This window comes from Canis lupus, chromosome 9 (genome assembly GCF_011100685.1).
Source record: "Canis lupus familiaris isolate Mischka breed German Shepherd chromosome 9, alternate assembly UU_Cfam_GSD_1.0, whole genome shotgun sequence".
Classification (NCBI taxonomy): Eukaryota; Metazoa; Chordata; class Mammalia; order Carnivora; family Canidae; genus Canis; species Canis lupus.
The window spans coordinates 24,126,107-24,249,722 of record NC_049230.1 but is presented as its reverse complement, the minus strand read 5'-3'; the positions used below and the strand labels follow the sequence as shown (position 1 = coordinate 24,249,722).

Here is a 123,616-nt window from a genome sequence, read left to right as displayed (position 1 = left end):
GTCCTTGTGAGAGCAGATAGTGGCTGGGGTCTGTCCATGGGGGCCCCAGATATTGAGGGTATCCTATGGAGAGGAAGAGAGAGAACCTTACGAAGTCATCCAGAGGCCTCCCAGAGGGGTTGCAGGGAGTCACCTCTTTGGTCCCAAGGACCCCCTCTCAAAGTGCACCCTGATCTCAGGATAGGTAAAGGAGGCAACTAGCACTACCCTGCCCTCCCTCCCTGCCTGGTTGGAGTGGTTCCCCCGGGTGCTGATCACCTCCATTAGGTCCTCAATCTTGCGAGGATAATGCATGGCCCAGGCTGGGCTAAGGGAGGAGGCCCCACCGGCAGGGAGCCGGGAGGCAGGACACAGGGGCCTGAGCAGAATACCAAGCAGCCGGCCTGGGCCTGAGGCTGCCCCTTGTGCCCAGCAAACCTGGGCCAGGCCAGAAAAGACATGGGGGGGCCTGTCCCCACCATCCACAACTCCTGCCCACCTCTGTGCCCTCTTGCCAACTCTACCACTCCCTACTGTGGCTGAGCTTGTCTTTAGAAGGTCTCCCCTCCCCAAGGGCATCAGCCCAGTGTGGTGCCAGGGTCCTGGGTAGCAGGAAAAAGCAGTATCTGATCTACCCAACTGGACCAAAGAGCCTCTGAGGATGACCCAGCAAGACCAAAAACAAAAAAACAAAAAAACAAAAAAACAAACCTTTGGTGGGAGTGGAAAGACCCAGAACATAAGAATGTTCTCCCTTTCATTGTCTGTCCACAAATGTCAAATGAAATCAACTATAATGCATTCTTCCAAAGTGAGTATTGCTATGATGTGGCCATGTTCATCGCTAAATCCAGTCCCCTTGGGGAGGTTGCTGTCTTTGGCAGCTCTGATCTCAGTTCACCCCAGCCCAACCTCTTCTTTTGCCTTCTGCTGGGAAAGCCTTTTATGCACCATGTGTGTGAGCGCCCTGGGTGGTTGACAGAGCCCCTGCACTCCTGTGGGCACATCTGACTGCCCCCACCCTGCCAGGTAGGAGGACAGGTGTTACTGCCCCTGGAAGGCAGTGTAGCCTAACAGCTGTGGGCTTGGACCCTGGAGTCAGACAACATCCCTGCCTACCAGCTGTGTGACCTTGGGCAAGCTTCTAAATTTCTGGCCTGAGATTCCTTATCTATTAAGTGGAAATTAAACTAGTAGTATCATATACATTGCTTAGGAGACTTTGTTAAATGAGAAAAGCATTTAGCACAATGCCTGGCACATCATAAATACTTAAAAATGGCAGAGGGGAAAAGAATTTTTAAAAATTTCTATTTCGGGGATCCCTGGGTGGCACAGCAGTTTGGCGCCTGCCTTTGGCCCAGGGCGTGATCCTGGAGACCCGAGATCGAATCCCACGTCGGGCTCCCGGTACATGGAGCCTGCTTCTCCCTCTGCCTGTGTCTCTGCCTCTCTCTCTCTGTGTGTGTGACTATCATTAAAAAAATAAATTAATTAATTAAAAAAAATTTCTATTTCGTAGGAGGAAAAAATGAGCTCCTGGAAGGTAAGAGGTTGGGCTGGGTTATGGAATTAGAGGCATGATCTAGCTCTTTCTCCACCAACACACCTGACGGGCAACCCCCTGCCCCACCTTCACTGGTTCTTTCTCACTCTCCTGCCTCATCTGTTAGCCTTGCCCCCCAGAGCTGGGGTAGCTGCCGGGGCTCCAGTCTCTGAGTTCCCCCCGAATGTGAAAGGCTGGTTCTCTCTTCCTGTCAGGACCGGGCAGAGATGTTTTCAGTAATGGGAACAGCAATCAGAATTCAAAGTTCATAACTCACCAGTGATCAGATAGATGTAGGGGAGGTGCTGGGACAGTAATATTAATAACTGTACCATTAAGGGATCCCTGGGTGGCGCAGCGGTTTAGCGCCTGCCTTTGGCCCAGGGCGCGATCCTGGAGATCCGGGATCGAATCCCACGTCGGGCTTCCGGTGCATGGAGCCTGCTTCTCCCTCTGCCTATGTCTCTGCCCCTCTCTCTCTCTCTCTCTCTCTCTCTCTGTGTGTGACTATCATAAATAAATAAATTAAAAAAAAGAAAATAAATTAAAAAAAAAAAATAAAAAAAAAATAACTGGGGATCCCTGGGTGGCGCAGCGGTTTGGCGCCTGCCTTTGGCCCAGGGCGTGATCCTGGAGACCCGGGATCGAATCCCACGTCGGGCTCCCGGTGCATGGAGCCTGCTTCTCCCTCTGCCTGTGTCTCTGCCTCTCTCTCTCTCTCTCTCTCTCTGTGACTATCATAAATTAAAAAAAAAAAAAAAAAAAAAAAAAAAAAAAAAAAAAAAAAAAAAAAAAAAAAAAAAAAAAATAACTGTACCATTAAAAACTAGTAAGTGGGGACACCTGGGTGGCTCAGCGGTTGAGTGTCTGCCTTTGGTCCAGGGCGTGACCCTGGAGCCTCGGGATCAAGTCCCGCATTGGGCTCCCTGCACGGAGCCTGCTTCTCCCTCTGCCTGTGTCTCTGCCCCTCTCTCTGTGTCTCTCATGAATAAATAGATAATATCTTTAAACAAAACTAGTAAGTGATGTCTTCATAAAGCATGTGTTGTTTGGGGTGCTTGGGTTTGTTTATTTATTTTTCCCTTCAGGAGCACATAAGGCCACAGAGGGAGAACATTAAATTATCTCTTGAAATGATTCCAGTAATAAGTTGGGCAGGTTAGGAGAGCTGTTGGCAGCTCCTGCCAGACCTCCCTCGACCTTTCTGAACTCCTATCTTTCACTTGGCCCTGTTTTAGAAGAGGGCAATTACTCCCTTCTGGGTTAGCTGTGTCCCTTGTTTAGAGCTGCTGTCTATATGGACAAAATGTGTGGTTTTTCATCAGCCAACCAAGTAAGAGTGATCATATATTATTCCTTGCCAGAAATCAGAATGTGTTGCATGACATGGAAGAGAGGGGGCTTGTAGGAACAAAGCCTTTGAATATTTGAAATATGCCCTGTTGTGGAAACCAGGCCCACAGAGCCCCAACCACCATGACATCGATAATAATCACAACTGTTTATGTCATGTGGACAACAAGCCAGGTTCCCTTCTGAGCACTTCACGTGTTAACATACGAGATCTTCATAAGAACCTTTGCAGTGGATACTATCATCGTTCCCATTGTAGGTGGGAGGAAAGGGAGGTGTCATAGCCGGTAGGTGGTGAAGCTGGGATTGAGTCCCAGCCATTCTGACTTTCCAGTCTGGGTTCCCACCAGCTACCCTGCCTTGAATATTCTTCACTGGGGGTGGTGCCTTCCTTGTCTTTAACTCTGAGATAGGGATGCCCTGGCCTGAGCTAAGGAGCTGATTCCTGATGCCTGCGAATTCCCTCCTGCTAAAATGGTCACAGCTATGCTATCCTGAGTACTTTCCAGGAGCCAGGCGCTATGCGAAGAAACACGTTGCGTGCATGATCTCACTTGCTATGTTCCCCACCCGTGAGTTGGGTGCTATTATCATTCCCACTCTGCAGATGAGCATAGCAAGGCCCGGAGGTGTCTAGAAGCCGACCACAGCAAGCAAGTTACTGGAGTCTCAAAACCAGGGCTGACTCTGCCTGCCCTGCTGCCCTACAACAGCTTCGCCCACTCCCCACGCCAGGATTTTTTGTGATTCTAATACTCTGGGATCAGGTTTGAGTGAGCCCCACTGCCAATTTAACCCATTTCTAAGACGCCCCGATTTCCAAGGGGGTCCGAGGCCAGGCGACCCAGCGGGGAGACTCGCACAGACAGGAAGGCACAGGGAGTCTTTCAATTTTACATTAAAAGAGAAAGTCCCCTCCCCCTCCCCCCTCCCCCTGCTGCAGCAACCTTCCAATCGCATCAGAGACCCGAGAAGGGGCTTGACCTCTGTCCCTGGGGGAGGTCAGCCGGGGTGACCCTGCCTGTGTGCAGGATCCCGTGAGAGAGGCCCAGCTGCAGGCCCCGGAGGGCTGGAAGCGCACCCGGAAGCGGGCCGGGGTCACGGAGGGCGGCCGGGCGGAGGGAGGGGCTTCCCTGGTCTTTTGTGAGCTGATGGGCAGAGGGAGATTAGTTCCACAGGCAGCCCCTGTGTCTCCAGAGAAAGGGGCTATTGTGGAGCGACTCAAAATACGGGGCACAGCCCACCCCACCTCCCCTTTTATCGCCATGGTGATGGGAGGGGGCGGTTGAGGGAGCAAAGGAGGGAGGGAAAATGCAGGGCAGGTGAAGGGTGGGGGGAGTGGGCAGGAGGGGGTGGCAGTGGAAGCCAGCCAGAGCAAGAGGGGGAGAGGAGAGCTCTGCGCCTTTCTCACCCAGAGGGGCTCTCGGCTTCCCTCTCTCCTCCTCTCTGCGTCCTGCCCGAGGGCTCCCAGAGCGAAGAAGGGCTGGCCCACTCCCCTGCAGCTGGCCCTGTGACCTCGGAGGGTGAGGGGTCTGACCATCTGGGAATAAACTGCAAGATGGCCACATGGAAGGCAGCTGGGGAACAGCTGCTAGGCCTTGTCCTGCTTCTGGATATACCAAGTGCCCCAAACCATTGAATCTCAGAATCACGGACCCAGTCTCCCAACCTCGGCAGCGGCCCCCCCAGATACTGATCCAGTGTCAGCCCGAGGTCCTCAGTGATGGTGACTTTCTCACCTGGGCCCTCTGGGGACCTCTAGTTGTCAGAAAGGGCTTCCTTATACTAGGTAGAAACCTGTCTTCCTCTTACGTCCACACACAGGCCTATTAGTTCTGCTCTCTGGGGCTGTACCACGAAATAAGGTAGGCTTTTAATAAATAGTGGGGTGGCGGGTGGAGATAACAATCTGACACTTCTTGACTTGAGATATTTGGAGAAAGCTGTCAAGAAGGTAATTCTGTTGGAAAGAACACAGTCCATAGTTCAAAAGCTACTCAAAGCTAAGTGGAAGAACTGGATGGGAAGCAATTCTGGCCATTGCACGCTGTCTGGGAGACAGGACATCTCAAGATGCCAAGGTCCTGGGCGCCACCTTGATGCCAACAGAGGAGGTCACAGACGTGGCCTTCGGCGTGTTTCAGCAAACTACCCAGCCCAGCAGACAGAGGCCAGAGTCAGAATTTGCCAAGGGAATGTGCCTGGTCCTGGTGTGTATGGCTCTGCCGCAAGCTAGAAAAACCCCCACCATCAAACAGGATCCTCTTGAGGGGAAGGGTCCAGTCATATGTTCTTATCAAATATATAGAGAGGAAGAGGCCGCCTCGTTTTGGGGCTAGCCCCCATAGTCTGGGGAGACTCAAGGGTTCAGGGCTGACTGGGCTCCTCCAATTAGCAAGGTTACAAGTTCCAGCCTACATTCTGGGAAGGCCACCAGGAAGGCCTCAAGGCTGCTTCTGGCCTCCCAGCATAGCTCTTCTTACCAAGGTGGGTCAGCCCCAAGGTTTCATAGGACAGGAAAGGTAAGAGACGGGTGGGAGGCAAACTCTACCACGGAGGAAGGAGGTAGAATTTAGGGCTCCCTTGCTACCCTGTTGTTCCTCCCACCACCACCCCGCCTGGGGAGGCCCAGGGGGCAGGCTGCTTGGGCAGGCACTTCGAACAGGTGCGGTTTAAGCACACCAGGCCCCAGAGATAAGCGGAGGCTTGCGGTCATGCTAATGAAGGCCACATCCTACGCTCAAGAGCAGTTGTTTCAAAATGCTGGGGCCCTGGCGAGTGTTGAAGAGGGCCTTGCTTCTTGTGTGGGAGAGAAAAGGGAGATTAGTCCAAGGCTCCCTGTTTGAACGGTGCCAAAGCCTCAGCTGTCAGGGAAGGCAGGCATACCTGCTGTTGTCTCTTCCCATTCAGCACCAGGGCTCCTGCCCAAATGCTCATGTCCAGATTGTATTTATGACTGTTTTAAGAAGGAGTGACAGAGCCTTTTAATATCCCTGACAGCCCGGGATGTTTTAATAGATGGTGGAGCTGGGCTGCAGGAGGTAAGGAAAAGGAGCCGAGTCGCTGAGCGAGCTGTCAGGCCTGGTTTCTATGACAGACCCGCTGATCCACTCTCCGACAAAATAAAATACGGGGCCGCGTCTCTCCTCGGCCCCGTCAAGTTGACAGACAGTCTGTCACCATTGTATGTCATCTTTCACCTTCTAATCACTTGGGCTTAGGGGACCTGCATTTAACGGGGAGTCCCTACAGGATTTCCAACCCACCCTGCCTCTGGAGCATCAAGGCCTCTGCTTCAACTGCCCCAGAGTTCCAGCTGGGGTTCTCCAATATTTTTCAATTTTGAGCACTACTTCCCTATCTTCAGAGTTCCGCTTCACTTGTTGCTGGTTGTTAGAGGTGATTATAGGTCTTACAGAAAGACTCAATCACCTGTAAAAACAGATGGGGTAGGTGGTAGGGATGATTGCACAACAATGTGGAAGTATTTAGTGCCGATGAATTGTATGCTCAGAAAGGGTTAAAGTGGTCAACTGTGTGTTATGAGCTGGGTCACATTATCTTTTTTTTTTTTTTAATAATGTATTTATTCATGACAGACAGAGAGAGAGAGAGAGAGAGAGAGGCAGAGACACAGGCAGAGGGAGAAGCAGGCCCAACGCAGAGAGCCCGATGTGGGACTCGATCCCGGGACTCCAGGATCACTCCCTGGGCCACAGGCAGGAGCTAAACCCCTGAGCCACCCAGGGATCCCCACATTATCTTAACCACACACAGAGTAAGAAACAGATACTTTGGGGGCACCTAGGTGGTTCAGTGGTTGAGTGTCTGCCTTTGGTTCAGGGTGTGATTCCAGGATCCTGGGGTCAAGTCCTGCATCAAGCTCCCTGCCAGGGAGCCTGCTTCTCCCTCTGCCTGTGTGTCTGCCTCTCTGTGTGTCTCTCATGAATAAATAAATAATATCTTAAAAAAAAAAAAACAGATACTGTCGATCTCTGATGCCTTCTAATGTGGGTGTCCCACAGTGTATGCCTATAACCTGTATAACCTGTTGTCCGACTATTCCCAAGTTTCTATTCCCATGAAAATGCTCTGCCCCCACCTCCTGCTTCTTTACCTCTTCCCCCGTTCTCTAGGGCTAATCAGCCTCAAGGTCAGTTTTGGAGTTGAACATCTGGAGGTTCCTTTTACATGCTTTTCTGGGACTAGGTTTGTGGCTAAAGCCTCTTTGGTCCTAACAGTATATCCTGACAGGTGAGGCCTAAGGGATTCTCTCGCCCCCCCCCCCTTTTTTTTTGGTGGTGGCGGGGAAAGGACAGCAAATCTCAGTGTCACCACCTGTTCTTTCTGGAGTGGCTGAAAAAAAACTCCAGAGGGACCACAAAGTCCTCCTTCCTCACATATCATCTGCTCCCCCTCATCAGGGCTTCGTCCTTCCGGCCCCACCGACAAATGCCCACTGTGCCGAATGTTAAGGGGCAGCATTCCTGCTCCACTGTCCCAGTCCCGAGGGCTGCAGCTACAGAGCAGAGCCTCCCTCCAGCCTTGCCAGTCCCCGGCTCTGCGTTCGAGTCCTCTGCCAGGAGAGAGTTAAGGGCTTGGGTTTAATTTGCCCGTTAATCACAGTTAAAAGAAGTAATGAGCGTCTCCCCAAAGCCTGGGTGTTTCTCTGCAGATTAAGCAGCAATTTGCATAGCCCCTTTATTCATTCCCACCTTCCCCTGTGGGGCGGCTTGTCCTTTCAGACACAGCCAAGCGCAGCCCGCGGTGGGAGCGCTGTGACAAATGGCTTTGCTGCACGTGGTTTGGGCGAGAGGGAGGGAGGGGCAGGCTGGGAGGAGAGGGCAGCTCCCGACAGTAATGGATAGCTGGGCCGTTAAATAGTGCAGAACTTTTTATTAGACACACAGGAGAAGTTTAAATATTCAAACCGGTTTTCTTTGAAGCCTGGGGAATGAGGGGAGGGTGGCAGGCAGGATAAGTAAGAGTTTACTCAGGGCCAATTTACCCAGGGAGGCCGGGCTCATCAGCGCAGAGGAAGGGCACCTGGAGGACAGGCGTGGGTCTGCGGTCAGCTGGCACCCGGCCTCCGTGGCCCCAGAGCAGCCCTGACCCCCCCGATGGGCTGCGGGATCCTCCAGGCGGGACGGCAACCTGGGGCCTGATCCCACAGCACGCAGAGCAGTCTGCTCGGAGCCCAGCATCGGAGCGGCACTCCATCGTGGGGACTGACCTCAGCTTCAGAGCAGAAGCAACGGTGTCTCCCAAAGGATGGGACAACAGCCCTACTCCTCTGCTCTCCAGGAGAGTCCTCCACTAAACAGGGAGAGAGGACGGAGGGAGCCCGGGACACGTACAGGGCAGGTGCTCCCACTGGAAAGCATGTAGAAAGGATTTCAGGTTGACCACCGGTCCATCGTAAAAGCCTAGTTAAACCCAATTTCCTTCCCAACTTCCCGTGTTTGCGGGATTCTTCAATTTTGCTAACTCATGGGCCCCACGACAGTAATATTTTAGAGGTCAAAGTCACTTTAGAGATCATTAAGACAACTGAAGTTTGGAGAAGTTAATTTTGAGATTCCAAAGGGCACACAAAAGTGAGTGAGAGCCGGTTCCTATCCTCAGGCAGCTCAGGGTGGAGCACAGGTGCCAGGATTGCACTGTGACGCCGTGACAGACAGGTGAAGGGCATCTCCACATGGCTTCGGGATGCTGCTGAGGAAGAGGGGCTCATCCTGTCGGGGCCTGGAAATGTCCACAGAGATGTATTTGGGCCTTGTCTGAGGTGGGGCAGGAAGGCTAGGAGGGGGCCAGGAAGTTGGTTGGGGCTTGAGGACACGTGGGTTTGGTGTCGTGGGTGGATGCTGAGGCTGGAAAGGAGATAGAGATCCAATTACCAAGGCTGGCCTGCTACTCTAGGAGCTTAGGGAGCTAAGGGGGCGTCAGAGTGTCTAAGCAGGGGAATGATGAGGGTGAGAAAGCTGGGGCCGGGAGCCTGCTGCTTGACCTATAGGAAATATCAGATAGGGATGAAGAGTGGAATGGAGAAAGCAATGGGTTTGGTTCAGGATATTTAGGGATACCTGGGACACACAGAGCCGATACCCAAACACAAGTTTCTGACTTTAAGTCCAGGTTCTTTCGGGTCCATCCCCTCTCACAACAGCGGACTATGGAGTCTTACTGGGCCAGTGGCCATCTAGGCACTGTACACTCTTGCCATGGCTCCCTACTCTGAGGCCAGTAGTATCATTTTATACGGGAAGGAAAGAAGGCCCGGAGAGGTCCAGGGACTTGCCCAAGATCACATGGTGGCAAGAAGAGAGCCAGGATTTGACCCAGGCGGTCCAGATCTAGAGAATGTGCTAATCATCATGATGCTTTGCCTGTTTCCTTCCTAACCTACTACAATTATCAGGTTTCGTATGTGCATGTACAGGAATGTGGAGAGAATGGGTGGCAATTAAATGAAATAAAAATTAGTGACAAGACAAGCAGATGCAGATGAGGAGTCAGGGAAGAGCCACAGGACCTGTGTTTCTAGGGGGGAGACTGAAGCAACATCTGGGAATTAAGGAGAGAGACAGAAAGGGGAGCAGGGAGGTACATGTGAGGGAACAAGCAGGACTGCAGCCCCCCCTCCCTGCCATGGTGGGGGTGCTTTGCTTTGGTCCTTGGCTCTAGGCCATTCTCTCAGTGAGATTTCCCTTCTGCACGACAGAGAGAATCCCTGCCCACACTGGCCATGGGGAGCTAGTTCTAGATGGGTAGGACCCGATCTCCTCGGCAAGCCCTTAGTGGGCAGCCAGAAGCCAGATGAACAGCTGTCAGCACTCCGCTTAGCTCCTGGTCGTGGCCGCCATCACAAGCTGCGGTGCAAAGGAATCCTACTTCTGTGGACTCTGACTAGAGCAGCACTTGGAGAAGACGTGGGAAGAAAGGCTTCACGTGAGCAGAGAGACGGTAATGGGGCTTGGGCAGCTGGATTTAGCAGGGAGAGAGGATCTAGGAAAACTGACTCTGCCCCATTGTCTGAAGGAAGGTGACAAGTGAGCTGAGTGGTGAGAGACTGAAATCTTCCCTGGAAAAAGGTGGCATAAAAGTGAACATGAGGGCAGGTGGCTCAGCGGTTTAGCACCACCTTCGGCCCAGGGTGTGATCCTAGGGACCCGGGATTGGGTCCCATGTCAGGCTCCCTGCCTGGAGTCTGCTTCTCCCTCTGCCTGTGTCTCTGCCTCTGTGTGTGTGTGTGTGTGTGTGTCTGTGTCTTTCATGAATAAATAAATAAAATCTTAAAAAAAAAAAAGTGAACGTGAAAGTAGGATGTGCACTTGGCAATACGATTCACACCAAACTAAGGATAAATCTTGGCCCGCCTCCTCCTCCTCTCCCAGAACATTTTCTCGAAGCCCCAGAAATCTGACTGCTCAGAACTTGGTCTTCAAGCTCCACAAAGAACCTCCCACCATTCCCTTCCTGGAAGGCAAGTTAGACCGGGATGAAGAGTCCCTAACCACTGTTTCACAAACCAAAACTAAGAGCTCACATTTGTCCAGGAGTGCTTTCTCTGTGCCAGACAGCATTCTGAGAACTCTGTGTGTGTTAACTCGTTTAATCCTCACAATGAATTGTCAGGCAATTCAGAGAAAAGCAAGTGGGGACCCAACTGCAATCAGAGCAATGCTAAGGGGAATCTGGGAGCAGATCTGCAAGACACAGTGCTGTTCTCCCATGGGGTAAAGGAGCCGGGTGGGATCTCCAATGTCTCAGTGTGGCCGGGAAAGTGGGTTCCAGGAAGTGAAGCCCAGGCCAAAAGGCTAGGAGCTAAAGGTTCTGGACAAGACTAATGTTATAGGCTTAGAGACTTTTAAGAGACAATTGACATTGGGGTGCCTGGGTGGCTCAGTCGGTTGGGCACGTACCTTCAGCTCATGTCATGATCTTGGGGTCCTGGGATCGAGCCCCGTGTCGGGGCTCCCTGTTTGCTTCTCCCCCGACCCCACCCTGCTCATGCATTCTCTTTTTCAGATGAATAAATATAATCTTTAAAAAACAAAACAAAACAAACCCAATTGACATCAGTGTAGAGTAGGCCTTCATTTTACCAGCTAAGCAGTGGACGAGGTCTGATCCCTGTGAGAGAGAACAGTCCCCTAACCACACCACTTAACAAGGTGCCCCAAATCTGCTGAGAGAACCTTATCTAAACCCACTTCCCCTCCTGTGAAGATGGCCACACCTCAGCCTGTATGACTCCCTGCCATCAACCCCAGGCAGAGCAGAGCAGGCAGGCAGGCAAGGTGCTCCTCCGACAGGGCAGGAGCAGGAAATTTTAAGGCCTGAAACTGGTCCACCGTGGTCACATGGTTCACAGGGCTTCTCCCTGCAGCTAGGTGCCTGGAAGCGACAGCATCCATCCATGTAGCAGCTGGTGATTGGACGAGGGACACTGACCAGGCGAGGGTAGCAATGCCTTGGTGAGCGGATGGCTGCCGCAAGAGGCAGGCCAGAAGGCCGGTGGAGCCAGCAGCCGAACAGGTGGGGCAGGAGGTAGCAGCCACCCTCTTAGAGGGAAAGGGCCTAAGAGACTCAGCTCCCTAGGCCGTACATGTCCACAACGACGGAGGGCAGGGTACAGCCCACCCGGTCCCTGTTACATCCTTCGATTCTAAGGACATTCTCAACATTCCGCACGGGTTGTTTTTCCTTTTCCAATTCCTAGAGTAATTTCAGCCCCCGATACCTCCAAAAGGAGGTGAACAGGCAAAGATTGGGGGGAAGCGATGGGCTGACATTAATTGATAGGAGCGGCTCTGAGCAGTTCATGCTGCCTTATCTCTCTCTCCTTTGGATAGCGTGTGTCCGCCGGAGTCCGCGGGGTCGGTGATTAATAGGGGCCATCACTCACTGTCCAGGACGGCTGAAAGGCAGCAGGGAGGGGGCGGCCCTCCCCAGAACTGAGATAACAAGCAGCAGGAATAATGAGTGGTGTCACTCCACTTTTCATTTTGATGGAAAGTCATTACGGGAGTCAACGCCAGCGACAAAGAGCCATGAATCAACTGCTCTGCTATGAAATTAAAATCGAATTGCCGGCCACCCCCAACCCCTACCCTTCCTGGGAAATGGGGATGGGTAGGTGGCTGGGGAGAGGGGTGCTATCCTGGGGTGGCCTCTACCCAATCACGGTGCTGGCAGTTATGGGGAGGAAGTGAACAGGCAGCTAGCTAGCAAAGGTGACAACTCCTGTCTCCACCTTGTTTATCAGACCCTTCCTCCCAAACCACATCTTCCCTCTGCCTGGAGGTAAACTGTGATTAAAAGGAAAATACAGCTTTGCTTGGCTCCAACAAGGCTGCCACTTGACTACTACCCTTGGGCTTCTGGCCTGAGCAGGGCAGTCTAGCCTGGCCACGGACAGAAAAAGGGGCCCAGCCAATGGAGATCCCCAAGAGCCCCCTGTGGAACCACTTGTAGATACTAATCTGGGGCCCTGCCTGTCACAAGCAAAGGGGGGGAAGCCCCTCCCCCCCTTGGGGCTCTGTAGGAACAGCCGGTGGCCTTGGGAGCCCACTGGATCAAAAGCCCAGGCAAACAGGTGCAAAGCTTTGATTCAAGGGCCAGAGAAGCACAAACTGTCAGTAGTGAAGCAAGAGCCTCTTCCTTTTTTATTAAGTCCAACTAGATGATGAGAAGCCCCAGAAACTGTGGTCTCAGACTGAGGGTCACAGGGCCAATCAAGATAGCTTCTTGCCAGAGAGTATAGCAAGTGTCAAAGGTCACCATCGAGGAGATGGCTCCTTCACGTGGCTTTCCATCCTCCAATCCCCTGGTCTCTGGCTAGGAAGAGCCCTGCCACTTCAGCCCAGGCTGTCTTCCCCTCCTGCCAGAAGGCTGGGAAGACGGGCAGGTGGACCTGTGGAGGCTGTCACAGAGAAGTTCCCATCAGGTTCACGGGGCGCCCACCGTACCTCTTGGAAATGTCAGCTTCGATCTGAAAGACAGTGATACCAAGTGGGTAGAAGCAGAGAGGCAAAGGTGCCTCGTTCTGTATAATCTGGGGGTCTTCCCCCTGGGCAGGTTTGCCTTTCCTGTCTTACCAGCTTCTGAAGCTCCTTGGTCTTCTCTAGCAGTAGATCTAGCTTGGGCTCCAGGGCTGCCTGCTCCTGAAGCGCTTCCTGCTGCTTCTGCACCATCAGCTCTTTCTTCAAAGCCAGCAGCTGGGACTGCTTCAGCTTTTGCTGGAGAAACCCCGTCACTCGATCCACATACCTGTGCGGGGCACTCGGGTTAAGCGTCTGAGGCAGCTGAGTAGCCTGAGTATCCCCATTCATCTGCTGGGAAAGGCAAAGGCAACCAAATCCCTGCCCAGCAACTTGGCCTCCACCCGCTTCATTCCCTCCCTGCAAGGTTTATGGCTCCCACTTCTCCTGTCCTACTTGGGAAGCAGAGCCTGCCTGCATATGTCAAACCACCCCATCCTGCCCCAAGAGAACCCTGGATCCCAGCTGTGACAGAGCTGCCATGGGAGGCAGAGAAGAGCTCTGAGGAGTCATGGAGAAGGGGAACGCAAAGAGTCAGGACTGCTCAAGATGGCGGCACCCCACATCACGCTCCGGAAGAGCCCAGTGTCAACAGGAAAGCCAGACCTTGGGGAGGCCAGGATCATAAACAGGTGTTGCATTCGAAGACTGGTGAGCCGGCCAATCAGGTCCTGTAGTGTCGACACCATGGTAACCATCTTCTCCTTAGTCTGGCCCTGCAGGATGGCTGGAGCTAGTTGGAACTGGCTCACAGACAAAATGTCTGCCTCCTCACTCATCTCCACGGCTCTCTGGGACAAGAAGATCTCGAGCTGAGGGCAGAAGAGGATCTGGTTGACACCAAGAAGAGAATTCAGAGGCTAAGCCCTCAGACTGCTCAGAATGCAAGAATGAGATGTGAGGGCTAGACTCCTGGTGAGGAGGGATTATTTCTTCTGAACACTTTAATTGCTAGAAACTTACCAACTATGACGTGAGAGCCTGAAGCAGCCTCCACCGCTAATCTCCCGCCCCTCCTGCTATCTCACTCCCCACCACCCCCAGCCCTGGACACCTCTCCTTCTTCCCAACATGTGGCTCAGATAACTATAAACACAGAGATTTGATGGGTTCTCTCTGTCCCAGTGAAGGTATTTTCTCTCTGTGAGAGGAATGAGATTCAGGGAACAGGAATCCATATTTGAGAAGCCTGGACTAAGAGAGGGCTGGGAAGAATCTGGGAACCAGCCACATATCTTATCACTCTTATTCTAACCAGAGAAACTCCATCCTTTTGTCCTCCTTTGCCCTGGAGTCTAAGAGGAGCCTCTCTTAGCAAAAAGAAAAGGGAACAGGTGAGGACTATGAACGCAGATGAGGCCCTCACCAGCCAGCAGGTCACTGGGAGGGGAACAGATGGAGATGAACACAAGCGGGAAGGGTCCATCCACAGAGGATGAAGGTACCTCCATGAGCTCATCGATGAACTGATTCCGGGTCTCGGGGTATTCGAGAAGTGTCAGGGCGTCTGGGCCCCTAGCAACACCTTCTGGAGCTGCCAGGAAGAGAGACAAATGATAAAGTCACTGGAGACCAGAGAAAAAGACCCTCAACTTTGAGAAGTTCTGGTGGGCTAATATGGACAAAAACTCATTGCAGAAGCTACTTGATGTCTCACCCCAGGGTGGGGGGAAGGGTTACTTTTTCCCATTGTCTTAACTCGAATCAGACACTACTTCCAACTGCCAGTCTGGGAGGAGGATCACAGAGCTGGCTTTAGGGCCTGGAAAGGGCCCCTCAGCATTGTCGGCCACGAAGTTTCATCCTGCACCGCCCTCTAGTGGCTCAGATGGCCACTACATCCTCTCAGCTATTGGGCAGGAGGGTCAAGGTCAGACCTCCAAGCCCACCGCCCTTCTGGAACCTCTCATCAGAAAGGTGACCCACATTCGCTTTCCAAAAGTTAAGAGCTTCTAGACTTGATTTTGAGAACTTGGGGTACCTTGTGGCTCAGTGGCTGGGTGTTGGCCTTTGGCTCAGACTGTGATCCCAATGTCCTGGGATCGAGTCCCGCATCAGGCTCCCCATGGGGGAGCCTGCTTCTCCTTCTGACTACTGTCTCTTTCTCTCTCTCTCTGTCTCTCATGAATAAATAAATAAAATCTTTAAAAGACTTTTTTTAGAACTTCCGTTACTCTACTCTTACATCATCATCATGATTTTGAGAAAACAGTTAGATGTGTGAGCAGCCCAATCTTGGCAGTGCATTTTTTTGTTTCCAGAGACACAGGGACCTTTGAGCATCCACTCCTGCCAAAGCTACAGGGAGGAGGGCACTTACCCTGGGTTCCGGCTTCCAGCACTGTGATCTGCAAAGCGGCGTCGTCTCCCCAGTCAATCCCATCACCTCCAGCTTCCTGGGTGGAAAGCAAAGAACCTCAGCAGGGTTGCAAGAATCTTCCCCAGCAAAGGGAGCCAGAATAAACCAAACCCTCGATAAGCTCAATATGCCTGCACATTTCAACTGTATGAAGGACTTGCAGCCACATATGTTGCTACCCTCATCCCTGCTTAGAGTTACCACCTGCCAAGACCCTCACATACCAGGAGAAAAGGGGTCAAATGCTCCCCCCTTGGACTATACCTCGCCTGAGGTCTATGGGCAACATCTTTTTGTTTTTTAAGATTTTTTTTTTAACTTGAGAGGCGGGGGAGGGGGGGGCGGGGGCAGAGGGAGAAGCAGGCTTCCTTCACGGAACCCACGTGGGACTTCTTGATCCCGGGTCTCCAGGATCACACCCTGGGCTGAAGGCGGCACTAAACCGCTAAGCCACCAGGGCTGCCCACTTCAGGTAACATCTTTAAAGACAGACAACACTTCTCTCGACACCAAAGCAGAGATCACACAGCAAGTCCTCAGAGAGATGGGCTAAGAGGGCTTCCTAACCTTTGAGTCTGATTCCAGGGAGATGCCCCAGTCAATTCCAGCAGCCTGAGCAGAGATGCCAGAATCGGTCCCTTCGGCAGCCACTTCTACTCCAAAGTCGCCCCAGTCAATCTAGCAGGGGAAAAAAGTGTTAGCTTAGAGAAAGTGGGTGAAAAGAAAGGGGTGTGCCTCCCCAGAGGTCTCAGCTGCCCCTCTAGGGGGCGCCAGCACACTGTTGAAGGGCAATGGCTTGGGGGCTCCCTGAAGGACAGCACATCTTCAGAGAGTTCACAGGACAGGATTCCTAGTTCAAGGTCAACCAGCTTGCTGAGCCTCTACAACACTCATCTCTGCTCTGGCCTCAAGAAGCCTGGAAAAATAAGGGAGGGCCTTCCAGCTAGGGTCTCTCGCACCCAAATCCTACTTTCTTCCTTCTGGGACTCTGCACTCACGTAGAGGTGGAGCTGTGGGGCATGAGGACATGGCTCTCGCCAGGTTTGTCTTACCACATCTTCTTCCACCTGCTCAGGCAGCTCCTCGAGGTGGGGCCGCTCCACCACAGAGGGCTCTGTCCCCATTCTCCATTCGTACACTGTGGAGTTCCCCCGCCTCTGCACGAACCGCAGCATTGGCAGCACCTGCTCTGTAGGACTGAAACAGAGCACCGCCTGACGCTCCTGCTGCGCACATGTGAAGCCCACGCGGGGCTCCGGCCTGCGCCCCCAGGCCAGATGGGGGAGCTCCCACAGGCTCACGTGTTTAAACCAAAACTCAAACGTGAGGTGGGAAAAGCACAAGTAGAGGAGACAGAACAGCCGAGGAAAATAGGTCAATTGTCCCCCCCCCCCCCCGCGCTGGAGAGAAACTAAGGTCCTTTACCTTTCACACACAAACCCCACACAGGCCTGGTACAGATCGATGGCTTCACCCAGGGCCTGAGCCCCTGCCCCAATCTCAGCCAGCTGACTCGGCAGGTCTTTCACCAGGGCCAGCAGTTCTCTTCGGACGTTGTCTCCCTAGAGAGGATGGGAGAAGAGGGCTAAGACAGGAGCAGTGGGAAGCACAGTGCAGCGAGCTCAAAAGAACACCCAAAGATTGCAGATGGGTGAGACACTGGCTCAGAAGGGCACAACTGGCCGAGAAGGGAGCCTCTCCCAAAAGCGAAGGGGCTGGGTTCAGGCCAACAGAGGCGCCAGGTGCCCTCCAGCTCACCGTGATGCCATACTGCTTGCACGAGTGGTAGAACTGCTCCCGCATCTCGGCAGCCCCCGCCTGGCCCTCCTCCTCCTTGCGACTATATTCTTGCTGCAGCTGCTGGCACTTGGCGATCTGCTTCTTCAGTGAGGGGATCTCATAGTTGACATTCCGAACCAGGAGGCTGGAGAGTTCCACTGAAAGGGGCCCAGGAAATTTACCCCAGATGCCCACACCCCGAGGCAAACATGCCCCTGGGACATGTGCAAATACACCCCGTGGCAGCAGAGAGCGTGGCTTGGCCTCCCAGCTCCCCCCTCCCAGCCGTGGAACCTCACACAGTCATTCAAACTCGCTAATCCAATCCTGTTCTGTAACATAGGGACAATCATATTTACCATGAGGATTAAGAGAGAGAATCCACATAAAACATGAGTATAACTCCTTGCATTTAGTAGGTGCTTGGTAAGTATGAGCTATTATTATTAAGACTTTGAGGAAATATACCCCAAAGTACCATAAGCCCTGTAATTATGCTCTCAGGCACCCAATGTGGCCCCTCTTCTTCCCAGTGGAGACTAGGGGTGCAGAGGAGGTGGGTCAGTCACCAAGAGGTCAGTAATGAGGACCTACACATACCTGCCAGGCCCGGCCTGGCCAATACCTACTACCTGCCTGGTCTTCCTCCTCCTCCCAATACTCTTTGGGGAACTTCTTTGCCCACCTGGTAAACATCTATACCCCAGCTTCTTCCCCCAAAAGGACTGTGCCTCCTAGAAGCCTAGAGTCTCAGAACTCTTGGGAGTGGGCCGCCCCATGGACACCAGGCTTCCCAGGCTAGGCCACTTTACCTAGGTAGGTGTTGTCCTTCTCATACAGGGCTACAATCTCCTGCCAGTCCTGGGTGAGGATAGAAATAGGAAGTGAGCTGGAATGGCGCTCAGCAGCCACATACCAGCTCAAGCCCCAGGGGGGACACTCCCCTAGCCCTCATATCACATCAGACACAGACCTCTTCATAACACTGGCTGGACACCCCCACACACTTCCTTTTAAGAATGTGGCATCAACAAGCGCTCCCCAAAGCAGTAGGACTGAAAATGTAAACCCAGGCATAGGATCTACTTTGGAATAAACTTTGGGGGCAAAGAGAAAGCTCAGGAAACAGTCTACATAGGCATCTCCACTGGACCCTTAGCGAGACCAGAGACTCTGACCCTGCAGCTTTGCCCACACTTGCCTTCATTCGCTGTGAAGAGTACCGGCCAAAAATATTTTTTGTGGAGGCTTCAGTGCCTTTGAGAAGGTCCACAATCCTTAGGCAGTGGAAGTAGTGAATGTCTAAAAAGCAAGGAAAAACAAAGACTTTGGGAATTATAGTATCTTCCCCACCTACTCTGGGCACATGGCTAACTGATGAATATGCTGAGAACTTTAGCATGTATAGCTCTCCCCCTCAGCATTCTGTGTTGGAAGAAACTGGCATCTGTACCCCAAAAATAAATCTCTCTCTAGGGGTCAGCCCTACAGTTAAACAACAAGGGGGCAGGCTCAGCTGATATCCAGTGCTCCAGGAAAGAGGGGCTCTGGTAATGTAGCCCAGAAGCACTCACAGGATCCAGAGAGCAGCTGGGCGATCTCCTCGCTCTCTGGCATGTCCTGGATGGCAGCATTGATCTTCTCTCGGATGGTCAACACCAGACTCTGCCATTTCAGACTGCAGTGCCTTCTGTCCACCAGCCAGTCTGTGTGAGAAGCACCCACATCACAGCATTCCCACTGACACAGCCAGAAGCCCACCACTAATTCAGGTGAAATATGCTAAGACACTGGCTAAAAGTTATATGTATATTGGTTAAGGTGCAAGCATCATGGGAATAAAGAGAGGCTCTGGAACGCCTGGGTGGCTCAGTGGTTGAGAGTCTGCCTTCAGCTCAGGATGTGATCCCGAGGTCCTGGGATTGAGTCCAGCATCAGGCTCCCGGCAGGGAGCCTACTTCTCCCTCTACCTGTGTCTCTGCCTCTTTCTTGGTCTCACGAATGAATAAATAAAATTTAAAAAAAAAGAGAGAGGCTCAAAGGCACCCTTGGGGTTAAACAGACCCCACCACAGCGTGACCCCAGGATCATGACCCGAGCCGAAGACAGATATGAGCCACCCAGGCGCCCCATTGTATGACTTTTATAGAGCAACTGCCTCCACACAGGGATAAAGAAAAACTTTAAATTGGTCCTGACATCAAAGTGCCACTTTTGACCACTCTAAATTCTCCATAATATTTTTGCTTCCATGGGTAATTATATCTTTCTTACTGACAGAGGATGCTTTCAACTTCCACTTCCTCAGGGCTGGGATTAACCATGACAATGGAAAATACAAGATGATTATGCCAAGTACCGGATGAATGAACAACTGTAAAGCCCCTAATACCTGCAGCGCCCTAAGGACTAGGTAACACTGGTACTCTCAACAGTGAAGAACTGCCTGGCACCACAAGAACACCAACGTGACTGACCTCCTGGACTCTGGGCCCAGATCTGTTTTTAGGAGAGGGTGTGGGTGGATGAGAGCCATGCATGTTTCCTCAGTAGGAGACAGCTAAGAGCTAGGTTTTGTGGTCAGATGGTCCTGGTTTCTAATTATTACCCCCACCCCCTTTTTTTAAGACTGATTTATTTGAGAGAGAGAAAGAGAGAGCATGTGAGCATGGGGAGGGGGGGTAGAAGGAGAGAGAACCTTAGGCAGACTCCCCACTGAGCACAGAGCCCAACATGGGGCTTAATCCCACAACCCAGAGACCATGACCTGAGCCGAAATCAAGACCCTTAACTGACTGAGCCACCGAGGCGCCCCTAATTATCAACTTTAAGTCTCTCAACCATTCTGTGCGTCAAGTTTCCCCACATATAAAATGGAGATAAGATATTGAACACAAGAGAGAATGGAGTACTGTGCCTGGCATATGACAAGGACTCAATAAATCCAAGTAAAATATGCTCATTTTTGCAATGTCAAGTGCCTAAAACAGCACCTGGTAGAGCAAAGACTCAACGAATGGTTGTTGTTTTCCTGGTCCTTTTCACAGCCAATGACAAGTTCATGCACCAAGAGTGCACAAATGCTGAAGAACTGGGACAAATCTGAATTTTTCTCCGTTATGGGGACACCTGGGTGGCTCAGTGGTTGAGCTTCTGCCTTTGGCTCAGGGCCTGATCCTGGGGTCCTGGGATTGCCTGCATCGGGCTTCCCACAAGGAGACTGCCTCTCTCTCTCTTGAATACATAAATAAATAAAAATATATTTAAAAAAAGAAGCTCCAGGGCAGCCTGGGTGGCTCAGCGGTTTAGTGCCTGCCTTTGGCTCAGGGCATGATCCTGGAATCCTGGGATTGAGTCCGAAGTCGGGCTTGCTGCATGGAGCTTACTTCTCCCTCTGTCTGTGTCTCTGCCTCTCTCTCTCTCTCTCTGTGTCTCTCATGAATAAATAAATCTTTTTAAAAATTTAAAAAAAAAGCTCTATTACGTGGCCACTGCATAGAACTCACTAAATAGTCCACAGTAGTGAACTGAGAACCCTGCCCTTGTTAACATACCTGCCAACTGATCAAACACTGTGCTCTCACACTAGTTTTCAGCTATATCCCCTCGCTGTATTCCTCTGAAACCTTCAAAAAGAAAAACTCTGTAGATACAATAAAACTAGAAGGGGATGAGGTAGTCAGATGTCATTTTTTTTTAAGGATCTTATTTATTCATGAGAGACAGAGAGGCAGGGAGACACAGGCAGAGGGAGAAGTAGGCTCCATGCAGGGATCCCGATGTGGGACTCGATCCCCGGACTCCAGGATCAGGCCCTGGGCTGAAGGCGGCGCTAAACCGCGGAGCCACCCAGCCTGTCCTAGTCAGATGTCATCTTAATGACAAAACTGACATCAAATCCATTAATGCAATTAGCATTTTACAATCCAGGAGTAGTGCACTTGCCTAGAAGGGTCATATATGAGGAGGTCCTTCCCTGGCTCTGAACTGAGGAGGTATTTAGATCAGATATAGACAGCAGGAAGGTGGCCTGCCCACTAAAAGGTCTTTGTTCCCAATTGGGTCTATGTCCCTCTTCCTCCTAAAATCAGGGGAAGATGGAAGCTTTTCTCTTTAAAAAAAAAGGGGGGGGCGGTGTGCCTGGGTGGCTCAGTGGTTGAGCATCTGTCTTCAGCTCAGGACATGATCCTGGGGTCCTGGGATCGAGTCCCACATCCGGCTCCCTACCGGGAGCCTGCTTCTCCCTCTGCCTGTGTCTCCACGGCTCTCTGTGTCTCTCATGAATAAATAATTTATTTTAAAAGGAGGGAAGTTTTTTCTATACAAAAAGCATAGACATTGGAGTCCGACAGACTCGAACTCTAACTTCCTATCTGCCACTTAGTAGCTGACCGTCTTTACAGTAAGCCACTAATCTGGGCCTGATGATTGACCGCACGTGTCATGATGCTATACGGTGGAAGCCGAAGGTTCAAGTACAGACTATGTACGGTTCCTTCCCGCTCCTCCGAGCGCGGCAGGCAGACGCGGCTGGGAGCAGATCACCGCGAGTGGTCAGCGCCTCAGCAGGGGCCTTGGGGCATCGGGGCTCCCAGCTGTTGGCGACAGGCAGCAAAGGGCAGGGCCTCCCCCTGGCAGCCGGTTGCGCGGGGCGTCCCCTCCTACCGAGCAGCTTGCTGGTCTGGATGTCGATGGGCACGTGCTGATGGTCCTGGAGGGAAACACGCCGGGGAACGGGGCGTGAGCGCGCCGAGGGGGCGTGCCCCCTGCGCGCTCGGTTCAGGGGCCCAACCGCCGCCCTGCGGGGCCAGAATGACGGGCCCGGGGTGGGGGGCGCGCCCGGGAGAGAGGCCGGCGACGCGGGCCAGGAACTGACGGGCCGAATTCAGCCCGGGTCCCCGGAGCAGCCCCCCACAGCCCCCAGCTCCAGGCCCCACACCTGCATCTTCCTCCACTTCCGCTTCCGGCTGGCGACCCACGCCAGCCCCACCTACAACCAATCGCGCGCGGGGCTAGCGGAGCCTCTGTCTAGGCCCGAACGCGCCTCCTCCGGCCACGTAGCCACCTTCCTCCGAGCCAATCGGGACGCGCGCTCCTCCCCTGGCCACAAGCCCCACCCACCTCGGGGCTCCGAATGGCTGAGCCCGGAGAGGCGGGAGGACGGGAGTCAGCCAATGGGAGACGCGAGGCGGGCTCAGGGCTGGAGAGGGGCGGGGCGCCGAGAAAAGGCTGCAGGGGCGGCGAGCTCGCGGCAGGGGACGCCCGAGAGCTGACACCCGCCGCTTGCGGCTAGGTGGCCACCGAGCCTCCGGTGCTAGGATTACCTGGCTCGCCGAGAGGGTCCTAGCGCTGACCCTGGACACCCGGAGGCCGTTAGAAATGCCTCCTTCCCGCCTTGCCTGGCTTTACGTCCGTCGTCGTTTGTGGGTGGCACTTGTCACATTTTGCCTTCCCGTTGAGTTTCTCTGATAGACATGTGTTGAGTACCTGCTACCTGTTGGGTAGATTAGGGCGGGGAAGGGGAGGCATCCCCAAGATAACACCTACATCGAGTCTTCAAAAGAAGAGCTGGGGCAGCCCTGGTGGCTCAGCAGTTTAGCGCCGCCTTCGGCCCAGGGCCTGATCCTGGAGTCCCAGGATCGAGTCCCACGTCGGGCTCCCTGCATGGAGCCTGCTTCTCCTTCTGCCTGTGTCTCTGCCTCTCTCTCTCTCTATCTCTCATGAATAAATAAATAAAATCTTTTAAAAAATAAATGAATTAATAAAATAAAAGCTGCAGGAGCACCCTGGTGGCTCTGTGGCTGAGCATCTGCCTTTGGCTCAGGGAGTGAACCTGGGGTCCTGGGCTCCTTCCTGCATCAGGCTCCCTGCAGGGAGCCTGCTTCTCCCTCTGCCTCTCTCTCTGTGTCTCTCATGAATAAATAATAAATAAAACCTTTAAATGAACGAATAAATAAATAAATAAATAAATAAATAAATAAATAAATAAATAATTTTTTATGATGGAAGAATTTCAAGAGGGCACCCCGACCGACGGGTCTCACGCTGATGATGCTGGTGGTGGCAGTGGCAGTGAAGGCAGGCCAGCATTTGTGCAGTAAAAAGTTTGGGGCAAGGAGTGGCCAGCCAGGAGACTGTAAAGGTGGAAAGGTCCTATCATAGGGAGGAGCCTCATGAAGGAACTTGGACTTCACCCCTGCAGACAGGGAGGAACCACTAGAGGAGGGTTTGAAGGGTTTGAAGCGGGGAAGGACCTGTGACCGCAGAGGATAGATTCGCGAGAGATAAGACTGGAGACAGGTAGACTGTCAGGAGGTTATTATTGCAGAGATTAGGGCCTGATGGAGGACAAGACAGGAGGAGGAGGGGAAGGGCTGGATTTGAGAGATGTTTTGGAGGGAATGGGACAGAACTTGGCCATCAAATGGCCATGTGGGTGGGGGAGATAGACAGCAAGAATGACCCCTAGGTGGTTGGATGAGGAGTGCCATCATCTGAGACGGGGAATGCAGGATGCTGAACTGGTACTGGGGAGGGTGGGGATCTTGGGGATCTTGAACTTACCCAGTGAATGATGCTGGGAGGCCCCCATGTCAAAAGTGTGCAGGAGGCACTTGGGTCTACAGCTCTGGAGTTCAGGGGAGCCCTGGGACTGGGGATATAGCTTTTGGAGAGCCACAGGCTGACTGATCTGTAATCAATCCATGCAGTGGCTGAAGCTGAGGGAAGGCATGAGACTAGGAAAGCAATGGCTGGCGTGAGGAGACAGGGTGGTGAGACAGGTGATCACACAGGGCTGAGTATTGGGGCCATTTGGGGTCCCTCCCCTTCCAGGATGTTAGCTCCTCCCAGGGTTCTGCCCGGTTCTTTCTAACGGACCCCCCACTTCTGTGCCACCACAGCACTTGGGACCCAGTAAATTTGTTACTGAACTGCATGGTGTGATAGAACAGTGAGATGACCTAGATTTCTGCCCAGTGAGACCTTGGACTATTTCCATAACCCCCCTGCCAGCCAGTTTCCTCAATGTGGAGATAGCACCTATCCTGATTGTCTTGGTATTTCTGTTTATAGGCTTAAATAAATAAACATACTAGATGTACAACTCTGCAGTTTACAACATGCTTTAATATATCTCTCATGCTTTGTAGACTCTGTGCGTGTCTGTGTGTGCATGAAACATTAATCGCCATTATTATAAAGTGGGTTGAAAGATTTCCCTTGAAATGGCTCTTAGGGCAGAACTAAAGGCCTCTTCAGGGTTCTCTCGTGGGAATTTGGCTCCCATCTCAGAGTCCTGACTCAGGCTATAAGAATTGCTGGGGCTCCCCTGTGATTAAACAAACACTTACTGGGCTCCAACTATGTGTTCCTGGCTCCCCAGGACATCCCAAGAAGCACGGCCCTGCCCCACCCTCGAGGCGCATCCCTCCTCCTTGAACCAACAGGTGGGGCAGAGCAGGGCAGGGTGAGTTGGTGGAGGCAGAGACCACCAGCACTTCACTCCACCCACAGCTCCCCGGGGTGACTCATGTGTAGCAGAAAGATGTTTGAGACTAGTTCTGTCTACCTGCTGGCCTCGGCTCAGGGTGACTGCCCCAGACAGCAGAGGAGTGTGGGCTTCCAGCAGCCGTTGGAAGGTGGCAGGTGGGGTGCTTCTGACTGTGATTCTCACAATTCTTTGCTGATTTAGCAGACGGAAAACTGGGCAAAGGGCAGCATGTGGAGGGAAGTAGAGAAGGACATAGCAGGCCTGTGCCAGCTTTGGATAGGAAAGCCCAGAGCCCCAGGGGGCTATGCAGGCAGGCGGCTTGACTATCCTGTGCTGTTGTTGTTAGCTACCTTAAGTGATAACCATGTGCCACGTGCCAGTGTAGACCTAAATGTTTTACAAGCCTTATCTAATTTGATCCTTCCAACAACCTTATTATGTGGGCACTATCATTAGCCAGATTTTAAAAGGTAAGGGAGCCAAAGCTAAGTTAAGTAACGTGGCCAAAATCACACAGCTGGTAGTTGGTGGGGCTGAGATTCAAACCCAGGCCTGTCTGGCTCTCCAGCCTGCATTCTTTGTTCTCTGTTGGATGTGGCTTCTCCCATAACCCTGCCTACCCCATTCACTCAGCCCCAGCCACCTTAGCCTGGTGGTTTCAGCTTGATTCCCACTTTCTCCCCAGTTGCTGCACCAGATACCTGGAACCCCTACTTTTGCAGTCCCTGTCCTGTTCCAAAGTTCTTTCTTACTACCCCTTATTCTGGGCAAGAACACCCATTACTTATCTTTCTACAATAGCCATAAAAAAAAAAAGGCTTACCCTGGACATTCAAATAATCCATTTCTTTTATCTTCCATATGTTTATTACTTTATGGTCTGTGTTTTCTGTGTACTTGCTCACAGCCATACAGATTGTCGGGATATGTGTGTGTGCGTGTGCACATGTGTGTATGCATGTGCATGTGTGTGTGTGGTGTACTTGCCAACTGGGCTGAAAGCCCTGGAAACTGGGGTATCTTGGTGTTTATAGTGTAGTTTCTATGTAGCTTTTCCCCAGTCTGTCTCCGTACCTAGTCTGTGAGCATCTTGTTGGCAGGGAGTACCAGCTTGTTCATCTCTGTGACCCCAGTGCCTGGATGACACCGGATGTTGAATGTCAGGCACTTAATGGATGCTCCTAAAGGAAGGAATAAGAGGGCACCTGGGTGGCTCAGTGGTTGAGCGTCTGCCTTTGGCTCAGGTCGTGATCCTGGGGTTCTCGGATCAAGTCCCACATTAGGCTCCCTGCAGGGAGCCTGCTTCTCCCGCTGCCTTATGTCTCTCTCTGTGTCTCTCATGAATAAATAAAAAATAATAATAATAAAAAAGGAAGGAATAAAAAGTGTAGCATGTACAGGCGGGCATTTAGGAATGAGTGGGGACCAGGATCACTTGGTCTGAGAGGAGGGCTGCACATTCCCCAGCTCTTTTTTGCATCCCTCCTTCCTCAGCCCAGGACTTAGAACCAGCGCCCCTGAACTGCTTGAAACTGTAATCCAATAGGACGCTGGGTCTTCTTGCCACAATAGAGCACTGAGACCCTTGGGGCTCCCTGGGTGTATTTTACTTGCCTCAGACAACAAAGATAAATTTCTGAGGATAGGCATGTTGTATGTTTGTCTGTGGAATATCATTTTTTAAAGATTATTTATTTATTTATTCATGAGAGATGCAGAGAAGGGCAGAGACATAGGCAGAGGGAGAAGCAGGCTCCCAGTGGGGAGCCTGACACAGGGAGCCCAATCTCGGTCGGGATCACAACCTGAACCAAAGGCAGACGCTCAACTACTGAGCTACCCAGGCGTCTCTGGAATATCATTCTTGAACCTAGTTTTAGGGAGGTGCATTTATTTAATTTATTTATTTTAAAGATTTTATCTATTTATTTTAGAGCAAGTGCAAACGGGGGAAGGGGAGGGCCTTGGGAGAGGGAGAGAGAAAGAATCTCAAGCTGATCCCAAATAGAGCCTTGAGCCAGACACAGGGGCCCAATCCCACGAACTCTCCCCTTGCTTGCACTTGCTGTCTCTCTCTTTTTCAAATAGGTAAAATTTATTTAGATGTCTACCTAAGCCAAAATCTAAAGTGGCTGGTTCAACTGACTGAGCCACCTGGGCACCCCCTAAGGAGGTGCATTTAAAAGTTTAAAAAAATTATAAAGCAATAAAGTGGCCTGTTTAAAAGATATTCATAGTTTATAGCCTTATCTCAAACTCCCCTCCCAATACTGCTCTTCCCAGAAATGAATCTCCTGAAGGCCAAGGGTTTGGCCTACTTCCCAGGCTGGTCCCTCTCAGAAAGATGGGCCAGAGCCTCCAAAGCTGGCACCTGATTCTGGTAGCGTTCTCCAGTGGCAGGCCACAGGTGGTTTTCAGCAAATCCTGCCCACTACAATTCTCACTGGGGCTCCTTCTCCAGTGTGCGGGTCAGAGAACAGCCTTATGCCCGCTCCCCCTAGGTCCCAGGCATCAAAAAGGCTTAGATTTTGGAGTCAAGGAGTGGGGGGATGAGTGTCTCCAGTAGGAGCCCTTCCAGTACAGATGGGATTGGTGCCATCGACCCTTGGTTACTGTACCCCAGGTTAGGGCCCATCCCACCATCCCTCCAGTTTCTTCCCAATACCTAGGCTGAGATGAGTGTTTAGTCTCTTCTGGTGTCTTCTAGACTGGTTGTCCACTCTAAGAGGACACTTTGGCTTTCAGACAAAGTGACAGATCTAGAAAGCTGTGGGCACCTTCCTGGGACAACCATGTATACTTCTTTATTTTTCTTTAAGATTTTATTTTTAAATAATCTTTACACCCAGTGTGGGACTCAAATCCACAACCCAGAGATCAAGAGTTGTATGTTCCACCAACTGAGCCAGCCAGACGCTCCAACTATGCACACTTCTTGCAGAGGCAGGAGGGCCTTGCGAAATAATTGGTTCATATAAACCCCTGGGAAGATGATAATTAAGAGGAGGCCTGCTATAGCTGAAATCACAACAGGTAAAATAGATGGGTTTTCTCTTACATTTACCTGACCCATTGAGAGTGGGACAAAGGCAATAGGAAAGATTAAGAATTTCTTAGGGTAAGTCTGGTGGATGCTGCGCCTCTCCGAGTGGAACATGAAGGTTCTCTTCACCGCCACCCTCGTCATGGGCTCCATCTTCTTCTTGCTGTTGCCAGATCCCTCCACGGCGGGCGAGAAGAAGAAGGGGCCCAAAGTCACCGTCAAGGTGTACTTCGACCTTTGAATTGGAAATGAAGGGCAGCCCCGGTGGCTCAGCGTTTAGTGCCTACCTTCAGCCCAGGGTGTGATCCTGGAGACCTGGGATTGAGTCCCATGTCGGGCTCCCTGCATGGAGCCTGCTTCTCCCTCTGCCTGTGTTTCTGCTTCTCTCTCTCTCTCAATCTCTCTCTCTCTCTCTCTCTCTGTGTGTCTCTAATAAATAAATAAAATCTTTAAAAAAAATGAATTGGGTGGTCATTGGTCTCTTTGGAAAGACTGTTCCAAAAACAGTGGATAATTTTGTGGCCTTAGCCATGGTGGGGGAGAAAGGATTTGGCTACAAAGACAGCAAATTCCATCGTGTGATCAAGGACTTCATGATCCAGAGTGGAGACTTTACCCGGGGAGATGGCGCTAGAGGAAAGAGCATCTATGGTGAATGCTTCCCTGATGAGAGCTTCAAGCTGAAACACTATGGGCCTGGCTGGGTGAGCATGGCCAATGCAGGCAAAGACACCAACGGCTCCTAGTTCTTTATCACGAGGGTTAAGACCGCCTGGCTAGATGGCAAGCACGTGGCGTTGGCAAAGTTTTGGAAGGCATGGAGGTAGTACAGAAGGTGGAGAGCACGAAAACAGACAGGACAAGCCCGTGCAGGATGTGACGATTGCAGACGGTGGCAAGATTGAGGTGGAGAAGCCCTTCGCCAACGCCAAGGAATTGCGTCCAGGGACCGCTTCCCTTTGAGCCACCATCTGTGCGGCCCTGTCGCCTTCCCACAGGTGAGGACGGCCCGCCACAGGGCACCATGCTGCAGGGTCCTGGTGCTGGCATCTGACGGAGTGGACCCCTCCCCTCACATTCCATAGGCCAGTGGCCTGGTTTTGTAACAAACTCAAACTCCTACCAATGCTGACCAATTAAAAAACAACAACAGTGGTTTAAAAAAAACAAAAAAAACAAAAAGAATCTCTTAGGATAAAGACAGGACTTCTTAACTCTCATTTGTTTTTTTGGTTTTGTTTTTTTGTTTTTTTAAAGATTTTATTTATTTATTCATGAGAGAAACAGAGAAAGAGAAGGAGACAGAGACACAGGCAGAGGGAGAAGCAGGCTCCATGCAGGGAGCCCGACGTGGGACTCAATCCCGGGTCTCCAGGATCAGGCCCTGGGCTGAAGGCAGCGCTAAACCGCTGAGCCAAAGACAGGACTTCTTAACTCTCATTTGTGTTATAAAGCTTGCATTAGGTCTCTAGTATGTCAGGTCTGTATCAGTGGTAGATAATTTACAACTCAAGGAGCTAAAATTCTCTAAGGGAGCCAAATATATGAATAGATCATTACGATACTATATATGTGTGTACATACATATATATAATCAATTGTGGTATATATCATGTTAAATAGAAGCATGTGAGCAAACTCTGTAGGAACAACACAGTTTCTGGTGGCATGGGAGGCATAATAAATAATTTGGGTCTTGAGGGATGAATAGGAGTTTGTCTTGGTTCACCCAGGAGGCTGTTCCTGACCAAGAGTACAGCATGCACTCCTTCCTAGACAGCTTCTGCACCCAGGGAAGTAGGCAGAGAAAGGGATTAATGAGAGTATTCATGAAGGGTTGGGAGAGACCTATCCTTAGAAGGCCAGGCCCAGTGGGTTCCACTGCAGGCCATGGGAGGACACTTTTGAAGGACCGTGGGCCTAGGGGCAGGGATGCTATTTAGGATGGAGGGCAATATGAACCCACAAGACCGTGAGAGGCTGAACCGAGTAGAAGCAGGGTTGGAAATGGTAGGACAGGTTTGAGAGTTGGTTTTCTGGGAGTTGGCTGAGGGGAGTAGGAGGGCAAAGGAAGACATGACATTGTCTCAGAGCCTGGCTTGTATGCACTCAGTCCTCAGAGGAAGGTGGCTGGGTGGGTGGATGGAGCATTAAAGCTTGGCAGCACTGGGACAGGCAGTTAGAGGGACAGTGGACCTGCAGCAAACACTTCTCACTCTCTGGGGGTGCCTGTCCTAGGGGAGAGAATGCCAATAGGAACAGGCCACCCAAGGGTGGCTGCAGAATAACCTTCTCTGATGGATGATCAGTGAGGGCACCATCCCCTGTGTGTACACACTGTCTTCATGCCTTTCCCTCTCTTCCCACTTCACCACAGCCCCCTCACCCTTCCTTCCCTGAGAGCTGGCCCCAGGTTTTGCCCCCCTTGTAATATCAAATAAGTCGGGTGCAGTGGACCTTCAGGTCCCGAGGGAACCTCAGCCCCCCAGCCCAGTACCAGACTGAGCTGAGGAGTATTGAGCTTTGGGGTGGAGCGAACCGGTCTGCCAACCAGTTTAACCAGGCACTGGTTTCGACTTGGAGTTCAAAGGAGCTGGGGTGCACCCGGTCCCACATGGCCAATGGGAGCAGTGCTTAACCCTTTCCCGGCTGTGCCAGGGGCAAAGTCCAGGCAGGGTCTGTGCTGGAGAGGGTCTGAGCCTCTTCTGAGCATGAAATGGGTGAGGGTGACCTTGGCTACAGCTGGGGGGTGCAACCAGGCCCATGAGAGTGGGGAAACAGGAGAGAGGCTCCCTTGTTTCTCCTGCCCCAGACTTCCCTTGGGGTTTCCTCTTCCTGCTGAGGCGATCCCTGGAGGACCCTGGCTTCTGGGTGGGTGCAGGGGCACTGGGATTGGATTTCTGGGGTAATGAATATTCATCAGCCCGATCCGGCCTCTGCTTCTGTTTACTTAGCCGGGAGGGGCTGGGTTTCAGGTTCACCTTGACTCCAGGAGCCGCAGTGGAGCAGGTACCCGCTCCTGCACCTGTTTCTCTTGCACCTGCTGTGCAGCTGCTCCCACCCAGCTCTCCTGGCCTGAGCCTTGCCTGGTGTGGCACCCTGGGGGCACCCCTACCTCTCTCAGTCTCCTGCCCGAGCAGCTGCTACACTCAGCTCCTTCTCTAAGGAAGGTCTCGCCTCCAGCCGGGAGCAGTCAGGATTACAGGTACAGGCAGAGGGTGAGTGGGTGGGGAAACCAAGGCACAGAGCCCAGTCAAGGCACCTGGTTCTGCCTCCATGGCTGGCAAGCCTAACTGGGAAGGGGAACCCAGGCAGGCCGGTTCCCATCTCTCCTTGGTTGGGCAGGGAGAAGTCGGACTCATCCCACTGGCTCTTGGAGTCAATCCAGGCCTCCAGCAGAGCTCTTTCTGGGAAAGTTTCACTCTGAGCAGTTCTCTATTAACGCTTGCTAAGCTGGAGCCCACCCCCCAACCTGGAGGATGTTTCTGGCTATCTGGTGGGAACATCTCCCTGTTCCTATCCAGGGCACCCCAGTCTTATTCAGAATGGAGAAGTGCCATCAGGGGCCTGGCAGAGGGACATGGGCTGGCGGGGGGGGGGGGGGGGGGCGGGTCCTGGATATTGTCTTAAAGCCTAGAATCTGACTTGCTTCTACTCCCCTCTATCCCTCCATTTCCATCGCAATCGATGGTTAACTTGTCCCAGCTCAGAAGGGGCTCAGTGGGGGCGGTGGGACCTGTCCTGGGGTGACCACATAGATGCCATAGAGCTGGCTGTCATAGGCAAGGGGTGGCAGGCTGTCCCATGAGGTCCTTTTGTGGATTCTAAAGCTGTGCAAACAGCAGAGATGTAGCTAGCATCCTCAGGGCTGATTTCTATCATCCCATGGATTGCAGGGCCCCAGGGCAAGGGCCCAGCCCTCCGCGTGGCCAGCTAAGGGCCCTGCACAAACAGCCTGCGTGGCCTGCCACCTGTCACTAAATGCTGGGTCTGCTTGCAGTCCCAATTACACCTCCTGCCCGCAGTTCCCTCCTGCCTTCTATGATCAGGTATGGGCATGTGGCTGAAGGTATATTGCTCTTTCCAACTTTTGATGTCACATCGCTTTATTTATTTATTTATTTATTTATTTATGATTTTATTTATTTATTCATGAGAGAGGCAGAGAGAGGCAGAGAGCAGGCAGAGGGAGAAGCAGGCTCCATGCAGGGAGCCCGACGTGGGACTCGATCCAAGGTCTCCAGGATCATGCCCTGGGCAGAAAGCAGGTGCTAAACCACTGAGCTACTCGGGCTACCCCGCTTTTTTGATTTAAAGCAAGTCAGGTTTTATACTATCTTGGGGTGGCTCACTACTTCAAAGAATCTTATAGTTTGGTTATTTTGTAAAACAAAGAACAGTCTTCTAATTTATCTGTTCTGTTCTGACTTCCATATGTCAGTCGTGGTGAAAGAGGCAAACGCTGCTTCCTGGTGCTTGTATGTCCTCTCAGACAGAAAGGATGGAAAAGGTATCTTAGACCAGAGTTCAAGGCCAACAGACAAGGGCGCCGATGCCTTCGTGCCATGGTGGAGGCCCCAGGGCAGGGTCCGAGGGCTATTCCCACTTCCCTATGGTGTTACGATAAGTTCCTTATGATCTATCACTTCCTTCATTCCAAGGGGAGTAAACCCCTGCAGATGCCAATTTGCGGCACCCTCTAAGGCAGGTGTGTTTTAGCTGGCGCGGACAGAAGCACTGCCTCTCAAGGAGGTGGGCAGTCAGGTGGTTACTGTCAGCTCAGGAGCTGTATCGTCCACTCCCTGAGTTCCTTGGCAACCCCGGATGGGCGTTGGTGGGGTCACGGGCCCTGCCCCAGACCAGGCGGCAACTGGGGCACCCACAGGCCAACCAAGTGCCCTCCCCACAACTTCCAGAAAACCCATTCTGGAACACCAAGTTCTGTGCAAGGTTGTGCTAAGCCCAGGTGGGGCAAGCTGCCAATGCAAACCTCTCAGGCTGTCCCCTTGTGCGCTCACCTCTCCAGGGTGCCCTGGTAAGTATTTATCTGGCCACTCTCACCCCCTCCTTCACTTTCTAAGTGGGAGCTGCACAAGATCTCCCCTGGGCTTCTCCTGCTACTTGAACCCAGCTAAAGGGACAGAGCTGCCAGTGTGGGAGCTGCTTCCCAGACAAAGAGGTAGGAAGGAATCCATCAGGAATGTACTTCTGGGCATGGGGCTGGGTAGATGGAGGGACAGGGGAAACAGCAACCAGGAGCCCATGGAGGCAGGCACTCAATCCTTCCCAAGCCTAGGTCAGCATCCTGCTTGCATCTTTCCCCAAATTTGATATGCTCCCTGTCAAAAAAAAAAAAAAAGAAAAAAATCCATGCTCATTATGGAATATCCAGAAATCAGAAATACCGGGAGAAAACATCCCCTCTTCCTTCTCCATTAAGAAAACCACTGTTGGAATACCCACCATTTGCTTCAATGTGGATAGAACTGGAGGGTATTATGCTGAGTGAAGTAAGTCAAACAGAGAAGGACAAACATTATATGGTCTCATTCATTTGGGGAATATGAAAAATAGTGAAAGGGAATAAAGGGGAAAGGAGAGAGAAAATGAGTGGAAATATCAGAGAGGACAGAACAGGAGAGACTTCTAACTCTGGGAAACGAACAAGAGGTAGTAGAAGGGGAGGTGATTTGGGGGGTTGGGGTGACTGGGTGACAGGCACTGAAGGGCGCACTTGGCGGGAGGCACACTGAGTGATATGCTATGTGTTTGCAAATTGAACTCCAATTTAAAAAAAGAAAAAGAGGGCAGCCCCGGTGGCGCAGCGGTTTAGCGCCGCCTGCAGCCCAAGGTGTGATCCTGGAGACAGAGGATCGAGTCCCACCTCAGGCTCCTTGCATGGAGCCTGCTTCTCCCTCTGCCTGTGTCTCTGCATCTTTCTCTCTCTCTCTTTCTCTCTCTCTCTGTCTCTCATGAATAAATAAATAAAATCTTTAAACAAGAAAAAGAAAAAGAAAACCACTATCAGGCAGCCCGGCTGGCTCAGTAGTTTAGCGCCACCTTCAGTCCAGGGGCCTGATCCTGGAGACCTGGGAGTGAATGGAGCCTGATTCTCCCTCTGCCTGTGTCTCTCCCTCTCTCTGTGTTTTTCATGAATAAATAGATAAAATCTTAAAAAAAAAAATTCTTACTGCTTTCTCAAAAAAAGAAACAAAGAAAACCACTGTTTAATAATTTGTCGTATTTCTTTCTGGTCTTTTAAGAAAATGTAGTTAAGGCCATCAGTTTTTAAAGGAAGTGATCTATTAGCCTGTGCTGGGGTGGCCTGACCACCTAGGTTTCTGGTGCATGATGGCTACTACCCGTTCGGCAGGACCCTTCCCAGCCACAGACAGAGTCCTGAGAACCAGACCACCACCCTCTCCAGGCCCAGAGATGCCTGGATTTCTCATTCCTTGTCCTGCCCTTCTGTTGCTCAGAATCTGTCAGCCTGCTGTGTCCATCCATCTTACACATCCTACCTGGCAACGATGTCCAGGCAATCTCATTTGCCAGAGCTCCCACTAGCTCAGACAGCACCTTTGTGGAAATGAGTTAAAGATGAGGCCACATCTGTGTCAGGACACATCACAGCAGGGCACATGGCTTGTCAGTGGAAAAGCCTGGATTTTGGCCCCCAAGCCCGTGATAACCATTTCTCATGTGGACCTTGTGGCCCCACCAAACCTCCTTCCAAATGTTCAGTTCCCGGGATGCCTGGGTGGCTCAGCAGTTGAGAGTCTGCCTTTGGCTCAGTGCATGATCCTGGGATCCGAGATCGAGTCCCACATTGGGCTCCTTGCAGGAAGCCTGCTTCTCCCTCTGTCTGTCTCTCTCTCTCTCGAATAAGTAAATAAAATTAAAAAACAATGTTCAATTCCCCTGCAAACTCCTGTCCTCATGGAAGCTAGATGGGGAAAGGAGCCATCCCTCAATAATTATTACTGTTACCATGTTTTACTTTGCAAAGGATGCCTCCCTCTGAAGGCAGGGGATGAGCATTAGAGCTAAATGTTAGGCTGGCAGGGACAGGTGAGGACACTGAGATCCAGAGAAGTAACTTCCTAGAGGTCGAGGCTGATACAGTCCCCAGGATTTCCCACTCCCAGCCTGCAGTTCCTCCCATAGGAAAAAAACCCCTCATCTCCTTCACTCCTGCTGGTACCCCCTGGGAAGCCCAAATTACTCTCAAAATCCTAAATCCTACTTATTTTGTAATGAATTCTAAGCAAAATTCACAGGTGTTTCTGTGCATCTGATACCAGCCAACCATCTCCCAGCTCCTGGTGGTAGGGTCTGGCGCCCCAGTGGGAAGAGCTTGGGAAGGATGTTGGTGGTCTGGGTGCTGGGCCACCTGGGCAAGCCAGTCACCTCCCTGCAGCCCTGAGGGGCCTGGAATCTCAAAGCTCCCCACCACCTGCATGGTAAGAGTGTGTGGTTGTCCCGCTGCCCCTTGGCCTGGGCTCAGTGGCTCTCCTGTTGGTGTCCATTCAGCTGCCCATTCCCCAGATCCCTCTCTTCTCATATTGTAGAGCTTTATCCCAATCCTCAGTTCATTCGGCCCCACGTGCAATTCTTTCATGCCCCGACTATTAAAATAGCCCATGATCAGGTGTTTAGAGAGGGCTGCTCCAGGCAACCCCCACTCACGCCTCACTTCTCCCCACTGACCCCTTTCTCTGTCCCACCCAGCTCCTGCAGAAAGTGCCACCCTCGGCTCCAGGGAACATCATGACTGAAGTGGGCTGGTGGAAGCTTACCTTCCTCCGGAAAAAGAAATCCACTCCCAAGGTGCTGTATGAGATCCCTGATACCTATGCTCAAACAGAAGGCAACGCAGAGTCCCCTCGGCCAGAGGGCGGGAACCCCCACGGCGATTTTAACACCCGCCTGGAGAAGATCGTGGACAAGAACACAAAGGGCAAGCACGTCAAAGTCTCCAATTCGGGTCGCTTCAAGGAGAAGAAGAAAGTCCGAGCCACACTGGCAGAGAACCCCAACCTCTTTGCTGATAAGGAGGGCAAAGGACAGTGAAGGGGGCCAGGGAGGATGCTCTTGCCTCCCTACTCCTGCCATCAGCTGGATCTGAGACAGGGGCCTGCCACGCTGGCCTCCTTGGCCACAGCTGACACCAGGGGTGGGGGGGTGGGGGGGTGGCGTTGACGCCTGCTGGCAGGAAACATGTGGGTTTAGCTTTTTATTTATGTGCCCCAGCTTTCTGGAAGGTCTGGGTTATTCCCGGGTCCTCCCACGTTCCCCAACACATACAGAGGCTGCAAAGTCCCACAGGAAGGACAGCCCTCCTGGAAGCAAGTGGCAGCCCAGCAGGGAAGTGGGCACGGCAAGGGATAGAGGGAGCAGACTTCACCTCCTCCAGGGGCACAGGCTCAAGGGTGAGTTTCAATTGCTGCTCCTTCTACTTGCTCTCCCTGGAACTGTTCCCTGGACCGATTCTGAGAGTGAATTTTCCAGAAGCCACCTGATGGGGTGGTTTTCTGGAGCTGGAGGAGGCAGAGACCCCAAACCTGAGCTCACCTCCTGCCAAAGAGGGAACCGTTCTGGAACTTTGCAGGGGAGAGGAGACCGGCTGGCATTCTGACACTCTCTGGGGGGGTGGGGTACTGCAGAAGGACCAGGCGAGGGACCCCACAGGTCCCTGCACACAACCTCAAAGGGACACTGCACTGGCTCATGGGTCCAAATTCTTCTCCCCTCCTCCTGGTATTTAAGAAGAACAAGCCCCAGGGATGAGTCCTGGAGCCCTGAATTTTGCTTAAAAAAAAAAAAAGTAGGTTTCTCTCTTTGTAATAAACAGTGCTGCAAAAGCAGAGAACCTATTTATGCTTTCGTCTTCTATGTACTGAAGACTGTTTCTTCTGTCTTTACTCCCTGCATGGGAATAAAGTGGAACTCTGAGTGCTCAGGTGTTTCTTTTGAACATCAGGAAGGGTCCCCAGGGGCGGGAGCAGGGCGGGGGTGGGGAGGGCCTGGCTGGCTCAGTCAGTAGAGCACAGGACTCTTGATCTAGGAGGCCTGGGGTTAAGTTCAAGCCCCATGTTGGGTCTATAGATTACTTAAAAATAAGGTCTTTTTTATTAAAAAAAAAAAAAAAGAAGAAGAAAGAAAGGAAAGAGTCCTGAGTATGCAAATCTAGCAAAGGAAAGGGCTGGTTTCAGTTCAGTGGTCAGTTCCTTTTGGTCAATGGAACTCTAAGAGAGTGGAGGGGACATTTGGTGACTAACCCCAAAGTCACAGGGGTTTGGTTTGGAATCAGGATTCAAATTCTCTTTCCACCGCTTCATAGCTGAGTGATTTGGGGAATATATGTTATTAAACGTTCTCTGAACCTCGAGTGCCTCTTTGGTAAAAAGGGCTGTAATAAGGTCTATTTCGTGGGAATGGTCAGCATGAAGTGCCCCACACATGGTCCTATGGTAGGTGCTCGGTTAGTATGGCCTTCCTCCTCTTGCTCTTATTAAGGAACTCCACTGTAGCCCACAACTTCTACTCTTAAGGAAGAGCAAAGAGTGTGCTCCCCTGTGTTATTAGGTCCAGATTTTTCTCAAGCCAGGAGCTGGGAGCTAGGAGCTAGGAAAAACTGGACAGATCTCTGGAGCTCTTGGTGCGAACAGGGAGAAAGCAAGGTGGCAACTAAACAATGTGGTCCTGTAGCTTCCAGGTCAGTTCTTTGTGGCTGTTGGGCCACTCCACCCCAGGGAGTGTTGCTCGGCAAATTTATTACCAAAACAAACAAACCCATACAAGGGGGCCTTTGTTGGGTGGCCTCACCCAGGCAAGCGGGAACTCTGAAGATGAGTGAGGGACAGAGGAGCTGGAGGGAGGGAACGAAGGCTGGTTCAGGTGTGCTACCTTCTCCGAGGCCTCTGCCCCTATCCCTCCCACCCCATGGGACTTTCTAGAGTCTGTCTGATTACCCAATCCATCAAGTGTCCCGTGAAGGAGCTGCCTTCCCCCATATTCTAGCCCTGTCCACTGTGAATAGCCAATGTTTATAGGGAGCTTACAATGGGCCAGGCCCTGTGGCAAGTACTCCAGGAGATTCCTTGCTCAATCCGCTCATCACCCGAGACAGGTGTGGTCATTGTCCCTGTTTTCCTGCCGAGTTAGCTGAGGCTGAGAGAAGTGAAGACTTGCTTGCCATGGTGGAGCTGGGACTGAAGCCAGAGCTGGCTTGTGCACATGACTGCTGCATACAGCCCCCTGCACTCTTGATTTTCATCTGCCTGGGGGATGGGAGCAACGAAAGGAGTACAGTCACCTTCCGCAGAAGGCGAGGTAGGGTGGTAGAGGGTAATGCCTGCAGTTTAGGATTCTGATTCTGGCACCAGCTGGGGGAGAGCTAATCAGCCGTGAGGCGGAATACTCCGAGACATCAGACCATAGGGACCTGCCACTTCTGCACATCCTGAGGTCCCTTGAGGGAGGCCAGGGCTGGGGCTGGGGCTGGGCCCTGGGCCACCAAGGCCTCCTTCTGCCCAATACTGGCACCACATTGCCACCATTACCCCTCTTAGGCGAGAGGATCTAAGGCCCTTCTGCCTTGTAAGGGAGAGCCTGCTCCAGCCTCAAAGTGATGTCTGCAGGAATCTTCCAGGGAATCCCCACAAATATCCTGAAGCTGGGGAAAAGGTGGTGGGTGCGTGCTAAAAGCCAAAGGGAAATCTGTCTGGCCAGGGAGTCGGTAGCTGCACGCTTTCATGAGGCCAGAGGAGGAGGAACCGAGAGTGCAAATATACGCAGGAACTGTGAGAGGCTACGGGTTATCGACCACAGTTTCACTGGGCCAGGACCCAACCAGGTGGGGGAGGCAGGAGGGGCCAGCTGGAACCGGCTTGCACTGCCCAGGAGGGGCCTACCCTGGGCGGAGGGCTCCCCCTGCTGGCCGTCCAACCTCTAGTGAGAGGAGGAGGGAGGTTGCAGGGGTCGTTTAAATCCCCCAACCCTTCTCCTTCCTGGGCAGGAGAGGGGGTGGGGGGGGGGATGCGACCAGGCCAGGTTGAACATTAATCTTACACACGGCTGACGAGGTTTTATTACAGACTTGGCACAGTGATTGTCAAAAACAGGAAAGGAACAGCTGAAACCAGGCTCAGAGCTGGGGGTGAAGGGGGATACATAGCTCCCAATAACAAGACAAGGTAGAGAAGGGCACCCCAGCACCCTGCCTATGGTGTCTACAGGGTTAGCATCGTACCTTCCTACCCTCAGGCTTAAAGGGGGGCGATCATCACCTACAGGGCCACCCTTGCAGGAGCCAGTTAATGACAGACACTGAAGTACAGCACACACCCACGCAGTGGAATGGAACAGTTTACAGAGTTGGTGAGTTCCATGCCAGCGTGCACAAGTAAGAGTTCCCTGATTCTGGCTTAGTCACAGCAAACATTTACCCAGCCTGGCTCCCCTCCAGGGAGGCTGGAGGCCATTCATTCAAGTTGTCCTTTTTTTTTTTTTTTTTTTAGATTTTATTTATTCATGAGACACACAGGGGGAGAGAGAGAGAGAGAGAGAGAGAGAGAGAGAGAGAGAGAGGCAGAGACACAGGCAGAGGGAGAAGCAGGCTCCATGCAGGGAGCCCAACGTGGGACTCGATCCCGGGTCTCCAAGATCACGCCCTGAGCTGAAGGCGGCACTAAACCGCTGAGCCACCTGGGCTGCCCTCAAGTTGTCCTTGGTCACCAGACTTGCACTCAAGAAAAGCAAATACAGTTCAGCACAAGCATCAGCTTCATAAAGAATCCAATGGTGAGGGTGAATGGTCATACGTTTATGGAGGCTGGTGACACCGTTGGGGACATGGTATCTGGTCACCAGGTGAGGGGGAGTCTTGTTAAATGCAGAACAGGACACGTGGGTCTGAGGTGGGCTTTTAAGTGGTGTTGCTGCTGGTCTGTGGACTGTACTGAGTAGCAAGGATCTCAAACGGTGGGCGGTGGGGAGGGGGTTCTTTTGCCTGCACAGAATTCCCTAGGGAGCCTTTAAGTTTCCCCAAGCTCAGACCTCACTCAGCCTAGTTAAATCACATATGATTAAAGCTCCCTGGGTAATTCCAGCATGGATGAAAATCAGGGTCTGGGAGTCATCAGTAGAGGTGGGGAGTAGGTGAAGGATGTATGAGTGGTCAGAATGATGTAATCTCTATAACAATATATGTGTGTACACACACGCACATACACACACAGTTCTCAGAAACAAACATGGAAAAGTAAAGCTTGATTGACGGTATCAGCACATGAATCCCTTCTATAAAACTCCTAGGGGCACCTGGGTGGCTCAGTTGGTTAAGCATCTGCCTCCAGCTCGGGTCATGATCCCAGGATCCTAGGATCAAGCCCTGAATCAGGCTCCCTGCTCAGTGGGGAGCCCGCTTCTTTCTCTCTTACTCCCCCTGCTTGGGTTCACTCTCAAGTAAACAAAATCTTAAAAATATACATATATATGTAAAACTCCTGATTACTTGAGATTGAATACTTCTAGAGACTTGCTACCTAACAGGTAGCCCACTCCCTCATAGGTAGTCCTGGTTGTTACAAGTCTCTCTTCATACCAAGAGGAAATCTACTTCGATGCAACTTCCACCTATGGGTCCTTTGGAGCTCCAGAGAATAAATTTAATCTCTTTTCCACATTGTTGTGCTTCAGATAATAGGAGGCAGTTATCAGTAAGGTATAATGCTATAAAAATATCCTATTAGTAAATACGTTTCCTTTAGTTGCAAGCAACAGAAAATTGATCCTGGCTAGTTTAAGCCAAAAACTTTTTTTTTTTTTTTTTTTAACAGGGATAATGGGTGTTTTGAGGCAGGAGGAGGTGTTATACACAGCCCAGACATGGGAAAGAAGGATCCAAGGTCACTAAGGGAATTACAAGAGCAGCAGCTGGAGGCTGTTGCTTCTTGGCTGCCATTAATGACTTGGCTACAGTGCCTCTCATACTCTGGGTCTCTCCATTTCAAATTTCAAATTGTTGACAAGAAAAAACAGATTGACTAGATTGGCTCAGGTGCTTATGTTGGAACCAGTCAGCTTTGGGTAGTATGACTCAGTGACAGGGTGGTAACAGAGCAGCCCCGGGCCCACCTAGTGTCACCAGAAGAGGGAATCACACCAGCTATTACCTCTAGAGGGAGCTAGTCCAATAAATCATATTCAAGGTCAAGAAAATAATTATGGGTTTGTTTTTTTTTTCCGTTTGTGATTCTCTATGCCACTGCTTATGCTTCACAAGACTACCTAACTGAGAATCAAGTGAAAATACAGAATTTGGAGTTTGAACTCTGAAGAGCCTTAAATGTAAGGGGTGAGGAGGGAAATAGGTTGAGTTTAGAAGGGCCCAGCTCCCAATCCCATACCCTCTCTTAGCACCTGGCCCCAGATCCAGTTGGCGCCAGCAGGTTAGTCAGGGTGCAAGTCTCTCATACAGCCAGTCTTCCTCCCCACGGTGGGTCATGGGCCCCAAAGGGGAGTCTCCTGTTGGCAGGCCCCTCCGAAAGATGATCCGGTCATGCAGACGGTTGGTTTGGCCTTGCCAGAACTCCATCACTTGTGGGTACAGGATGTAGCCACCCCTTCAAGAGAAACAGTGGGTTTGGTGCTCTGTGCATTTTTCCAACAGGTTACCCCCCACCCTGTCTCCACCTCAGGACCCCTTGAGGGAAGTTGCTAATATGAATCTGACGAGGATTACCAGGGGGAGCAGATCTATAATTCCAGGGGGAGTTGTTTCAAGTTCTGGTGCCCCTTTCTGGACAACCACCAAGCATCACTCACCAGTACTTTGGCTTTGGCACCTCTTGTTCTTGGTAGAGCTGTTCCAATTCCTCATTCTTCTTTCTCAGATACTATCCAGGGGAAGGAAATTGAGGAAGGCCCACACTGAGTCAGTGATTCACCTAATAACCATTTACTAAGCACGTGCTGTTTGCCAGCCACTGGAACACAGGTGAACGAGGGAGGCTGGCCTCTCTCCTCCAGAAGCACAGTCCAACCAGAGGGTCAGATAAGGGAAGCCCATTTCCCCATCTTTACTTCCCCAGGGAGACTATCCTTTCATTTTGCTGGAGAGAGGGCCTTGGCATCCCCCGGGGACAGCTGCTGGGGATGAGCTAAGGCCCCTGCCACCCAGAGGACTAAGAAGAAACTCGACTCACCTCCCGATTGGGGATTACAGAACTCTGGTGGCTGACCACAGCCCCAATTTGGCTGCTCTTGGGGCGGGAGTGGAAGTAACACTCAGCCTCCTCTTCAGGCAGCTTCTTCACAGAGCCCTCCACACGGACCTGCTCAAGGATGGCCCTGGCTAGACGGTCTGCAATGCCTCCTGCCCTCCCTACCAACACAGGCCCCCTTCCTCTCTTCCTACCCCTCTCCACTGCCCCACCACTGCTGGCTCTAACTAGACCAGTTCATTAAGAGCTGAGAGGCAGGTCGTTTTCCCAGCCTGAGGACCTCCACTGGGCTCATCGATAATGAGCCCCTGGTTGTCCTGGAACTGCTCACTCACCTGGCGGTTGAGGGGCTCCCAGTAGAAGACAAGGGAGGCAAAGGGATTGGAGTCCTGGAAATAAAAGAGGATTCGCCGTCGGCCATCAAAACAGCAGGGAGAACACCTCCACCGTGCAGAAAGGAGGTAGGAAGTCTGCAGCATGCAGGCATACAGGGGATAACAAAACATCTCATTTAAACCCTCAAAGGTATGCCTACTTTTACGGGTGTAGGAGACAGACTCAGAGAGGTTAAGGAACCTGCCTAAGTTCACACAGTAAGTGCTAGAGCCGTGCTGAAAACCTAAGCCAGATGGATTCCAAAGTGAGGCTTGCCATTTCTCTCATCCATAGATTTGCAAGTCCTCAGAAATGCACCTGTGGCCAGTATGGATTCCGGGAGTCCTTTGGGTTCATGACTGAATGCACACAAAGTATCAACTCTGGGCTTGACCCCAGGAGAGGTGCTGGGGGAATGGGAGAGGTACAACGGATGCAGCCTCTGCCTCCACAGAGCTTACTGGGTATTTAGCAAGGGAGACAAGTATCAATCACATAAACACACCAACAAATGCAGTCACAAACTGAAAAGAAGGTAGAAAGTAAAGTGACACGTTAAGATGATGGTGAATGGCAGCTGAGGTAGCATAGGGATCAGGGATGACTTTCCCTAGAAGGTAGCACAGGGGCTGAAAGCCAAAGGGTTGGGAGTTACTTAGGTAAGTGGATGGCAGAGGCGGGGTGGTCAGAGCGAGCACTCATTCATGGCAAAGAAAAGGAAGAGTGCCAAGGCCCGCAGGCAGGACGGTGCCCAAACACAGCCAGCAAGTGGGCAGGGGTGGGGCTAGCACCAGAGGGAAGGAAGGACAGGCCCCTGCAGGCCCCTCACCAGCTCTCTTCCCTTCCGACTCTCGAAGTTAGTGAAGAAGCGGAAGCCATCCTTGCCAAAGCCCTTCAGCAGTACCATGCGGGCAGAAGGTTTTCCATCTCTGGGGCAAAGACCAGAGCAAGTGGTCAGAGCCCATGTCACTGTCCTTGCTGCCACCCCTCACCTGGGTGCTCCCCTGAGCTCCTGGCACCTGCACCCCCTTATTCTGTATTGTCCGGGCATGCAGGCTCCCCATTCCCACCTCCCCCTGGGGGCTTGTCCTAGAGGTGCAACTATGACATCACTGCCTGATGCCTGTTATAGCCTGGCGCCTGTTATAGCCTGGGGCCTGTTATAGACTGAACTGTGTCTCCTTAAAATTTTTTTTTTTTTAAGATTTTATTTAAGAGACACACAGAGAGAGAGGCAGAGACATAGGCAGAGGGAGAAGCAGGCTTCCCGCAGGGAGCCCAATTCAGGACTCGATCCCAGGACCCTGGGATCACAACCTGAGCCAAAGGCAGATGCTCAATCACTGAGTCACCCAGGTGCCCTGTCTCCCTAAAATTCAGTGTTGAAGCCCTAACTGCCAATGTGGCTGTGTATGGAGATAGGGCTTTTAGGGAGGTAATTAAGTGAGACTCTAATCCAATAGGCCTGGTGTCCAGAAAGATATCTCTCTCTCTCCTTCTTCCCACTCTCTGCATGCACCATGGAACACAGTTTTAAGGGTGGTGACCAATTATAATGCAATCAGCCAATGCTTAGCCATCACAGAAAGGGTGGTTCCTTCAGGTCCTCCGCTCAGAGTTCTGGGGGATATCCAGGGGCACAATACCAGAGCCCTGCCTTCAAGGCCTTACACTTTATTTATTGATTTTATTTATTTATTTATTTATTCATTCATTCATTCATTCATTCATTCACGAGAGACAGAGAGAAAGAGAGAGACAGAGACACAGGCAGAGGGAAAAGCAGGCTCCACGCAGGGAGCCCGATGTGGGACTCGATCCCGGGACTCCAGGATCACGCCTGGGCCAAAGGCAGGCGCTAAACTGCTGAGCCTTACACTTTAATGGCCTTACACTTTAATGAGCAGGGACAAGAGTGGAATAACAGGCTAATGTCAGAGGTGTCTCAAGGAGTATACAATTGATTGTCAAATAAAGAATACAAGGAAGCACTGTGCTAGATTTCAGGAGAGGTTCCAGGAGATGTAGCTCTTAAGGAGCAGACGGGAATTGGGTAGATGGGGAGATGAGGGAGATAAGGGTGGTGTGGGTGGGCGCTTTAGGAACAGACATGAAGGAGGCACTACATTGTTATTACTGAAATGGAATTAAGTAGAGTGTGATCTTTGGTTTACAGGTAAGGACACCGAAGCCCAAAGAGGACAAATTACTTGCCAGAAGCCACAAAGCATGTTAATAACAGAACTATCCTCATAAATTTGCATTCCGCCAATTTGAGAGCTTCCTAAGTTTCTTACTTCACCTGTACCCACCCGCACTATGCCCACCTGGTGCAGGTAGCCAGACACATGGCATTGGCTTCCCCTATGTCAGGACACTGAACAGCCTCCTCAAACCAGGTAGCAAACTGCTTCATGGGGTCCAGGGAGGTCAGCTGAGTCTCCTCAAACGCCTGGGGAAGGAGAGTTTTATTTAACAAATACATACAATTCTCACTGCACACATGGTATTGTTCCAGGAACTTTTCCTAACAAAAAACAGTACCCAGGAAGTAGGTTCTGCTAGCTGTATTTTACAGGTGAGGACAGAGGCATAAAAACGTGGTAACTCGCCAACCCCCACAGTAGCGACGGATGAATCAGGGTTTCATCTCATGCGTGTCAAACCTATCACCTGAAGAGCATTAAAAATAAATAAATAAATAAATAAATAAATAAATAAATAAATAAATAAATAAATAAATAAATAAAAGCAAACCATATTTGTGGGCTCAACACCCACAAATTCTCAGTAGGTGTGAGGTTTAATGAAAAACTGCATGTTTAGCAAGTACTTCTGGAAATGCTCACACACAACGAGATCTAGAAACTGCGGCTCTGTTCTGTTGGTTCCTCCTCGGAGCAGGGAAAAGGGAAAGAACTCCTCCAAAGGCGAAGGGAAGGGGCTGAAGGCAGTGAGACCTAGGAGCTTTCTCCTCCCCGCTCTCTGTGAGTCATACCCCTCCCCCACGGGTTACTTATCAAATATTTAGAAGCTGATGGTCACTGCTGCAAGCGCTCTCCAAATATCAAAGTCCAAACGGCCCTGAGAGTTAGGCACTTACTCCCCAGGTGAGGAAACTGAGACCCAGGGAGGCTCAGTGATTGCCCGAAACGATGCGCCCGCCCCGCGGGTGGCAGGGTCCCGGCCCAGCGCTCGCGCTCTCGCCCACCGCGACCCGCTGCCTCTCCGCATCCTCGTTTCCCCAGAGCCCCGCTTCCCCCCGCTGCTTGTCTGTGACCCTCCTCGTTCTATGGGGGTGACCCTCAAACCCACCCCGTGGGGTTCCTCCCCTCCCTGCGGGGGGGGGGCTGCCCCCGCGGCCGCCGCACCTCTCGGTCCCCGCGGTAGCTCTTCCGCATCGGGCCCAGGTCCATGACGACACCGCCACCGCACAGGTGGTGGAGGTAGCGGGGCCACCCGGCAGGTCGCCCAAACGTCACGGTGACGCCTCGCAGCCCGCACGTCATGAGGCCGCCAGTCACGTGACCCGGCGTCGCCCAGCGCTGGGTTCCGTTGGGTTCGGAACCAATTTCTCAGCTCGGGAGTTTACCCGGGGGACTGAAGAATTCGCCCGTCGCCAGGCCCTGCTAACAGGTCCTGAGTCCTCGGAGCCAATGGGAGCTCAGGGCCGGAGGAGGGAGACAGGCGCGGAGAGGCCATTGGTTGGCGCTGTCCGGGAGCGTGGCCAATAAGAGCGAGAACAGAGGAACCCAGCGGCCAATGGGCGGCGCCTCCGGGGGCGGGAGCAGAGAGACAAGGAAATGCTGTCACCGCCGTTAGCACGCACGTGGAGGTTTGTTAAAGGTATAGGGCCCGCAGCCGCCCGGGGTGGGGGCGGGGAATGAGTCCCCGGGAGCTAGCCGGGAGCGGTCGGTGGGGAGTGGCTGGCCCCCAGCAGGTGCCTAGAGGCGAGGCTAGTGCAGGAAGGACCCCCCCTCGGGGGAAGCTGGGGGCGGGCGCGGGGGGGGGGGTTGCCTGGGAAAGGACAAATGGAAAACCAGAATTAGGGGCCAGACTCAGACGAGGTGATGGGGAGACACAGAGGAGGGGCGGTCTCTGGTTGAGGGAAGAAATCGGGGCTGGAGAGTGGGAGAGGTTGAGGCGAGTTGTGGATCACACAGGATAGGTCCTGTGGAGGGTGCATGAGGGTGCGGGTGGAGGGGGGTGTGGGGTCCTCTGGAGTGCGGGGAGAACGCGGTGGAGTGAGGAAGAGACTGTGGGATGGGAAGGAAGACTGCTGAATGGAAAGCGGGGGAAGGGAAATTTGGGATCAAGCCATCCCAGACCAGAGCCATCTTCCTTCCAGCTCTGAACTCTCTCTCTGCCTCATTTCTTTAACCCCAGGTCAGAGCATGCTGCTCCCTTTGCTCATGATTTCTCCTTTACTGGAGCAGTGGGAGTTCACACCAGGCAGTGTTCTGGTAGATGGAAACGTTGTCGCTGCCTCTACTGCTCCTGGGCCTTCCTCATCTTCGCAGGGTTTTCCACTTCTTCACATTTTGTCTTTCCTAGGTAGTTGGAGTCTAGTTCCTAGGGAATGCCAGCCATAGCTGGGGCACCGGGGAGCAGGTGGCTGTGCAAAGCCATTTCCAGGCTGTGGACCAAAAGGGCTGAGACATGGAAAACCTACCAGGGCCCATTCCAGCTTTGACCTGGCTGGGGCAGCCTTGGGTCAAGTCCTCTCTGTAGTCCAGGTTTCCACCAACATCAGGAAGGGGAGCTGCAGGAGCCATCTAGGCAGGCACCCCAGGACTGTGCCAGGTAAGGGGAACTTCCTGCCTTATCCAGGTGTCTGCATTACCAGGTGTTAAGCTTCATAAAGCCCTACATTAAATAACCTATCATCTTTTATTATATGGATGTGGCTTGAGCCAAATGGAATCTGGAAGACCCAATTTGCTGCAATGAAATAATACATATCTCAAGGCTTAATGATGTTGATATGTGGATTCTCCACTGGTTGGACTTTTTTTTTTTTCTACATGGTTTTCTTCCATCAACATGACTGAGAGTTGACTGAACTATACTTTCTTGTTGAGGTTGTCTTTCCACATGTGAACACTGCTGTTCTCAGCTCCTCCCAGGCCCCTGCACTTGAACCTGTGTACGTGTAATTAATGCCCTTTAACACAGATGATTTTGTTCATGGCGCCACACTGTTGGCACTCCTGGGCTGTGCTGCTCTGGACCTGGGATACTAGGGAATCAAGACTGGATCATTTGAATGGTTTGCTTAAAAGCCAAGAGCTCAGGATAGATATTTATTCATTCCATAGACATTTGTTAAAGATTTCTTTTGGACCAGGCGCTGAGCTAGGTCTGAGAATACTAAGATGAAGAGAGTGAGATGCTTCCTGCCCACAAGGGGTTTGTAGTCTCCCCAATAGGAGAAACAGATCTGAGGGCTGATGAGTTACAGGTCCTTTAGCAGATACTTCGTGAGGAAAAGCGGAGCAGAAAAGAGAGTGGTCTGCAGGGGTCAGACAGTCCGAAAGTCTTCGTAAAGGGCAGGCATTTGATTTGTCTTGTTGACTAAGTGTTCTCCAGACAGACAATGGACCAGGCATGCCAGGAAGAGGGGACAGTGTGCAGAAAGGCAGAGCGTGTTAGGGAAATTGTGGAAAACAGTGTGATTCTCCCAGAGCAAGAAAGACAGTAAGGAGCAGGCCAGACTAGTAGGGAGGGCTGATGATCAGACAGGTGGAAAGGGCCGGGCTTTTATTTATTTATTTTTTAAATCTTTTAAAAAGATTTTATTTATTTATTCATGAGACACACACACACACACACACACACACACACAGAGGCAGAGACACAGGCAGAGGGAGAAGCAGGCTCCATGCAGGGAGCCTGATGTGGGACTCGATCCTAGAACTCCAGGATCACCCTGGGCCGAAGGCAGGCACCAAACCGCTGAGCCACCCAAGGATCCTTTTTTCTTTTAGGGCCAGGCTTTTAGACAACATTTTCTTTTCTTTCTTTTTTTTCTTTTCTTTTTTTTTTTTTTTATCCTTGCTGTTATCAAACCAGAGTATCTAATTTCTGTTCTTTAAGACTGGATGAAGAGAAAAGGCACTAGATTCCAACAGCCTCTCGCATCCTCGGTGATTAGCAAGGAAGTTTGCAATTCGTTGCCTTTTAAGATTTTCCCTTCTGCTTTGAAAATAATAAGTAGGTTTGTGTTGTGCTTTTCTGCCTAGTGGGATTCGGTGTCTGGATCACAAAGCAGCCCTGCAGCGCAAAGGAGAGAGGGGCCGGCCTTGCTGCTACTGCTAAAATCCCGGCAGGGGTTTTGTCTGCGTGGGAGAAATGAATGTTTTATTGTTACTGCTTTTTTTTAAAACACTTTGCCACCCTCCTCCCATCCCCAACTTGTAAAATTATTAATCTTCTTGAAAGAAAGAGAGCCTTAAGTGAATAGAAAATGTGTTGTAATACTTTACTGTACAGAAGAGGCATACCGGTTTCTCAATATGAAGCAAAAGAGCTGCATGTGGTTTTAGGGACTGTGCCTTGCCTGTCTTCTTCCCATGTTTTTGCATTTATGTTCTTAAGTCACCTTTTCGTCTGATTGTTTGGTTGCATTCTATATTTCACTTGAATCTTAATGACTGTATTTGGGGACTTAGATCTGGTGACCGAGTGGCTGGTGGGTAAGGGAGGGCAAGGCAGGGGCAGGGAGACGTTGGGAGTCAGGGCAGAAGCTGGAAGCCAGGAGCCTGGAGCCGGAGTCTAGGATGGGGCTGGAGGTGAAGGAAGCCACCACCGGGATAACTTTGGGTGATGTGGGTGGCACTGTTTGTTGAAGAGGGGCATGGTGAAGGAGGAGGTTTGGGGGGAAGATGAGGCCGATCAGACCTGTTGAGTATGAGGGTTTATAGGACACACATGTTTGGCCAGGTTTGATAATCACATCTGGGGCTTAGGGGAGAGGTTTAGGCCGTTGAGACTGGGCTAAGGGTCACGAGCCCCCGAGGCCATGGGGGAGGATGAGAATGAGAAGAGGGCCTGGGAGAATTAAGGAGGATGGGGGAGAGGGGAGAGGCCCAGGAAGATGGTAAGGATGCTAGTGAAATGCAGCCTCCCAGGAGGCCGGTGGCAGGCCAGAGGAGGTGTGCTCGGGGCTTGAAGCTCAGACACTCTTGAGCCCAGCCTGGGGTACACCCAGGACACACAGAGGAGTGGGTACTTGGTGCTCTGCCAGTAGCTACCTGAGCCCTGAGAGTATGGTTATTGGGAGGCCCAGATGGGAGCCGGTCCTCAAAGGCTTGCAGTGGGATACGGAGGAGGCTGACCCTTCCCTGGGTGGCCTGCCTGTGGTTTTGTTGTTAACCCCTCTCATGACCCTTGTGTGTGCTCACAGATCATTTCCCAAATGTGTCCTTTTGTTTTCAGCCCCAGCCTTCATTAGAAGTGCCTTCCAGGGAGGGGGCACATCCCTTACTGTCTCTGGCTCCTTCTCAAAATCCCAGCCAGGGAATGCTCTTCTGTAATGTTTATGCATAAACTGCCTTCATTAAGCTTCTTTGTACCTGGGTGCCAGCCATGGTGAGTAGGCCTTGGGGCCTGGTGGGGGCAGGGCCGAGTGTTTTTGCAACCTGGAGGGATGTTAAGCTTTCCAGGGTGAGTGAGGTATTAGGGCATCGGTCTCAGTCCCAGCCCTGGCTGCCTTGGTAATTGGGGCCACAGGCAGAGGGAGGGGGCCTGATGGTGGGTTCCCAGGCAGGACCCTAGGAATATGACCTAGTGGCTTCTTAGTTTCCTTTGAGAAATCCTGGTTGGTCCTTGGTTTGGGCCTGTCCCATGGTCACTTCTCATTTCCTCTCACCCGGGACTGCGATGAGCAAGTGTTAGACTCTTCCTCAAGCCTTGATTCTCTGCCCTAACCCACCCTGGTTTGCTTTCTTTCCCCCCAGCCCCGTCCTATAGTCCATCTTTTCAGGCTCACTTCTTGCCTCTTCCTCTTTCTCTTGCACTCTTTGACTAGGCAATCCAGCTAGCTGCCACCAGTCCCAATAAGACTGCAATCCCTTTAGTGACTTTTTCCCAATGCTAAAGACCTTGGCCAGATCACTAGAGGTCTCCCAAAACAGTGAATCACCAAGTGAGGGTCCCTGGAATCCATCACCATGTAGAGCTCAGCCAATTTCCATCAGCCATGAGCCCCTGATGGGTCCAGGGAGCTGAGAGGCTGTGAGTGCCTCTTGGTCAGACTTAAGTGTGGGGCCTCACAAGGCCCTCAGAGGTGATTGTAAAGATGGACCAAGGAATTTGAAGGAAGTCTGACCTCTATTTGCTGGCTTAGTTTTTGTTTGTTTTTTTTAAAGGCATTTTGCCTGGACTTGCCTACAGGAGGGAGGATCTCAGAAACGATGGACCCAAGCCCCTTTCCTTCTGGGTTGTAATCCTAGTGTCTGGGGCCAAAGAGCTACAGTGTTGAGCATCACTCAGCAGACAGGAGGGTGCAGTGAGGGGATGCGCTGCTCCCAAATTTTCAACCAGGGCCTACCAGGTACCCCAGGAGGCCTGTGGCCTTGGGTGATCTGGGGCTGCATGACACCATCAACAGCCTCCACCCCCAGCAACTCTCCAGTGAACGAGGGCTGGATTAAGGCAGATGAGGGCCTAGCTTGCCACCAAGCCTCTGTATTCTTTGCCCATGCCAATCACCCACAGCAGGCAGAATGTCCTCTCCCGCTGCCTGACTCAGGCACCCCATGGGAGACAGAGCTAGTCAGGCCTGGCTTTTGAGCCTGCTTGCTGGGGGCTGGCACCCTCATTACCAAAGGTTGGGTCAGTTCCCACACATGAAGCATAAAGCACATGACTTGGAATCAGCTCTCAGGAAAGGATCATTCTTTGTGCCGCAGAGCAAAGCTAAGGGGGGGGGGGGTGTGTGTGTGGCAGAAATTGGTCAATGTGTTGACATTCTCCTTCTCTCCACCAATCTCCATTCAGAACACAGTGAAGAAGTCTCGTAACCTACACTGGAGGAAGGGAGGAGGAACACGCCTCTCATCTTCCCCCTGCTAGGGCAGCAATGAGATAGAGGATTGATGGAAGCTGGTCGAGAGGCTTCTGTGCCAGGGTAGATGCAGCTGTTGGTCTGGTTTCACTCAAAGGGCTTATGTGTAGAGATCAGGGGCAGAGGACCTGTGATCTATCTGAGATCATATCCTTTTTATTTCTTTAGATTCAAGGCTGTGGGCTGGCTCTGAGGAAAAGCTGTTTGCTTGCAGATGCAGGCTGCCAGTTACAAAGGAAACAGAGGGAGCATAGAGTGCAAAACCAGGCCTCCCCACTCCTGCACAGATGAGCAACCCTGGGGTGGCCCCTTGAGGGGAAGAGGCACATACTGTTCTGTGTGTGACTCACCTCTCCCTTCAGCAGATGTTCTTCTGGCCCCCAGCTGGGTTTGAACACATGCACTGACATCCTCCTCATAGCTCTGCCTGCCGCTCCAAGATACCCACCAAAGTTTCAGAGCTTGTGCTACCCTCTCTGGAGTGCCGGGATCGGGGACAAAAGGAAAACAGAAATCTGTGACTGGGATCCCAGCCCTCTACCCTGGGAAAGTATATTGGCCTTAGGGAACTACTTTTTCTCCAGACTCTCTAGCCTCTGGGAGGTGACTAAGCCAAGGTTCCTCTGGCTCTCTTCCCTATAGTTCTTACAAACAGGTTCTCAGGCCAAAGCCTTCCTCCAGGGACTGGGGAGTTGAGCAGAGGGACTCACTCGCTTGGAAGGAAGGCATCGCTGTGACCTGAGTCTGCAGGCAGAGTGTGCGCCAGCAAAACTGGCTCAGAGAAGCAGGAACACCCATGCTAGGCCCTGCCCGGAGGTCCCATCCTGGTGCTCTGGGGGCTTGTGCCAACACCAGGAGGTCTGTGTGGCTGCTGCCCTTTTTGGGCTGAGGCCAGGAGGGCAAGGTCCTGCCTTGGTCCCCATGTGGATTGCTGGGAGAGGCCAGGGCTCCCTCTTCCGGAGTCCTCCTCTCCAAGTTCTCCCAGGTAAAAGATAAAAGAAGCTGTACTGCTGGTTGCAGATTTGCCTCAGGCAACTAAATTTATTAGCAAGAAAAAATTTTTGTCAGCCCACTGCTGACCAACAAAGTACATCGTTAATAAAGGATAACAAATCTGTCACTTAATTCATAAAACATACCTCAAGCAGTTACAACTAAAAATAAAGTTGGATTTTTGTTTAATTTAAAAGCCTCAAAAATAACAAGCAATATGTTTTTAAACATGTAGTAGACACAATAGTCTATTATACAATATACACTGTACACAAGTAGGGCTGGGGCCAGCTGGGGTGGGATGAGGGGGAGAGGGAAGAGGATCAAGAGGTGAAGGCGTTTTTATCTGAATCCAGATTCGAGTGAAATGCTGTGTCATTGAGAAAAGAGAATTGGTAGAGTGAGAAAAAAAAATCCATATGCTCATCACTGCCCCCCAAACCCTAAACTGAAGCAAGTGTGGGGGAGGTGAATAACAAGGACAGGAAGGGAGCAATTAAATAAAACCGTAAAGCACACACAATACACAGTGTTCATCATCTGAAGTAGAATATAAGGCAACGTTCTCCATAGAAAAAGAGGGCATCAGTGGGGAGCTTGACTTTTTAAATAGAAAGTTGGAATGTGCTGGAGGAGAGCTGTGGCAGGGCTGGGCATGTGGAGTGGAGGCAGCCCCGTGAGCCTCTCCGGAAGTGGATGCCAATGGCACCCTGGGCGCAGGGGCCCAGGGTGGCCGAGGTGGCTGGCGGGGCCTGGGAGGGGCAGGGGAGAGAAAGACATGGCACGATGCAACTCCGGCAGTGTTGGGGGGGAGAAGACTGAGGGGGGCTCACTTTGCTCCTCGACGGAGTGAAATTCATGTTTTTCCTTTGGAAATAAGGGTTCCCACTCGTCCTGGTTTAGAACGTCTCATTGGGCGCGGCCAACGTCCATGGTCTGGGCAGGCCGGGAGCTCGAGGTGAGATGGAAGGGCCAGGGTGGAGCCAAGGGGCTGGAGGAAGAGGCCAGTGTGGGGCAGCAGAGCCCCTTCCTGTGGGGACAGTCGCAGAACAGAAGGGAGGGGCGGAGGGTGGCCCAGGGCAGCCCGGGCAGGGGAAGGAGAGGGGGCTCCTTTCCACCAGGGGCCCAGGCAGGATGCAGATGAGGGACTGTATCTTCGGGGCCGCCCGCCTCAGTTGGCCTTACAAGTTCTTCGTGACCAGGTGGGTCTTGTAATGCTTGGTGAGATGGTCACTCCTCATGAAGCGCTTCTGACACTGGGCACATTCGAAGCGTTTGTCCCCTGAGAAGACAAGATGTACATCATTGTCATCCTGTCCTGCCCATCTGATCAGGCATTTGCTCCCTGTGGTCTCACCTAGAGCCTCTGGCGGTTCTCCCTTCTCCACACCCCCATGTGGTGTCACTTCCCAGTCTACCCTGTCCCTTGCCTGAAAAGCCCTACTCGTGCCCAGTACCTGCACCCAGGGCTCTTCCCATGTAGGGCTGTCACCTGCTTCCTTCCTATCTCTGTCCCTATTACTAACCCTGGCTCCATGTCTTCCCCGTCCTAGGAAAGCCCCTTCCTGGCAGACCTGCCAGCTGCCGTTCTGAGTATTTACTCTTTAGCCTCTGAGGGGGAGGTTGCGATCTGGCCCCCACCAGCCCCATCCTTGTCCCAGGATAAGGGTCTGCTCACAGAGGCCCTCTTGCTCTAGCAACAGTTCTCAAAGCGTGTGCTGTGGCCCAAGGGAGAAACCCGCAGCAGTGTTAGATGGTAGATGGACAAACATTTTTCTATCTAGAGTTCTGTATTTATTTGCCAGTGCATTAAAACCTGTAACTCTGATATCATGGCTGCAGGGTCAAACACATGGCACTGGCCACAAATGAGTGAAAAGAGTGAAATGATGTGAGGAAAGTCAGTTGATAAACACTAGGAGGGAAGGCAATGTGGGAAAGTGTGATTAAGAGCGTGGACCTGGGAACCAGAGGACCCAGGGTTGAACCCAGCTCCACCAGTCACTAGCTGGGTGACCCGGCCCCCTCTCCATGCCTTGGTAAAATGGGCACCACCAAGAGCCCTCCCCACAGTGTCGTTCCGTGGATTAAATTAGCTCATGGCTAGAACACATGGTGCAGTGCCCGGCACTCTACGTCAGGGCTTCTTGGAGAGAAAACCGTGTGGCTAGGGCAGAAGTCATGAAGGCTGTGGCAGGTAAATGCCATCCCTTCAGAAAGCACTGCACTAAAGGGCTGGCTTGAAAGAATTTGCTGGGTAGTCCTGGACCTCCTGAGAATGGTGTGTAGCTCCCGCTCAGTGTGGTAGCTCTGTCATGGCAGGGCCAGGGAGACGGATGCCGCGGGGGAAGGCCAACAGACCTGTGTGGGTGCGGGCGTGCCGCTGGAGCTCGTCACTCCGGGTGAACCTCTTTCCACAGAAGAACCAGTTGCAGACAAAGGGCCGCTCGCCGGTGTGCAGGCGCACATGGGCCCGTAGCAAGGATGTCTTCCGGAAAGTCTTGCCGCAGTCAGGGATGTGGCACACGTGTTTCTTCTTGCCCTGCTCTCCAGACCTGGGAATGGGAAGCCGAGAAAGGGAGGAGGTAGAAAATGCGAGGCGGGGCAGGATGGAGAGAGGACTCGAGGACAGGTCAGAGGGCAGAGGAAAAAGTGAGGAGGACAGGTGGTAGGGAGCTGCTACCTCATCCCCTTCCTGTCTGTGTTCCAGAGAAGGGCTGGGGCAACAGGACATGTGCCAGGCTGGTGGGCTGGGCCCTCCCCCTCACCCCCCATTACCTCTTGTCCCCATCCTTGCAGTTGGGACATGTGCAGGCCATGCGGCGCCGCTTCTCCCCAGGCTGGGCCTCTCCAGCCAGGGCCTGCTCCATCTGCAGCTGGATCTGGGTGGGGCTCAGCCCACTGATGGTCAGGTTGTTTCCGGAGACATTCTGCACTGTCAGCTGCTGCTGCCCTGTGGGCCAGAGGAGGGCACAGTTGAGGGTGTGGGAGCCAGATACCCTTTCTGAGGCTTCAGATGTCTTAACTTGCTTAGCCTTAATAACTCCGTGAATCAGATACTATTTTCCCACTTTTACACTTGAGGAACCTGAGGCCCAACAACGTATGTCAAGGTCACAGCTAATCGATGGTAGGACCTGGATTTGAACCCAGGCAGTCAATGTCACACTCAGTGTCCTGAGTCAGGACACTGCCCATGTGACCTCAGTGGGGAAGGCTCCTGTCTTGGCTTGTCTTGGAGTATTTCTTTGGAAACTCTTCCAACCTGAGGCCCTCGTGAGATACCAACTCTGCTATCAGGAAGGTCTCCAGGGATTTTTGGTACTAAGAGTGAGAAAACAGGACAAAACCAAGTCCTCTATGACTTACATAAAGCTATTCTGAAGCAGGGGCAGTGTCACTGACCCAACACTGTGTCTCTCTGAATGGATTCATCCCATGCCCTTAAACCAAATGCATGATGCATAAGTGCCATAAACTCATTTAAGGATGAAGAGAAGAGATTCAGAGGGCTCCCACTACCTTGAAAAGTGCTCTTCACCCAGTTAAAGAACACCCAGCTGAAACGCAAGGAACCATTTTTGCTAGGTGGCTACAATATTCCTTTGATTTGGTGCAAGGCACTTTCGTGCACTAAATACTACCAAATATTAGCGCTGAACTGAGTGCAGGACCAGCCATTCCTTCTGCCACAGGCTCCCTCCTCTCCTTCCCACCTTAACTCAAGGCTGTCTCCTTCTAAAAGCCTTATTTTCAAGTCCCTTTACTGGAACCTCCCTTGAACAGCTCTCTAGTCTGTCCCAGACTAATTTGCATGTGTATATTAGTTGGAGAGTTTTCCTGAGTACATCTTACTTCTCCATCTTACTTAAGATCTTTGGCTGTCAGGTGGGGCCAACATAGATCTTAAATGATCTCGTAGGGCAACTGTAAGGACTAAGTGGACATACTCTTAAGCTAGAAGGGATCAGGCAAATGATGAGCAGTTATCCTCGCTGTGGTTACTGGAAATCCCAGGCTGGCCCATAGTTCCCTTGGGTAGGGCAAACAGGCTTGCTGCCCATACCCTGGCCGAGGGGCCCTCCCTCACCGCCGGTGTTGGTGATGGTGACAGGCACACCCTGGACCTGAACACCGTTGATGTTGATGGTCTGCATGGCCTGGGCCGCTGCTGCCAGCTGGGCAGCATTCAGACTGATGATGCTTCCAGCGGGGGCGATCTTTGGCAGGGGGCGCTCTTTCCGGAGAATTGCGGCCGAGTGTTTTTTGCTGGTCCCGCTCAGATGGGAAACACGGGACGCAGGGCTGCTACAGGTGGTGGTAGAGGTGGCTGCAGCTGTTGTTGGGGGGCTGTCCTGGACGAGGACCGTCTGCACCTCACCTGAAGGCGTACGGATGTAGACCTGGGAAGGGCCAGAGAAAAAAGGTCAGTGTCCCAGGAGAGACTGGGATACTCACCCCTACCCCCCACCCCTGCACATGTTTGAATGCAGTGTCACCACCTTCACTGCCCAAGTGAGAAGTTTTTGGGGGATGCCTTCTGATCCATCCACGTCTTCTCCAACTGGCCCAGACCTATATTCACACACTGCCAATGGCATTCCTGTACTAAGGTGGCAAATGCTGATTGTTGACTGGAAACCAAACACTGGATTTACTTAATGCAGAAAAATATAACACCAGCCCTCAGAATTAGAAGGCAACTAAATGGTGACGTCACAGAAGGTGCACCATGAATGACCATCAAACAAATGAAAAAAGCTCTTAGGAGGCACGATCAAGGAGTCCTCTGCCTCAGATTGGCAAAGATGGAAAAATAAAATATAATGCTCACTGCTGGTGAGACAGCAGGGAAACAGGTACTCACATTAAGAGGAGTGTAGGTGGTCTGGGCTTGCTGGAGGGAAATTTGGGAATGTGTCTCAAAAGTCTTAAAGATAAAAAAAAAAAAAGTCTTAAAGATATGCATGCTGGAGCCAGAGTAGGATGAGGAGGGCATCTGTGGAGCAGTGAGGACAGTGGCCAGGCACGGCTGTCCCCACCCCAGCAGGCTGAGGAGTGTGTCCACATGGGAGAACTGAGATCCAGAAAGGAAAATGTTAAGGCTAAAGGAAGTGAGGATTCCCACAAGAGAGTTACAAATACAGAGAGGGAGAAGCTAGAATGAAGTGCGTGGCACTGGACAAGGAATCAGACATTGGTGGAAACTCTGGGGTTTTGCTATAAAGAGAGGAACATAGATATAAATGTGTATATATATGTAGGTGTATGTGTGTGTCTATATCCATTTCTATCTACTCAGCCATTATGTATGTGTACATATGTGTGTGTGTGTCTATATATATATATATATATATATAGTTCTTGGCTGTGTCTACTGAGAAGCGCTGGGAGCAACACTCCCGGGCCACCGAGCTTACCTAGCACCCTGGTCTTTGCTTCTAAATATCATGCTCAACTAAAAGGAACCAGAGCTCCTTAGAGAAAAAGAGCTGATTCCAAGTTTGGGGGCAGGGAAAGTACAAGTAGAGTGTGGAACACCTGTGGTACCAGAAAGTAAGAAGGTACGCAAGGAACACGGATAATGTAGGAAAAGGGCACAGGAGCCTGCTTGTGTGTGTATGTGGGGGGAGGCAGCTCCCCCTGTCCAAAGGGGGATAACCTGAACATAAAAAACATTAATACTAATGGATTATAACCCACTGAAGAAAATGGGAACCTAATAGTCCTTATTGACATAAATAAACAAATGGAGAAAAGAATGGCAGAACTAAACACCTGTTACACACTCTCCAATGAGAAGAACGGTTGATCCCAGGGCTGGAGCTAAGAAATACACAGAAAAAAAGCATTGACATCTGCTACAACATGGATGAACTTTGAAACCGTTATTACTAAGTAAAAGAAGTCAGCTGCAAAAGATCACCTGTTGTAAGATTACATTTAAATTAAATGTCCAGAACAGGCAAATCCACAGAAACAAAATGGATTTGTGGCTGCCAGGGCAGGTTGGGGGAAAGGGGACATGAAGAGTGACTACTAAAGGTCTCTTTTGGGGTGATGGAAATGTTCTCAAATTAGACCATAGGGATGGGTGTACAGCTCTGTGAATATACTAAAACTCACTGAGTTGTACACTTTAAGAGAGTAAATTTCACAGTATGTGAATATCTCAAAGTTGGGGGGTGGGGGAGGTGGGAGTATGCCAGGGGGTATATACTCAAGGAAGTATGTATCCTTGAACTCATGGAGCTCCAAACGGCCAAAGCTGGAACAATGTGAGCAATAAAATAAGTAACATGATCCTGGATTATAACCCAAAGTATAAGATAAATATACATCAGCCCTTATTGGGATAAATGATAAAATAAGTAAACTGAACAAAGAAGAAAAAGGTTTTCCTTCTAGAAGAATTCCAAATAATATTACGTAGATACTTTCTCATCCAAGATGTAGACCGTAATTTCCACCCCTGAAGATGAGAAATATAGCAGCTCCCTTCCAAAGAACAGAGAAAGGTAAGAGTAGCAACTTACAATGAAGAGACCTGGCAAACACGGTCTTAACCAGAGATATAGATTAACATCATGACTGCCAAAATGTCCTATGGACGTCACGTATTCCTCATATAACACGAGAGGGCCATTTTGACCTCTGTATTCTTTCCAAAAGCCCATAACCCCAGAGTTGGGGACATCCTGTAGGATACTTGACCAATACACCTTACGACTGCCAAGATCATGGAAAACAAGGACCAAGAAGCTGTCCCCTGACGGGCCTGGGGAGACATGCCCACTAAGTGCAACATAGTATGTGGACTGGATCTTGGAACAGAAAAAGGGCACAAATGGAAAACCTGGTGACTTCCAAATGTGCCAATTTCAGTTTCATTGTTTTGACAAACTTAGCTGGTAATGTACAATGTTTCAAAAAGGGGAAAATCAAGGGAGAGGATGGAGGGAACCAGACACCATCTGTACTACCTTTGCAACCTTTCTGTGAATATAAAGTTCTTTTAAAATGAAACATTAGGAACTCCTGGGGGGCTCCACGGTTGGGCATCTGCCTTCGGTTTAGGCTGTGATCTTGGGATCTGGGATTGAGTCCCGCTTCGGGCTCCTTATGGAGAACCTGCTTCTGTCTGTGCCTATGTCTCTGCCTTTCTCTCTCTCTCTGTGTATCTCTCATGAATAAATAAAATCTATAAATGAATGAACGAATGATTGAAATATTAGCTTTAAGAAAATCTCTTTAGTAAAAAAAGTGGAGGGAAAAGTCTGATGAGGAATGGGATATTTACATAATCTCAAAGTATCTCCCTACAAAATACTAACTTGTTACACAGAAAACAAGGTGCAGAAATCTGGTGAACATCACTTTAATCACCATCAATACTGAGACAAATTGAAATGACACACCCCTTTTAGGATACAGTGAGAATGAACCCAGCATCTCACCTGTGATATTTCTACAAAAAAAAAAAAAAAAAAGAAAGCACAATCCGCACATTATGAGGAAACATCACACAAACCTAAAGTGAGGAACATTCTCCAAATAATTGGCCTGAAGCCTTCGAAAGTGTCAAGGTCATGCACATCAAGTAAAGATTGGGGAATGAACGATATTAGCATGTTTCATTGCCAATTTCCTAGGCTTGATGGTTATATTATTATGCAGAATGTCCTTGCAGGTAATAATGAGACACTTTCTATAAAACATTTGGAAGCAGGGACTATGGTGGCAGCTTACACTCAAATGATCCAGGAGCAAAAAGTTATTGTTAAAAAAAAAAAAAATCCTGCTGTGATTTTGACTAGGTTTATTTTTAATTCCTGGGCTATTTGGGGCCGTGATTCTCAGTTAAAAGCAAAGAAATAAGCCTCCTGTCATCTCTTAATGAAGAAACAAATCTCACCGTGCTCCTTTTGCATATTACTGCTATTTCCTGTGTATCTGAAATTTCTGTTACTGGAACATTTTGTGTTCCTAATATAGAGCAGGGGTCAGCAAACTTCTTCTGTAAGGGCAGATAGTAAATGTTTTAAACTGTGCAGGTCACTGATGAGGTCTCTGCCTTGTAGTGCAAATGCAGCACACATGAGCATTCCAATGTCTGTATTCTAATTCAACTTTATTTACAAAAACAGAAGGGTGGGCCAGATTTGACCTCAGGCTGTGGACTGCCCATCTCTGACAGTGAATTGAATACCTTTGTGGGGAGGGGAGGGATGTGCATATCCTTTGCCCCACTTTTAGGAATTTATTTAGCTATAAGATTGTAAACTGCCTACATCTACAGTTAATAGAGTATTAGTTGTGTAATATACAGCACCTCAGGATATTGGAAAAATATGTCACCTTTAAAAAATAATGTTGTAGCTAAAACTTTCTGCATATGTATGATTATTTCCTTAGGAAGACCTGGGTTTAAGCCCTGCCTCCATCAATCTCAAGATATGGGACCTCAGGGAAGGGAGGGGAGGTTTCTGCCAAGGATGTGTGTACCTGAGCAGCTATCACTCCAGTTCCTCATCTATAAGGTAAGTCTGGTAATGGAACCTGATAGGTTTAAATAACTTAAAGAAAATCACTTGGCAATACATGATATGCCAAGGAGGGAGGATTCCAGGGCAGGCTTCAGATTTCCTTCTGTGTGACTTCCATGTCCATAACTCAATCTCAAGGGCACTCCTTGTCCACCTGGAAAGAACACAACTCCCTACTGTCACTCACTGTGATGCCTCAGTTCTCTCTCCCCAGACAACTGGATTATAAATTCCTCAATGGCAGGAACTACTTTCTTATATTAAAAAAGATCCTTAAAAACAACAACCACCTTGTCCTCAATTTTAATGGTAGCACCTGCCATACCAAGACGTAGCAAGTCAAGGTGAAAAGCAGAAAAGAGCATGGGGTTTAAAGTCAGAAATTTGGGTTGAATCCTGCCTCTTGTCACCTGTGCCCCATGAGCTCTTGGAAACTTAACTCCTCTGAGTTCCAGGCTCTCCATCTGCAACATGGGCATAATCTCTGGCATTTACTAGGCATACACGAAGAATAAAACCACCTCACAGAGTCAAATAGATTCCAGAGTAGTATGGCACCTTAATATAAGCCCCAAATAACATTCTTATTGAATTATTAACATCCCAGATGGATCTAGCCTAAGTGTTCCTGCCATCAAGCTGGGCTGTGTCTTCCTACTTTTTTTCTTGCCATTAACAATGACCAAAATTTTCTTATTAATTTTCTTACTTTACATCAAATTCTATGGTTCTGAGATTTCATTCTTGCTGCTGTATGTGATTCTATAGTAAAAAATAAACTTTATTATTAAAAAATACGTATCTGTCCTCTAACCACCCTCCAAAAAACTCTCCAAAAAGAAAAAGTGGACAATATAGGTATATAGGGATGTCTTATCCGATTTCTAAGGATGAGCAGTACATAACCACCTGAACCAAAGAGAGCCCACATGTCAGCAGAAATGGCCACTTACTACTGACCCCAGATGATGCTGACTCCTAGCACTCAGGTCAAATCAGCAGCTGCCTCAGTATCATCTTCTAAAGCAAGCCAGGGGGAACAGAGTGTCAGCCATTCAGTGCGAAGGAGAGGGAGGCGGGTGTAGAGGGTGAGTGTGGTACCTGAGTAGGCGTCGGCTCAGCCGCCTGGATCTGAAAGTTCTGGGAGGGCTTCTGGGGGACGGTGGGGAGGGTAGCAGATGCCGCCTGCACCACCCGCAGAGCCTGCTGGGGGATCTGTACCACCTGCTGCTGCTCGGCCTTGGGGGGCACCACCTGGACCTGCTGGACCACAGCTGGCTGGCCCCCACCAGGGCTCTGAACAATGAGCAGGTTGTTTCCTGCCTGGATGATGTTGTCCGCGGTGGTCTCAATCAGCACCGTCTCCACTTGCTCCGCCACAGCCACAGGGGGCTGGGAGGCAGGGAGACTCTTCTTCCTGGCTTTCTTGTTAGTCTTAGACAGAGGGGTGGGGGGGCTCTCCGTGAGGAGCTGAGTGGTGGCCCCAGAGTCGCTGGTGTTCACAAGGTTGTTGACGGGCAGAGTGAGTGTCACATTGCCGCCCCCACCCGTCAGCTTCACCACATTGGCCCCACTCTGCACAGGGGTGGTAGTTGTACTTGACTTCTGAACCGGGGCTGGCTTGATGGGGACAGGCTTGTGACTGGATGGTGAGGGGGTGATGATGGCTTGGCTGGTGCCAGGGATAATCTGGATCTGGTTGGTGAGACTGGGCTGTACCTGGATGGTCTGGGAACTGCTCGCCTGTATCTGAGGGACCGCCTGGTACTGGATATTGGCATTTGATCGGGTCCCTTTGTTGATCACAGTGGGATTCTGAATAGCGAACACGAGCTGCCCCCCAGGATAGGATGCACTCAGTTGTGACCCCTGAATCTGAAGGATGTTTCCTTTGGAGGACAGGATTCCGAAGCTATTCTTGCCAGGACTGAGAGGGAGAGGGGCAGGTTTGATGGGGACGAGTTTCCGTGGTGTGGGCTGGGGGGGAGCAGGCGGCGTCACCGCAGCTTCAACAGCTGGAGGGCCAATTTTGCTACATGTTGCGGCAAGCAGGGCTAGAGGAGATGGCTGGGAATCCTGCGAGAGAACGAGCGGAGGAAAAGTGAGACATGAACCTGCTGCCCAGCCACCCTCTACCCTTCGTGGTCTCCTCCTCTTGGCAGGCTCTTTGGCACCTCTGTGGTAGGCAGGGTGCTAGCATCTTCCCTCTCCCTGCTATCTCCTCTTTCTCTGAGGGAGAAAGGGTAGGCAGTGCCTTTCTCGGGGGGAACTCTCTAGAAGCCCCCATAACAAGGTGAACAAACACCTTTCCCACTACCCGTGTTTCTCAAGGGGTCACAGAATCATCCTCAGCTTTTAGGCAGAAGTCCATTGGCCCATCACGAGGGCTGAGGGGCCCCTGATTCCTCAGCTGAGGAAGGAAGGGAGGAAGAATAAACACTCAGGTAAAGTGGGGAGGGTGCTCTTTCGAGGCTACAAGGACAGAGCCTCTGGACTGTAGGGACACAGCCTCTATTTCCCTTTTATGGTCAGTGGGTCTGGTGGAAGGGACCTGGAGTTTAATCCTGCTTTTCTCCCAACTCAACTGTGCCACCTCAGGTAAGTGGCCCTGGCTTCTTCATTGAGAGAAAATGAACCACCGAATCTTCCCAGGGGTCATGTCCCAGGGTGTTTACAGAGAAGCCAGTACAGAGTTTTCAGCTGTGGTTTAATGTCAGCTTCAGAGAATGCCTCCAGGCTGATGCAGCACTGCCTCCCCACCCAAACCCACTGCTCACTCACCTGGGTGCTGGGGGCGGCGGGCTGCAGGTAGTCGCTGGGGCTGACAGCGGCAGTGGCAGCCATGCTGGTCTGTGGATCTGCTGGAAGAAAAGAGACTGAATAAGTCACCAGAGGCCCAAACAGAACCCAAGCCCATTGGCCTCAGGTACTCCTTTTGCCTCTCTCTGCTTCTCCAAGAGGTCAACCTTTTCTAATGCCTCCCCACTCAAGGTTAGCAACCCTACATCTTGTTCGGTGGGTGGCCTTCTCTCCTCTCCTCCAATCTGTCCATCCTGGGCTGGGAGGGCAGCTGGTTTTGTCTCTAGGCATCATAAAGCCTGGGACAACAGGAAGACACAAGACTTTGCTGAGACCAGCTTCAGTCATCCAATGGAGGAATCTCTACAGGGTACTGCTAACTCTAACTAGGTTGATGGAATCCCTATTTGGTGGGCAGGAGAGCCGCCCTCATCCCAGCCCTGCACCTCTGGTTAATCCTCTAGATCTAACCCAAGCTCCTTGCTCACTCCTTCTATAGCCAAATGCCAGGCTGACAGTCGCTTCTCTCCTAGGATCCCTGACAAAGACACACCTGCTCCACGAGAAAGGAGATCTAAGGTGCTTTATGCTCAGCCTTCACCACAAAGGTACCAGAGCCCAGGTAATGATCTTGAGCATGTGGATAACCACTTTCAGTGACTTTACATAGGCTAACAGGTATGGCCCCAAAGGCATCACCAAGACTAGAACTAATGACTAAATATAATGAGAATGAAAACAGAGTAAATTCTATTTTTGTTAAATGTGTACATATTTCTATATGTGAACACAGCAGGAAATGTCTTTGAAAATGCTGAAACGTTAAGACCCATTATTATCTCCTGGCAGTAGAATTTTGCTTGACTTCAAGAATTTTTCTTGTTTTTCTGGATTTTCTCATTTTCCCACAATGAATATACCCTATTGTGCCCCCCCCCTTTAAGAAAGAACAATAAGGAACGTTGAGGAAGTAATGAAGGGAATGTCTACTCTGAACTTAAATCAGATTTAAAGAATTAAAGTAAAATGGAAATCATGAGAATTTGGGGGTCGGGTGGGGAAGAATCTATGCCATCTTGTAGTTCATAAATCACTAAGGAAAAGGACACTAGGCAGTGAGACTCGCATCCTTAACCTTTGGAAAGTAGCTCTTGGGAAGTACAGAAACAAGGTTATTATTTCAGAGAAATAAACTGTGTGAGAAGCCAAAAGCACAGCTCTAGACAAAATCGTATAGGGAGATCTTGAAATATTACAGACACTGATCCTTGGCAAAATCCTAGAAACAAGACTGAATGGCACGTTATAATTACTGAAGACAACAATGACCCTAAGGAAGAAGGCACAGGGTTGCAAAAACTGAATCATGCTGTTTTCATGAGGTTTTGCATGGATACATCAAGGAAAGGGTATACACTCTGTATTTTATTTCAACAAGGCATCTGACCGAAATTTTCATAATATTCTTATGAATAAGAAGGGAAAAAAACTGCAGGCAGGAGAGTATGGTTTGGAGGCCAAGCCAAATGTGCCTCCTCCTAAAAGTGCGGAGATCCACACATCCTGAGTGGTTTGCTGCTGCAAGGTCAATCAGGGTTGTCTCAAACTAGGGGTGGCTCCCAAGACAAGGGTCTGCAGCTTCTCCTAAGGAGGCTAATGCTTTTTCTGCCCAGCATGTTTTATTCTTGTGTACGTTGTGATGGTTATCCTTTCAAAATGAACATACACTGACTGGGTGACCGTTGCTTTGCCAAGCTTTGCCTGTTTCAGGGCCTGTGCGTATGTTTACAGCTGTACTGTTGCCAAGTGGCACCACTCTAACTGCGTGGGCTAATTAAGACAACTTAATTCTGTACATTTAATTCATGATACATCTGTGCAAAGTGAAGGAGAACAGCTCTTCAGAAGCGTGGGAGGACTGTGTTGCTTGGCACTAGACACTGCAGGGTAGAGGCATGGGAAACTCAAGGAGCCTGAGGTGTCAAGTCTACCGTGCCTCATGCTAACAGTAGTGACACGGGTTCGATCAAATGTCAATCTCCCAGAATGAGGTTGCTGATGTGACTTTTACTGGCTTTTTGGTAGTTAATTAATTTTATAGGAGCTAGATCAGTGAGTTGATAAACAGATTTATGTGCGTAATTAAGTTGCAGCATTATAATGAAAACAATCTAAGATGACTCAAAAACATTTTTCCTTTAGAGCAGTAGTGTTCAAACTATTTAGAACATGAACCACAGTTATAAAAACAATTTACATCAAGACCCAGTATGCATGCACCCACACACTTCTCTGTTCTATGCTCATGCAGTGAGTTTCCTGAAATAAAATCTGCTCTTACTACGTGTGATGGACTTGGATATTTTTCTACTCTATTTCATTTTTTTCAATGCTGGTTGTGACTCACTAAAATTGGTTCTGTGCCCTAGAGGTTGGAAAATGTGCCTATAGAATACTCGATCCACCACCGAAGTTTGGAAAACCATGCAAAGACCAAGCAGGCAGCTGTCACAAACCGAGGATTATAAATAAAATGGGTGTTGGTATTAGGGTTCAAAGAGATCTTTAAAAACTAGCATGTGCTGTGCTTGAGAGCATAAGGCTCCAGACTTAAATGAGGGTTGGAGTCATGCCATCATCAGTGGGGTGGCTGGAGCTTCCCTCTCAGGCTCACTGTGCCATCGGGAAGACAGAGGGAACAGCATCCTCCTGGGGTTCTGGGAGGCGTCAATAATTACTATGGAGAGCCGTGAGCACATTGGATCATCAATAAATAGTGGTTTAAACTTTGAAGTTGAGTACATCCTGCACTTGGGTTAAAAAAAAAAAAAAAAAACGTGCATACAGGACAGAACAATAGAGCTTAATAGCAGTCCTCCCGTGAAAAAGCCCCAGTGGGTTTGACTCAAAGCTAAATGAGAGGTAATAGAATCTAGATGTGGTTGCCAAAAATCTACTGCAATCTAGGTCTGAATTTTCAAAAGTTCAATCATAGAGGAATAAAAATAATCATCCTGGTGTGTTCTGCACATTTGAGCCACATCTGGAGTGTCAGGTTTTGTTCTGAGGGATATTTTGCAAGGGGCATTTTCAATTGGAGCTTGTTCAGAGGACAGCAGTGATGGTGTGGCCAGGATGCTGGACTGGTGATATCCACCAGGACATTTATCCCATATGTGGTTCAAAGACTTCGGGGTGGAAACATCAAGAAAGCAGACTTTGAGGTGCCTGGCTGGCTCAGTAGGCAGAGCCTGTGAACTCTTGATCTCAGGGCTATGAATCTGAGCCCTATGTTGGGTATAGAGTTTACTTTAAAAAAAAAAAAAAAAAAAAAGCAGATTTCAGATTAATAGAAGGGAGAACTTTAAAAAAATGGGATCAGTTGCCATTTGAGGTAATGTTCTCCCTTTTCTGGAATCATTTAGACAGAGGCAGGATGTGTGTCTCTGTTGGAAATGAGATGTCTAGATGGTGTAGGAAGCTGGACTGAATCTTTAAGATTTTTTTAAATCCTCAGACCACGCTGCCATTAAGAACACAAGCTGAGTTACTTACAGCCACTGCTGGGAAGGGAAGGCAGGGGTTCTCCCAGGAGGCTCCCCTTGGGCTCAAGTTCACTTAGCTAAAATTGGTGACTGACTCTCCTGCAGACATCTTCTGCTAAGGAAATGGAAGGACCCTAGAACAGGACAGAGTGTAAATGAAATGAAAAGGGGTCTTGTGTTCCTTACTCATCTCCCTTTCCTATTTGCTTTCTCCCTTTGCAGGCGTTGTTACCCGAGACTCAAACGGTATGGAGATCGGACTAGGTTCAGAGCGATTCTTCAGTGAGGAACTTAAGAGTACGATTTACTGAAGCAAGCTGCACAACTGCTGGTGCCTGACATTCTACCATTTCAGTTGGTTTCATTTTCCTACCTAGCTGGCTCTTGAAATAACCCTCTGGGTTTCAAATCAACGTAAGTATCTCCTAGTGTCTCTCAGAGCTTTGTGGCCTGGGGCTGCAGGCCTGGGCAACCAGAAAAGGGACTGATCTCCCTGCCATTGCAGCATTATATTCTGGGATTAACCATGAAAGGGAAAAGAGAAGCATTGCCAGTTGGGTGTTTGGAAATGAAAAGTGGTTCAGAAGTAATGTAGATACATAGCTGCAAGACTCTGATCAAAGGTACTTTGAACCTCATTAATTTGGAACCTTATATTTTAAAACGTGTAATTTGGACATAAATTGTGCTTAAATTTGTCTTCATGGTACTCAAAGTGAGGCTAACTAGTGTAAGAAGACTCAAAGGGACTCTTGGGCATAATCATGTAATTGTTTTATACCACTCCTACCATTTTAATCGTACCATTTGCTTTTAACAGTTTACATCCGGTCACTGAAACCGACATTTAGCAACACTGGTAAGTGGGATTTACTGAGTATTTTCAGTAAAGAAAGAAAAGCTGCATTCCTTTCAGAGTTCAGTCATTCAGACTTTTCATTAATTCAGATTGGCTAAAACTTTCCCAGCAGTCCCCTGGCTCATGAAGTTTTATGGTGATTTATTACACAAGCAACAGTAGCTCTCTTAGGCTCCGCGGAAAACTTCGAATTGCATCAAGCAAGGCTTTCAGACTGGGGGTTGGGGGTGGGGTCTAGGGCCTGATGGCACCACCTGGACTTTCCTTTCCCCATACCGGAAGCCAGTTTAGTTCCAACACCCGCAGAAAGGGCATCCTCTGAGTCTCTGGCTTTTTACAAACAGATCATCCATCTCCACCGCCATCCCCTCCAGCTACAGTCTTCCCTTCTTGTCTTCCTTCCCTGGCCAAACTTGGTGGAAAAGCTGCCAGCACTTTACTGCTCCCCTCTTTTCTCATTTGCTTATTTCCCTGAGCAGCAGCTCTCTGCTGACACTGCTCCTGCCAGGGTCACCAAGGACCTCCTCATTGCTAGATCCAACAGACCCTCTTCAGCAGATCTTGACCCTTTGACTATGCCCTCCTCTTCAAAATTCCCACAGATCTTCTCCTACTTCTCTGCCTCTTCTTCCTTTTGCCACCCTTCAATCCTACTGTTCCTTAACACCCTCCTTCTCACCCAACACCCGTTCCACCAGTGACCATGCCCGCCCACGTGGCTTCAGGTAATCTCCACAGACTGACAATTCCTGGTCTCCTGGGTGGCAGAAGGTCCATCCAGGCCTTCCACTTGGGGAGCCACAGGACTGCCCACACTGAGTTGTCACCTTTGCCCATTCTTCCCCCAGCTTTCTCACTCCCAGCCTCGCCTCTACAGGGCCTCTTCCAGATCCTTGAAGTTTTCATTTCTGCCACTGCCCTTTCCTTGATCAGAGCTCTTTCTTCTCTCATCACTAGCTAACACTTACCCTTCAGGTCTCAGCCCAGTTTTTTCCCAGCAAAACTTACTGAGAGCCCACTATGGATCCGGCCCGTTAGTTACTCAGACCCCTGAAAGGAGGTTAACCCCTCTGGTAATGCTCACCACCCAATAAATAATCATGGGCTTAATGTCTGTGGATATTCACAGGAGGATTCCCAGGGTAGGTCAGGTCAGTCTGTACTGCACTGCACTGCCATGCCCAGCACATAGCCCAGGGGCCCTTCAGTGCCTGCAGGTTGGATGGGTAATGAGTCTTGGGTTCAACCAGCCTCTCTGCTATTTCTAATCACAAGGAAACCTGAACATCATCCTCATCGCCAATGACTCGAGTCCTCATGATTCTACCACCTGAATATAAACCTCTTTCCAATCCACTCACCGCTCTCCATCCCCTTCGCCATTCACTACCCTGGCACTGATCACCTTCCGCTCAGCCTGGAATATGGCCCAAACCCTTCAAAATGGCTCTCCAGGCCTCTGGCCTTGCCAGCTCTTCTCCAGCCTCCACTATCAGGGTCAAAAGAATTTTTAAAATGCAAATCCCATCCAGCCACTCCTCTGATTATACCCTTCAAGAGCTTCCAGATGATCTTATGATAAACTTGTAAAAGCCAAAACGTTTTGCCCCTCCCCTCTCTACCTCTCCTTTATCTCTCTTCCAACTTTTCCTACAAGCAGGTCAGTGTTTTCCATTTCAGTGTTTTCCACTTCTGGAACTTTGACTTGCTCTCTCTCACTGGGAGCCTAAGTTTACACACTCGTGCATGCACATGTGCCTGCTCTCTCTCTCATTTATCTAACCGAGGTTCTTAAGTTCAGTTTATGACTTACTCAGGGCAAACCCTTCCTGACCTCTTTCCTCCCAGCTCCCCAAGTCTGGGGCAAGTGTCCCTACTATGTGCCAGTGCATAGGCCCCACACCCCCTTCCCAGCACTTAGCCCTGTCACAGAGCAAGGAGGGGTGTCTGTCCTAGGGGTCCTTCCATCAGCTGGCTCAGGGAGCACCGGTAACAGGAAGAGGCCTCAACAGGACCCCAAAGCCCTAGCCGTCAGACTGAGGGCCATTCCACTGGTCTTTTGCTTGAGAACACTGCTTTTGAGACACAGGGAATGAGAGAAGTCCTAAGAAATACCACAATAGGCTTTAAGAAGCTCTTTTCACTCTGGAGAGAACTTGGGTCAAACTCCTTAGCCAGACCTTGAGGGTATTTGGCTTTTTTTTTCTTTTTCTTTCTTTCTTTCTTTTTTTCTTTTTTTTTTTTTTGTTCTTCCTCCTGGGTTCCTACCATGGCTTTCTTGGCAATACACTATGGTATTTCCCCTGGAGGAATTTCACTCTGCACAAACAGCCTTGCTGGCTATTTTGGTCAGCTCAGCTGGGCCGGAAGCCAACAAAACAGTTTCTAAGCCCAGTCTCTCCCAGTTGCCTGGCCTGGAAGAATTTAGAGCTGGTAAGGGAAAAGCAAGCCATGGCTGGTTTAAGAGAACAAAGTTGGACCTCAAAGGGAGTTCGTGAATGAGCTAAGAGAACTGGCTTGCTTAGAGGGAGCAGCAGCAACACTGGTAGTTAAAAGACTCCAAACCGCTGAGAAGCAAGTCTCCAGCACCATAATAACCATACAGAAGAGAAGGGTGCAAAGAACTTCACCAATTTCTAATACAGGAAGACAGCTGTGGGTGGTGGCTTGCTAATGCCTCAGGCCAAAGGAGGGGGGTGCACAAGATCTTGTCTCTACCCAGACACCTCAGGAGCCATCCTATCTTCCCTGTGCCCACCTTTGACCCCAACCTCAGCCCAGGACTCTTATGTGGGCCCACGATTCCATCAGGAAGTTAAAATTCCGTTCATCAGCTAAGATCTTCTTTTCAAGCAAAATCCCTAGCAAGAGCGACCCATAATTGCTGCCTCTGATTCCCCTCTTGCCACCCCTTCTTGAACTGCTCCAGGGTTTTGCCCATGCCACAAAAACTGCTTGTGCTCCGCGTTGCTGAGTCTCACAGTTGACTCTTCGGCCTCGGTCTATGTGTGGATTTGACAGCAGACCCCTCTTTCTCCTTGAAACAGTTTCCGTCACTTGGCTTCTCAGACACACTTGCTAGGCTGGCCTACCTCTCTATCTCCTTCTTCGAAGATTCCTTTGCTGGGTCCTCCTCTCCTCTCAAATTCTAATTAGTTGGTAGGCCCCAGGGTGCCGGCTCAGCATTTACCTTTCCTCTGTCTACACTTGTTTCCTGGGTGATTTCATCTTGCCTCACAGCTTTAAAAACCAACAATATATAGGTTCTACATAATGACGACTTCCAAATTTCTATCTGCGGACTTGTATATCCAGCTGCCTACTGACGTCTCCACTTGGGTATGTTAACGAGCGTCTCAAGTCTAACTCACCCCTGATATTGTCCTAATTCCATGTCCCCTTCAAGCTTCCCCGCACAGTGAGGCATTGGGCAAAGGCATTGGAATTCTGTCCTTCTAGTGGCTTGGTGCTAAAAATTCTGCAAGTCATCCTTGCCCCTTCTTTTTTTCTGTACTCTACATCTGACAGTCAGCAAACACTTTTGGTTCTACTTTCCAAATATATTCAGAACCTGATTGCTTTCACCACCACCTCTTATTATCAAACAGATTCAGATCTGCATCATCTCTCCCCTGGTTAAGTGCAAAAACCTCTTAGCTGGGCTTCTGACCTTGTTCCCCATCAAGTCTATTCTTGACATGCATCCAGAATGAGACCTATCACACTTAAGTGAGATCATGGTATTCCTCTGCTCAGAGCCCTACAGCAGCATCCCCTCTCCCATTCAAAGTTAGAACCAAAGTTCCCAGCAGGACACATAAGAGCTCTATGTGACCTGTCTTTTGTGACCCCTCTGACCTATCTTGTTACTCCCCTTCACTGCTTCAGCCACAATCGCCTCCCTGCTGTTTTCCAACATGCCAGGTTTGGCCCCTTCTCAGGGCCTCTGCATTTGCTGTTGTCCTTGCTTGAGTTCTCGCCCTCTGCCTCCAACCCTAGACTGAGTGGCTGACTCTTTCCCCTCCAGCTGGTTTCACTCAGCTTCTCACTGAAACCTTCCCTGACCACCCGATATATCGCACCCTTTCACATTCTTCTATCTTCTGTTTTGTTTTTCTCCTTAGCATTTCCCATCATCTAATACCGAGTAGTTACTTATTTATCATCACCCACTAAGCCATAGGCTTCCTAAAGCAGGGACTTCCCCTTGCCTTACCTACAGCTATATCCTTCCTACCTGGCACATAGTAGGTGGTTAGTATATATATATATTTTTTGAATGGATGAATCAATGAATCCTGGAGACTGCAGAGCAGAATAGCCTAAATGGAGTTTAAGAAAACCCACAGATGTGCATGTCCTGGCATGAGGCTGGGATCCACTTGTCAGGTCAGCTCAGCTGATGCAGTCCCAGATGGAACTCTCAAGCCTACCCATCACCTCATGAGGGGACAAGTGCCTGTGTGTGGACCAGCACAGTCCAGTCCTGCTCCTGGGCAAGTATCTCCAAGCCCATACCTCATAACCACATGCCAGGCACCACATTTCAATGCTTCTTTCAATTAATATATATTGGGATGGGGGAGGACTTCTTTTCTGAATGAGTTCAGATAAAGAGGGCACCTGCTATGTGAATACCTCTCCTCAAAATGTTACTGTCATTTGCTAGTTTCATCCTGCCTGGGTCACACCTAGTAGTCCCAGAAAGGACTCTGGAGAAATGAGTGGCAACCCAGGGCAGCAGTGGTGATGGTGAAAGCTGCACGTTGACAGAGCAGTCCCAGGAAATGGTACAAAGAATACCTGGCCTCAGAGCTGTCTTGGAGAACAGAAGAAAATAAGAAAGCAAGATATATTCCCCCCCCCCCCCCCCCAGAAAGGCATTCTGTACAAACAAGTGTTTTCTCTGCTTTGGCACAATTATTTGAGTCACCCCAGCTGTGGACTGGTTCTGAAATGAGTGCTGACTTCATTTCCCCGGGGGGAAGAGAGGGCAGCCTTACCATTTACTGTTCTGAAAGCTGGAAAATGTTTTGGTCGTTTTTAGGCTAATCTGAGAAGACTTCAGTTAGACACTTACCAGGGGCAGAAATATTCCACTTCCAATCACACAGCCCTTCCTGCTGGTCACACTCTCTGAGAAGCTGCTTTGTGATTCCACTGAGCCCCACAGGAGAAGTAACAAATACCCCAAAGAGGAAGCTCTAGAAAGAGGACATTTGGCAGTGTGCAGGCCAGTGCCTGCTGCTGGCTCCCGGGGCCATTTCCACCCCATAGCTGAGATGAAAGAAGCCATCTAACAGCCGAAGTCATGGCATAAGGACAAAATGGCATCTCAGAGCCCTTAGTAGCAAAAACAAGTCACCCAAGCTAAACCTCAGCACTGTGACATGGTGAGGCTTCTGGCCAGGTACAGCACGCCATTCTGAAGCTGAAATAAACTGTAGCTAAGGGAACGAGGTGTCCAAAGGAAGCATTCAAACAGCTGGGCCTGCACACGTGCTCTTCCTGTGACAAAAACAGCTTGACATCTCAACACTGCTCAGAGCAGCTCATGGGGACAGACTGAGCAGCACCCCAACTGGACACTCAGCCTTTTCACACTCCTTTGGTCCTGAGCAGAGCTCATCTCGCCAAAGCACACCAGCCCAGAGCCACCTGATGAGAAGCATGGTAACCCACTCAGAAAGAGCACTTCCTAGACACAAAGTGGAAGCCATGGCTTCCCCCAAGCACTGAGGGCTGACTGAGCTTTACTCATGGGTTCTCTTTTCCAGCAGCCCGTGAGGCAGCAGAAAAATCCGTTTTCCATTTTGGAATCCTGTCAACTAGAACAAATCTACCAGTGCCACCTGAGAGCATCTCTTCCTGGGTGATCTCTAATTCCTTCTCTCTTTTTTTTTAATATTTATTTATTTATTTATTTATTTATTTATTTATTTATTTATTTATTTTTTTTTTTTATGAGAGAGGCAGAGACACAGGCAGAGGGAGAAGCAGGCTCCACACAAGGAGCCCGATGCAGGACTTGATCCCAGGTCTCCAGGATCACGCCCTGGGCTGGACACAGCGCTAAACCGCTGCGCCACCAGGGCTACCCCTCTAATTCCTTCTCTACTTAGGCTGACAATGCCCTTGAGTTGGTAATGTCCCATGTTATTACCCTCTTAATTACAGCAAAAAGCAAATAAGCAAAAACGTCAGCAAATGCATTCCGTAATGATGTCCATTTCCTAGTCTGGTTTGTACTGACGTGGTCCAGCATGTAGGCCAAGTTTTCCTAGTTTATGAACTCACTAAAAGTCCCTTAATCCAGTTAAGCTACCCAAAGGATAGCTTCATCCAAGTGCATCACCCAATAAACTCCTAAGAAAGTACTGGAGCTTCTCCAAATAGATTTTACTTCAAATCTTTAGCCCATAAGGTTTCAACTGGACCACAAAATCACTTAAACTCAGAAGTGTTCACATCTCTACACCTTCTTATACTACATACGTACTTTAAAGCAGTGTTCCTCTGCATATTTCATTCTGTGGTCATTGCCCACCCCCCGCTCCAAAAGAATCACTCTATTTTTCAATCCTTGGAGGCAAAGCTTCCAGTTTGTGTGTAAACAGAATGAAGAAGGTGAAGACAAGTCATAAAAGAATGTGCTACACTCACATCATAGAAATGAGGTGACAAAGGTTTAGAGATTGCTGAACTCAAGCCAATACCAGGGTCTACTAGATGACAGCACCAAGTTTAGAATGTCTTCATAAGGGCCCTGGTTGGGCAATAGTTGCTTAAAGCAGACTCAGGAATTATCACATGCCTATGGCAAAGGACTGTCAGGCTACAGGGACCCTGCAAATTCTCCAGAGGGCTGCTATTAATCAACAGAAGAATGAGGAAGCTCAAGGCCAAGATATCCAAATGAACTACCCTATCTGCTGTTACGCCCTAAAGCTCCTTTACCCAGATATTTGCCAAAATCTTACAGCTTCTTCTCAGGCCTCCAGAGGCCCAAACTTTAATATAAGAAAAACAAAACAAAACAAAACACCCCCCCCCCCCCCCCCCGCCCCAAACTGGCCAGTCTATGTGCTGTCAACACTAATGCTAAACTCTTCCTCCTAGAGTCAGGTCTCCTTGCACAGCAGTCAGGTGAAGATCTGATTATGAACTGACTCCACTTGGGTCTCCTTGGCAAGACACTGTGTCTTCAGCTCAGGGGGGGTCACAATCAAGTCAGACCAGCTTTTTTTTCTTCTTGTTGCTGCTGCTTTCAAATGAAGAGGTTAAGCCTCTACACAACCAAGTGGAAGAACCAGAATTAGAAAACTTACCAATGGCCCCAGCCAATGAGAATTCATTTCCAACAGGTATTAATGCCTGTTAGAAGCCACTAGAATAATGACATCACCAGCCCAACGCTAGGTTGTCTGACAGATTCACCCCCTTCATTGCACACAAGAATTTAAGACAAAACAAGACACTGCAATTACACTCATTATTGCAGACAACAGGTTTGTGTTATTAATCAAAATGACTTCTATGGTGTGGACTCCACCACTGTTCCTTTAACAGCCTCTCTGTGAACTGGTCAACACCCTAAACGTTCTAGCCCTAAAAAATCTTATCCAAAATACCAACTCAACACCTAGTCCTCCATTATGATACTTAATGCCTTCTGGGTTAGAGCATATCAATTTTAGATAATGCAGTCTAGTGTGCCTTGAAACAATCCTCACCCATAAAGCATCCCTTAAAATCAGTGTCATGGGGGACCATGAACCAATTCATTGCTTAAAGCAGATCTACTAGCTCCTCCCTCCCTTTCTCTAGGAAACAGGTGAGCAAGAAGTAACCTCAAGAAAAACTTTGGGAGAATGTGCCTTGAGAAAAGCCAGAGGAAGTTCCACTGAATCAAGTTAATTAAGAATCAAAACCAAGGAATGCAGTGAAGACAGGTTTTTCAATTGCCCAGAGAAGACACAGTTCCTTTTCAACTAAAATTAGAAAGCCACTGGGAACATAAGCCAAGAAGCACGGGTAGGAGGCTGAAAACCCTAAGTCAGCAATGGGAATGGAAGTGGGGTGGAGGAAGAAAGTAAGTATCCGTTTTGTTTTATTTCCTCTGTCACTCCTTAGGTTTGCGCCTGGCTTTTGGGATTCAGCAGTTCCCCCCCCCCCCCCCCCCCCCCCCCCCGACAGAGCATCAGCAAACAGTTTGGGAATTCTTGTCAGCAAGTTCTTAAATGGCTCACAATTCTGGTAAGAACTTGCATGTACGTAGCTGGTGCTCAAGGACTCAAGTGAAAACATTAAACGGAGGTTTTTGCCCACTTTGCAGTCTAAGGCGAGAAGTCACCTGCCCTACGAGGTGCCCTCGTGTCCTGACACCATCTCTCCACTGGGAGATATCGGGAACCAGGTTGGGTTCTATGCCCGGCAGTGCCCATGTGGTTGGCGCCGCCTGCACTTCAAGCATTCCCTTGCCCCTCTCTGCACTCGGGAGGGCCCTGAATCGCCGGGGGGCACCTAGAGTCAGAGTGCAGGAGGGTCCCCCGAACACAGGGCAAGCGCGAGGGGCGTCGGCCGCCTCCTCGGAGCAGACCCAGGCTACGTCCACGGGCAGGACAGCACTGGGGCGGGTCGGCAACCGGGCAGAGGGGGTGCCAGGCCCGCCCGGGTGCCCGCACCTCTCGCCAGCCCCCGGAAGCGCCACCCTCCCGCCCAGCGGGCTCCGAGGGGGCGGGGAGTCGAACGCCCCCTTCCGGGTGCCTCCGCCCGGCTGGCCAGCCCCGCTCCTCCTCCGGGCGGGAATCCTCCCTCCCCCGCCCCTCCCGGAGCCGGGCCCCGGCGCCAGGCCCGGCCCCAGGGGGGAACCCCCGGCCCCGGCTCCCCGTCCCTGCGGCCTCTGCCCGTCTTCCCGACCCTTGGGGGCCGGGAAGACCCCGCCGGCAGCGGCCAGGACCCACCGCTCATTACGACATCTTCCTCCCTGGCCTCCGCCGCCTCCGCCGCCACCGAGAGCCTGACACCGCCCGCCCAGCACCCGCCAATCCCGGAGCCCGCCACCGCCCGAGCGACGGCAGCGTTCACCAATAAGAGCCCAGAACATTGGGGACCGACAGCACTAACAACCAATCAAAGAGAGGCATCTAGAGCGACGTTGGTTTGGCCAATAGGCCTGTGAAATGTCACTGATGGACGGTAGAGGGCACCAACCGGAAACCTACTGAAGAGTGATCGACGTGTTCGCCAGCCAGTTGGCGGGAGGCAAAGTCCCGCCCGCGAGGTGGTTGATGGACAGCAACAGGAAGCTAGATAAGGAGGGGCTTAGCTGAGGAGTGGTTTTGTATTGGTTGTGGTTGACCTTCCACCCACCTCGAACCCAAAAGATGAGTGATAGATCTACCCTGAAGCCAATCAGAAGTCCTTAGGGTGAGGCCCAGAAATGCCCTATAAATAGTACCTACATTACACCTCAACCCGGTGTCGCCCTGGTGCGGTAGGGGCCTCCTGCTCTGCGGCCACGCGAGCCCCGTGCCCGGTGAGTGGAAAGCCACCCGCCTCAAGGAGTCCCGCGCCCTGCAGCGCCTCCGGGCTGGGAAGTGAGCCCCCGGGCGACTTTGTGCCGCCAGGCACCGGAGCCCCCGCACAATAGCGGCGAGTTGCGGCGACGCGACACTCCTGCGAGAAGGCGTCGGGCCTCGCCTGGTTGTTGCGGCGACGCCCCCATCCCCGGGCGGGCCCCCGCCATCACCCGAAGCGCTCTGGAGGGAGGTTCCCGGGACCGCCGCTCGTCCTCGGATGCGGTGCGTCTGGAGGGCACCCCTGGCATACGCGCTCCGACCAGCGCCTCGGGTGGGCGGAATCGGCCCTGCCCCACCTCCCTCGGTGGGTGACGTGCGTGGGAGTCCGCACGGCCCTCGGCGGGAAGGAGGCGGCTCCGGTTCCGCAGTCCACGCCTTCCGCTTACGGACCGCCAGGCGACTGCTCCAGGGCAGCGGCTTCTCTTTCTTTTTTTTTTTGTTTAAAAAAAAATTTTTTTTTTTTAATTCATTCATGAGAGACACAGAAGCAGGCTCCATGCAGGGAGCCCGACGTGGGACTTGAACCCGGGACTCCAGGATCACGCCCTGGGCCCAAGGCGGCGCTAAACCGCTGGGCCACCAGGGCTGCCCTCTTTCTTTCTTTTTTTCTTTTTTTAAACCATAAATCACAGCGAGAAGTACATTTGAATCCTGATACAGTACACTTACCCTCCCACGAGAATGTCTAACAAAGTTTCCGCAAACAATACTAAACCTTCCTACCCGTGACACGGTGGTATTTTTCTATCCTGTTCTCCTTCCTCCCTCCACCTCCCCTCCCCCCACCTTCCTTTCTGCCTTCCTTCCTTTCATGACTGGCAGTTTGAAAAACGCTATCATAAAGGGTTGGAGGCATAAAATACAGAGCCAATGCCTCGTACATAGGAATTGATGAATAAATGCCAATATTCTCTTGCTGTCTACCCTCCTGGCCTTAGCCTTTGAAAAACAAGACTTTATTTTATGTTATTTTTAAACAAGACTTTAGAAGCTGTCACTCCTCTCGTTAAGATCCTTCATTGACTCACTATGCTGGCTATAAAGCCCCAAACTCCTAGGAGGCGAACAATATCCTTCACAGCCACTTGTGTTATCTTTCCTCCCCCACCCTATTCTCTTCCTACAAATCGTACCCTTTTGCCTCAAGTTTCCACATTTCTTAAAAACTTACTCTTCTATTAACTGTCCCTACTTTATCCTGGTAAACTCCTATACATCCTTCAAGACCCTGCTCAAAGCCTGAACACGTAACTCCGCCTGAGCCATAGCTTTTTCCTCCTCTAGACTGCAGAGCGCTTCATTCGCTACCACTGCATTTTTACATGCCCTTCTGACTCCCGTGCTACGCGCTCTGAGCTGCGGTGGAAGGTTGGCAGGTTGGCGGGGCGGTACAAGAGGACTGGCAGGAAATGTATGCTGAGTTAAAGAATGAATATTTGCATACAACTATTATCTATATAGGACTTGTTTATGTAGACCATACATTCTGTTCCCATGCCATTTTTCAAGTTAAGATTGCTTCACTGTCAAGCTAAGGACTCCACCCGGGTTCAGTGACTCAGCTATATTAGGGTGCAGGGAGGTTTTTTTGGGGGGGAGGTGAGGTTGAATATCCTGCTGGGCCACTGCCAAATCTTTTGTGGGCCGAAAGCTGGGGCAGCTGTGCTTCTCTCACCCCAGAGGCCCCATCATGAAGGTAGCAGAAGTTGGGGGGAGGGAGTGTGCATGTGTGTGGGTGGGGGAACAGGGTGCAGAGAACTTGGCAACAGTTTTGAGTTACTTGAATTGTTCTTCCCTTTTAAAGACCGCCACGGCCTCGTTTTTTTTCTTTCTTTCTAGGTTCTCTTGCTCCTGTCTTACCAGAGGCACAGCGGAGGAAGGGGGCACTTTTCTTTTTAAAGATATTATTTATTTATTCATGAGAGACGCAGCTAGAGAGAGAGAGAGAGAGAGAGAGAGGCAGAGACACAGGCAGAGGGAGAAGCAGGCTCCACGCAGGGAGCCCCACCCAGGACTCGATCCGGGTCCCCAGGATCACACCCTGGGCTGAAGGTGGCGCTAAACCACCGAGCCATCGCGGCTGCCCAAGGGGGCTGCCCAAGGGGGCACTTTCTAAGGATAGAAATCCCTTAGACTTTTGTCAGGACTTTGGAGCCTTTGAGCCTCATTTACAACCCCCTAAGACCACCATACAACTTCTCTTCCCATGTGTTGCTGCTTTCAAGATGGCCCTCTATTGTCACCAGAGTGGAAGGAGACCAGGCAGGCAGCCTCTAATGTCTGCTTCCTCCCTGGCTGCACTTTAGACTCACTAGAGAGCTAATAGTAAATTCGGAAGTCCAGGTCCCATCCCAGGTGGAGAACATTAGAATCTCAGGGGATGGGACCCTCCGTGATGGGACGGACGAGTTCCTCAGGTGACTCCAATAGGCAGCCAAATGTCGACAACCACTCAGCAGCCCAAAGACATTTTCCCACTGAAGGTGCCCAAGTGGAAAACTGTGAACAATCTCCCCCTCCTTCCTCCGCCTCCCCCACTCCTGTCCCTCTCCTTCCTGAATTTCTCCCCTGAACACTCCCCCCTCCCCCTGCCCTGCCTCTGTCTCTGTCCTCTGTCTTCAGGGAGCCAGGGCTGACAGGTGGTTCCGGCTGTGTCTCACCCGCAGGTGGGCCTGGGGGCAGGTTCTCTCATATTTCCCTTCTCATTTCCAACTACTCTCACCCTCTTCTTGTTCTAAGTGGTCCATTTCTCCCCATTTCTCATTTGTGCCACCTCTGAAAGCCCTGTGTTTGTCTTGTTCACCCCTGCACCTTCCCCTCATAGCACACTGCTTGCTATATGGTAGGTGCACAGTTGATGTTTGTTGACTGACTAAATGACTGCATCCTTTTAGCGCTTTTCTTGGACTTCCCTTCCATGCCAGGCTTCCTCCACCTCCATTTCACCTCTTCTCCCTGTCACCCTCTTCATCTTCTTCCCTCTTGATTCTCCCCTGCTTTTCCTGCTTCCTAACATCCTTGTTGGCCTTCTCTTTTGCATGTAGCTGCCCCCATCTAATTCATTAGTACCTCTGTCCCCAGGGATGGGCAAGAACACCAGAGGGAGGGAGGGAGGCAGAATTGCAGTTTTTCTGTCCTCAGTTTTTTCTGTCCTTGGGAAGCTCCAGATTCCTTCTGGGGCCTTCTATGAAAGAGATGGCACAGTGGGTGTAGGCTGTCCAGAAGCTAGAAGACAGTCACTGTCCTGCCCATAACTATCTGTTGGTCCTCACTCATTACTACAACCCAAGTTTTGTTGTTGTTTATTTTAAATTTTAAGAGTTACAACCAACTGAGCCTCTGAAAGCTTGCTCATTCTCCCTAAGGATCTTCCCAGTAGCTCTGCTTCTCCCATTTCCCTCCTCTGGTTTTCTACATTCTCATCCCTTTTCTTTCCACCTACAGAGAAATCAAAGTTGAAGATTTGTTGAATTGCCCCTGACACCCTTACATCCCTAGAGAATGTGGGACAAACACCTAGTTTAAATGATCTTGATTCCTTTTTTTTTCTCCCTGGCCCATCTATGATTTCAATGATCTAAGTTTCCTTAGTCTTTTATGAGCACAAAACATTGACAGAGGCTATGAAGTGTATCCCCCCTATTATGCTTTGGCAACTACCCCACCCTGCCTCCCCCCAGGTGCACACACTTGGCCACCCCCCTTTTTCCACTGCCCAGGGATGCCACTCCTGACCCATGCCCTGACTTGTCAACTCCCTCTGTCCCCTACTAGTTCCCCTGCAAGACCTATGGCTGTCACCAACTGCCATGGAATCTTCCAGCAAGAACATTCCATCCATCCTTCCCCACAGGGTTCTTCCTTTTTTTTTTTTTTTTTTTTTTTTAAGATTTTATTTATTCATGAGAGACAGAGACACAGGCAGAGGGAGAAGCAGGCTCCATGCAGGGAGCCCTACGTGGGACTCGATCCCGGGTGTCCAGGATCACACCCCAGGCTGCAGGCGGCGCTAAACCGCTGTGTCACCAGGGCTGCCCGGGTTCTTCCTTCTTACCTGGTTTCTTCTACCCCCTTGTCCTCTTGGGATGAGGTCTGTGGAGCCTCAGGGAGAAAGGGCAGTCCCCTCCCCTCTCCCTTCCCAGGGAGAAGCCCTTTAGGGTAGAAGGCACCTGTGCCCTCTCAGCCTTTGTCGCCACTAGGGGGCATCCAAGGCATTTCGAAAAGTAAATGGGTTTTTAACCTTATTGGAAAGGAAAGGCAAACATAGAAATTGAGAAAAGCATGCATTGAGTGACTACTGTTTGCCAGGCCCATGCCCTGCTTCACCTGGGTATGTCCTAGCTGCTACAAAGACTCCTTGAAGAACCGTTTGCCTACCAACCAGCTCATCTCATGTCTGGTAGCATTCTCTCTGCTTCAGCCTCACAACTGCACTCAGCCTCTCTCCATCCGACCTCGAGGCTTCCCATGGCAGGCTGGAAATGTTCCTAGGGACAAAGTGGATTTCCCTGGGTGGGCATTGTCTCCCTCTTTCTTCTGGGTCCCTGAACCTCTCCTGTCATTGCCCCATCTTGGGGACCATCACTACCTTCCTGCGGGTTCCCCAGATACCCTGAGTGAGGAGGATGTGGATTCGGTGAGGCCATTGGCTGGGTTACTGGGCTCAGGAGCATCACTTCTTCACCTGACATTGCCGACCCAGCTGGCAGAGACTCAGGAAGTGGATGATGGTGGCAATGACAGTAACAATGATAATGGTAATAATACATTGGAGCCCACAAAATGGCTGCAAAATACCCTCTAATGATCACTTGTATTTATAGATCTACTTCCCTTCCTAGACACTTCAGAGCCATTGCCCAATTAACCCTCCTAGCTTCCCTGGGAGGGACAATTAACCCCATATTTTATGGCCAGGGGAAACCGAGGCTCCAAGAAGGTGATGGAGTTGGATGAGGTCACACGGTGCATCAGCGGGAGCAGAATTTGTAGAGTGGCACGCTCTCCTTGTTTCTGCTCTATATCCAGGCCCATCTAGGTGTGTGTGCCCGTGTACACACTCATGCACACACACTGTCCATCCTTCCGCCTTGTCACGGACCTCAACATCTGGGAGCAACTGGAACTGGGGCAAAGGATTGTTGCCTGGGGTGACAAGGAGGGCATCCATGTAACCTTGGAGGGCTTCTCAGGGCCAGCCAAGGCTCCGGGGAAATGTCTGTCTGTTCTGTTGGATACACCTTGGGTGCCAGTCAGGACCAAGACTCTTCAGATTCAGGACTCAGGGGGGAAGAGATGAGGGGGTGTCTGGGTGCCCACACAACATGTCCCCAGCGATGGTGCCAGACACACATTCACCCTGAGAACCAGTTTGAGTGAGGAATCCTACTCACCCCTTCCAGCTAGGATAAGGGGGATGGCACTGTGATTTCAGAAAGAAGAGAGGAGGAAGGCCTCCCTGAACCAGAATGGCAATTTGACCTGCACAAAGAAGACACTGCAGACAGGAGCAAGGGGACGCAGAGAGAGACAGTGCTGGGCACATGGGACTGAATGAGTTTCAAGTTCTCACCAAGAAAGTATAAAAGAAATAAGTAGATGCTTTTCTTCTTGTTTCAAGTCAGGCATGGAAAGGGGGAATGTGCTTTTTTTTTTTTCAGCAGGAGGGAACATGGTTATCTAATCTCAAAGCTTCCTGACTACACAAAATAATGCCCCGGAGCAGGTGATGGAAAAGTGCAGTGAAGTAAAAGTGGGATGACATTTGGCTGATCTGAACACCGTTCCAGTTGGCTTGGACGCTGGGATTGGGAGCTATACGTACGTGGGTGGGTCCCCGGTTGGAGAGAGTGGCCGTGGAAACCAAGCTGACCGCAGTCACAGCCTCGGCGGGGTTCTTCAAGTCACTAGGTCCTTGACAGGCTTCGACCTCCCAGCTCCACTCCTGACTCCTGTCTCGCCCCTGCCCCCTGCCGCCAGGGCCTGGGCCCGTCCCTCCCACAGCTCCTGGTTCCCTAGGCTGAAACTCTGAAGGCTCCACATTGCTGAGATTTTACTAGGGCTCCCAGCTGGGTCCCACCTTTGATCTGGCTTCAAAAAATAAAAAGCAGTACCAGGAGAGTAATTTCCCCCGACCTGCTGGGGAGGAAGGCAGGCTGGAGGCAGGTCCTGACCAGCCCGGCCCACTCCTCCTTGAGCCTGTAGTGTGAAGCTGGTGGCCAGGGGAGTGGGGGTGGCGGTGGGGGGTTGAGGAACGAGGGAGCAAAGCCACTTTTCTCTGACTGCCTCTCAGCCCCTGGAAGGCTGACCTCAAGTTGGTCTTCCTTCCCTTCCCTTCCCTGCTTGCCAATCAGCGGGAGAAAGGACAGAGGAGACGCTAGTAGCTACTCTTCCTACCCACCTTCTACCCCAACCACTTTCCCGTTGGGCTGTCCCCTCCCCGCTGGTGCCCCGGGCCTGTTCCTGGGGAGCACTGGCAGGCCGACCACTCAGGGTGGGGCCTGGCACTGGGCAAGTCTGTGCCCACCTGGCTGGGCACCAGAGACATTACTCAGTTGGCTGTCTCAGCGCCAGCTCTAGTCTTGGGAGGCTGGACTTAGGAGTAGGGAGGGGAAGGCCAGACTGCAGAGAGGGTGGGTCAGCCTTCCCCGAGCTGCCTCCCCGTTCTGCCTATGGTACCTCTGCCTATGGTACCGCAGGCCCCAGGCCCAGAGCTTCCAGCTTCCAGGCAGCCCCCACCCTCCCGCCCAGCTCAGACTCTAGCTCCTCACCTGTCCCAGGATGCTTACCCCAGGCCCTTTTAAGTGGTTAGCAGGGCACTCCTCCTCCACCCAGCTGAGTTTCAGGGCTTCTCCATGAAGGTGCAGGGGATGTGGGGGGTGGCTAGGGTGATGGGGTGTCGGGTCCAGAGCCTGTAAGGAAGCAGAAACACACCCTTAAACCAGTTGAGCTGCCCCCCAGTGATGTCAAGCCCGAGACACAGGGCCGTTGATTATGAGACAATTCTCTCCTGGGCCGGGAAAGGAGCCCCGGTGTCAGGCCTGAGGGAAAATTGGCAGCTGAGTCTGGTGGACAAGAACTGAGGGTAGGGTTGGCCTGGGCACCTTCTGCTCATGAGAGCCCCCCACTCAGCCTCTGGTTCATTGGCTTAAAGGAAAGATGGCCACCAAGCACAGGGGCACTGGGCTTTCTGTGTTTTTGTGTCCTAATTGTGCCATTCTTTTTCTGCCTTCAGGGAAGGCTGCTACCCCTCAAACATACTCTGAAAGTGGTCCTTAAATCTTGGGGCTCTTCCAGAATGGGCTGGAACCTGCCATCCCCTCCTGCCCCCACTTCCTGGGACAAGGGGCCATGGGAACGCTAGTGTCCCTACCTGCAGGAGGAGGCGCCTTCTGGAAGTCACCCCCCTTGCTCCCCCCACCTGGCCTCAGGCACCTCTCCCTGACCTGGGGGCAGAAAGGAGAGTCGGGGTGGGGGAGGAAGTTGGGAGTCACCTAGTCTCCAGGTGGGGCGGGGTCCCCACAGCGATAACCATCGTTCTGGCAGCTCCAACCTGTTCTATTGGTGAGTAATTTTTTTTCCTAGAGGAGAAAGGTGAAGGCCTTGGTGGGGAATTATTCTGGCTCTGAAGTGTCCTAGCAGCTCCCCAGGCCCCCTCCAGGCCTTGTGCAAGAGCTGTAAATCTCTCACCACCCACAGGCCTGGGGGTGCCTGCTGCTCAGCTTTCAAGTCCAGAGGTTTTTATTCCTTTGCTCCTCTGTTGGGCTCCACAGCTCCTGCCTGGGGCCTCTCCCCAGCCTATAAAAATCCAGTCCCATAAATCTCAGCTGCCCCCCTAGGGGCCAAGCAGTGCTCCTCCCCCCACCCCCCACCCATAAGCAACTCACACACACACACACACACACACACACACACACACACACTTAAGGGATGGCAGACAGCAGAACGGGGGCAGGAAAGAGACTAAAGGAGTTCCGAGGGCAGCAGTTGGGTGAGGGGTTTTCTGGAGTGTCCCACTTTGCTCCTCAGCATCAGCCACTGCCTGGCTGGGTTTGGACTTGGTAACCAAATGGTCTGTTCTGACAGCATCCAGCCCTGGAGGGGTTTCTATGGTCTCTGGTGGGGCGGCCTCTTGGGCTCCACTGCCTGCTGGCATTCACCTGAGCCTCCTAAGACAGGTGGCTGTCTGTCTGCCAAGCCCCCGGGTACAGTCAGAGTGGCAGGCAGCCCAGTGACTGTGCCACTTTCCTGGATTGAAATGGGGAGCCGGAGGAATGGGCAAAGGAGTAATAGTGCCTGAGACATGGAGGGCCACACATGACTTGCATGATCCAGTAGATTCAGTGGTAAAACACAGTTCTTAACTTCCCAGTCTAATGGGGGACCCTGGACACTCAGCTAGATGGGGCAGAGAGAAGGGCCTCAGGTTACAGGGTTCTAGGGTGTCCCAGGGCTGGGGCAACTAGAGGAAGGATGGGCTGGAGCCTGGGAATTGGTGGCTGGGGAAAGAGGACAAGGTGAGAGCTACAGAGGAAGTAGGGTGGCTGGTTCCAGCGGAAGGGACAATCTGGTGGAAGGCTCCCTGGGGAAAAGGATGCAGGGGACAGAGCAGGTTGGCCAGGAAGGTGAGGACCCTGTGGTTGGCTCTGCCCTTCCTAGACTCAGAGCTGGAAAGGGAAGAATGGCTCTCCCTCCTGCTGAAGATCGGGAGAGGCAAGGTGGGAGGTAGAGAGGGGGCTCTGCTAGGGGCAGAGAACTTTCCACTCCAGGGTCTCACGGGCCCTCCTGGCTGGCTTGCAGGGATTCTCACTGCCAGAAGAGAAGACATCAGGAGACCAGATTCTTGGCCCCGGAAGTCATCTCACCACCCTCTTCCCCGATTCCCACCATGTCCAGATTCAGTCTGACTTGTCTACCATCTCCCCACGTCCATCGCCAGGCCAAGATCGAGCTCCTGGCTGCCCTTTTCATTGAGCACTCACTACATGCCAGGCACTTCTCTAAGCACTCCCTGTGTACTTAGCCCCACTTTACAGATGAGAAAGCTGAGGCGTAGCCAGTTTAAGGAATTTGCCCAGGATCATCCGGCTGGATAATGGGCCCAGTCAGGATCCCAACCTAAGTCGTCTGGCTCCAGAGCCAGTGCTCTGCATCTAATGCCCTCTCATGCAGAAGTAGAGTAGAGCACAGAGGGCATCCTCCGCACCTCCTCCAGACTCCCACGGAGGCCCATAGGAGTGTGTCCACTTTGCTCAGGGCAAGAGCAGCCCTGGTCCTCTCTGGGGGCCCTCTGCCTCCTGGGGCACACCCACCTGGAAGCAGCATCAGGGACTAGCTACTGGCAACCACTGGGTGCCCTGCTTCCGCTAGCACCCAGCAACCATCAGGAAGCTGGGCACTAGCAAAAGTGAAACTGACTCGGCCGGTTTCCCGCCCCCGCGGAGCAGCCTCGGCTGGACAACAACCAATTAGGCACTTTTTATTGCCCACACTGCCATAATCCTCGGAGCTTGGCCGGGATAAAGAGGAAATGGGATAGCAAGGAATTCCAAGATGCTGTCAGAGTTCATGCCAGCCATCCCCCTACTTCTGGCTGGGGGAGCCCCAATGCCATCAGGAGAATTTCCCTCCCAGGGAGGTCCTCAGCCCTGGAAGTCAGCAGGCCTTTAGGTTCAACAAGAGTCCTTCAGCCTCAGAAAGGGGTCTTCTTTTTTTTTCTTTTTTAAAGATTTTATTTATTTATTTGCGAGGAGAGAGATCACAAGCAGGGGGAGCAGCAGGCAGAGGGACAAGCAGGGAGACTGATACAGGGCTTGATCCCAGGACCCCGGGATGGAGACCTGAGCCAAAGGCAAATGCTTAACCGACTGATCGACCAGGTGTCCTGGCAAGGGGTTTTTCTCTTGTCCTTTGCTCCAGCAACTCAGAGAAGAGGAATCCCATCACTGTTTCTTCCCAGGACAGGGTCAGCAGGAGCTAGGCTCCTACTTAGGATACAGATGTGGTCGTGGAGACCTCTGGTGGTGCCACTCAGGATGTTGGCATGGAGGGTCAGGGGAATTGCTGATTTTTACTTAGTACCAATCACACACCTCTCTCAGCCTGGCAGGCAGCTCCAGAGGTGGGGACAGTGGTCTTGCCTCTTCCATCAGACTGAAAACTCCTCCAGAAGCTGTCTTTTCAAGAGAAAGACACACCTCATTTGTGCTCTGTCCCTTTCCCTCAGTTGCCCAGAGCAGAGCTTTATCCACAGTAGGTCACTGCTGCTGTCCAGACAACAGAGACTGTGGCTCTAGGCCAAAGTATGCTGCCTTCTGGGCAGGAAGCACAGCACTCTGTCATGGCCTTCATTTTCCCATCTGTAAAGTGGGGGTAATAATAGGACCCACCTCAGCGGTTATGTGAAGATTATAAAGAAAATGGGGGCACCTGGGTGGCCCAGTCAGTTAAGCATCTGTTTTTGGCTCAGGTCATGATCTCAGGGTCCCTAGGATTGAGCCCCACATCGGGGTCTCTGCTCAGTGGGGAGTCTGCTTTGCTTCTCCTCCCTCTGCCTTCTGCTCCACCTGCTTGTGCTCTCTCTTTTTCTCTGTCAGGTAAATAAATAAAACCTTAAAGAAAGAAGAAAGGAAGGATGGGAGGGAGGAAGAAAGGAAGAAAAGAAGAAAGGAAGGAAGGGAGATGTGCAAGCCTGGCCCATACTAAACAAGAGCTCTTCTTAGCAGCTGGGGCAGCTGCACGAGGGAAGACAGCAGCTTTCCACCCATCAGAAATCAGAATGGAATTCCAGCATCTCTCCCAGACCCTGGGTCCCCAAATCACCTGAGGGAGGGGAGAGGACAGGAGAAGGTGAAAACATACCCAGGCTGAGCACACATTCATCTTTCCTGTCACGGGTAGAGACACACTCCTGAATTCAGAGTGGTCCACAAGCCACTTTGCATATCGACACCACCTGTCCTCAGGGAGAAGGGGGTCTCAGGGTTTGGCAGCTGCTTTGAGGAAGAGGAGGCACTGCCTCCTCAGCTGGTTCTGCCCTGAGTAAGGACCCTGGGTGGGGCTGAGCAGGCTGACATTTGACAGGTAGCCAGGGCCCTCGGCCAGGCCAGTGGGAGGAGGAGGGAGCGCCATGCAATTGCGGAAGCGATGGGACAGACCCTATTGTCCTGTCCTCTGTCTTGGGCCTCAAGGGGGGAAGCAAGTGGACTAGGGGGGTGAGGCTGGAGGAAGGCTCTGAAGCTCTTGGGAGAACCTTGGGGAAAAACACTCTCTTCTTCCTCTCTTCTTTTCAGTTTCAATTTACAAGTTGCCAAAGTAGGAAGATTTCCCCTGGTGCTCCCTTTGCTCCCTGGGCTCACCTTTGCAGTGACCTGTTTAAGGAGTGGAGAACTGAATGTGCCTTCCTTCCTCTCCACCACGACCCCCCACCAGCAGGCAGAGGCCTGTGCCCTGTGCTGGAAGTAGATCCAGAAGGCGACCCCTTCAAGGAGCTGTTGGTCAGATAGGGGAGACACGGTTCTTGAGCACAAAGATCTCCCAGACCAACAGGGGAGAAAGAGCAGGTCCCTGGTTCATCAAGAGTCCAGAAACAAGAGCAGACAACAGCAAATGGATGGAATGCTTGAGGTGGGGCTCAGAGACTGGGAGGGCCCTCTAGGGTGCAGGCTGAGTGCAGTCAGTGGGGAGAAGCTCCCAGAAGAGAACATGAAGTAGATTTAGGGGGAAGAGTCCAGTGAATGCCATTTATCCTTAAGCCATACCTATTTATCCAAAAAAGAAACTGCCTGGGACTTCACAGTAAATAAGTACCTCTGAGGTAGGATCCCAAGTCGCCCTTTTTCCCCAGGGGGAGGAGGATGCTAGCAGGACATGGGGAGGGCTGGAAGACAGGCAGGAAACCAGGGAACCAGCTGAAATGGAAGGGGGAGGGGAAACGTGTCATTTTGGTGAAATTCCTCCCTGGCCCACGGATGAACCAAAGTCACTTAAATGAAAAAGAGAGAGAGGCAAGTTGAACGAGTCCCTGTCTGGCCTCTGTGAGTCAGGGAGCCAGCCCTCTGATGCTATGAGCCAAATCCCTGAACTTCTGGGGCTTTAAAGTCTCCTTGTGTCCAACCTCAAAGCCATCGCCAGGTAGGGATTTGACCCCTCCCTGACCTCCCTCTTTTCCTGCCCTTTCGCTGCTCTCTGACCTCTGACCTGGGAGCCTCCCTGGAAGGCTGGGTTACTTCTCCCCCCTACCCAGATTTGGGGTAGACCTAGATAAAAGGGACAGAACGAAGGGGCTGTGTAGCTGGGCACAGGGCAGGGAGTTGGAGAAATCCAGGTTTCTCAGCTGATGGGAGGCCTGGCCACTGCTGGATCCCACTCTGATAGCCACAGTGGAATGAACTCTTCGTAAGAGGATGCCAGGGTGTGTGCGTCAGGGTGGGTGGGGAGAAGGCAAAAGTGGAGAGAAGGAGGAATTAACATGGGTCCTCAGAGCCCCCTCTGTGTGGGTGCTAACTGCCATGAGCGGGAATTCCTTAGAGGGAAGCACTGCAGGGGCAAGGAGCCTTCAGCTCTGGGTCTGACCCAACAGGGACCTCAGGGAACGCCCAACAGCCCCTGCTCTGGATAGGCCCACGTGGAGCCAGCCCAGAGGTTCTCCTCAGGCACGTCCCAAGTCAAGACACTTGAACTGTCCAACCTCTTGGTGGGAAGGACCCTCTGAGGTGGCACCTAGCCCATCCTTCTGTCCCCAGGCACCTTCATGGGGGTGGGTCTTCTTGCAGAGCCAAGGGCTCCTGATGGCCCGTGTAGACACAGTGGGACGTGGTGGGGAGGGCAAGGAGTGGGATGTGTGTTCTCTGTATTGTTGAGGGCGAGCCCCTGGATACCCTCTCCCAGCCCCCAGGAGCTGGCACACAGGCCTGTGCCTGACTGGCGGGGGAAGGCTCGGAGCCTGGCTGAGCCCCAGTCTCAGGAGGGAGGGAAGAGGGTAGTGAGGGGGTGGGATGCCTCTTCCGCCCGGTAGATTAGGGACTCTGAGACAGGAGAGGGCCTGTCACCAGGCCCATAAATAAAGCAGCTGAGTCTCTCCCTCCATCTGTGTTTATCTGTCTGGCCTCGGTTTCCGGGAGAGGAGATGTCTCAGCACCCCCCCGGCATCAAACGCAGGCACTGGGGGGGAGGGGGTGGGACAGCCTCCTTCCCTTCGCCTTGCTCTCACCCTGTGTTTCCCTTCCTCCAATCCCTACCTCTTGGCCCCTCGCTCTATAGCCTGGACACTGAGTCCAGGAGCCCCTCTGAGACCAAGCAGGCAGCGTGGGGAGCGTGGCCGAAGGGGTCTCTGCCTCCCCTCCCCACTGGTGCTCACCCTTTATGGACTGGGAGGTGAGGGGTAGGCCTCAAGGAGGTGCTGGGGGGCCTGAGTGTGTGGACTTCTAGTCTGTGAGAGGAGGCATCAGAAGAGGGAGGCAGGCCTGCTCCACAGTGATGAGGAGAGACCCTGCCTCTCTCCTGCTATCCCAGCTCACTCTCCTCTCAGCATCCTCCTCCCCGATCCTCCCCAGGGCTCTGTGAGAGCTCCAGGCTGTCCTTACAATGCAGGACAAGCCACCAGCGCTTTTAAAAGTGTGGTTCCCCAGACCACCTGCATCAACATCACAGATAAAGAGAAGGAGAAATGCTCATCTAAATGCACGTTCCTGGGCGCCACAGACTTACTGAATAAAGAGGGACCTCTCATTGCCATGAGTATCCCAGGTGATGCTGGTACAGTCCATGCTTGAGAACTGCCCCCTCGTGCTGTCTGAGGGCAGGCTCTCTCTCGTTCTCTTCCCCGACCCCAGCACCCAGTTAGTGCCTGGAACATAGTAAGTGTTCCATAAACATCCATTGGGCAGCCCCAGTGGCTCAGCGGTTTAGCGCCGCCTGCAGCCCAGGGCGTGATCCTGGAGACTCTGGATCAAGTCCCACGTCAGGCTCCCTGCATGGAGCCTGCTTCTCCCTCTGCCTGTGTCTCTGTCTCTCTCTCTCTCTCTGTCTCTATGAATAAATAAATAAAATCTTAAAAAAAAATCCATTGATTGAATGTATTTCTAGATGGCTGACTACCCCTCCTTTTGCACCAGGCCTTCTTCCCTGGCCTCTCCAGCAACCCCAAATCTACCTACTGGAGTGGGGGAGGGGTCCCAAGTTCCTGCTCTCAGAGGAGGTGGTAATGCCAGAATCTGTCAGCCAGACCCCCCAGTGTCACAGGTCTTTAAGCTGAACACATCTGTCTTATCACTGGCACTCCCGCAAATACTGGAATGCTAGGGACTTTAAGTTGGTGAGGAGCTCTCACTAGGGCAGGTGAGGGCTCTCAGCTCTCCTCAGAGGCCACAGGAGCCACAACCTCTATCACCCACACTCGGGGAGCAAGGGAGTGAGGATAAGAAGTGGCAGGGGGCAGGGAGCGTGAAAAGCATTGAGAAGGAAAGTACTGGAACTGTGGAAGAAGAGCCACAGGTACATGAGATCTGGGGGAAGAAGAGAGCACACCTGTTGCACAACTTAGGTCAGTGGCTCCTAGGGTTTCCCAAAGGACTAGGCATCCCAGACATGAATGCATGAATGAGTCATTTCTTCTCTCTCAGCCTCAGCTTCCCTGAGCATCAAATTAGCATCTCTGGAAAGAAAGGAGAATCTCTTCCAGATGAGGAAGGACCTCTCCTTGTGTCGGGGTCCCTCCAGTGCTGCTGCCTGAATGCATTTGCATTCATTTGCTGGGGCTGGACCAATCCATGTAGAACGCAAATCCATATAAACCCTTAGGGTTCCCAAGTGAGGGGCTCCCAGGGGTGGTGACAGAGGTGTGGGGGAGGGACACACAGGAAGCTGCTTGTGGCTCCAAGGGGATGCTCAGGCTTATTCTGATAGCCTTTCCAGCTCTAGAGTGGAGAGAGCAGTCTAGAACTCCCAGAGCCCCAGCATTGCAGATTCCAAGGCCCCTGGGAAAGGAGAGAGGGAGGGACCCGGGCATTCCAGGGGTAGTGAGGCAGCCCTGGTGGTGATGGGCAGCTGAGCAGGGCTCTCAGGCCTCCCCCAGAGCCTGGAGCCTGCCCCAGGAATGCGCCAATATGGCAGATGGCAAATACTTAATACTTGCCCTGGGGCCCTGGAGAGGGATGGAGAGGGATGAGGGAGGCAGGAGGCTGAGAGAGGAGGATGAGGCCGACTGGGAACAGAGATTCCTGAGGAAGAAAGAGGCAGAACCACTCCTGGCAGGAGGGTGATGACAAATGCAGCTACCCTGGCTGTGGTCCGGGGCTGAAGGGGAAGCTGAAAAATGAGAGACCAGCCAGGGAAGACCTGGGGAAGGTGGCCTGTCTGGTCCCCAGTGGCCAGCCCACTGTCAGATGGCTCCTGCCAAATCCAGGGGTGGCAGATAGAGGAGACCAAGTCCTCAACCTGGGGAAAAGTCCTAATCTGATGGCAGAGACACAGTCCCACCCTAATCTGAGGCAGAGACTCAGTCCCACCCTGATGGGGGCTCTCAGTCCCAGTGATACAACCCAGGTGCTCAGGAAGCCCTCAGTCTTATGGAAGAGACACAATCCCCGTCTCCATCCTGGGGTTGGGTGGGGGCACAATGGGACACTATATATATTCTCAAAATTACTTAGAAGCTCTTTCAGCAACATCCCAGCAAAGGCAAATGTAAGAAACAGTTGTGAATGCTGAGCCTTTCATAGATGGAGGGGGCCCCAACAGAAAGGAGCAATTAGTTGAGCAGAATTAATCAGAGGAGGCTCCCTCAGGTGGATTTCAAGTGAGATTTTGAAAATGGAGAAAGACAGGAGTCAGGGGTTCATCCTGGGTTGGTCTACAACAGCAAGGGTAGAGCTGATAAGGACAAAGGAGACAGTTGGCTCAGAGGCCTCTGGGCAGCAACACTGGATGGCTGCAGAGCAAAAAGAGGACTCCACATCTGGAAGAACCTTCTTTTCCAGAGATGGCCACTTAACATTCAGGGACACTGAGGCTTGGAGAAGAGAAGTGACCGGGTTGAGGTGACCCAGCAAGTTAGGGGCAGAACTGAGACCAGAGAGCAGATTTTAGGGCTACTGGGCCAGCAACTCTATTCTCCTCCCCCAGCTGGCATGCTGATAACCTAGGGCTGTTGTCAGAAGGTTCCAGGAGCCTTGCCATCCTCCAGGTGTTTTGTCAGAACAGGGGAAAGTACCTGAATCTCTTCAGGCCTCTTTTTCTCCATCTGTACCTTGGGCTCTTTCATCAAGGAGGGAAAGTCCTTTTCAGGAAGGTCCCCCATGAATCCAACGTTTTGGGTAGGACTTGCTAGTAGTTTTCCTGAAGCAAGCCTGGGTGGCTGGAGAGGGAGAGGGTGAGGGAGGCCAGCAGAGGCTTGGGGGGTCCCCTCCAGCTGATCAGGCTTGCTCTACTTCCACAGGGGCCCATCTGAAGATTTTGGGGTGGGTGGGCGGGAAAGAGGACAAAATTTGGGCTTATTTGCATATCAATTGTGTGAATTCCAGGACTGGCCACGTGCTCTGGAATCTCCCTGGCTCCTGCTCCCTCCTCTGTGGTTTCCCCACCTGCCTGAGCGTCCTGGTTGCCAGTTGTGTGGCCACAGCCAAGGAAGGGAGGCGGGAGGGGGTTCAGATGTTGGCCACTGGCTTCCCCAGGACCAACAAAGCGCCTTCCCCACTCCCCAGGCGCCCGGGGCCCTCCTGGCTTCGCTCCTGTGGGGTGTCCACGAGGCCTCCCTGAGGCCTGGTGGGAGGCTCCTGGCGGGCTGAGGGATGGCTCTAATCATGCCCCGGGCCTCCTACCGCTCTGCCTTCCTCAACCTGGACCCCCTCTGAGGGTGACCCAGCGGGAGTCCCTCGGGCCCTCCCCGGCTCAGGCTCACAGGGGGCTGGGGAGATCGGCCGTCACCCCCACCCCAGCGCCCTCAGCGGAGGCCGGGGGCTCAGCGGCAGTGGGCCGGCGAAGGGCTGTCCCCTCCCACTGGAGCCAAATAATTGCCTCCTGCTTTGTTGTGTGGTGTCTGGGGCCCGGGGCCTCTCATTTGTGGGGACGTGCTGTGGCGAGAGCCTCCCTGCATAATTACCCTCCTCCCCATCGCCGCCGCCGCCGCCACTGAGCCTCCTGCGTCCGCTGGGCCTTACTCACCCCGCCGGCCTGCAGCTCCCCCCCACGGCCCAGACGCAGGGAACTCCCCTCCCGGGTCCCAAACTGTCCTCTTCCGGCAAGCCACCGCTTGGCCGTCCCCTACGGCCCCCCGCGAGCCAAGCCAAGCCGAGGTGGGCAGGAGCAGAGCCAGTGGCGGTGGGGGTGGGGTGGGGGTGGGGTGGGGGTGGGGGGATCTGTTTCCCGGACAGGCCGACAGGCCGGGGACCTGAAAGAATATTTCTGATCTGAAGACCCCCCACCCCTCCACCCCCCATCCTCAGCCCGGGAACCAGACCCAGGATTGGGCTCCGGGCACACGCCTCGCGTTGCGCAACATCTGGACAGGAGTTGCACCTGTCGGGACTTGTCCCCAGTTAGGGTTGGAGCTACCTGCGACCCTGATACCTGGGAGAAAACACTCTCTTCTTCTTCTTCTTCTTCTTCTTCTTCTTCTTCTTCTTCTTCTTCTTCTTCTTCTTCTTCTTCTTCTTCTTCTTCTTCTTCTTTTTCTTTTTCCCTATGCCTATTTCTCAGCCACCTGTTTACCTATTTGTTGTAAGGGAGATGGAGAAGAGAGAGCTAGCCTGGGAGCCTGAGACACACCCATGCACCAAGGAAGAAACAGAGAGACACTCACAGAGATAAAGGTGGAGACTTTCAGCAAAGAAGCAGAGACCGGGGGCCATAGAGAAGGCTGCCCAGAGACCCAGAGGCACACAGAGACAAAGGGACAGAGGAATGGAGAGGTTTTCGTTTCTCTTCAATGGAGACAAAAAAAGAAATAGAATGAACAAACAGATCTAGCAAACCTTTTTTTTTCTTGTTACAGTTTATTAAATCTTGGGTAACTTTTAGAGAATAGATCCACCGAAGTTGCATAAAGGCTGGAGGGGAGGCGGGAGGACAGACAGTGAGAAGCCAAGACAAATTATGAAGAGAGTCGAATATCACAAAGGTTTGTACACAGTAGGTGCTCAGTCATATTGATGGCAGGGGACCCCTCCAGGGACAGGACAATTGAAAATGTAAATGGCAGCAACTGGGGGAGGTGGGTGTTGGGGCACCTGACTGACTCAGTTGGAAGAGCAAGCAATTCTTGATCTCCCAAGACAGGAGTCCAAGCTCCACTTTGGTGGAGATGACTCAAATAAATAAAGTTTTAAATAAACAAATAAATAAGTGGAGGCGTTAGGGATGTAGGATGGACCTCTGGAGGGACTTCCCAAGCATAAAAGACATTCATCAAACAATAAGTGTTTTTAGAGCTCCTACTATGTGCCAGACATTGTCCTGGGTGCTTCTGATGCAATTAGTAAACAAAACAAACACAGATCCTTGGGAATACTTGAGAAGGTTCTGGACTCTGCCCAGTAGAAGGAAGGTAGGAAGAGGACAAGCCTCTCTTCTCAGCATGTTGTAGGGGAGCTACTTAAAAAAGATGAGTTGGGAGTGCTGGAATCTGCCAGAAAGCTAGAGAAGGTGAGCTCTAAGGCTGGATTATGGAGACCCCGGCAAACCGGTGGAGAGGTGGAGATCAGGTCGCCAGTGGAACAGCCACTGAGTTCAAAACAGGAAAGGATGAATCCCTCCTGAGATCACATAACATAGGCAGAATTTCAGTATCTGGTATGGCTGGGGGTTGTGGGGCACCAGCTAGGAAACCCAGACATTTAGGATCCCTTCCAGCTGGAGATGCAATTCAGGAGCAAGCACTTTCGTTGTGTTCCTGCTTGGTTGAGGGGTTCGTTGCAGTGGATCATCAGCAAGCCTAGGAGCCTGGAAGGAGATCTCGTCTCTAGGCAGGTCAGCATTCAAAGCAACCTTCATCTCTCTCCTGGTTCTATTCTAACTCTCTCCAAGGATTTCTTAACATCTCTGTTATCGGGAAGCTGTCCCAAAGGTCCAGCTCAAAGCCCTCTCCCGAAGTGGCAGTGGAGGAATGCCATATGCTTCTTGCCCTCCTCCAGGGTCTAAGAAGGACAAAGAAGCAAGGATGTCATTTGATGAGGTGGGGACCAAAGGCTCCTTCACAAACACCCCTCCACCTCTCCCCAGCTAACTCTTTTAGGCCCTGAAGCCAAGGAGGGAGATGAAAGGGACAGAGCTGACCATGGGTGGGGGGTGGAGAGGGTGGGACCTGACTGGGAACGGATTTCAGGAGCTGATAGAGGGGGTGGGGCAGAGGCCAGCAGGGATTCCGGCAATCTCATTGGCTCCTTTGGCATCAAAGCATCCATTGGCTTTCAGCAAAGTAGAGCTGATTAGCGTGTTTGTGTGAGTGTTGGGGAGGGGTAGTAGGCGATGGGGTGCAGGATCCTATGCCAATGTGTTGACTCTGTACAGCTTTGCATACCCCCCTTCTTACCTGCACACACATAGTCAAGAAATTTTCCGGGAATCTGGCCTCCCCAGGTCTTCCTTCTGGAGTGACCCCTATGATCTTCCAGCTGAGGAAGGAGACAGTTGTGAAAGCCCCTTAAAGGAATCATAAAATAAAATTTTGGTTTGATGTGTAAAAAATTTAATGTGAATATTTACTGAACCACGACATGCAAATAGAAAAGTGTCATAAGTACATGACCTACAAAAATAGTCTAAGCCAGATATGAAGTGAACTTTCACTAAGTGAACACACCTGGGTAACCAGCACTCAACTCAAGGAAGAGAACATTACTGCTGTCCCAAAGCCTGGACTGTGCCCCCTTCTGAACTAACCCCCCGCCCCCCAAAGGTAATGGAATCTCTGACTTCAAAGAACATAGATTGGTTTTTTTTTTTGGTTTTGTTGGTTTGTTTGTTTTTTGCCTATTTTTGACCTTCATCTAAGTGGAGACATGTACTGCATAGTCTTGTGTCTGGCCTCTTTCACCCCGCGTGTTTGTAAGGTTCACCCTTTGCTTGAGTTTGAACCCATCTATGAGGGGAAAAATGGGATGTAGCAGAGACTATCCCCTTTGGGTCTCAAACTTAGGCTCCCTTGAAATCCTGTCACCCCTCTTTCAGAATTTGGTTTCAGCACCCCCATTTTCCCGGTCCTCTAGATTCCCAGGTCCCAAATAGAATGAGCATTCTGGAAGACCTTGTCCTCTTGGGGCTCCTATCCAAGCTGGGATCTGGGAACTGCCGGTCCCAGAGCCACACCCCTCCAAAGGGACTCCAGAGGAAGTCCCCGACCTGGGCGGGGTTAATTAGATGGCGCTTTGAGATCTCAGGATGAAAGGACTGCCTAGAGCCATTGTCCTTGGCCTCCTGTCCAGCTTGGCGGGGGAGGGGAGGGAGTACCCATCCCCTCGGGCCCCAGAGATGGGGCAGCAGCCGACAGAATTGGCATCATCAGGCTCTGAAGGATTCTCTGTTCTGAGAGGCTCCTGCCCGAAGAGACAGGGTGCGCAGGGCTGAGATATTGGGGAGTGGGGAGTCCAGGGCCCACACCTCTGGTGTCCGCCTCTCCGCCTCCCGGGCAGCACCCAGACAGCCCGGCTCTGGTGCCGTGTGTGGTTTCAGGATAAGCTGCCGATGCCACCCAGAGCGCCCTGCTGACAGACAAGGATCTCACCCGCTTTCAAAGACGCCCTTTCATCTGCCAGGGCTAATTACACCTGCAGAGCAGAGGAGAGGGCACTGGAGCCAGCCCCTCCCTCTTCCCCCGTCCCAGCTCCCAAGCCCCCTGCCTCAGGAACCCTTCTCCTCCCTCCCTTCTGCTCGTTCTAAAAGTTCTAAAGCTCTGGCGGCAGCCTCAGCACCTGCCAATTATGGCTCCTCTGTGACAAGTGGCCCTGTCTTCTGGGAAGGAGGGTGTCCGAGAGCAGAGGCCAGAGGGTGGGCCTGCGTGTGTACCTGACCTAGGGATGGGAATTAGAGGGTCTGAGTAGCATTAGGAGGGATGCTGAGAGGCACCAGGGAGCAGGTGAGGACCTCATGAGTGTGAAAGTTCCAATCTATGTCGGAGGTGGTTTAATGGTGGCCATGAGCACGTGGGCTCTGATTCAGGCAGCTCTGAGTTGGAATCTGTATTGCACTACTTTATTAGCTGCATGACTTTGCTGCTCACTTTTTAAAGACTTAGTTTTCTCTCCTGTAAAATGGGGATATGCATACCTACCTCGAGGGGTGGTTGTGAAGAATAGATAAGACAATGTATGTGCAACACTTAGCCTCTAGCAGTGGGTTATTTGAGGATGGGAAAGTTGTCACTTCATGAGGGAAGGCTCTTTGGACCCCCAAGAATGAGTTGGTCTCCCCAGTCCTCTATGCTTATTCCTCTTCCAGCACTTCATGCGCTGCTTTGCAACCATCTGTTAAATTAGTCCCGGTCTCCCGGGGTGCCTGGGTGGCAAAGTCGGTTGAACATCTGATTCTTGGTTTCAGCTCAGGTCGTGATCTCCAGGCCATGAGATCCAGTCCCTAGATGGTCCCTGCTCAGCACAGTCCGCTTGGGACTCTCTCTCCCTCTCCCTCTTCCCCTCCTCCCCCTCACACTCTCTGTCTCTCTATTTTTTTTTAATTCATTTATGATAGTCACAGAGAGAGAGAGAGAGAGAGAGAGAGAGAGGAAGAGACATAGGCAGAGGGAGAAGCAGGCTCCATGCACCGGGAGCCCAACGTGGGATTCGATCCCGGGTCTCCAGGATCGCGCCCTGGGCCAAAGGCAGGCACCAAACCGCTGCGCCACCCAGGGATCCCTGTCTGTCTCTCTAAAATAAACAAATCTTAAAAAAAATTAGTCCCAGTCTCCCTTCACCATGCAAGTAAATCCCTTGAAGTGCCATATTGTAACTGTCTTCAGCCACGTGCCTGGAACATAGGTAGCAGGTGCACACTACAAGGACCACAGTGTGGGAGTAGAGAGTGTGATAGAAACACATGAGCAAAGGGATCCTCTGGAATGAGGGAGGGTCTTGTGTCAGCATGCGAGTATGTGTGACCATCGTATGTCCCAGTAACATAAGGAGAGGGGGTATGTGCATGTGCCTGTGTGTGCATAAGTGGTTGCTGTGGTTGTATGAGTGGATGATTCTGCAGCACCTATCTGCACTGGGATCTGAATGAGCCCCTCAGTGAGTGATGACCAAGGAAGATATGTGGGTAAGCAGGGGTGTGTGCACACATGCATGTGTGTGTGTGTGTGTGTGATGGCAGAGGACTTACTTGTGTGAAATTCTGTGCAGGAGGAGCCATATTCATCTGTGTCTACAAGTGTGAGGGGTGGAGGGGAGGAGCATGCAGGTGTGGCTGTACCTGAGGGTCAGATTCTGGCTTCCAGTGGTGATGAGCTCTTTAGAAGCAGATGAGGGCCCCAGTCAGAGGGCTTCTCTCTTCCCAGGCCCCTTGTATCAAGGCTGGGAGAGGAAAATGCAAAGAGCCCGTCCCCTCCCCAGATTGGGGTAAGTGGGAGGCAGCCACCACCCTAACATCACAGTCTTCCACATCCTCCTGGTCCAAGGGACCAGGTGAGGTGCTGGTGACAGGTTTCTCTGGGAAGCCTAGGAAGCTGTGTGGGCCCGGGGACCTGCGGGGAGTGGGGGGAGTCAGAGCTCCCTGACTGGCTATCTGGGCAAGTGGCCATCTGCCCTTGCACAAGATGCATGATGGTACACTTCCCATGTTGTCTATGGAGTCTCGCACTCAGGCTCTCGGGGGTCCTATTACCCTAAAGCAAGGAAGTTCTGAGTATCTAACCCAAATCCTCCATCTTCCAGGCTAACCTGGGCCCTGCCCTCTCATCGTCAGAATCCTTACCTAGACATGAACCTTTGATCATGGGTAGTCTGATCCTCAAGCCAAGGGGCCCTGCTATCACATGCCCCCCCCATCTCCTTCTCAGCCCTGTCATTTCTCTTCACCTTCCTGCATCCCCTCCTCTAACCCTGTCCATCTCAGGAAAGGTCACTCCCCAAGCTTGTCCTGACAGCAGACCCACTTGCCTTAAGTTCTCAGGCCCTGTTAAGGGGCTGGGTGCAGGAGAACCCTGCTGGAATCGTGGAATGAGATGGGGTCTGACGGCCAGCTGAGGTCACTGGCGCTGACGAACGTCAGCAGTGGGTGTGGGTGTCCCAGCTGGCCGCACAACCTCCCTTTCATCCTTTGTTCCTACCAGCCCGGCCCATTCCCACCGCGGATTCTCGGATTCCCAGCGTGGCGTGTCCGATGAGCCAGAGTCTTCGCCCTGACACGATCCTCTCCCAGCCCTGCCCTCTGCTCACCTCCTCCCTGTCTCTCTCCTGGCCAAGGGGAAACCACTGCGGGGGGGGGGTGGGGGGGTGGGGGGGGGGAATCACATTGCTTGCAGTCTCCCTCCTGCCCCTCTCCTTGCCAAGCCCCCGCTGGCCACCAGGGGAATTGTGGTTAGACACAAGGAGAAATTCTAGGGGTGCTATCAAGAGGAGAAAACTCTCGGGCAGGTGGTAGGTCCCACTTTCCCTGGGAGCGACAGAGTGCTGGCCAACGGGTTGGGAGGGAAAGGAACGGTGTGCCCAGGGGCAGAGAGGCGGGCAGGGTGACTTCTCCAGTCTCCCTTCCGCCCTCAGACGCCATCCCCAACGCTTTGCTCCCTACAGATGTCTGGCTGCTCCGGTCTGGCAGCCAGTCCCAAACATTTCTCCATCCACCCTGGCTTAAACTCTGGTTTCCACATCACTGGAAGTGGCTGCTGCTGTTGGACCCTCCCAGCTTCCTGCCTGACCCTGTGTCCTGGCTCTCGGTCCCTCCCCAGGCACCATGATGCCTCCCCAAGCTGGGCCCATCTTCCTCCTCATCTCCAAGAGCTCTGCAGCTTGGATGGTCTACTCCAGACACGTCCTCACATCCTGCTTCCATCCTGCTCCAGGAAGCCCTCCCCGGCCTTGCTTCCTCATTCCTGCCCTGGCCCATCTCCCCAGTCCTGACGGCCCCCCACTCTCTCAGCCAGAGTCTGCCAGCGTCTCTCCGGGCGTGTGTGCTGGGTCTTGCTTAGGTAAGCCAGGAGTTCTCAGAGGATGGGGCTTGGCTCTCCTCCCACCCCAATTAGAACCCCCCGCCCCCAGAACAGTCTGTGACAGCAGGGCTTGAAGAGGTGAGGGAGGGGATGAGGGCGATTGTCAGGGGAGGTGATGAGAAAGAATGGGCAAGCAGAAATAAGAAGTGTCTCTCCCCTGAGGTCTGGCCCATGCTGCAGGGCAGCAAAAGAGAAAGGAAGAGTTATCAAAACTTTGTGGGGAGGGGTGGAGTGGGAAGAGAAAAAGTCTGATGGCTCCTCTGGGGTGTCTGAGCAGAGGTTCCCTGGAAGAGTTCACCAGAGCCTAGGCTTGCTTTGGGAGCCAGTTGCTGAGGGTGAAGGAACCTTCCCATCCATCTGTCCCCTCTTTCTTGAGCCCTATTCGTCTAACATTAGTATTCGGATGCCATGCCATGGGCTGGCTGGAGCAATCCAGAGTCATAAAAAGTGCTAACAAAGTCCCCAGGCATCCTGCAATCTTGGCCTGCAAGAGAACCTACTGGATTCTAATCCTGGATCTGCCATTAATTAATTTGCTGAGTGATCTCTGGCAAGTTCCTCAGCTTCTCTGGGTCCCCCCTTTCCTGTTCCCGCCCCTCCACCCCACAGAACAGGTGCCTGAGGGAGGAGGTGGAGCCTCCTCCAGGCTGGCTCTGAGGCAGGAGGATGGATGGGATGATCTCCCCCACCCCTTTCGGTGCTGGTGGTGAGGGCCAGTGAGATGGTCCTAGGCCCTTTCCCTGGTCCGTGGAGGAGGTTGATGAGGGGGATACAGGGCTGTCTCACTCCTGATGGGAACATTAATCTCGCCACACCTTCTTTCCTACCCCTCGTCAGAGTGCCTCCCACTGAATCCTCTCCTGCACTCTGGGCCCCCTCCCTGGACCTTCCCCATCTTCCTGCCTACCTGGGGGCCCTGCCTGGGAGCAGGAGCAAACCCTGGGGAGAGAGACTAGCCCAGCACTCCTGATGAGCAATAATTTGTTTTATGACAGAAAAGGAAATTGTCTTCAGTTTCACAAGAGCGAAACGAATTCGTTTGAAGTAGTTTGCCCTGCGGCAGGCAGGAGAAGGTTTCTTTCCGAGCTCTCCTCTCCCCCCCCCCCTCTCTCCCTCTTCCCTTCTAATTACTGCAGCTTCCAAGCTGTTGGCATGAGTCGATGCCAGGCTATCAGATGCCAACTGCCCCAGGATCTCACCTCTTGGGTGTGGATGGGGGGAATGGAGCCACAGGAACCAGGTGGGGTAGCTCTCCGTTCAGCCTCTGCCTTGCCCGAAGCCTCGCCTGGCACCATTACCAAGGGCAGAGTGGGGCTGGGGCAGAGGGCGGCTCGCCAGGGCCCAGGAGAGCTGTCAGCCCCCAGGCCTGGGGCGACCAAGAGCATCTCGATCCCCAGGGGGGGCCTGGTGGGCTTTCCAGCATGCACTGCCCCCCTTTGCCCCACCAGCCCTCCTTCCTCATCTTCTGATGGCAGTCTAGAGGCAGAACTCACTGCTGGCGTCCGAGTAAGAAAGTGGACCAAGGCCACCTACAAGTGTCAAGACTCAAAGATTCAGGGGCGCCTGGGTGGCTCAGTGGCTGAGCATCTGCCTTTGGCTCAGGGTGTGATCCTGGGGTCCTGGGATCGAGTCCCACATCGGGCCCTCCGCAGGGAGCCTGCTTCTTCCTCTGCCTATGTCTCTGCCTCTCATGAATAAATAAATAAATAACCTTAAAAAAACAACAAAACTCAAAGGTTCATTCGGGTCAGCCAGGATGGGGAGAAGAGCCTCTGTGGATCATCGATGCCCTCATTAACAAGTCCAGTGGACTGAAAAATCATGGGACCCTGCAATACCCATTCTAAGGGTTCCTGCCTTCCTGCCTTCCTCCTTCCACCTATCCATCCTTGCTCCTGTTCATCCACTAAACAGACTTCTAAAGCCCTCCTAGAGTCCCAGGCACCATTCCAAGTCCTAGGAGTGCAGTGGACAGGAGCTCCTGCCTCTGTGAAGCTTCCATTTGAGTGAACGGTGTGTTAGAGACGGAGGGAAGGGGCTGTGCCCAGCACGTGCCTGGAATAGGGTAGGCACTTCAAAGTATTTGCTGAATGAGTGACTAAATGTCCAGTATGAATCAGAGGTGACACTACGGATGTTCAGCTGGTGAGGGGAAAACATTCGCTTGTTGAACCCCTACCCTGCATGCCCTGCCTCCCCACCCCCTTCCTCCCCTGGGAACCCTCCTGCCATGGTCCTGAGTGAGGGTGTGAAGGGGCAGCTGGCTGCATGGAGAGCAGACGCCAGGCTCCGGGGCTGCCAACCTGGCACCGCTGCTTGGCGCTGGGCGCCCTCTAAAACAACAAACTTCATGTCTCTAATTCAGCACTTCCTGTTTGTCTTGATATTATCTCCTGTCCTTGAAGCCCATGGGGCCCAATCAGACACAGGGCAAAGGGCAGGAGCTTTGGGGACTCTCGGGGAGAGGGAGAAGCCTTGCAGGGCTTCTCCCCTGTATGGAGGTCTCTAGGCTGTGCCCCAGGGCAACTGGCCAGAGGTCTGAGGTCTAATGCCCCAGGGCACCCAGTGAGGTGCGCCCCACCACAGGAAGTTCCTAGATTCTGGGTTCTGGTCATGGACTCTTGGCTCAATGGCCCTCCAGCTCCTCTCTGACTCTCGGCTTTCTGAACACTGCAGAAGAGGGAGAGTTCAGGGTGGAAAACACCAAGCTTCACTGCTGTCTCTTTTTCATTTTCAACATGGCTGGAGAGTCCTTCTAGATGTCTAACTTCAAGCCTGGGGAATAGTTCTGATTTGGAGTGAACTGTCTCAGGTTCTGAACCAATACTGTAGGTGCTCTACAGATGGACCTTCTTCTAGAGTTTTTTAAACGATTATTTATTTATTTATTTATTTATTTATTTATTTATTTACTCATGAGAGACACACACAGAGAGGCAGAGACATAGGCAGAGGGAGAAGCAGGCTCCCTGTGGAGATCCCGATGTGGGACCCAATCCTGGGACTCCAGGATCAGGCCCTGAGCCAAAGACAGATGCTCAACCACTGAGCCACCCAGGCACCCACCTTCTTCCAGATTTTGAAGTCTCCCCGAAACCAGCTGTCTCCCATAAAAACAGCCCCTCCCCCTGAGGGTGTCCACTATGCTAGGCATCAGGATGGCTGTCCTGTGGGTGGTAGGATCAGGGCAGATTCCAGACAGGCCCCCACCCCGGCCAGAGGGGCAGCCTCTGCCACCCCCAGAGCTCCAGGTAATAACCTAGGGGCCACGCCAGGCTCGCCAGCACCTGAGCCACCGGCAGCAGATAATGATGGGGGAGCTGGGCAGGCAGAGCCAACCCCTCAATCAGGAAGCAAATTAAAAAGGGGAGGAATCTCCCAGACAGACCACAACAATGAGACCGGCCCCCTTTCCAGGGCACTGCCCGCCCTCCCTACTACCCGCCTGATTTTGCCTGCCAAGTCCTGATACCAAGCCCTCCCCTCTAATTCCTCTCTCATGGGATCCCACTGGAGGTTTTCTGGACGACCCTGGTTGCAGGTTGGTGGCAGTGCCTGATGGCCCAGGACACGGGATGCGGGGCCTCTCAGTGAGCCTTGTCTGCCAGCTGATCTTGGAGTCCTGAAAGAGCACTGGGCACAGTGGGGGAAGGGTGAAAGAGGAAGGGTCAAGGCATGCTTTTGGTGCAGCATCTTGATGCCCACCAGGCAAACTATGGGTGGCTGTGACAAAGGGATTTATAGAGAACCCACCAACCACTGGCCAACAGCCCCTTATTCCTCTGCAAAAGATGCAAATAAATCCAGTGCAACATATATTTACTGTATACTAGTCACTAGTCACTCATACAGTACTAGTCACTGTATGAGATGCTGGCAGGGGTGGTGGTGGTTTACAAAGATGACCAGAAAAAGACCAGAGGAAATTCCAATCTCTTAAAGGGCTCGCAGTCTGACACACATACCACTAATTCTATCACCCATCAGTATTAAGCCGTCTGTATTTTAGGACTCTGGAACATAGGAAAGGGGAACTTAGAGAACTGGAGGAGGCTTCATAGAGGAAGAGGACATACGAGCTGGGCTTCAAGGGATCAATAGGAGCTCCCAGGCAGAGAAATGAGGAAGAGCATTTCAGACAAGGAGCAGGATGTGTCATAAAAATATGTGGACAGGGGCACCTGGCTGGCTCAGTGGGTTAAGCGACCGACTCTTGATTTCAACTCGGGTCGTGATCTCAGGGTCATGAGATCCAGCCCTGAGTAGGGCTCTGCACTCACTTGGGGAGTCTGCTTGAATTTCTCTCTTTCCTTCTGTCCTTCTTCCCCCACTAAAATAAATAAATGGATCTTTTTAAAAAAATATGTGGACAATAAGGATGGAGTAGAATTCCCCTGTGGCCGGGACCTAGGGAGGGAGAGGGGTGAGCCTGGAAAGGTAGGTTGAGATCAGATGGAGGATGGGGCTTACATTCCAGGCTGAAGGGTATGGACTTTCTCCTGTAGGTAATAGGGAGCTAGTGAATGTTTTTGAGCTGAGGCATAACATGATCATGATCCTGCCACCCAGGTAAGGATTTTAACTGCCCACAGACGGACAAAGGGAATTCTGTTGTTTTCTGCCTCTGCTTTTCTTCATGGCTGCTGGCCAGCCAGTTCAATATCCCAGCTCCTGCTCACTGTCCTTGCTCCCTTTGCCCCAAACCTGCAGCTCGTTCCAAGCAGGCTCACAAGCCAAGCCCTTCACCATCCCTCAGCTTTCACTCAAGCTCTGCATGTCCCAGACATCCGGCTGGGTCCCTCTACCTCAAGCACACAACCAGGGTCTGGGGTGGGGGGAGGACAGCAGGGGGTGGGTGGTGGTGTGAATGGAGGGAAGCTGGGTTCACTTCCTTCATGGACCTTTGGGTTTCAGTGCCTCTGTTGTGTCTTTGCACCTGACCCAGGCTTCCACACTCACTGCTGTCCTCTCCAACTGAGGAGCTTCTGGAGCCCTTGATTCCAGGGAAATATTTTTCTAAGTCACTCAGCAGGGGCTTATTCGCTTTTCCCAGAGAAACGTGCCAGGCGGAGTGTGTGGCATGAATGTGACAGTCGCTGCCCTCCAGGAGCCTAGTGACCAGTAGGAAAAATAAGAAAACAACTCCATGGAAACAGGGCATGTGGCAATTAGTACTAGGGAAGTTCAGAGGAGTGAGCCAGTGATGTGATAATAAAAGAAGACCTCATAGAGAAAGCAGGCTTTGTGCCAGGAGCTGGAGGCTGATATATTTTCTTGAGGCAGAGGTAGGGCAGCAGGGGTGAAAAGAGTTGGAGCAAAAAGTAGGAAGGCTGGACATGCTGGGCTGGCCTGGAGGGTTTGTACAAGACCAATGAAAGTAGAGATTACAAAGGCGAAAGAGGCCGAAAAGGGGGTTTTGTATGTCACAGGTAGCACTGGGAAGCCACTGGAGGTGTTTGAGATGGAGAGGGCCAAGCTGGAGTGGCATTTCAGCATGATCAATCTGTTATTATTTTTTAAAGATTTTATTTGTTTATGAGAGACACACAGAGAGAGGCAGGGACATAGGTAGAGGGAGAAGCAGTCTCCCTGTGGGGATCCTGATATGGGACTCGATCCCAGGACCCTGGGATCACAATCTGAGCCCAAAGCAGATGCTCAACCACTGAGCCACCCCGGCGTCCCAATTAATCTGTTTTCGTTTTCAAGGACAACTTAGGTGGTTGGGCAAGAAGTGGTAGAAAGCCCATAGGAGACCTGAAAAATAATCCAGAAGAGAAGTAATGCCTGTAACCCAGTTGACGCTTCCCTAGAATTTTCACAGACCCATTCCCACTTCCAATTCCTTCCTTCGTTCACTCAACACCTATTTATTAAGCACTTACTAAGTACCAGGAGCTGTGTTAGGCTCTTTATGCATCCCTCTGTCTTGCTGACTTTTGGATGAGAAGGCAAGGGTAAACTCAGAGACCCAGTAGCTTCGGTCTCTGGAACAGGCATATGGGGAAAAAATGAGAGAACTATGTGCAGTAAGGATTTGTGGGGTGGTGTGAGGTAGGAAAGTTTGACAGCAGGAGGGTGAGCAGCTGGGGCAGCAGAAAGTTGTTGGTGGATGGGAAGAGCAAAGTTGACCACGGGATATGGAGGAGACGGGGTGCCTGAGGGAGGGGGGCTGGCCAAGCAGGAGAAAGATGGAGGACCAGAGGGATGCGGGCCTCTGGGTGAGGATGGGGGCTGGGAGGGAGAAAGGGGTGAACCCTGAGAGCTGGAGGAGGAAGTAGAGTCTTAGTCACTAGAAGTGGGTGAGGGAGGAGGCGAGGGCAGAGGAAATGGGCCCAGGCACTGGAGACAAAAGTCTGGGAGTCTGAGCCTCTGAGGAGCCACCTGGAAGGTGCAGGCTGCGGCAACATCAAACTTGGGATCTGGGTTGGCTCTGGGAAGGACTGCAGTTGGGGGAGGGGGTGGCTCTGGGGGAGCCAAGAGCAGGAAAGAGGCCTGGATGCGCCACTCACCCTGCTGGTCTTCGGCTCCCTCCAGCACTCCTCCCCTTCCCTGTGCAGACCAGAGGCTACTCCAGAGTCCCACCCCCTAGCACGGAGCTTGAGCTGGAGGCCCCAGGCCCCGTTGTGCCCACCACTGGCAATCCTACCTCATCTTTCCCTCCCTCATCGGTGGTGGGAAAGCACGCTGTTGTCATTTTGTTGTTCCGGAGGTGTGAATAGAAGAGGAAAGGTGGTCCCCTGCCAAGTGGGGTCTGGGTCGTGTTAATAGTTTCTCTCTCTCTCTCTCAAAACCAGTCAGGGTCTCCATACTACCCCTTACTGATCCAAAGGCTGGGGGAAGGGGTGTGGGCCAGCAGGTCCAGGCCAAGGGCTGAGTCTCTTTCTTCCCCCAAAACTCCCCCCACCCCAAGATTCTCCCATCTTTTGGACTGGACCTGCTACCTAAGCATATGGAACCGATTGAAAGAATTTGTATGCTCACCTTATAATTTATGCAAATCAACTCTGTAATTAACTATAATTTGGAGGCATCCTTTGGTATTTGAGACATTTATCCATGAGGAAATGCCCTAGTGATAATGCTCCCGTATTAACATTATTTACTCCACCTGTGTGGTCTCCTCAGCTTGTTTCCCCCCCTCACTCTGATTTTCTGGGCTGGAAGGTGGGGAGGGACAGGGAAGCCCCTCCCTGGAGCCGGCCACAGTCCTGACGCCTGGGTTCTCCCGGGGATTTGTGTTGGCCCTGTCCTCCCAACTTGGCCTAGGATTGAAGGAAGGGGCGCAGCTCTGCCTCCCAAGTCCCCTGCCGCTCTACTCTCTCCTGCCTGCTGGGTAGCTGTCTGCTGAGCCTTTTAGCTGTTATAGGCCTCAGTGTTCCTATCTCTGAAATGGGGGAGAGGAAGGACCTGTCAGGGCCTTTACAAGATAATTACTGAAAAGCTAATGAAGGGACTGGGAATCCCCAGTCTAGAGATTTCTGGGGGTGCAGGGGGAGGGGCCTGGAGGAGTTCAGGATGAAGGCTCCCTGGCTCACCCTGTGCTAGGCTCAGTGGGGGAGGTGGCATGCAAAGCTTGGTCACTGTACATGTGCTGAGGGGTGCACAGCAGCACCAGTCTTCAGTGCCAAGGGTCCTGGCTATGGCTGAGGACTGTACGGCTACGGCCTTGTAAAGTCTCCAGGCTACTCTCCAATGTAGGTCAGAATTCCTAGCTTCAGAGAGCTCTGGGAAACCGTCTTATTCTGTTTCATCTCCCTTCTCCTTCCTGGTCTTTTGTCCCCCTCTGCTCCAGGACATGTTCCTGTTAGCCAACATGCCTAAACTTACCACCACCCTAAAATTAAGTTCATGTAAATAGTTGGAGATGTGGGGCCACCAACTCAATTCCCCTCCAGGCCTCATCTCCCTTTCTAGGCCATATTCCCAGTCTCTGTGGGCTCCTGCAGTCCTGGGATTCCTGTATCACAGTCTATAAAAGTTCTTGGCCAGGCTCCGCCTCTGGTCTTAGGTGACTCTTCTTGTCCAACCCAAGCTGTCCTCACCCCATCTGAAGTCCGGAAGATAGTCTTTCCACCTCATTTCACCAGAGTCCCCAACCCCAAAAAGTGGATGGATCCTGGGGGTTCTGAGTTGGGAAATATCTGGAAAGGGGGTGAAAGAAATGGGAAGACAGGCTCCCACAGAGGCAGGAGCCACCCTCCTGAACAGCCATCATTGATAGAGGGGAGCTCTGCAGGGAGGGAGAAGCTTGAAGGGAGAGAGAGAGAGAGAGAGAGAGAGAGTGTGTGTGTGTGTGTGTGTGTGTGTGTCAAGTCTTAAAAGTGGTACTTCTTTCTTTCCCACCAAATCCATGGAGAAAATCCCAGCAGCAGGGAGATGTAACATGGAGAGTTGTAGCCACCTGAGATCTCTCCACTGGATCCTGTGAGAACCACTCTGTCCCTCTCTGGCTGCCTGTCCAACCTCTGGGGAGGGAAGGAAGTCCTTTCCTCCATCCCCCACCCCCAGCTGCCTCTTCCAGCTGAAATCCTCCTTTCCTGGCAGACCTCAGAGACTCAGATCTCACCCCCTACCACTCCCCCAGGAGAGCTGGGGGCCACTGTTTCCTGGATTATCCTAAAAGCTTCCGAGAGGCCGTGAGGACTTGGCAGCAGCCTTGCCTGCGACTCTCACCTCCCCCCTCTGGCTCTGGCTGTCGCCTCCTTTATAAAGCCTGGCTCTCCCATCACCCCCACTTGCCCCTCACTGCTGCTGCCAGCTCTGGGCTCCATGGACTGGTAAGAGGGGCTAGCTATACCCTGTCCAGTTCAGGAGGCAAGAGGACCAAGTCTCCACTCTAAAGGGATCATTGAGAAGGGTTTGGAAGGCTTGATTCTGAATCTGGGAGGAGGACATAAGAGGGAGGTCCTGGGGGGCTCTGTATGGAGAATCAAAGAGGATTCCTTTGGAAGTCTTTGGACTGGACTGGGCTGAGATCTGGGGGAGAAGTGGAGTGGTCATCCAGGGGCTTCATTCTGAGAGAAAAGATGGGCAGATGTTGATAGACATACAAGGCACACACTTTATCACGCAGAAGTTCATGCATGATAGAACACCTGCAGAGAAGAAAGGAGAAACCTCTGTACATATCCCATGGGTAATTCCCTTTATGATGGAGGAGAGGGGACAGACACCCCATATCCAAGCCCAAAGGTACACATATAGGGCATGATGGGTATGCACACACAAGTGTAGACACACACACACACACACACACACACACGTATACAGATGCATTATCCTCAGCTGGGTTCATCTTTTAGATTAAACAGATATGGATGCTAGTGATATTTGGATCTGTAATAGAATTAGTGTCCAGCGTAGTGCCTGGCCCTGGGTCAACCCTCAGCAAGTATTTGCTGAATGAATACAGACGAATGAAAGAGAACCGTTTGGTCCCAGCTCTGGATTCTGTCCAGGTTCCTAGGAACATGGTTGGGCAGGGTGGGATGAGGGAAGGAAAGGGGGAATGTGTTGGTATCCAGGATCATTACTTTGCAGGTTTCCAAGTACAGCCTGAAGGACGGGGTGGGAAGCGGAGAAGAAGAGTGGACGACCAGGAATTAGGAGACTGGGGTTCGGGTCCTTACTCTGCTTCTAACTTTCTGTATGACCTTGAGATACTTGCCTCCCTGTTCTGGGGTTCAGTTTCCCTACCAGTAAAGTGAAGACTTATACTAGACAATTTTTATGGGCAGACCAGTTTTGATATGTTCATAGTGCAGCCTCCACAGAAGGACAACTAACATTTAGAAGGAACCACGGATAGAATATGACTTATCCCAGCAATCCAAGATGGGACCAGTTTGTCCTATTAAAGTCAAGATCCTGGATGGCTTTGGTCTGGGGATCAGTTTGAGAATGGTATCCCCTTCACCTTCAGCATCTAAGGGAGCCGGACTCCTGGGTCCAATGTTGTTGCTCTAGTGAGGCCAGATGGAATAGCAGGCAGAACAGGGCTTTGGAGCCTGACAGATCTGGACTCAGTTTCCTTCTCTGTCTCATTCAATAGCTCAGAAATCATGGGCAGGTCATTGAACTTCTTTGATCCTTGGCAGAACTCTTCATCTGTATGATGGGAATAATAACAACTTTTCTGCATGCCCATGAGAATTAGAGGTATTTGTGTAAAGCAACAGGAACAAGTAGATGCTCAATAAATAAATGGTGGTCATGATGACCATGGAGACTAATGAGGCTGCTCTGGGTACAAAATGATAGCTGAGTATAAATGAGGTGTGAGAAGAGGGGTGGTAGGATTGGACACTTATGGCGAAATCTATTTACCCCCTTTGGGGAATAAGGAGAAAGACCAGGAATGGCCCAAGTCCTGGGTAAATAGTTTGTGTGCGAGACGTGGTCGGGCAGCATTATTCAGTTTTGAGAAGACATAAGAATACTGGGCAGCGGTGATGTTGGCAGTTGTGTCAATATCAGACCATGGGCACTGTTTAATAGGAAAACATCTGGCAAGTGGGAAATGGAAGGGACTGGAATCAGAAGAATACAAGGGTAGGGGTGGCGCTGGAAGACAGTACCTTAAATCAGAGGCAGAAAGCTAAGCAGGTCAGGAAAGCCAGATGGCTGGGTTTTCTGAGACAACTCTAGTATGAGCCACAGGCAGATTGGAGGGTCTTCGCTCCTGGGGTGAAAGTGGGGTGGGAAGTCTACCATCCAGGGGTTAGATTCCTTTCCCTGTTGTTTTCCAGGGAAGGACGGAAGGAGCCAGGAAGATAAAATAATCTGGTGCCTAGAAAAAAATGGGAGGTGGGGGGACTTATCACTGCACAAGTGTTAGCACCTTAAGAGCAATAGCTTTGGGGTGTCTTGGTGGCTCAGTCCATTAAGTGTCTGCTTTTGGCTCAGGTCATCATCCCAGGAGGGGCCTCAACCTGAGCCGCCCCCCCCCCCCCCTTGGGCTCCCTGCTCACTGAGGAGTTTGCTTCTTCCTCTCCCTCTGCCCTTCCCCCTGCTTGTGCTCTCTCACTCTCCCTTTTTTCCCTTTCTCTCTCTCTCTCTCTCAAAAAAAAAAAAAAATTAAAAACAAAGAGCAGTAGCTTCAGAGATAGAAGGCCAGTGGGCGGCAGGGAGGAGGAAGGAGGCAGAGAATTAATTAGCCTATGGGTTAAATCACACTTAACACGGGAGTCCAAGTTACAGGCTCCATTCTGGACATGGCTGTGAGTGAACCCAGTGAGCAGAGAGAAAACCATGTTGCTAGAAAGCTGTGGATGTAGCAGGGGCCAGAAAAATCCAGAGCAGTTCTTGGGAATCTACATCACAGGGGTCTGAGGGTCCAGAAGAAGGAAATTCTCGACTGATCATAAAGTACAATCCCTGACATCCCTGGATTGCCTCCAGGCTTCCCAAGCACCTGTCTTTTTTATCCTGCAGGGCAACTGCTCTAACTGCATTTTAACCCAGGAAGAAACTGAGGCTCCAAGCAACCTGACCCACCAGGTCAGCTTAGCAAGTCCAGGGCTGGGGCTAGAATTTAGGTCTACCAACTTCTCATCCAAAGATCTTGTGACTATTACCTTGATCCAACAAATATTTGCTGGGAACCCACTTATTTAATAATTATAACAGCATCTTTCCGTTGCTTTTTTAAGCTTACCAGGGGACCCAGGGGCTAAGTATTTTAGGTACATCAATTCTTTTATGCTCCAGGAAAGTCTCCCAATTTGAGCTCAGGTTGCCTAGATTGTTTTAGGAAAGAGGGAGATGAACAGAACAATCAGACATTGACCCCAGATGGATATAAGACTGCGGGTTTAGGGGGAAAACCACACATGCAAAGGCTGATTTTCAGGTGGTTCGTGGATTCAGTTTAGTCGTTTATAGTGCACTTCGAGTAGGTCCCCAACGGAAATTCGAGCCGGATCAAGCAATAGTGGAATCGAGGCTGTAGAGGTGAGATTGAATCATCCTAAATTCTGGTCCTGCTGTGCGTAATAGACTGCAAAGACAAAAAACGAAATTTAAAAAGCCGATGGCAAAGCGCACAAGTAAAGTCAAACGACGCAAAGAAAAAAAAATACGGAAATCGATCAGAATTCCCCTGCAAGAAAGGAGTCCCTTCGGGAGGTCAGCGCGGCGGGTGGAGGAGGCGCCGATCGGAAGGGGAGCCTCGGCTACCCGGGCGCACAGGCCAGTCGGGCGAGGAGGAGGGAGGGACTCTCCTAGTCACTGGCGCTCGATAATCTCGACCAACTGAGACCTTGAGAGAATTTTTTCGGTGGGCGCCCTGAACGCCCCGAAATTTTGCCAGGATATTGCATTGTGTGTGCGTGTATTTGTTTTCCTCAAAGGAATCCCGGAATCTTAAAAAACTTCGCTTTAGAGATTCAGGTGAGAATTGTGCAAGGGGTGGATCAATTCTTTCCAGAAGAGTCCCTACCCAGGGTCATTCAGGCAGGCGCCTAGCCCCAACTTTCAGAGAAGGGAGCGGGGTGGGGGGTCGGGGGGGCGCTTAAGGGGTGGCAGGGCGGACGCAGACCGCGCGGCTCCCGGACGCAGGGGTCGCCTATTTGAGAGGTGGACTTAGGGGGCGCTGGCTTTGTTGCCCAAGGGGACATGGGGAGTGAGGGCTGTGGGGGGTGCTGGGAGACGAATAGGGGTAGGCAGACAAGGGCAAGTGGGAGAGCAGGGGAAGCGGGCAGAGAAGAGGAGGCCACCCAAAAGGGCGAGTGACCGGAGAGGGAGAGGCAGAAAGCCGGGACGAAAGGCCGGGGGAGGGGTGTGGTGCTGGAGCGAAGCGGCGGGGGGAGGTTCTCACGGCCTAGGCCTGGGGTGCACCCGACACATCCTTGGCGCTCAGTCCGGTTTCCTTTTGCTCTCAGGACCTGGGCAGCGCTGCCCGCCCGGGAGGGTGGGTCCAGCGCCGAGGCAGCAAGCGGCGCCCTGAGGGACGCCCCTAATCACCCCGGGACCCCGCCCCCTTCTCCGGGCCCCCGGGGTCTGAGTCCCGCGTCCCCCGCCAGCCCCCGCCGGCTCCGGGGCAGTTCTGCGCGCGAGGGGCGGGTCTCGGAGCCTGGGAATCGCTCCGCCCAGGACCCCCGCCCGGGGAGCCGAGGGGCCGGGGAGGAGCGAGGGAGGGGCGGGAGGCGACCCGGCATGCGAGCCCGCCCCCTCTCCGCCGGCCCGGCCGCCCCGGCCTCGGGTCCGGCCGAGCCCGCAAGGGTTAAAGGCGGCGGCAGGTGAGGTGGGCGGGGCCGCGGACTCGGGGGAAAAAGGAGCGCAGGGCAGAGGATGAAGGCAGAGAGCGCGGGTGAGTCACGGGCGGAGCTGGCCTCGCTCGCTCGCTCGCTCCCAGGCTCCCGCCCGCCCGCCGCCCTCCCGCCGGCCCGCCGCTCCTCCGCCGCCCGCCGCCCGCCGCCCGCCGCCCGCCGCCGGGGCTGGTCGCGGCCCCCGCTTGTCCTCGGCTCCGGCCCCTCGCCGCTGGAGAGCCCGCCGGCGCGCAGGGCCCATGAGCAACCGTCGGTAGCGCGCCAGCCTGCCGAGCCCGGAGCCCGAGCACAGCCTCGAGGTAGGAGCCAGGGTCGGGGCGGCGAGGGGCGCGCGCCCCGGGGATCCTCTCGAAAAGCAGCGCCCCGAACTCGCCGCAGCCCCCGCTGGCCTCGGGGGAGGTGGTCCTAAAGAATCCGAGGAGCTTAGGGCCCCGGCCGAACGACAACTGGGCGGAAGGGCGAGACGGGGGACCGGAGAAACTGGAGCGACTGGGACAACCGGAGGCCTGGGCCCCTGGGGACTGGGAGCACGGAAGCCCTGGCCACCTGAGCGCCGGTGATCGGGAGAGGGAGACGGCGGAAGGGGGAGGAAGGGTGTCTCTACCCGGCTTCCTGCGTCGGGGCGCGGGAAGCCGAGAGTGCGCGCCCTGCTGTCTCCCTTCCCGAAACCTGGCATCCCGAGACTGGGCTCCCTGGCTCTGCGTCGGGAGAGGCCACTCTGGAGCCTGGGTCGTTACCCCCCACGCCAGTCCCTGGGGCAGTTCCCAGACGCCAAAAGCTATTAGGGTCCTAGGCCTCACGGCTCCCGCCCGGCCCCTCCTGGGCTGCCGCGCCTGGGCCCGAGGCTCCATTCCTGCTGCTTCACCCAGTTCCTTTCTTGTGGTAAAGCAGCCGGAGCCTGAGTAGGCGCCCCAGTCCCCCTCTCCCCCCCTCTCCCAAACTACCAGGGCCACTTCTTTGGTCGCAGAGGCCAAAGGTGGTAGGGTCAGCGGAGCGGTGCTTTGGAAAGACGTCCCGGCCCTAAGCCACTGCACCTCCTCCCCCACCATCAGAGAAGGCCAGGCGCACACCTGAAGGACTCACACCTGAAGCACCAGGGCTCCCAGGCCTTAGAGAGAGGTGGTGAGAGAAAGAGGACCTTCAAATCACAGATACGTGGTTAAGAATGAGGTGGACGTCTTTAGGCTCCCCACAATTTAGGGAAAGGGTAACAGACCGGGAATCCAGAGATCTGGTTCACAGAGTACATATTTGTTGATTGAACAAGTAAATGAATGTCTGTTCCAGTCACCTCTCCAAATACTGCCTCAGTTTCCTCTTTTTTTTTTTTTTTTTTTTAAATAAGAGGGTTGGCTTGAAGAGTGGTTCTCAACACTTTGCAGCATCTGGGAACCATCTGCAGAACTCCTAAAAATGATCCATGCCTAGAATGCACCCCCTTATATAATCTCTTGGGGTAATTCTTAATTTCTGTGATTCTGGTTTTTCTAGTTCCCCCTTGCTGTCCCTACTTTGACATCCTTTACCGGGGTGACAGTTTTACCTTCCTGAGCTTGTTAGTAAGCTCTTCTCTGGCTGACCCCCTTCCCTGGGAAAGCTGACCCCTCCCAGCTTCACATCTGGGTCTCCCCTCAATTGAAGGAAGGGATGGGTAGCAGCCAGACAGAGCTGGCTGGCGCCAGTGTGGGTCAGGACAGCAGAGGAGGCTTAACTTTCTCTGGTAGGGAGATGTCCCCTGGGAATGGGCACTGTGGCTATACCCGAGGGGGGGTGGGGTGGCGGGGTGAAGTCCTTGCCTGAGGGAAAGGGGTGGGGGCCAGTGTGGAAGGGGATTTGCTAGGGCCATGGCAACCCAGTCAGGCAGAGAGCTGAGGGGAATGGAATGAGGTCTCTTTCTCTAATATCTCAGAACCTGCTTTGGGCTTTGGAAAGTCAGGTCACCTCAAGCTTTGAGTTTCAGAAACAGACCACCACCCTCTCCTCATCTGGAGTCTCCGTCGTCCAGTGGGGTGGCAGCCCATCTGCATGGGGTAAATGCCACTGCCCTTTGCGCCAGCCTGGGCACCTGGGGTGGGGATAGTTTGAGTGCTGTACTGTAGGTGTATCTGACCTACCAGCCTGGGACCAGCCCAACTCTCAGGATTCGTGGAGTCTCCACAGGAGGGATCAGCTAGATGAAGGTAGACTCACCCCCCCATCCTTGGCTGGGAACCTCATACCCTCAACCCTTCCTATGACTCTCAAATTCTGTTTACGAGTCTTTAGTCCCCACTCAGAGGTGCCTTCCTCTTTTTCGCTTGCCGGCCAGCTGCCAGCCCAGCCCAGCGGGAGAGGAGCACTGTGCAGGGAGGGTATCTGAGTTAGGACTAGAAGTGAGTTGGCGACTTTGCTCACTTCACCTCTTCTTTGCCTCCCTTAGGTTCCACTTGAGGTGCTCCTGACCATCCCTGCTCCCTACCCCACCCAGGATCCCGGCAATGCTAACCGCTGTCTGCGGCTCTCTGGGCAGCCAGCACACGGACGCGCCTCACGCCTCCCCACCGCGCCTCGACCTGCAGCCTCTCCAAACATACCAGGGCCACACGAGCCCGGAGGCCGGGGACTACCCCTCCCCGCTGCAGCCTGGAGAGCTGCAGAGCCTCCCGCTGGGCCCTGAGGTGGACTTCTCGCAGGGCTATGAGCTGCCGGGGGCCTCCTCTCGGGTGACCTGCGAGGACCTGGAAAGCGACAGTCCCTTGGCCCCGGGACCCTTTTCCAAGCTCCTGCAGCCGGACATGTCACACCATTACGAATCGTGGTTCCGGCCAACTCACCCCGGCGCCGAGGATGGCTCGTGGTGGGACCTGCATCCGAGCACCAGCTGGATGGACCTCCCCCACACTCAGGGCGCGCTGACCTCACCCGGCCACCCCGGGGCGCTTCAGGCCGGCTTGGGGGGCTATGTCGGAGACCACCAGCTCTGCGCGCCGCCGCCCCACCCACACCCGCACCACCTCCTCCCGGCCGCCGGAGGGCAGCACCTCCTGGGGCCTCCCGACGGGGCCAAGGCCTTGGAAGCGGCCGCGCCGGAGTCCCAGGGCCTGGATTCCAGTCTGGACGGAGCCGCCCGGCCCAAAGGCTCCCGGCGGTCAGTGCCGCGCAGCTCGGGCCAGACCGTGTGCCGCTGCCCCAACTGCCTGGAGGCGGAGCGACTGGGGGCTCCGTGCGGGCCCGACGGGGGCAAGAAGAAGCATTTGCACAACTGCCACATCCCGGGCTGCGGGAAGGCCTACGCCAAGACGTCGCACCTGAAGGCGCACCTGCGCTGGCACAGCGGCGACCGTCCCTTCGTGTGCAACTGGCTCTTCTGCGGCAAGCGCTTCACGCGCTCCGACGAGCTGCAGCGCCACCTCCAGACCCACACGGGCACCAAGAAGTTCCCCTGTGCGGTCTGCAGCCGCGTCTTCATGCGCAGCGACCACCTGGCCAAGCACATGAAAACCCACGAGGGCGCCAAAGAGGAGGCGGCAGGGGCGGCCCCAGGCGAGGGCAAGGCCGGCGGAGCGGTGGAACCCCCCGGGGGCAAAGGCAAGCGGGAGGCGGAGGGCAGCGCGGCTCCCTCCAACTGAGCCCCTCCGGTACCGCTCCCCCCACGCTGGTCTCCCTTGGCGGCGCGAGAGGAGATGTCCCCCTGGGCTGATCGATGCCCGTGGGGGGCGCCTTGTGTACGGGGAGGAGGTGGTTATTTATTGAGGGGGAGAAGAAGGGGTGCGGGGTCAGGGAGACGGGGCGCTAGGGGTTCTTTTAGTCTCTGGGGCTGGACCAGACGTGTTTGACTGGCTGGGCTGGGAGGAGCGGAGCAAAAGCCTCTCTGTCCTCCCCTTCCTCACTACTTCACTCCTGTGCCTCTGCTGGGGGATTGGGGTGGGGTCCCCCTGCCGCGGCTGGAGTGGAGGGCGGAGGGGACCTGCTGGGAGAGACGGCGCGTCCCCGGAGCAGAGAGGAGTGGGGCCGCCGCGGGCGCTGGGGGTAGCTGCCTGGACACGTCCTCAGCGCCTGGGAACCGGGACATAAAAGCGCCTCTGGACCCGCCCTGCGGCCCAGGTCCCTTTCATCCCCCCTTATAGTGCTTCTATCCCCATGGTTTCCCCAGGGAAAGCCAAGGTGGAGTGGGGGAGACAGGGGTCCCCCTTCGGGAGGGGTCTCTATCTGGTTGGGAGGGTTGTTGCTGTAGAAATAAATCCTTTGATGTGCCTCCTGATTAACCCTTCCAAACCCACTCTGATGGAGCCATGAAGGAAGAAGGGGAAGAGGCCAGAACCGCAGACAGCTTCCCAGCCAGAGCGGTGGGGTGGAGAGAGCTAGACTGGGGGGAGGAGCACAAAAAGGCCCCTTCTAAAATGAGAGAAATAGATTTGGTGGGAACTAACTAATGGAAGGAACTAACCCCTTACCTCTCTAACTCGGATTCAGTCCTTAATAACTCATGGTTTTTTTGTTTTTTTTTTTTGAAAAATAAAGTTCAGTATAGTTCCCACTCCCCACCTGCTACTTGATCTAGGTTTTCAAGGCAACCAGAAACCCCAGCCCCCACTCTAGCATTGATGTAGTTCCTCGTCCTGGGTCCCCTCAATCATTTGCCGTTCCCGTAGGGACAGAAGGAAAAGGGTTACCTTGGTTGTCTGGGAAGTAGGTGGGGTGTCCCAGTGGAGGGACATCCAGTGGTCCCCACTCAGAGTGGAGGACTCTGCCCCTGCCCAGCCATCTTCTGTTCACTGAGAAGCTAAGGCTCACCCTTCCTTTTCTCTACCTTCTCCTTTCTCTATTGCCCTGCAAGCCTTGCCCCTCCTGTAGGGTGTGTGTTAGGGGGCTCCTTTCTCTCCATCTCAATTCCGGCCAGGGGGACTCCCCTTTCATATGAAGGAGGTGTTCTCCCACTGGAAGGGGTCTGCCTTCTGAGGTGATGTCCAGAAAGCTATCCCTGTCCCCTCCTTTAGATGCTAGAAATACATCCTGGTTGTGATCTTGGAGTGGGGGCTGGGGAAAGCCTAGCAGGGGTGGGGCCAGGCAAAGGGAAGGAAGCAGATAGGGGTAAGGATCTGGAACTGGTAGCCTTTTCCAGGCTAGAGGTAGAGGCTGTAAGATTGTCTCTGACCTCCCCTGATCCCTTGCCCCTCTTTCTCCACCCAGAGCCCTATGTGAGGATTAGTTGTGTATTGATTTTTAAGTTATAAGCAAAAGGTATTTTATTTAATATTAGGGCATGTGTGTGTGCATGTTGTTTGTACCTGTATGTGTGTATGTGTGTGTGTATGTGTGTTTCTCTACTGAGCCTGGGGTCTCCAGCTGGAGAGACCCCACCTTGTTCACCTGTCCAAGGTCCTAGGACTTAGGCCCACAGTGTCTCTTTCTCCCTTGGGGATGCTGGAGCCCAGTCCCAGGACTGGGAGCTAAAAGGGAAGTAGGTTTGGGGTCTGGGTAGGAATATGCATTTGTGTAGAAGGGAGCCCTTCTTAAAAGGGACAGGGTGACTCTCCCTGAGAGACTCATGGGCCTGGGGTAGTTTAAGAAATTATGTTCTTTCTTTTTGCTCCCTCTTTACCCTACCTCTTGCTACCCCAACCAGAGGTCCCTTTCCTTGCTGAGAGGGTTGGGGACAGGAGAGAGTTGGCAGTGCCTGCAGGTTGCCGGGCCAGGTGGGGGGGGGGGGGAGAGGGAGGACACTATGGGTGTAGGATGCCTTTCTCCACCCATCGAAACCAGCCACCCCCTCCCTGTGCCACCAGGACAGCCCTCCCCAGTGACCATTCTAAAGGGAACTCCAGAATGGGTGTTGGGGCTGGGGGGGTACTGGTGTTGCCCCTGTGGAGGACTTGAGCTCTCAGGATGCAGGTGAGGGCTTTGGATGGGTTTTCTTCTGCTCCCCCCCTTTATAGATCTAGGTTGCTTGGCTGTCTGCCCCCTTCTAGGCAGCCCCCTAGAGGAGAAATGTAGGATTTTTTCCTTTAACTGCTGTGAACCCACTTTGGGGGGTGAGGAGGAGGAAGAAACAGCCTGTTTTTTATGCCATAATAAAGTCATCAACCACATCATTGCTTCATTTGTCTTCAGCTCTGGTTTCCTTTTTGACTCAGTGTCCCTCAGTGGTGAGGACCAGGCCGGGCTGCAGGGTGGGGTGGACACTTCCCTTTGATCCCGCAGCTCTGCTGCAGCCTCTCCTCCCTTTGTTTGGGGCAAAGCGGAGCTGATTGAAGGGACAGATCCTTACCGGGAGGTGGCTGGTGCCCGGGGGAGGGAGGAGCTCCCTCAGGGTTGATCACTGGGCTGACAGTCCCTCCCTGGGGATGAGAAGGTTCTAGATATTTCCTTCCTCCTCCACACATAAGCCCCCTCTTTCCCCTCCCCTGTCAAGAACGCCGGTTCCCTGCCTCTCCGGGAGAGAGCCAACCTCCCTACTCAGTCACCCCACCCCCGTGGGGGTGTGATGGGTCCCTCTGGCTGTGAGTGAGGCGGGGGTGACTGGCAGTGATTTCTTCACCCAGGATGATCCCTATCAGGGACAAGGCGATGAAAGGCAGCCAAGATATCTGATGGGCTCCCGCCCAGCTGGAAAGTATGAGGGAAGGATCCTCCTGCAACTCCCAGCTAGAGGGCCTGCCACAGTTACACAAACAGTGCTCACGAACGAATGCACCCGCACTGGACCCACCGGGTGGCCAGGGATGTGCAGAAACGCCCATGTGTACGCACTTTCCTGGGCTGCCCAATGCCTGCTATGCGGCTGGGGCCTAATTCGGGTGAAATGAATAAAAGACCTCAGGAGACCAGAGGGTGAAGCTAGGAAGGTCGACAGAGGAGCCATTTGGCTAGAAACGGGCAGGTCGAGTATTGCGTCCTTTCACCGTCCCAGCCTACATTTTGACCACAATTCTTATCTTCACTAGTGGGATTCCTGTTTCCCCCACTCCACCCCTAACCCAATTTCCTGGAGCCAAATCTGGTACCCAATTGGCTCATCCCATCACATGCTTGGGAGAATCTGGGGTCACAAAAGTTAAGGCCATTTGGGGATGGGGAGTATCAATGATTCAGGGCTTACAGATAGACGCAGACTGATTTTATGGGGAGTAGTTATTTGCTTTCTTTTGCTCCCAGAGTTAGAAACCTGAGAGGAGGAGGGGCAGGCATATACTCCGGTGACCTGGTGCCCGCCCCACTCCGTGGGGCGCCTCTTTTGTCTTCCTACTTCTGGGGGAGTTAGACCCCCAGGAACCTGATGAGCCCTTTCTTCCTTTAGCCCATCGCTGCCCCCAGGGACAAGAGGGCAGCTGTGGGGCCGGCTGGGCCTGTCTGGGCAGGGCTGGGGCCACCCCTCCTCCCCTTGCAGCTCCTCCTGCTGACCTGCATTCTTAGCGGGGGCCTTTGGTGGGGCTCTGATGTTTGCTCACTGGCTCACATTGGCAGTAATGCTGCTTGGCTGGCCTCCCCCCTCCTCAGGGAACCCAAGGCCACCACTGACCCCTCAGATCTGGCACCCCCAGTGGGACGATCCTAGAGGGACCAGGAAGGAATTAGGGAACTCAGGCCACGTGGCTGACCCTTTGGGCAACCTCTCTGAGTGGCCACCTCTTCTCTTGGGAGGTGGGAGTATAGGCTCACTAGGATGGGTGAGTGAAATCAGGAATGAGAAAGTGCCCAAGGAGCAGGCAGCCTGGGAACTGCCGCCTGGGGCTGCGCTGTGGCCCACAGACACATGCTTCTCCTGCTGCCCGTTCGTGCCCCACAGCGGGCAGCTAGGGAAGTGCAGGAGGGAGGCCAGGTTGGCTGCAGGCCGCTTTGGGAGCTCACGTCTGTCAGCGCGCAGTCTTGACATTTGCTTCTGGAATGACCTCCAACAGCAACCACATGACACCTCCCCAACAGCACACCTGAACCAATCTTCACTTTCCATTAATTCTGGTGAGCTCGGGCACCTGGGTGGCTCAGTGGTTGAGTGTCTGCCTTTGGCTCAGGTCATGATACCGGGGTTCTGGGATCCAGTCCCACATCCGGCTGCCTGCAGGGAGCCTGCTTCTCCCTCTGCCTCTGTCTCTGCCTCTCTCTGTGTGTCTCTTTATTTATTTAAATAAAATCTTAAAAGAAAAATTCTGGTGACCTCGACAGCTCAGCATCTTAGCAGTATGGGTTTGAAAAACATCTCAGGAACCAGTCTAGCTGTTTTCACCTGGTAGAGGGCATCTTAGAGTCACCTATGGGGTTTCTCAAGACATCCCCACTAACTCTCCAACACCCCACCAAGTTATGTCCTTGGTGGCGCATTAGAGCAGTGCTTCTCAAACTTTACACTGGGGGTGTTAACATGCAACTTCTGATTCAGTAGGTCTGAGGTGCGGCCCAAGATTCTGCATCTTTTTTTAAAAGATTTATTTATTTGAGAGAGAGAGAGGGGTGGGGGTGTGGGCTGAGGGAGAGAGAAGCAGATTCCCTGCTAAGTGCGGGGGCCCACTGGGGGCTCAATCTCAGGACACTGACATCATGACCAGAGCCGAAATCCAGAGTCAGATGCTTAACTATTGAGCCACCCAGGTGCCCTAAGATTCTGCATTTTGAACAAGCTTCCAGGTGATGCTGATGCTGGCAGGTCAT

The 123,616-nt window shown here is 52.2% G+C and overlaps 5 protein-coding genes, 2 long non-coding RNA genes and 1 pseudogene across 25 annotated transcripts; 4 read left to right on the top strand and 4 right to left on the bottom strand.

Moving 5' to 3' along the window:
- Positions 1-12,514: 12,514 nt before the first annotated feature.
- CDK5RAP3 (CDK5 regulatory subunit associated protein 3) lies at positions 12,515-22,111 on the bottom strand. The gene is made up of 14 exons (XM_038547545.1): positions 21,999-22,111; positions 21,725-21,770; positions 18,634-18,765; positions 18,261-18,361; positions 17,872-17,920; positions 17,039-17,217; positions 16,706-16,842; positions 16,333-16,477; positions 15,848-15,958; positions 15,242-15,317; positions 14,367-14,455; positions 13,528-13,733; positions 12,979-13,150; positions 12,515-12,872 (listed from the first exon to the last, which is right to left on the bottom strand). Exons 1-14 carry the CDS (start codon positions 22,002-22,004, stop codon positions 12,807-12,809), a joined length of 1,515 nt encoding a protein of 504 aa, XP_038403473.1. The 5' UTR covers positions 22,005-22,111; the 3' UTR covers positions 12,515-12,806.
- Positions 22,112-27,636: 5,525 nt separating this feature from the next.
- On the top strand, positions 27,637-28,557 carry LOC100687577 (annotated as a pseudogene).
- Positions 28,558-30,543: 1,986 nt separating this feature from the next.
- On the top strand, positions 30,544-36,552 carry PRR15L (proline rich 15 like). Of its 2 annotated transcripts, none has more exons than XM_038547543.1 (2): positions 30,544-30,799; positions 35,326-36,552. In XM_038547543.1, the coding sequence occupies exon 2, from the start codon at positions 35,365-35,367 to the stop codon at positions 35,665-35,667; it is 303 nt and encodes a 100-aa protein (XP_038403471.1). In that variant the 5' UTR covers positions 30,544-30,799; positions 35,326-35,364; the 3' UTR covers positions 35,668-36,552. The 2 variants fall into 2 exon arrangements, with proteins under 2 accessions (XP_038403471.1, XP_038403472.1); XM_038547544.1 differs by lacking the exon at positions 30,544-30,799 and adding an exon at positions 32,616-32,773.
- Positions 36,553-40,253: 3,701 nt separating this feature from the next.
- Positions 40,254-45,856, bottom strand: PNPO (pyridoxamine 5'-phosphate oxidase). Of its 4 annotated transcripts, none has more exons than XM_038547539.1 (7): positions 45,569-45,855; positions 44,525-44,649; positions 43,027-43,126; positions 42,158-42,292; positions 41,805-41,933; positions 41,425-41,495; positions 40,254-41,222 (listed from the first exon to the last, which is right to left on the bottom strand). In XM_038547539.1, exons 1-7 carry the CDS (start codon positions 45,704-45,706, stop codon positions 41,054-41,056), a joined length of 867 nt encoding a protein of 288 aa, XP_038403467.1. In that variant the 5' UTR covers positions 45,707-45,855; the 3' UTR covers positions 40,254-41,053. The 4 variants fall into 4 exon arrangements, with proteins under 4 accessions (XP_038403467.1, XP_038403468.1, XP_038403469.1 ...); XM_038547540.1 differs by having other exon boundaries at positions 42,158-42,211; positions 45,569-45,852; XM_038547541.1 differs by lacking the exon at positions 41,805-41,933 and having other exon boundaries at positions 45,569-45,856.
- On the top strand, positions 45,683-76,063 carry LOC102154875. Of its 7 annotated transcripts, XR_005364439.1 has the most exons (9): positions 45,692-46,043; positions 46,752-47,000; positions 60,673-60,797; positions 64,136-64,224; positions 67,370-67,561; positions 67,968-68,006; positions 73,054-73,679; positions 73,784-73,878; positions 75,834-76,062. It is a non-coding gene; the product is annotated as an uncharacterized LOC102154875 (long non-coding RNA). The 7 variants fall into 7 exon arrangements; XR_005364443.1 differs by having other exon boundaries at positions 45,683-46,032; positions 73,054-73,878; positions 75,834-76,063; XR_005364438.1 differs by having other exon boundaries at positions 45,689-46,043; positions 73,054-73,878.
- On the bottom strand, positions 52,279-77,488 carry SP2 (Sp2 transcription factor). Of its 8 annotated transcripts, none has more exons than XM_038547537.1 (9): positions 76,970-77,068; positions 67,158-67,281; positions 63,585-63,664; positions 61,905-62,879; positions 57,125-57,187; positions 56,348-56,660; positions 55,036-55,210; positions 54,619-54,812; positions 52,279-53,539 (listed from the first exon to the last, which is right to left on the bottom strand). In XM_038547537.1, the coding sequence occupies exons 3-9, from the start codon at positions 63,645-63,647 to the stop codon at positions 53,439-53,441; spliced, it is 1,884 nt and encodes a 627-aa protein (XP_038403465.1). In that variant the 5' UTR covers positions 63,648-63,664; positions 67,158-67,281; positions 76,970-77,068; the 3' UTR covers positions 52,279-53,438. The 8 variants fall into 8 exon arrangements, 7 of the variants coding, with proteins under 7 accessions (XP_038403465.1, XP_038403464.1, XP_038403466.1 ...); XM_038547536.1 differs by having other exon boundaries at positions 63,585-63,661; XM_038547538.1 differs by lacking the exons at positions 67,158-67,281; positions 76,970-77,068 and adding an exon at positions 77,471-77,488.
- A 35,333-nt stretch (positions 77,489-112,821) lies between these two features.
- SP6 (Sp6 transcription factor) lies at positions 112,822-121,059 on the top strand. Of its 2 annotated transcripts, none has more exons than XM_038547530.1 (2): positions 112,822-114,113; positions 117,411-121,059. In XM_038547530.1, exon 2 carries the CDS (start codon positions 117,469-117,471, stop codon positions 118,597-118,599), a length of 1,131 nt encoding a protein of 376 aa, XP_038403458.1. In that variant the 5' UTR covers positions 112,822-114,113; positions 117,411-117,468; the 3' UTR covers positions 118,600-121,059. The 2 variants fall into 2 exon arrangements, with proteins under 2 accessions (XP_038403458.1, XP_038403457.1); XM_038547529.1 differs by lacking the exon at positions 112,822-114,113 and adding an exon at positions 115,165-115,290.
- On the bottom strand, positions 113,583-114,712 carry LOC111097363. Its single transcript, XR_005364436.1, has 2 exons — positions 114,541-114,712; positions 113,583-113,721 (listed from the first exon to the last, which is right to left on the bottom strand). It is a non-coding gene; the product is annotated as an uncharacterized LOC111097363 (long non-coding RNA).
- Positions 121,060-123,616: the final 2,557 nt, after the last annotated feature.

Bases quoted from the DNA above. Each gene is read 5' to 3' on its own strand.
- CDK5RAP3 (XM_038547545.1), bottom strand. The intron at 16,843-17,038 runs GTGAGCTGGAGG...CATCCTCTCTAG, and splicing joins GCAAGCAGTATGGCATCACG to GGAGACAACGTCCGAAGAGA. The intron at 12,873-12,978 runs GTAAGACAGGAA...ACTGTCTTTCAG, and splicing joins CCAAGGAGCTTCAGAAGCTG to ATCGAAGCTGACATTTCCAA.
- PRR15L (XM_038547543.1), top strand. From the start codon at position 35,365: ATGACTGAAGTGGGCTGGTGGAAGCTTACCTTCCTCCGGAAAAAGAAA.
- PNPO (XM_038547539.1), bottom strand. From the start codon at position 45,706: ATGACGTGCGGGCTGCGAGGCGTCACCGTGACGTTTGGGCGACCTGCC. The intron at 41,496-41,804 runs GTGAGTCGAGTT...TCCCCTGGATAG, and splicing joins CTGTAATCCCCAATCGGGAG to TATCTGAGAAAGAAGAATGA. The intron at 41,223-41,424 runs GTGAGTGATGCT...TTTCTCTTGAAG, and splicing joins GTGCCAAAGCCAAAGTACTG to GGGTGGCTACATCCTGTACC.
- SP2 (XM_038547531.1), bottom strand. From the start codon at position 63,896: ATGATGCCTAGAGACAAAACCAGCTGCCCTCCCAGCCCAGGATGGACA. The intron at 63,662-63,808 runs GTAGGGTTGCTA...TTCTTCCAGCAG, and splicing joins GGCCACCCACCGAACAAGAT to ATCCACAGACCAGCATGGCT. The intron at 55,211-56,347 runs GTGAGGGAGGGC...TCTGGCCCACAG, and splicing joins CACCATCACCAACACCGGCG to GGCAGCAGCAGCTGACAGTG.
- SP6 (XM_038547530.1), top strand. From the start codon at position 117,469: ATGCTAACCGCTGTCTGCGGCTCTCTGGGCAGCCAGCACACGGACGCG.